The sequence below is a fragment of the Canis lupus genome, chromosome 20 (genome assembly GCF_011100685.1).
Source record: "Canis lupus familiaris isolate Mischka breed German Shepherd chromosome 20, alternate assembly UU_Cfam_GSD_1.0, whole genome shotgun sequence".
Classification (NCBI taxonomy): Eukaryota; Metazoa; Chordata; class Mammalia; order Carnivora; family Canidae; genus Canis; species Canis lupus.
The window spans coordinates 58,240,102-58,370,428 of NC_049241.1; the positions used below are offsets into that span (position 1 = coordinate 58,240,102).

A 130,327-nucleotide genomic window follows, 5' to 3' on the forward strand; every position below is an offset into this window, starting at 1 on the left:
GGTGTTGCTTCGCAGGGTCCCGGTTCCCCACCTTTCATGTAGGCGGAAGGGTGGGTTCTAGATTCCGCAGCAGAGTTAATTATCTTCTCTAAGCTCTCCCATAGCTCCCCATTACCTCTGAACAAAAACCAGACCTCCCGTCACAGGGGCACCAGGCTCAGGGGTGCACGCCCCGCCGTCTACCTCGGTCCCCCTGGGGCTCACTCACCCCCTGCTCTGGTCACTCTGGGTGCCTCAGGGCCTTTGCACTGGCTGTTGCCGCTGCCTGACACGCCCCTCCCACTCTGCAGCTTGCCAGTCCCTCCCTCCGAGAGCTCCTCTTCCCTCCCCACACTGTCTTGGTCACTGCTGCACCCTCAGAGCCCCTCAGGGCCCCACGGGGTGGGGGGGCAGCACTTGTTACGGGTCCTTGAGGGTGAAAGGGGGTGGGAGCTGGTGGCTTATGTTTAGAGATGAGTAAACTGAGCCGCACCGTCCAGGCTCCGGGAGGGGCTGGTGGTGCGGAGCTGGGGCTCTGGCCGGGCCAGCTGACCCCCGCCTCTGACACGGATGTCCCCTCCTTGCTGGCTACCCGGCCCGGCCTCGAGGGCAGGCATCATGCGCCTCTGGCCTCAGTTTCCCCGCCTGTTCCTGGGGGCTGAGTGCCCCCCCATCCCCCGCCGGTGGCCGGCGATCTGCAGGCACCAAGGCCTGGGCCCCCGCCCGCCGCGTCCAGCCCGCAGGCTCCGCCCCGGCCCGCCCCTGGGCGCCCGTCACTTCCTGCACGGTCGCGAGAAGGCCCTGCCGGGCGGCGGCGACAACAGCAGCCGGGCCATGGTCGCGCTGGAGAACCCGGAGGGCAGCTCGGAGGAGGCGGCGGCGGCGGTGGGAAGCCCCCCGGGCGGGCGGCGGACGCTGTGAGCGCGGCGGGGCGGGCGGGCCGTGCCTCCTGGGCCTCCAGCAACCCTGCGCTCCCCTCTCCCCTGCTGTCTGCCTGCAGCCCGGGCCGCCCCGCCCCTTTTCCTTGGGGGACCCCGGCCGGAGGGCTGCGGGTGGGGGTTGGTTGCCACCCGGTGTTTGGGCAGAGGGAGCACAGCCCGTTTGTGCCCTCGCAGGCCTGAGGGGCCAGAGGGCCCCCCACCCCGGGCCGGGTGTGCACTCGCTGGGGGCGGGGGGTGGGTTGGATCCCCTGGCCCGGGCCGCCTGCTGGGGTCCGAGGTGCGGCCACCGGGTGGACCCGGAAACCCTCCCGGCGCCCTGGGCATGCCCCCCACGCCGGCCTGCGCTTACCTGTGGGGATTCTCAGCCCCCCACCCCGGAGCGCACGGGGCTCTTTGTTCATATGCGAGGACTTAACAGATTAGGTGTGCGTGGGGGGGGGGGGTGCTTAAAACCTGGGTGGGCAGAGCGCAAGCGGGGGAGCCACCCACTCTGGGTACAGACCCCAGTAGGCCCGGGGCAGGTTCCCGGCTAATCAGGGTGTCCCGGCAGGAACCCGGCCCATCCACCCTGTGGTCCTGGTTTGGGGAGTGGGCAGAGGGGCAAGGACAGGGCTGCGTCCTCCGTGGGCTGGCCCGGCTGCTGGGGCAGTTGATGCCACCTTCCGTGCCTCAGTTTCCTCCTCTGTAAAATGAGATAGAACAGCGGCCTCTCCTCAGAATGGCTGGGATGCGGGGGGAGCTCTAGGGTCCTGCACCTGATTTTTTTTTTTTCTTTAAGATGTTATGTATTTGAGAGAGGAAGAGTCTGTGGGGCGGGGGGGGGGGAGCGGAGGGGGAGACAGAGAGGCAGACGCCCCGATGAGCTGAGCCCTGCGTGGGGCTGGTCCCAGGGCCCTGACCCGAGCCAAAGTCAGAGGCTTAACCAGCTGAGCCACCCAGGTGCCCTGGCAGCATCCGCTTCCTTAAGGATCGACTGAAACATTTTAGTACTTTGTTTCATTATTGCTTCCTTATTCCCGCAGCCTTACTGGAGGTCTCCACCTGGGTCTCTCCCTAGAAGCCATGTGGGTCTCTACCCATGTGGGTATTTACCTTCCTTTGAGGGGCCTCCCCCATCCAGAGGGAGTGTCAGCCTCCGGTGGGTCCCCGCCGGAGCTCCCTCACCTCACCTCTGTGTGTCCCCCAGGGGTGTGGTCACTGCTGGGGGCCCCAGTTGGCCCCACCCCAGCCTGAGTCACCTCTGGGCGCTGAGCCCTCCCTCCTCGGTTTCCTGCTTCGGGAAATAGGTTCCTCTCTTGCCTCTTCCTGGGGTGTGGGGGGGAGCGGCACCACAGAAGGTACGTGTTAGGCCAAGGCAGCAGGTGACAGAAGGCCTCGCTCCGCAGCCTGCAGGGAATAGAACTGGGGGAGGCAAGGGGGCCTGTTCCCCCCAGACCCAACCCGATGGAGCCTCTGTTTCCGCCTTGGGCCTGTCCTCCCTCACTGGACACAGCAGACATTTCCTGAGCCCCGTGGGTCCCCAGTTCCCCCATCTGTAAAGTGGTCTCTCCAGGTGGCATGGGAAACAGATGGACCGGCCACTCGGGCAGGGGCTGGGGGCACAGCCCGTCTGTGAGTGTCTAGTGTGGGAGGCAGGGGCTAAGGAGTAAACAGACGTGGACCGACCAGCTGATTAGGTTGGGCAGGAGCAGGGCGGTGCCGTTTAGCAGCCCCAGAGGTGCTGAGAAGGTGTACTTGAGGCAGCAGGCTCAGCATGTGCAAAGGCCCTGGGGCAGACTGTTCCTGGGGGGGGGGGTGAGGCACAGTGAGGGGGCCCCTGTGTCTGCAGCAGAGAACCCTCAACCGTCATTGCACATCTCATCTCCTGGGACCAAGGGCTGCTGCCTCTGCCCTGCCCACTCCCATGTCCTCGCTCTCTTGATTGGGGATCCAGGACCCGCACGGGGCCCCAGAGGCCGCATTTCTTGTCTTCTGATGGAATCTGGTTCAAGTGGGCAAGCCTGAGCCGGTGGCGGGACCCCGATTCCAGGGCTCGGCTCAGGGCATGAGGCCCCCGTGCGGGGGCCTGGCGCAGACCCCTGTGTTCACATGATGGGGGCAGCGCTGTGCTGGCCCTGGGGGGCGTGGGAGCCGCACGTGGTGGCAGAGCAGGGGAGGGCCCGGCTGGTCTTAGCTGGGGGGCGGCCTGAGGGGCCCCCACTGGACTCCGTGGGCTCAGGGGGGCTGGAGGGCAGTGCACCTGCTCAGACGGGCCGGGTCCTGGCCCTGCCGCAGGCCCGAGGCTGTGGGGAGCCGCCAGCGTCACAGCCCCACGACCCGAGGGCTCGGCCGGGCCCTGACAGCGCCTGATAGCCCCCCCCGGATGCGGACTGTTATCAGCCCGGCCAGGCTGCCGTCCTGGACTCCGTCCAGCCCTCGTGGTGGGGGTGCCTGGGCCTCAGGGAGGCAGCCCTCGCTTGCCGGCTCTGTGCTGACTTGATTTGCCTCGTCCTGACGCAGCTGCCTTCGTGGAGACCGTGGGGTCTCGGCTTAGTGGCTCCGTGCCTCTGTGGCAAGTCTGTGCAAGAGACGGTGAACTTTCAATCCAGGGACGGGGCTGGGAGCAATAGGGGGTGAGCTCCCCACCTCAGGAGGACACCAAGCCGGTTGTGCCTGGGTCCGTGGGGGAGGGTGCCCGACCTGCCCCCTGGCTCTCAGGGCCCCTTCCAGACCCACGGGCCCCTACAGAGGCCGTTCTTAATCCTCACGGTGCAGAGGGAGCTGAAGCTCCAGGCTGCACAGCAAAGCGTCCTCGCAGGGATTTGAACTCAGGGCTGAGATTCCAGGCTCTGAGCTGACCGGTGCCCCTGCCTGTGCGCTCCTGGCGATGGTGCCACGGGGCCCGCACCCCCCACCCCCGGCCTGGCGGCTCGGGTCCCAGCAGCCTGTTTGCTTGTTCGGCATGAGGGCCTTTCCCTCCAGGACACACACGCAGCTGTGGATGCTCCACGCGTGTTCCAAGCCCCTCGTCCCCACTGCCCTGGAGTTCCATGGTTTGGAAGGGACAGGCCACGCTTCTGTGTTTAGTTTGTGTCCTGCGAGCTTCGGGGACCAGGAGAATCTGGCGGGTATTTGGACTCTGGGTTCTCCTCAGTCTTGGGACCATGGGATGCCGCGGAGAGGGATCCTGTGCGGTGGCAGGGCCGTGAGCGTCCGCGTGGGGCTCACGGTGCGGTGGGCGGGGTGGGCGCTTACCAGGGACGCTGAACGTCCGGCGATCAGAGAAGCAGAGCCGTGAGGTGTCACCTGGGGGCCGGGGCCTCCTGAGAGCCCTGGACAGAGCCGATGGGAGCCTGGGGCGCCGCTGGGTGGGTGCGGCGTGCTGGGGCGGGGGAGGCCGCGCGCTCACCTGCCGGCGGGGTGGCGGGGCAGGCCACCTTCCCCGGGCGTCCACATAGCGCCCCCGCTGCGCCGGGCCCGGTGGGTGGCCTGGCCAAGCCGCTAATCCATCTCCACAATTAAGGCCGTTTGCTCGGAGGAGGGCAGATTAGCTCCACGCGGCCGCCCAGCCCTGCCGCTGGGCCCACTGCCGGGGCTCCGGGGATTTGAGGCGCACGGGCCTGGGCACTGCCTCTGGACTCCTGGGGGCCCGCGAGGTCTCTTGAGAAACTCCCAGAGGAGGGCGCGCCCAATCCCGGAGCTCGGCCGGCAGGGGCGGTTAAGGCCTGGGAGCCTGGTTGGGGGGAAGGAGGGGAGCTTCCTGTGGCCACCCACCCGCTACGTGCGTCTGGGCCAGTGGTTCTCTTCTCCGGACCCCAGGTTACGAATTTGTCATCACAACGGTTTGGGCCTCGTGGGAGATGTGACCCCAAAGCGAAATGTTGAGGGTCTAGAGAGCTCCCCGTTGCCGAGGGAAAGCGAGCAGGTGATGGCCACGGCCCGGGGCGATGGCGGGTTCTGAGGCCTGCCTCCCTACCCAACCCCGGCCCACAGGCCCCTTCCGGGCTGCCTGCCCGCTCTGGCTGGCTCCCAGGTGAAGAGGCTGTCAGCCTCCAAGCGGAAGCAGCACTTCATCAACCAGGCTGTGCGGAACTCAGACCTCGTGCCCAAGGCCAAGGGGCGGAAGAGCCTCCAGCGCCTAGAGAACAGTGAGCAGGGCTTGGGGGCACCTCCTGGGGGTTCCTCGGTGAGGACGCAGTGTGTGTTGGCATCATCTGCTGCTTTGGCCGCGCGTCTGACCCTGAGCTGGGCCCCGCTGCCGCTGGGCCGTAAGGAGCTCTGGGCATTGGAGCTTGGGTTTTCAAAGACGCAGAGGAGTTCGACAAGCCGGGGAGAAGTAGGCGCTCCGGAGGTGCAGGCTCCGTGGTGTCTGTGCCTTCTGGGGAGGACGGCAGGAGCGGGGACGTGGGGAGACTGGAGGGCCCTGATACAGAGGCCAGGGTGGAAAGACGGCTCTCGGGTTTCTGTGGAGACTGGGGGGCCCCTGTGCCGGCCCCCAGCCCAGAGACCCTCTGTTTCCATCTAGCCCAGTACCTCCTAACCCTGCTGGAGACAGACGGGGGCACAGCTGGCCTGGACGATGGGGACCTGGCCCCCCCGGCAGCACCCGGCATCTTCGCAGAGGCCTGCAGCAATGAGACCTACGTGGAGGTGGGGCCCGGGTCCCCCTCCTGTCTCCCTCTGCTCCGGCCCCCTGGCGCCTCCCCCATCCTTGCTCCACCGCCACACCTGGCCCTGCCGATCCTCCCCCTCTGGTCCCTTGACCAGCCTGTTTCCCCCGGGGTCCCCAGCCAAGCCAGCGCTCCCACGGCACCCCGGGTCTTCCCAGCACTCCTGGGGCATCTGCCCATCACTGGGAATGAAGGAGTCCCCGGGGGCGGATTTGGCTGGTGTCCATCCCCCGCCCAGACAGCAGGTCCCCCCGGGGGCAGCCGCGCCCACCAGGGGTGTGTCCGTGCGCTGTGGCCCTCTGCACGCCGCCGAGTGGGGAACCCGAGGCTGGGGACGCACAGTCCTTAGCCCAGGTCCTGCCCGCCTCTCTTGTAGGTCTGGAATGACTTCATGAACCGCTCCGGGGAGGAGCAGGAAAGGGTTCTCCGCTACCTGGAGGATGAGGGCAAGAGCAAGGCGCGGAGGAGGGGGCCTGGCCGCGGGGAGGACCGCAGGAGAGGTGAGGGCCTACACAGGAGGTTGGGGGGCTCCCCCCAGGGCTGGACTGGGGGGCCTGGCCTGTGGTGTTGTGGGCGGGGCCGGGCTGAGGGGAGGAGCCTGGAATGTGGGCGGGGCCTGGTGTGGGTGGGGAGGAGCCTGGTGGGGGGCTTGAGGGCAGGTGGGGAGGAACCTGGTGGGGGGGTGGGGCCTGGTGTGGGTGGGGAGGAGCCTGGTGGGGGGGCGGGGCCTGGTGTGGGTGGGGAGGAGCCTGGTGGGGGGCTTGAGGGCAGGTGGGGAGGAACCTGGTGGGGGGGCGGGGCCTGGTGTGGGTGGGGAGGAGCCTGGTGGGGGGGCGGGGCCTGGGGCGGTGGGGAGGAGCCGGGTGTGTGGGCGGAGCCTGGGGCAGGTGGGGAGGAGCCCGGGTGGGAGGAGCCTGGCATGGGGGCGGCCTGGAGATGGGTGAGAAGGAGCCTGGTGTGGGGGGGCTTGAGGGCAGGTGGGAGAGAGCCTGGTGTGTGGTCGGTGCCCTGGGGCCGGTCGGAGGAGCCTGGTGCGTGGGCGGAGCCTGGGGCCAGTGGGGGAGGAGCCTGCTGTGGGCGGGGCCTGGGGGCAGTGGGGGAGGAGCCTGCTGTGGGCGGGGCCTGGGTCTGTGGGCGGGGCCTGTGCCTGTGGGCGGGGCCTGTGCCGGTGGGAGGGGCCTTGTGGGCGGGCCAGAGGCTCGCTGCAGCCAATGCCCCACGCAAGGAAATCCCGTAGAGGACCCAGCCTACACGCCCCGCGACTGCTTCCAGCGCATCAGCCGGCGTCTGAGAGCCGTCCTCAAGCGGAGCCGCATCCCCATGGTGAATACCCGTCCAGGCCTCCTCTTTCTCCACCGGCTCGGTCTTTTTCGTGGCCTTATTTTCTCACCTTCTCAGTTGGCGGTGGTGTGATGGGTGATACGTCACGCAGTGCAGGTGGTGTTGGTGGAGACAAGGCAGGATGCAGACCCGTGTGATCAGAGTGCAGGAACCAGGCCCGGAAAGGGCTTTCCATGAGGGCGGGAGGGGCAGGGACGATGCAGGTGGGTTCCTGGAGGATGTGTAGGAGTTCACCAGGGGAAGGCACAGGAGCTGGGTAGCACGGAGCTATCTCAGTCCTGGTATCTTTGGGAAGGGTTACGTAGCCTCAGGGAGCAGGTCAAAGGCCACATTTGAACCTAGGGCTGCAGAGGCTGCAGAGGCTGCCCAGGGCAGGGGGCCGGGACAGCTCGTCCGCAGTGTGACCTCCGGCCTCACCCCTGGGCCCTTTTCTCCTGCAGGCAACGCTGGAGACCTGGGAGGAGCGGTTGCTGAGGTTCTTTTCTGTGTCCCCCCAGGCCGTGTACACGGCCATGCTGGACAACAGGTGACTGGGGGGAGTGAGCGCGGTAGGCTCCGCCGGGGGTCTGGCTCCGGCCCACCGCCACCTACTGTCCATTCCTCTCCAGCTTTGAGCGGCTCCTGCTTCACGCCGTCTGCCAGTACATGGACCTCATCTCAGCCAGTAAGTGCCGCTGGTCTGCAGGAGCCCCTCCCCCCGCCCGCAGCCTGGGGAAACCGAGGCCAGAGTCATGGGGGGGCATGAGCATGGGGCTGGCAGTGGGACTGAGCAGTAATTCATCAGAGGCTCCTCCATGCTGGGTGATGCTGTGGGCACAGGTGCTCCTCGCTGAGCATCTTCACGGCACAGGGAGAGAGGGGCCTGTGTGGCACATCCGGGGACCCCCAGAGGAGACGCAAGGTTCTATTTAGCCGTAGCCCCCTCCACTGTGCCACATGTGTGACATGTCCCTCCTCCTGGAGCCTGTGTCCCCACTTTTACAACGGAGGTGTCAGGACACAGTCCCCCAGGGAGGGCCCTCCGGGTACCCCATTGGGTCCTCGCTCCTCATCTACGCCTCATGCCTGGAGTTGCTGGGGAGATGGTTCCCATGGCAACCCCAGGGGGGTTCCTCCTACCTGCTCCCCTGGTGGATTCGCAGCCCCCATACTTCTCTTTGTTCCCGCAGACTTGGGACAGAGGGGCTGCGCTGGGGGGTGCCTCTCTGCGGGGGCCGAGCTGTGACCTGAACACAGGGAGGGTGGGATTAGGGGGGGACCGAATGGCCCCGCCAAAGGCCAGAAGCGGGTGGAGCTTGGGTGGCGCTTGGCTGTTCAGGTGTGGGGTGGAGGGGGGGATCCGGGGCTGGGCCACCCTGAGCCTTGAGGCCGAAGACTGGGGCCCCGGCCCCCGCAGCGTGTTCCCTGCTGCTCTCCTCGGCCTCGCAGGCGCGGACCTGGAAGGCAAGAGGCAGATGAGGGTCAGCAACCGGCACCTGGACTTCCTGCCGCCCGGGCTGCTCCTGTCCGCGTACCTGGAGCAGCGGAGCTGATGGCGGCCCCCGCGGCCTCCCCGGCGCCAACACCTCGATGCCATTTGCTGCAGTGTCTTTATTATTTTGAGAATTCGTCCCTGTAGACTCGCTGCCCGCGGGTGGCGCCCTTCACCTGGCCCTGCCCGTCGCCTCTCCCAGGTAACCGCCCGCGGGGCCTGGGGCTGCCCGGGCCTCGTGCGAGCGGCGAGAGCGGCCCGGCCCCGTCCCCGACCTTCGTTCTGCTTTCCCGGCCCGGCCCAGCGCCTGAGCAAGGAGTGAGAGGCTGGGTTTTTATCACTTTTAATGAATTTGGCATGATTTGTTGTAGATTTTTAAAATTTCCCTTTTGGGAAGAAAAACCAAAAACTTGCCCCAGCTGATACATTGGGGGACTTTGTTCCCTTCCCTGCTTGACCCCCCCTCCCAGTTTTTGGGTTGGATTGGGGGGTGTCTCTGGGGCTCTGCCCCTTTTTCCAGGAGTGGTACGTCGTGTGTGCGTGTGCGTGCGTGTGTGTGCGTGTGCCCCACAACCTAGAACAGAAGCTCCGTGTTAGAGGCTGGTCTTCCCCGCCCTGGGGTGTGCGCTGCTCTCGCCTGGTGGCTCCTGGGGCTTTGTCTGCTCTGCACACCTCCTCCCTGCATCCTGGAGGTCGGAACTTCCAGCCAGAAGCCTCTGCCCTCGGACTGCCCCACTCCCCTCCCTCTGCCCCCCGCCCCCGGCCCGGCCCCTGCCTGTTACCTTGGGGTGTCCTCGCACCGGTCACCCCGGCGTGTCCCTCAAAATCAGGGCCGGGGGACAGCCCTCCCGTGTGTGTGGCTAGTTGTGCTTTGGGAAAAGTGGAGAGTTCAATAAATTTCTGGTGCTCTGGTCTCCAGCTGTGGGGTCTTCCTTTGGGGCAGTGCTGGGGGCACCGTGGGTGCTCAGGACGAGCTTGGGTCCTGGTCATCGGGGCTGCATGAGGGACACCCCACGTGCGAGGCCGGTGTGGGGGGACATGCTGCGGCGGCCGTACCCTCCCAGGTCCCGGGTGCAAGCCCCAGCCCCGCCACCTCCCAGATGACCACTATCCCAAAAGTCACTGGCATGAGCTTCCTGGGGTGCCAGCACCTAGTACCGTCCTGTGGCTCCAAACCACAGGAATTTGTCGTCTGCCAGCCCCGGGAGCCACAAGTCCAAACTCAACCTGCGGCGCAACCGTGAAGCTCCTGGGAGGCTCCTTCTTCCTCTTCCAGCCTCTGGGGGTCCCGGGGGGTTCCTGGGGGTCCCTGGCCTGTGGCCGCATCATTCCCGGCCGGGTCCCTGCCTTCACGGGGCTTCCTGCGGTCCTTCCCGGTCTTTCCTGTGTCTGGGGCTGGCCGGGTCCTGCGGGACGTCCCGGCTGGGCTTGTCCCATGACGGCTCCCACGCTGTCCCCGTGGAGGGTCCCCGAGCGCAGCCCAGAGGGGGGCGGGAGCTGTGACCCCCCAGGGCAGATCTGTGTCAACTACGGGGGCCCTTCTCCTTCCGGTGTGCGCTCCAGCCCCTGCACCCCCTGGGACTCGAGGATTTGCTTCCTAGTCTGCGTCACCAGCCTGTGGAGAGCTTGGGGTTTGGGGGGGTCTCTGAGTGCCCGCCGGGCGCCAGGGGAGCTGGTGTGGCTTGTCCAGGGATCAGGGCTGCGCCCCCTAAGCCCGCCTGCGCCCACCTGCGGACCGGCCTGCGCCCACCTGGGGGACCCCCTGTGCCCACCTGGGGGACCCTTTGCACCCACCTGGCGGCTGCCTGCACCCACCTGGCGGCCCAGGCTACGCCCACCTGGAGGACCCCCTGCGCCCACCTGGCGGCCCTGCCTGTGTCCACCTGGGGGACCCCCTGCTCCCACCTGGGGTACCCTCTGCACCCACGTGGCGGCCCCCTCTACCCACCTGGCGGCCCAGCCTACGCCCACCTGGAGGACCCCCTGCGCCCACCTGGCAGCCCCACCTGCGCCCACTTGGGGTACCCCCCTGCACCCGCCTGGTGGTCCTGCCTGAGCCCACCTGGGGACCCCCCTGCACCCGCCTGGTGGTCCTGCCTGAGCCCACCTGGGGACCCCCTTGCACCCACCTGGTTGCCCGGCCTAGCCCACCTGGAGGACCCCCTGTGCCCAACCTGGCGGCCAGCGGACACGCTAGAGCGTGCACGGCCACGAGATGCCCCGGAGGCCGTGGAGTGGGGGGGAGGGGCACTCGGGTTCCCCAAGGGTAGGGCGTTGCCCACTCACGGGCGGACCCCGCGTGGCCGGCGTCACCGTGGAGCCGCAGGCACCGGACGTTGGGACGCAGGCGCTGCTCGGTCGGTCAGGCCTCCACGTGTGGAGCCTCAGTTTCCCCACACGCGGATGTCCGGGGAGAAAAGCAAAATATGGAACGCTTCACGAATTTGCGTGTCATCCTTGCGCAGGGGCCATGCTAATCTTCTCTGTATCGTTCCAATTTTAGTATATGTGCTGCCGAAGCGAGCACGAATTCCAAAGCGGCCCAGCGAGTATTTATAGTCCCAAGATGAAGTCACTTTACACAAAGGGTGAACTTTTTCCCCACACCGGGGTCAGCGACCTCTCTCTTCTTCCATACTCCCAAAGCAGGTAGGGCAGCCAGATTGGATCCTTCGCTGAAGTTGGGAAAGTGCTCGCTGTGCTACCAACTAGAACTCAGGTGGCTGCCGGGACGCCATGAAGAGTCGTATGCAAATGAGTCGGAAGTGGGGCGGGGCGCGGTGGTCGCCGCCTTCCCAGGAGTCTCTGGGGCGCGGTCGCGCTGCGCGGGCGACTCGTTGGTCGCGGGGAAGATGGCGGCGCCGGGGCCGCGGAGCTAGGGCGGGTGTGGGCCGCGGCCGCCTGCCCGGTGAGCGCGGGGCTGGGGCTCGGGGGGCCGCCCTCGGGGTTGCGGGGCGCCTGGGGGCCGGCGGGGGCGGGGCATGGCGTCCGCGTCGGGGCTCGGAGGCGCGGGGCCTCGGGCGGCGGGGGACACGGCGGGGCTGAGCGGACTCGTAGCGCCCCGGGCCCGGGGTCAGGACGTGGCCCGCCTCCGGCGCGGGGGGCCGCCGGGGAGCTCGGCGCCTGTGGCTCCGCTGCAGGAGGGGCCCGGGTACCGCCCTGCGCCCCCCTGGGGACCCCCCTGGGGTGGAGGCCTCCGGGCCCCGCCGCCCGCCCCGCCCCCCTCGCTCATCTCTCCGGCCGCGTGGGCCCCTGTGCCCCTCCACCTGCGGCGGCCCCTCCCCAGGCAGCTGCGCGCCTGCCCTTTGCCAGCCGCACGCCGGTGTTGCCCCCGCTGAGGCCTCCCACGAGCCCCAGGGGCGGGGATTGGTTCATCTCGGCGCCCTGCAGGCAGCGGGGACCGCGCGGTGACCCAGCCCGCCCTCCCGCAGGAGAGCCGGCCGCCCTCGCCGTGGGACCTGTGGCCTGCGGGCACGCGATGGATCTGGCCTACGTGTGCGAGTGGGAGAGGTGGCCCAAGAGTACCCACTGCCCGTCAGTGCCCCTGGCCTGTGCCTGGTCCTGCCGCAACCTCATCGCCTTCACCACTGACCTGCGGAACGACGACCAGGGTGTGCCTCCTTGCCCCCTGCCCAGCTCCCCTGCCCCAGCGTCCGCGCTGGGGGGACTCTGGGTCTCCAGGCGTGCCTGGGAGCTGCGCCTCACCCATGTGGCCCTCTCAGGGTTTTGTCATCCATAACCGACGGGTGGTGAGGACCCTAACCTCACAGGCGTGCAAAGGGCAGGTGCACCGCTCCTGCACCTGGCGTTGGGGCTGGAGTAGGTGGGACCCCGGAATCACCCCTTCCGGTTGGAATAGGGCCTGGGGTGTGTGGTCCACTAGGGCTGAGAGCCCTGAGCCCCAGTTTCCCAGACTGTACGTTTGCATCTTGCTTTTAGAAGCTTTGAAGTTTAAAAAAAAAAAAAAAAAAGAAAGAAGAAGCTTTGAAGTTGCTTCGTGGGGCCCTGTTTTCTGTGTGTTGTTTAAGTAGCACGTATCTGTTGGAGGAAACTAGGAAAGCAGAGGAATTTAGAATAAGGAAAAAGAGCCGTGGAGAGATGCCCGTTGTTAGCATTTGGGGGCATTTTCTTGTTTTCTGATTTCTTTTTTTTTTTAAGATTTTTGTTTATTTATTCAAGGTGGGTAGCGAGAGAGAGAAGGGGGTGTGGGGGGAGAGACAGGTTCCTCGCTGAGCAGGGAGCTCGATGTGGGGCTCCATCCCTGGACCCCAGGATCATGATCCGAGCCGAAGGCTGACGCTCAGCCAGCTGAACCAACCACACGCCTCTCTGTGTTTCTTTTAAAAACACGGTCATGGGATCCCTGGGTGGCGCAGCGGTTTGGCGCCTGCCTTTGGCCCAGAGCGCGATCCTGGAGACCCGGGATCGAATCCCACGTCGGGCTCCCGGTGCATGGAGCCTATTTCTCCCTCTGCCTATGTCTCTGCCTCTCTCTCTCTCTCTCTCTCTCTCTCTCTCTCTGTGACTATCATAAATAAAATAAATAAATAAATAAAAATTAAAAAAAAATAAAAACACGGTCACACTAGTGGCAAGGTCACAGGCCTGCTGTGGTCCCCAGAGGGAACCCAGGAACACAAAGGCTGTTCCTTGTTGGCAGCAGGGCTCTCTACGTGGTTAGCCTCTCTGCGTGGTTAGCGGTAGCGCAGCTACCTGCCATCCCCGTAGGGTAGATCGTTCGCTGGAATCCTCTCTGAGCCCTCCTGGGGTCCTCAGAAGCTCCAGGGTGGTTATGGTTGCCGTGCTGACTGCGCTGTCCTCCGCAGACCTCACCCGCATGATCCACATCCTGGACACGGAACACCCCTGGGATGTGCACTCCGTCAACTCAGAGCACAGCGAGGCTATCACCTGCCTCGAGTGGGACCAGTCAGGTGAGGAGGGGCCTGGGGACAGGTCGTCCTGCGTGGCTGAGGGAGACAGTGATGCTCCTCCTTGACCCTGAATCTCAGGGTCACGATATGCTCTGTCTTCCTGGTCACATCCCCCGAGTCCACTTCTGGGACTTGAAGCCTCAGCCTGTGGCTCTGTGGCCGCTGCTCTTCGCATCCAGTGCACACACTTGTTTCGGGAACGCACCTCGTGCCACTCCCCTGCTGTGCTGCCACCAGGCTGCTTCTCCCAGGCCCCGGACGTGCTACCAGTAGCTGCCCCTGCCCACGGGGAGGGTTTGCAACGCAGGTTTGCCCCCAACAGGCTCCCGGCTCCTGTCGGCTGATGCTGACGGGCAGATCAAGTGCTGGAGCATGGCGGACCACCTGGCCAACAGCTGGGAAAGCCACGTGGGCAGCCTGGTGGAGGGTGACCCCATCGTGGCCCTGTCCTGGCTGCACAATGGCGTGAAGTTGGCGCTGCACGTGGAAAAGGTGGGTGTCCCGGCTGAGCAAGCAGGTGCAGTCGGTGACGCGTTCACCTGCCTGTCCACCTGCTCTCTGCCGCCTCCTCTCCCTCCACCTGCATCCTTTGGTTTTCTAGTCCTGGGCCGAACTCCTGCTTGCAGTCAAACTGTGAGCACCCGTGTCCTCGGTGAGCCGCCGTGCGACGACGGTGGTTCTCAGAGCTCCGCGCACTGTGGTTCCATAATGTCCCACAGTGACTCTTTCTGTACCTCGGTGGGGTGGGGGGAGGTTGTCAGGTCACAAAGGGCAGACCCCTGAGGCGGGGCAGGTGGTGCTCTCAGCTAGGGGGGCTTTGGCAGCAAACGGACCCCTTGCTCCCTCTCCCCCCACAGTCAGGGGCCTCCAGCTTTGGTGAGAAATTTTCCCGCGTCAAATTCTCGCCATCCCTCACGCTGTTTGGCGGCAAGCCTATGGAGGGCTGGATCGCCGTGACCGTCAGCGGCCTGGTCACCGTGTCCCTGCTCAAGCCCAGCGGGCAGGTGCTAACGTCAACGGAGAGTCTGTGCCGGCTGCGCGGCCGTGTGGCCCTGGCTGACATCGCCTTCACGGGTGGTGGCAACATCGTGGTGGCCACTGCGGACGGCAGCAGCGCCTCCCCCGTGCAGTTCTACAAGGTGTGCGTGAGCGTGGTCAGCGAGAAGTGCCGCATCGACACCGAGATCCTCCCGTCGCTCTTCATGCGCTGCACCACGGACCTCAACCGCAAGGACAAGTTCCCCGCCATCACCCACCTCAAGTTCCTGGCCCGCGACATGTCGGAGCAGGTGCGCCCTACTGGGGGGCGCTCCCCCGGCTGCAGCAGCTCCACACGCTTGTCATCTTGAGTTGGGTCAGGAGTCTGATGCAGGCCTCATGATGCTAAAACCCAGGCGTGGACGGGGCCGGTCACCCCTCGTCTTCCCCGAGGCCCCAGGGAGACCCCCTCCTGCCCTCCACCTTCCAGGGGTGCCCCCTTCCCAGCCTGCAGCCCCTCCTCCGTCCTCACCACCAGCAGTGCAGGGTCTGCCCATCTCTGGGGCTTCCCCCCCTCCTCCCTTTCGGGGGGACCTGGTGAAGATGCTGGGCCCCAAGGCCTACGGGGTCCCGGGACTTAGGGACATCTTTGGGGTCATTTTTGGTGGTCACCCAGGACTCCAGCATAACCACGTGTCAGTAAGGCCCCCAACTTCATGGAGCCCTGGTAGTTTCCTCAGCTCCCACTGCGATCCGCGGGTGACGTCTCCATTCCAGCTCCGCCGTCCCCTGCACCCCAGGTGCTCCTGTGTGCGTCCAGCCAGACAAGCAGCATCGTGGAGTGTTGGTCCTTGCGGAAGGAGGGGCTGCCTGTGAACAACGTGTTCCAGCAGATCTCACCCGTGGGTGAGTCTCCCCGTTCCCGGGGGCGCTGGGCTTCCAGAGCAGGAGCTGTCCCGAGTAGCTGCACAACGTCGGTCCCCCTCCTCGTACGTGCTCTGCGGCCGCTTGTCCCGTCCCGGAGAGCCTGTGGTCCTGAGGCTCAGAGACGCGAGTGCTGCCCGCCGTCCCACAGGAGAGTGGCCTGCCTCACCCTGACCCTCCTGGGGGAGCATGTGGCTGCTTGAGAGAACAGCAGTGCAGAGGTCCTGGGGCAGAGGCCAGGAGCCAGTGCGGCCCAGCCCGGCGGGGGCAGGGCACAAACCGGCATCGCAGCAGGGCTGGGGGTACACGCGGCCCCCTGGCTGCAGGGGGTGCTCAACCCTAAAAACCAGAGAGTCCTCCACAAACTCTGGTTTATGGTCAGGGCCCGACTGAGCGTGTCTTCAGCTCATGCATGGGCTCGCCTCCCCCTCCCCTGTCCCGCATCCGTGTGAAACCCCCCGCTCTAGACACCGACCCCCCCATGGCCCCCGGGACGTGCTGGCCCAGCCTGACCGCTCATGAAGCCCCTGGACGCCCCCAACCCCAGAGCTGAGAGCGGATGAAGCCTCCCGTGGGTGGGAGCCCGGCTCTGTGCCGATGGGCCTAGTGGGCCGTGCAGGAGGGGGCGACCGCCGAGGAAGCTGTCGAGGCCCCGCGGCTCCTGTCCCCTGCCGTGCGGGGCAACTAATGAGCGTGAAGAGGTTCCCGGCTCCCCTCCCACAGAGCCCCCTCCTCCGTGAGCTTGGTGGTGGCGCGTGACTGCTGTGGTGGGCAGGGCCATGGGGTGCAGCCCCCGCCCCCAGCACACAGGGCACCCGGCCCCAGGGCCAGCCTGGCCACATAGCGTTGGTGCCACATGGAGGTGCAAGTGGCTCTGGGTGGCCTGGCCCACTCGTGCTCCCTGGACATCGCTGTGGCTACCGTTAAGCTCTAGCCTCCAGGTGGGACAGAGTCACGCTCTGTGGCCTGAGGCATCTCGGTGCTCTCTGACCTCAGTTTCCCCTGGGGGACAGCGCTTGCCGGGACTCCCTCCCTGGGCTGGCAGAGGGTTATAGTGGTGACATGCCGTCAGGGCCCAGCTCTCGAGGTGGAGGGGTCGGGGAGCTGTGATGGTCAGCTGTCCCCAAGCGACAAGCCTGCCCGACTCTGGCTCGGAACCGCAGCTCCAGGCTGTCCTGGGAGGGGCTGCCTCACTGCCGGGCGGCTGGCCTGCCTGCTGTCAGCTGCCGGGCGCCTCGTCGCCCCCCACCACGCAAGTGTCCGTGGGCTTGCCCGGGCGCATCCCAGCGCGTGTGCACCGTGAGTCTGCTCATGTCACATTTGCCCACAGCCACTGGCCACGCCTGGGTTCATGGAAACCACTCCAGCAGTTGGAGGGGGTCCTCGCCATGAGGACCACATGTGGTGCCAGGCATCCACGTGTGGCCCCAGCCTTACCAGGCTGGCAGGGTCTGGGGGTGCCGCCCTCGTCGGGGCCCCGGGTCCAGTGGGGGCACGGCAGCCTCGCCCCCCGGGCAGGGGTGCACCCCACTGGGGTCTCATCCTGCTCTGTTTCTTGTCTGCCCCCCGTTTTCAGTTGGCGACAAACAGCCCATGATTCTGAAGTGGCGGATCCTGTCCGCCACCAACGACCTGGACCGCGTGTCTGCCGTGGCGCTGCCTAAGCTGCCCATCTCGCTCACCAACACTGACCTGAAGGTGGCCAGCGACACCCAGTTCTACCCCGGCCTCGGTACGGCCGCCCGGGACGCCCCCTCTCCCCCGGGCAGCCCCTCCCTGCCGTCAGGGCTGGGCAGGCACCCGAGCTGCTGCCGGCGCCCCCGGCCCTCCGCACGCCTGAGCCGCACGCATCCCGCCCGCAGGGCTGGCCCTGGCCTTTCACGACGGCAGCGTCCACATCGTGCACCGGCTGTCGCTGCAGAGCATGGCTGTCTTCTACAGCTCAGCGGCCCCACGCGCCGCGGACGAGCCGGCCATCAAGCGCCCACGGACCGCCGGCCCCGCCGTCCACTTCAAGGCCATGCAGCTCTCCTGGACCTCTCTGGCCCTGGTCGGCATCGACAACCACGGGAAGGTAAGCTCAGAAGCCACCTGCCTGGGCGGGTCCTGCTGCTTGCGGCCCGAGGCTCCTCACCTCTGCCCCCCGGGGTCACACAGGACAGCTCTGGCCTGTCATGTGCACGTAGCAGGTGCTCAGTACGCAGGAGCCGTGAGGACGGGGGCTCTCCACCACGTCCACTTGCTAGAATTGAACAGGTGCCGCACGTGAGCCTTCTGCGGGTGCGCGGTGCGCGTCCTTGCTGCCGCCGGACCCTGGCCTGGGCCCTGCCGACCGGCGAGCTGGGCACGCTCCCCCCCTCATCCCCGTGCGGCCCGGCCCCCGCCTCCCACACGGACTCTGGACCAACTCGGCTCTGAGTCGCTTTTCTTCGAGACCCGTACCTGCCTCTGGGTCCCGTCTGCCCCGTCCTGGGCGTGTCCCCATGGTGTCCTAGTGTCCATGAGGCCGGCCAGCCCACAGGCCTCTCCTCGCGGTAGGAGCCGTGCTCCTGCAGAGCAGGGGCTGTGTTTGCGGGGACCCCGTGGCCCTCGGGGGACCTGCCGCTTAGCCTGACAACAGGCCCAGTGCCCGGGAACGCCCACAGAGGTAGCGAAGCCCCCAGCTGTTTGGGGAAGCTCTGCTGTGGCAGAGACGGAGCACCCGCGGCTTCCCTGTGCCAGCCTCTGCCTCAGCACCTCTGGGGCTGCCACCTGCCCCCACGGGCTGGACCCGAGGCCCGGAGGGAGCTGGGAGCCTGGGGTCACTGGGTGCAGGGTGGGCTGCAGGTCCGTCCAGCACTCCCCTCCCTGTGCGAGGACGCCGCTGGCTCTGGCCTCACCGGGCACCTCCCTCTCCCGGCAGCTGAGCATGCTCCGCATCTCGCCGTCCATGGGCCACACGCTGGACGTGAGCCTGGCCCTGCGGCACCTGCTCTTCCTGCTGGAGTACTGCATGGTGACCGGCTACGACTGGTGGGACACGCTGCTGCACGTGCAGCCCGGCATGGTGCAGAGCCTGGTGGAGAAGCTGCACGAGGAGTACACGCGCCAGAACGCGGCCCTGCAGCAGGTAGCACACTCGCGGGGCGCGCAGGCCGCTCTCCCTCCCCGTCAGCTCTCCGTCTCCAGCCTTTTCTGTGGGAGATTAGGGCCCGTGGGAAGAGTGGGCCCCACTTGCCCTGCGCAGTCGCCTCCATCCTGCTCTGGGGAGCTGCTTCCCGGGCCCCGTGGGGTGCCCCTGCCCGTTCCCACCACCCGCCGCCCCCCCAGGTCCTGTCCACCCGGATCCTGGCCATGAAGGCCTCCCTGTGCAAGCTGTCGCCCTGCACGGTGGCCCGCGTGTGCGACTATCACGCCAAGCTCTTCCTCGTGGCTGTCAGCTCCACGCTCAAGTCACTCCTGCGCCCTCACTTCCTCAACACACCTGACAAGAGCCCCGGCGACCGGCTGACGGAGGTCTGCACCAAGATCACTGACGCCGGTGGGTCCTGGCCTGCCCGCAGAGAGCAGCCTGTGCCCCGGGGATGCTTGACGCCCCTCAGTGTCCACCGGGCGCCAGGCGCGGGGTGGGCCTGGTCATCACAGGTGGGCAGAGGTGTCCCAGCGTCCACGGGGCTGACCCCAGAGGGATGTGCTGTCCCCACGGGGGCCCAGCGTGGTGGGGGGGTCCCTCTAAGGCCCAGGCCTGGCTCGCCGCCAGGGCTACGGGGCTGGGGATGGGACCAGGCGTCCCCGTGGGCACGGGACACCGCGAGGCCCGGTGGGTGTGGCTGACTGCCCGCATCCTGCAGACATCGACAAGGTCATGATCAACCTGAAGACGGAGGAGTTTGTCCTGGACATGAACACGCTCCAGGCGCTGCAGCAGCTGCTGCAGTGGGTGGGGGACTTCGTGCTCTACTTATTGGCCAGCCTGCCCAACCAGGTGCGGCCCCCAGCTGCGTCCAGGCCCCCCACCCCCGGCGCCGCCACCCCCCCCCCCCCGCTGGCCGCTGCCCCCCGCTCCCTGCCGCACACCTGCCCCAGTCCCAGGCCACGAAGGCCGCCGAGTGCATCTCCCACCTCAGGTTCAAATCCACGGCAGCTGTAGCCATGGTCCCCACATCCCCGCCAAGCCCCACTTTGTCCTTGCACACACATTAGCTGCCGGCGGTAACCACGTGGTGGCCGGGTGCTGGACCTGCTGATTGTTCCGGAATGCCCGGGCCCAGGGCTGCCCTGGTCTGACTCCTGCACGCTCTGAGGGGTCCAGCCCGAGCTCCTCTCCCCACAGGGCTCCCCGCTGCGGCCGGGACACAGCTTCCTGCGGGACGGCACCTCGCTGGGCATGCTGCGCGAGCTGATGGTGGTCATCCGCATCTGGGGTCTGCTGAAGCCCAGCTGCCTGCCCGTGTACACGGCCACCTCGGACACCCAGGATAGCATGTCCCTGCTCTTCCGCCTGCTGACCAAGCTCTGGATCTGCTGTAAGACTGCACTCCTCAGCTCATCCCCCCACCAAAATACAAGTCCTGGCTGACAGCTCCCGTCCCCCACCCCGTCAGACTGTCCTGGCCGCCAGCGCCCAGCACAGATGCTCATGAAGGTCAGCACCTGTTTGCTGGCCTGGTGTCACTGGGCCGCATGTTTCTGGTAGGCTGTTCTCTCGTCCCTGCATCCCTGAGGCCAGGAGGGGTCCCGGCTCTCGCTGTGCGCTCCTGACCCAGGACATAACCCAGGCACCCACTGGTGCCTCCAGGTGGGCAGTGCTCTGGGCAGGGCCGCGGCACGCAGCTCCCCCATGGTCCCCTCCCCGCAGGCCGTGACGAGGGCCCCACGAGCGAGCCGGACGAAGCGCTTGTGGACGAGTGCTGCCTGCTGCCCAGCCAGCTGCTCATTCCCAGCCTGGACTGGCTCCCCGTCAGCGACGGGCTGGTCAGCCGCCTGCAGCCCAAGCAGCCCCTGCGCCTGCACTTCGGCAAGGCGCCCACTCTGCCCACCAGCGCCAGCACCCTGCAGCTGGACGGCCTCATCAGGTGTGTGCCCGCCTCTGCCCCGTGGCCCCTGTGCACCGGGCAGCTGCTGCCCTCTGACCTGTACCCTGACACGGCCTCGAGACCCTTGCTCAGCCGGTCACTCCTCTGCTCCCACCTGTCTCCATCCCTGCCTTGGGTCATCTGTGTGATGTCACCGTCCCTCTGGTCCGTCACTCCTGCGTGACACACTTGCCTCCAGCCCCCCCTCAGGGCTCTAGCATGTACTGCGTGGCCCCCGGTGGACAAACCATTACCCCAGGCGGGCTGTTCCCACAGCCGAGGGGCGGCCTCCAGAGCCGGTCACGGGTAGCTGCTGTTGGATGGTGTGGACTCGGCCCGTGCTGCCCAGTGACGCACGGGCAGGGTTTTATCCCCGCTCTTTAGGCAGGACAGGTGTCCCGACCGTCAGACGAGGCACCTCCTCATTTCAGGCCACCGGGTGGACCGTCGTGCATGAGCTCCCCACGCGGTCTGTGTCTTTGGGTGGAAATGTCAGAAGGCAGCAGCGAGCCAAAGGAAGGAGGGTGGGGCCCTGTGGCCCCTCTGGGTGAAAGGCTTCGAGCACCCAACCCTCTGCATCTTCCTTCTCGTCTCGCGGAGGGAGGACCGGGTTTGCGTTTGAGTTTCAGGAAAAACCTGAACACAGGAGGGGCTGATGGGACCCCCGGGTGGCTCAGCAGATAAGCGTCTCCCTCGGCCCAGGGTGTGACCCCAGGGTCCTGGGATTGAGTCCCACATCAGGTTTCCTGCAGGGAGCTTGCTTCTTCCTCCGTCTGTTTCTGCCTCTTTCTGTCTCTGCGTTTCATGAATAAATGAATGAAATCTTTAAAAAAAAAAAAAAAGGGGGGTTGCTGATCACAGGGAGGTTTTAAACTCATTGTTCTGGAAACGGTTTAACATATCCGATATCTTACATGCCGCCCAGCCCCCAGGCCCCTCCCCACCATTCCCCACCCCACCCCCCCGCTGTGCTGAGGCTTCTAGAGCCTTCTGGGGCCAGTGTGTCCGCAGGCAGAGGGCCCGCACGTCAGAGGTAGGTCTGTGTGTGTGCGTGGACCTCTGAGCCGCTCCCGCTCTCTCATCCGCCAGGGCGCCAGGCCAGCCCAAGATCGACCACCTACGGAGGCTGCACCTGGGCGCCTACCCCACAGAAGAGTGCAAGACCTGCACCAGGTGAGTGCTGCCCACCACACCCAGACACTGCCTCGGGGCTAGGTGTGTCCCCCACGAGCCGGGGTCATGGGAGCACCTCCCATGCGGGCGCCAAGGCTGCCTCGGGCTTCAGTGCTGAGCAGCTGCCTGGGCACAGGTGACCACGGGGCCTACACCTGCCCCAGGGGAGCTCCCAGGAGCCCAGCAAGTATAGAAATGCAGCCCAGGCCCTCTGCAAATACAACCCCGGTTGTTGCCAGACAACCCTGGATGCAGGTCTCGCGGCTCCCAGGGTCCCCGTGCTAGGGAGCAGCCCGGCCAGGACTCAGACCCTAGCCTCTCGGGGTGAGGGAGCCATGCCTGAGCTGCGGTGCAGGCACGTGGAGCAGCTCCCTCAGGGCTGGGGGTGGCGCAGGGAACGGCACTGGGGGGGACGCAGGTGCAGAGGCCCAGTGGCAGGTGGAAGGAGACCCCCACCCAAGGCCTCGCCCGCCCGGCTCTGCCTGCAGGTGCGGCTGCGTCACCATGCTCAGGTCGCCCAATAAGACGACGGCCGTCAAGCAGTGGGAACAGAGGTGGATCAAGAACTGCGTGTGTGGGGGTCTCTGGCGGCGGGTGCCCCTCAGCTACCCTTGACTGAGCCTCACGGTGACAACATTCCACACTCTGGGCCACGTCCGCTGAAGCCTGTGCCCGTCACTGCACGGGCAGGGAGGACACGGCCTGCAGCCTCAGGGTGCCCGTGCCCCAGCGGGCTCTGCTGTCTCTGCTTCGGAGCCTGACGGCGGCTCCCGTCCCCTGTGCCAGGTGGTGACCCAGACAGGCCTGTGGCTCACGGCCTCGGGCAGGACCACAGCGCACCTGCTGCCCTGACCGGCCCCTGGGCCCCCAGTGGCCCTGCTGGGTGTCCCAGGTCCAGGCTCCCAGGAGCCAGATAGCCCAGTCTCTGGGGGCGCTGCTTCCGTCCCCTGACCTGTTTTGCCAGCACACCGGGTGGTTTTGGCTTCAACAGGGCCAATAAACGTGCTCCCGGGTCACAGGTGTCCTGTTGGTGCTACAGCTTTGGGCTCCCGTGCGTCACTGTCTCGCTCTGTCTGCATTAATGGAGCGCCTACTGCGTTCCAGTCACAGGGCCCTGCAGGGAGCCGCGGGCTCGGGGTGGGGAGGCTTGTTTGCTTGTCTCCACCTCGACCCCACACACACACACACCACGGGCTGCTCTGGCCTCTGGTTTCTGGAAGCTCAGGCCTGGTCCCCCTGGGGGTCCCGCCTTCTGCCCACAAACACTTTTCCCCAATTATGTCCTGCTGTGTCCTGCTCCCCGGGCCTCCAGGCAGCGCGGCCGCCCTGCTGAGCGCTAATTGGCTCCTGCTGGGAGGCTCAGGTGGGCAGGCGGGGTGGACACCCGTGCGTGTGCGGCTTCCGGGGCTGGTGGGAGCTCCGGGGGTGCGCGGTTGTCTGAGCAGGTGTGTAGGGGGATGAGCAGACCCTTGACGGTGAGTGGGCTCCTGCCGCCCACCCTGCTTGTCCCCACTGCCTGCTGCCCCTTTAGTGACTCGGGGACGGCGAGGGCAGCCTCCCCTGGCCGAGGCCTACGGGGCGAGCGGTCACTGCCAATGGGCTGAGCTGCCCGCGAGCTGGAGCAGGAAGATGTGTCGGTCGTCGGCCTCCCTCCGTCTGCGCGGGGGCAGGTTCCTGGGCAGTCGTGAGGAGCGCGGAAGAGGCCTCTCCCGGAGCGAGCTCTGCGGGCCCTCCCCCAGGTGGTGCCGGCCCCTGCCGCTGTGGTGGGTGAGGTGCTGCCCGAGGCCCGGCTGCCCCCGCCCCTCACCCCCGTGCCCCTCCCCGGCCCTGTCCTGTCAGCGGTCCTACTTGATTTACGGCCTCGGTCAAGGCGGTTAAGCTGGTTACTTGTTTTACAACAAAGGGCCGTTCTGCACTCTGTGGGCACAGACACGACTCCCATCAAGGGGTGGGATCCGGGTCCTCCCTCGGGCCTGCGTGCAATGCTGTGCAGAGGCGGTGCTCCCCCCACCCCCGGACATGAAGGCCCACATCCCAGCCACTGCCCTGGTCCCTACAGCACTGTCCCCCAGCAAGAGCGGCGGGAAGGTGTGACCCCTGGCGTCCTGGGCACCTGGGTCATCCCTGTCCTTGTCCAGGGTTGTCCCGCTCTCCCCTGTGGGCTGATGACACTCGCACCTGAGACCCATCTAGAGAAGTTGCTGGAAGGGTCCCGCAGGGTGAGCAGGCTTCTGAGTTCCCTCGAGGTTGCAGAAGCCCCGACATAAGCACATCTCCCCCCAGGCCCTCCTGCCCCCAAATCCTGCCCCTTTCCTGGGGGGCAGACCCACAGCTCACTCTCCCCTGGCCCCCCCCAGGTGCCTGGGCCGGGCCCCCAGCATCCCGTCACCAGCATCCCCCAGCCCCTGGGACCAGTGGAGTTGGAAGTTCACATGAGCAAATAGTGTTTTAGCACAAGATGGTCCCAAATACCACGTGCACTGTCGTCCTACAAAAGGTGTTTTTCTGAAATTGCCATTGACCTGCTGTGTGTGCTGAGTGTGGCAGCCCCACCCACACCCCCAAACCTGGATCATTCACACCCACTCGCTGGCGCCATCATTTCAATCAGGAAATCCTGAACGAGCGAGTGTCCGGGGTCGAAGGGCCAGCGATTCTGCTTCCCGTCCCCTCGCACGTCAATACGCACAACTTCTTAAATCAGGGAAGGCGGAGCCGCTCCCGCGTCCTGGGACAGTGACCAGGCCACTATCAGATCCCAGCCTGGGGCCCAGCATGCGGCAGGTGCTCAGCAAGTGCTTATGTGCCCACGAGCGTGTGGCTCCGAGGCGAACGCTGTAACCCTCGGCTGCAGGTGCCCACCCCAGCTCGCCAGCCCCCGTGGGGCCCAGGACGTCGCCTCTCAGACCCTCAGTCTCTTTCTCAACAAGTTGGACCAGGCTTGACGCGTGGGGCCGAGCAGGTACCAGGTCTCCGTGGCCCCTCACCCGGTGGGAGAAAGCACAGGGCCTCAGGGCCTGGGTTCTGCCCTCTGACCTCCCTGCCGTTGCCCAGAAAGGTAAACTGAGACCCAGGACGCCCCGTCAGTGCGGGGTGGGGGGTGCTCTAGGACGTCCATCAGCGTCCCTCCTGCAACCTCGCAGCACCTGGAGACGGCCATGAACCTGCGCGGGTGCCGTGGCTCTGGGGCCAAATGCAGGCTCTGCCCGGGGGCTCCCTCGGACCCGAGCCTCAGTTTCCCCACGTGGGCCGTGGGTCACAAGAACAGCTTGACTTCAGAGGGTGCTCAGTCCGGAGCAGGGCCCCGCACACGGTGGGGAAGACCCGACGGAGGAGGCCGGACATCGCTGGGCGGAGGCGGCACCTCCGCGTGGACCCCCACCCAGCCCCTCCATCTCGGGTGGAAGACTCGGGGCGCCCCCGTGCGGCCAAGCGGGGACCTGCGCCCTCGGGTCCCCGCCCCGCGGCCGGCGGCGCGTGCTCAGCGGGCGGGGCTCATGCAGGACAGGACTTTATTGCTCGGCCCCCGCGCCCGCCGCCCCCCGGGCCTCCTCAGGCGGCCGCGCCCCCGGCCATCACGCCGTCGATCCAGGCCGCGTAGCTCGCCACGCGCGTGTAGATGCCGGGCTTCTTGCGGTTGCCGCACACGCGCGAGCCCGAGGTGACCACGGCCTCGGCCACGCCGCCGCACACCAGCGGGCCCCCGGAGTCGCCCTGCGGGGACGGGCCGTGAGCGCGGCGCCCGCGGCCTCGCCCCTCGCCTGCGCACCTGGTCTGACCCGGGTCGGGCCCCGCCCCGCGGTGGTCCGGCCCCGCCCACCCCGCCGGCCCCGCCCCTCGGTGGCCCCGCCCACCCCGCCGGCCCCGCCCCTCGGTGGCCCCGCCCATCCTGTTGCCACCGCCCCTCGGTGGCCCCGCCCATCCCGTTGCCACCGCCCCTCGGTGGCCCCGCCCACCCCGCCGGCCCCCGCCCCTCGGTGGCCCCGCCCATCCTGTTGCCACCGCCCCTCGGTGGCCCCGCCCACCCCGCCGGCCCCGCCCCCTCGGTGGCCCCGCCCACCCTGCTGCCCCGCCCCGCCCGCGCACCTTGCAGCTGTCCCGGCGGTTGCTCTCCGCGCACATCATGCGCTCCGTGATGGTGCCGTCGTGGTACGTGCGCAGGTTGCAGGTGGCGCGGTCGAGCACCGGCAGGATCAGGTGCTGCAGGCGGTCGGGCCGGCGGCCCGTGTGGCTGACCACGCCCCAGCCCGCCACGTCGCAGCGCGTCCCGGCCGCCACGTCGCGGTCCTCGCGCTGCCAGCGCAGGGGCTGCACGGCGGGGCCCAGCTCGGCGTCCTCGGACAGCTGCGGAGGGGGCGGCGCGGGGTCAGGGCGGCGCGGGGCGGGCCTGCGGCCCAGGTGGCGGCCCCCGCGGCGGCCCAGGTGCTCACCTGCAGCAGGAGGAGGTCGTGCTCGATGGTGTCGCGCCGGCTGTCGGGGTGGGGCACCGCCCGCAGCACGTCGTACCAGCGCTTGGACGGCTCCGGCTGCGACAGGGAGTGCGCGCCCAGGAGCACCCGCACCTTCCCGTCGGCCCTGGGAGCGGGGTTGGGGTCACAGCCTCGTCCGCGGCGCCCCGCCCCGCCCCGCCGCGCCCCTCCGCGCCCGCCGCGCCCGCCGCTCACACGTCCTCCAGGCAGTGCGCCGCGCTCAGCACCCAGCGCTCCGACACCAGGAAGCCGCCGCACACGTGCTTGCCGTCCACCTGCACCGACGCCATGTAGGGCCGCGCGTGGGACTCGGCCTCGCTCCCGCCCAGGATGCGCCCACGAGGCTGCGCGGCTGCGGGGGGGAGGGGCAGGCGGGGGGCGGGTGACGGGGGTCTGGGCCAAGCCCGCGCCCCACGCGGCGCCTCCGGGCTCAGCGCGAGCTCGGCCCGCGGGGCTGCGTCCTGCGTGGGCCCCGCGTGGGCAGAGCTCGGCCCTGGCGCTCCCGCCTCGGGGAGTCCCTCGGGTGCAGAGCCCCCGTCCAGGTGGAGCCGCGCCTCCCCTCCCCGGCTGCCCGCCCGCCCGGTCCCCTGGGCCCAGGTCCACTCACCACACAGGGCGGCTCCTAGCAGCACCAGGGGCACCAGGGGCACCGGGCCGAGGCGGGGGGCCATGCTGCCGTGGGGCCTGGGACGGGCACGCGTGTGAGCCGGGCGGGGGGCAGCGCTCCGCACACCCACCTGCTGGCCTGGCCCTGTGGCAGCCGAGCCCAGGACGCGCAGAGGCCAGAGCAGGCCCGGCCCCGCTGCCCCCCCATCTCCCCAGGGTGCTCTCCCCGCCCCAAGTTTTGCAACAGCAGCTGGAGACCACAGTTTATAAACAACCAACTTCCTCATATTTCCGCCCTTCTCTTGTTTCTCTTCCTCCCCCAACTTGGAGGAGAGGTCAGGGTGGGGATGGGAGGTGGCCTGACATGCTCGTCCCCAGGGGCACCGGGGCCTGACACCCCAACGAGGCGCATATTAAAGAGGCGGTGTGGAGGCAGCTGGAGGAACTGTGGGCTACAAGTGACAGAAAAGCCAAGCCGAGGGGCACCTGGGTGGCTCAGTCGGGATGATGCGTGCGTCTTCGGCTCAGATCACGATCCCGGGTCCTGGGCTCCCCGCTCAGCGAGGAGCCTGATGCTCCTTCTGCCCCTCCCCACTGCCCATGCTCATTCTTTCTCCCTCTCTCTCTCTTTCTCTCTCTCTCTGTCTCTCAAAGAAATAAATCTCTTAGAAAAACTACCAAGTTGAACTCGGTAGAGTCTTCAACAAGGAAATTTAAATGGGAATTTCAGGGGGGCCTACCTTCAGGTGTGGTTTGATCCAGGAGCCTGAACTATCTCTGTCTGTGGTTTCTCCTTTCCTCCTCGGTGGCTTTTCTCCTCAACAGTCTCCCTCGTTGTGACCCCAAAAGCCCCAGACCCAGCCCAGTGGCTGGGCAGGCCCCTCCCAAATCCTCCATCCTTCCAGCCAACTTGTCCAGGCCGTGCTGATTAGCTGAGCTTCCCTCACGTGTCCCCTCCCAAACCAATCGCTGTGAGCAAGGGATGGCAGATTCTGGTCAGCCAAGGGTTACATGGCCCTCTCTAGCAGGGGGGGACGACAGATCCACGTCTCACGAACCCACAGCGGGGCCAGTGCTGGGACCATGAGGGTGGGGTGGACCTTGGACGTCCCCAATGGGCGCATTGCGCAACGTTGCCCTTCTTTCTCTTCGCCGTGGACTGTTGCATACACAGAGAAGGATGGACAGAACACGACCGTGATTTGCTAGATCCTGACAGGTTTCCTTGCTGAGGTCAGTAGCCAAACAAGTCCTGTAGGGGATGGAGCCCAGCTCCTGGAAGAGGTGGGCATCTCAGCAAGGCTTGGGGACGACTCGGCAAGACGGCGGTTTGACAAAGGGCCCCGAGCACCCCCAGGGGCCCGGTGGCCGCGGAGACACCGCCAGGGTATATGGTGCAATACTAGGCTGAAGGGCCAATCGCACGGCAGCCGGACGCCGCGTAGGGAGGGGGCCGCCAGGGACCGGCCAAGGCCGTGGGGCCCCAGGGCCAGAGCCCCGCCCGGGAGCCCCTGCTGTGATCTCCATCAGGAGTGCAGGTGGGGGGCGGCTGGGACGCGGACCCTCGCCTCGGTACTTCCTGCAGGGAAACAGGCTCAGGGTGGGGGCGCCTGTGGGGCTCGGCGGGTGAGCATCTGCCTCTGGCCCAGGGCGTGACCCCGGGTCCCGGATCGAGTCCCGCCTCGGGCTCCCCGCACGGAGCCTGCTTCTCCCTCTGCCTGGGTCTCTGCCGGTCTTCCTCTCTCAACCTCTCTGTCTCTTTGTATGTCTCTTATGAATAAATAAATAAAATCTTTTAAAAAATAAAGAAAATTTAAAATTAAAAAATAAACAAAATTAAAAACTTAAAAAAAAATTAACGGAAACGGGCTCAGGGAAGTTGACCGGTCACAGAGCTGGGGCTCCAGCGTGGGCTCCCGGGTGCGGCTTCACCCCTGCCTGGACCTGTACCTCGTCACCTGTCGGGGACACAGAGGGCCAGCCGGGGGCCCTCGGGGCGCACCTGCCACAGCGCAGGCCTCAGCAGCTGCCGTGGTTCCGTCCGTGAGCCTGGGAACCAGGAACGGCAATCGGCGCCCCTTCCCCGATGCCCTGAATTGGCCGCCCTTGGGGGCAGCAGGCTCACGAGACGCCCCAGCCGCGCCGCCACAAACACCCGGACACGTTCTCACAACCAGGGAGGGCTTTATTGGGTGGGACGCGGGCGATGCGGGGCGGGCGGCGGCGCGCGGGCGGCGCCTCGTTCGGGGTCCTGCTGGCCGGGGCGCGCGGGCGGGAGGGCGGGCGGGCGGCGGATGATGGAGTTGATCCAGTCCACGAACTGAGCGACGGGGGCGAAGGCGTCGGGGAAGAACCCGGAGGCGCAGCTGCCGCGGATGAAGGAGTCGATGCCCTGGATCAGCCCGTTGCAGACCAGGGGCCCCCCGGAGTCCCCCTGTGGACACGGACGGGGTTGGCAGGCCGCGTGTCGGCGCTGGGGGCCGCGAGGGGGGCGCGGGGAGGGCACCCGGGGGCCCGGGGTACGTACGAAGCAGATGCCGGCCCGCCGGCGTGGCACCAGCGTGCACACGTTGGAGCGGCGGCACAGGGTGGTCACCACGGTCACGTTGAGCTCCTGCAGGATCCTGGGCGGCGGCTGGGCCGTGCCCAGCTGGCCCCAGCCCATGGCCAGGCACTGCACGCCGTTGCCCACGCCTTGATTCTGGGCGGGCAGCCTGGCCACCTGCACGTTGGCGTTGATGGTGGCCGAGCCGTTGAGCTGTGGGGGGTGGGTGGGGGCATCAGGGTCATGACCTCCCCTCCTGGGCCTCAGTCTCCCCAGATGCGCAGTGGGAGCAAGCACAGGGGCTCTGAGCATCTCCGGACGAGCCTTGAACGCAGCACACGGTGGGCACTCGATGGCACACACCGTGGGCAGCAGCAATGACAAGACAGCCCTTGTTCTAGAACCTTCCCAGGGAATAGTAACTCCGCAAGCGGTGGGGGAGGGAGGGTTTCATCCTAGAGGCTCCCGGTCCACGTGCTCGGCCACACGAATTACAAGTTTGTTGATGGGCCGCGGCTCAGCGCCTCTGGCGCCACCTCAGTTCCCAGAGCCCCGGGGGGGGAGGGGGTCCTCCCGTCCAGCGGTGGAGGCCGAGGCACCGGGAGGGACGTGGCAGGGACAGCGCCCCGACCCCCAGGCGCCCCTGCCCAGCTCACCTGCAGGAGCACGATGTCATTCACCAGCCTGACGGGGTCGAAGCCGTTTTCAAAGACCCGCTGGACGGCGAACAACTGCCTGGTGCTCTCGCGTTCCCCCAGGTCATGCGCCCCCAGCACCACCACCACTGACCGGAAGTTCCTGCGGCAAACAGACGGCGTGATTCGAAGTGGCCCTGGCGGTGGGGACACCCCAGGCCTCAGCTGTGCCCCCCGAGCCCAGGAGGGTCTGCACGGACCTCACCCTCTGGGCCCGGCAGGGGAGGTGCACTAATGTGAGCACGGGGGGGCACAGGGAGGGCACGGGGGGCACGGGGAGGGCACGGGGAGGACACGGGAGCAGAGGGAGGGGACGGGGAGCACGGGGGGCACAGGGCAGCCCTGGGAGGACCTCGGGGCCCTGGTGTCACCGTGTCCCCATCACACAGAGGTGCAAACGAGTCTCCAGGGAAGGCGGCGGGAGCCGGGGGCACTCACAAGCCATCCACGCAGTGGGCCGCCGACATGACGAAGTTGGGGGCGATGAGGGTCCCACCACAGAAGTGACCTCCACGCCGCTGCAGGGACACCATGAAGGGCCATGCATGGGGCTGGGCCGGGCGGCCACCCACGATCTCCGAGGCCAGAGCGGGGCCTGAGGACACACGGGGGCGGTGAGCGCCGGGGGACCCCGGCCCGTGGCTGTCGCGGGCCCCAGGGCTCCTCGCGGGCTCAGCTGAGATCAGGGGACCGAGGACGAGGGTGCGGGCGGCCGCGCCCACTCACCGGGCAGCAGCGTGGCCAGCAGCAGCAGTGGGCCCAGGGCAGGGCCGGCGGGCACTCGGCGGGCGGTCATGGCCGGGCGGTGGCGGTGTCGCGGCCCCGGGCCCCCCGCCCCTCTTATAGGCCCCGCTGGCCGTTGCTGTTGCCCCACGGAGGGGCCAGGTGTCCCCACTTCCTGTGCCCCCCGGGGGTGAGGGGAGGCGGGGGCGGGAGGCCCGGAGGGCGGGACGTTCCCAGGCTGTCACTGTGAGCGGGTCCCCAGGGCTGCGCAGGACGGGCCGTCCAGGGGCGAGCCGCCGACCTCCACCTCCACGCTCAGAGGGGCGTCCTGTGACGTCACTGAGTCCGGCACCCTGCGCCTGACGGACCTTGGCGGGACCCCTGGCTGCCTCGGTTTACCCAGGGCTGCGAGCACTGCCCCGATGTCCCCTGGGGGCGGCAGGGCGTCTGGGCCCCCACCTGAGATGCAAGCTCGCCCCAGCCCCCCAGGTCACAGCAGGAGGGCGGCCGGCAGTCCCCCAGGCCCGCTCCCCCATCCCCCCCACCCCTGCTCCACTTCCCGCCTCCCCCAGGACTCCGCCAGCTGCTGTCGCAAGAGGCAACGTCCCACTGGCTCGAGGCTCGGGAAGGCACCAACGGATCCGGGGGCGCCCAGGCTGGGGCCACCGTGGGGCCCCCACTGTCCGGGCTGGGCAGATGCCCCTGCCACCCGGAGCCCGCGCTCGGTGTCCCCAGGGTCCCAGGGCCCCATGCCCCCCGCCCCGTCCTGCCCCTCCCCTCCCGGCGCGACCCCCACCCTCGTCCCTGAAGGTCCCTGGAGCCTTGTAAGCCCCCGAGGGGGGTCTGGTGGGTGGAGTGGGGGCAGCCGAGTCCCTGGAGGCGTACCCCCAGCTGCATCTACTGAGCACCCCTGTGTACTCTGCGCATCCATGTCGCGGGGGTGCAGTGTGTGGACTCTCCTGCGGTGGCCACTCGCCTGCTGCACCCGTGCAGGCCGCAGACTGGACCCGTGTGCACTCCGTGTCCCCGTCTCTACAATGCGCGTGAGCCACAGGCTCTGGGGGCAAAATGAGGATAAACGGACATGGGTGACAAAGTGGCATCCTCGAGGGTCACTACCCGTTAGCCACCTGTGGGGCAGGGGGGTGGCCGCCGCGAGGGGCGCAGGCCGGCGGGGCTCTACGTCCACTCGGGACCCCGGGGATGCGGGCACCTCACCCGGCGTCACTCAGGCCACAGTAAGAACGTCCTTGGGGGCGCGGGGACCTCGAGTGTGGGGACTGCTGCCCCCCCACCCCCGGCACCGCGGCCCCCTCCCCTTCTGGGTCCGACCCCTCCGGAGCAGCCTCAGGGGCCTTCCAGCTGCGGGTCTGCGTTCCCGTCACGGGCCGTGGACGCCCCCCCCCACGTCCTCACTGCCCCCTCCCTGGGCACGAAGGGTCCCCCTGGGCTTTGTCTAGAAACCACCTCCCTGCCTTGGGCTCCTGGGAAATTCGGGAAATTCCTGGCACCCTCCTGATACGCGTCAGCATCCCCCCCGCCCCCTCCCGCTGCCAGCTGTGGCAGCTCCTGTCCCCTCCCGGCGGCTTGTCGCGGCCTGAGTTTGCATCACGCCACCGGGTGGCAGCAGAGGAGGTCAGGACGGAAGGTGCTGCCTCCAGATGCCGCACCGCGACCGCTGCGCCCTCCCAGCCGCCTCTGACCTGTCCCCTAGGCCCAGCTCTGTGCCCACCAGTTCGCTGTCCCCTCCACCGCAGCCCTGCCCCCGGCACTCGCCCTGACCCCGCCTCCAGGAAGCCCCCCAAGGCCCCCCAACCCCCGGCCCGGCCTCTGCCGGGACCCACGTTCCCGTGGCCTGGTGCTCGCACAGTCCCCGAGCCGGGAGTCCCCGAGCCGTCCCCTGAGGGTCCGGCTGGGCGATGGCCGGGGGGACTCCATTTTCTAGAAAAGGAAACTGAGGCCCAGAGATGGGTAACAGAGAAATCAGGGTCACCCCGGCGGCGCTGGCGTCCGGGAAGAGTCCCTGCGTGACCTGGGCCCTCCACGAATCTACAATCGGGAACTTGGGTGCTGGGGACCCTGGGCCGCGCTCCCCCCTGGAGGGACACAGGCAGGGCGGCGGCCGCAGGGCTGGGGGCATGGGCAGGGGTGGGGCTGCATCAGGGGAGTTTTGAGTCTGCAGCTTCCTCTAGGACCCGTGGCTGAGGGGGACCAGGCGACAGCAGGGCTTTATTGGCCTCTTCCTGTGTACGCGGACCCCTGGCCTCGGGCGCGGCTCCAGGGCAGCACTGGACGGGCTGCCCCACGGCACCCGCCAGGAGGGGGCTGGCGCCCAGATTGGCCCCCCAAGCCCGCCTGGGCTGCTCACCTGCTCGAAGGCCCGGGCCTCTCCTTTCCAACCCTCGTCACTCTTGCACTAACACACTCGCAAGGCACTTACTGACCCCCGCTGCATCCTGGGGCCCCGCTAGGCCCTGGGGATCCTCTGCCCCGGTTCTCGGGGCGGGCGGGCCGGGAGGGGCAGGACAGAGGGTACCTCGCTGGGGCCAGGCCGGGCGGCAGGGTGGTCCCGTGTGCCCCGCGGGTGGTCGTGGGCTCTGTCCCCACCAAGCCCGCCGCGCCCCAGGCCGTGTCCCGGCATCTGCACAGGGCTGTGTAAACAGTCGGCGCTCCAGAGATGTTTGGTGCAGGGTGGGTGACGGCGGCCTCCCGCCTGCGGACGAGCGTGTCCCTGAGCCTCGCCTCCGCCTCCCGGTCGCGCGTGGAAGCCACTGCCAAGCAGGTGAGCGACGCTGACACGGAGCCCATCGCCGGCCCCCCGCGCTGTCCCCCTGCCCCCGGGCGGGCCTTGTGCCTGCGGTGCCAACACGAGGGGGAGGGCCCGGGCTCAGGATGCTTGGCTTGAGGTCAGCGCTCCTGGGGCCTCGTCCTGACACCAGGGCCCAGGTCACGCTGAAGGGCACAGGGGGCTGATGCCTGGTGGAGGGAAGGAGGTGTGACCCCAGGGCAGGGCTGTCTCCCCCCACCCCGACCCCAGGGCAGGGTGGCCTCCGCGCCCTCACAGGACCCCAGGCAGCGGGCAGTGGGCAGCACACAGCTTGAGTGGATGCCGGCCACGTAGGGCGGTGAGCAGGGCCCAGCCTCCTACCCACCCACGGTCTCCGTCACGCGGGGCCTGGGAGCCCCCAGACCAGGGGGGCAGAGCCACGGTGTGACCTCACCCCAGCCCCCCTCCCCATCTGTAAAGTGGGTGACCTGGGGCTCGCCCGCAGGGGGCTGGGGTCTGCTGGGGGCCGACCCTCGTTTCCGCAGGGTCCTGGGGGCCAGGCAGGGTGTGGGGAAGCCGGGCCGGGCCTAGAGCATCGTCCTCAGGATGAAGGCCTCCAACCTGCCCTGTGCCCCCCCCCCCCCCCCCCCCCCCCGGGGCATCCATGGAAGCAGCAGCAGGAGTCCTGCCCCGCCCCTGCCTCAGTGTCCCCGTTCCTGCCGGGAGGCCATGGGGCTGACCAGCTTGAGTGGACGTCGCCCCAGCACGAGCAAGGCCAGATAGACATTTGCACGTGTGGCCTCACGCACAGGGACCCCAGGGGCACCCCCTGCCTGTCCCCCTGGAAGCCCCACCGTGGGGCTTGCACCCGCAGGACCAGAGGGGGCCTGGGGGTCCGTGGGGCCTGAAGGCTGGCCCGTGCCCCCCTCCCTGCTCCCCTGGGGTCCGCGCGGCCCCAGCAAAGCAGCACGTGGCCTGGGGTCCAGGGCTGGGTGAGCCCCCGTGGGGGGAGGGGCACGCCAAGGGACACACCTGCGCTCACCTATACGGGCTCATCATTATGACAAGTTTAAACCCAGAGAAACGTAGAGACAAGCGCTCGCCAAAGTCACGGAAAAAAGAAATGTTTTTTGATGTTTCCTTTTTTTTTTAAGATTTTTTATGTATTTATTCCTGAGAGACCCAGAGGGAGGCAGAGACCCAGGCCGAGGGAGACGTCAGGGTCCGGGGTCACCCCTGGGCCCAAGGCTCACCCACGGAGCCCCCCAGGTGCCCCTTAACTTTTCATTTCGAAATGATTTCACGTTTGCGGAAGTCGGAAGGATCCCCAGGTTTGCGCCGCGCGGCTTCCCGGGGTCACCGTGGGCAGAGGCTGGTCGCAGGGTCTCCCCGGGGCCTCGGCATGTCCCCCCGGTGGCCCAGGCCCCGCCGGTGTCCCCTGCGCTCAGGGACCCCCCGCCCGTCCTGTGCCTGTGCCGAGGCTCCTCAGGACGCTGGCGTCGTGTGTCTGACCGGGGACCGAGCCTGCGCCCTGGTGGGCGCCCTGCAAGGCCAGTGTCCCCGTGGGGCGCGCGCAGCCTGTTTCCGGACCCCCGCCCGCAGCACAGGGGGCTGTGTCCCCCATCCTCTGTCCTCCGTCCCTGTACCCCCGTCCCCACCCTTCCTGGCTTGGCCGCGCCTCATCCCAGGTCCTCTCCTGCCTGCTCCTGCTGCCCGGGCTCTGAGATCCTGGGCTGGACACACAGCCTCGGGCCTCGGTTTCCCCAGCTGTAAAGGGACCCCAAGGTCAGCCGTGCCTCACGGGGCTTCGGTTATGTAATAGACGCGGGAGTGTGAGGAGCAGATACACACCCGGTCCCCCACGGGATGTCCCCGGCCCCGAGCAGGAGCGAGGCCCCCCCCAGGGACGGACCCTGGTCCCCGATGCTCAGGGAGGGGACCAGACACAGGAGGCCCCGCGGGGTGCGAGTCCACGTGTGTGACACATGCAGGACGGGCTCGCCCACGGACGGGGAGGGGCTGGGGGCGCTGGGGGTGACAGCTGATGGGGTTGGCGTTGCTGTTGGGCTGATGGAATGTTCTGGAATCAGAGGTGGTGGTTGCACAACTTTGTGAATGTGCCAAAGCCCCCGAATTGTTGGATGATTCACACGGAATGTGAAGTACATTTAAATAAAACTGGAAGGAGGAGGGCAGGAAGGACAGAAGGACAGACTCGGACCTGCTGCCGGCACGCGGCCCCCCGCCCCCCTAGGCTTGCTCCGGCGCCCGGTGGAGGCGGGGATGGGCCGCGGGGGTGGGGGCTCCCTGCGGGTCCTCTGGGAGCTTGGGTGGCGGCAGAGGGGAGGGTGCTGGGGGGAGGGTGATGCAACAGGCAACGCCCGGGCGGGCAGGTGGGGCCCACGCAGCGGACCCGCCAGCACCCAGGATGCTCAGCCTGCAGGGCGTGCCTCAGTTTCTCCCCCTGCCCGTGTCAGCGTGGCGCTGCAGGCGGGGACCGGGTGCGAACCATGGCGGCAGGTGAGCTCGTTAGGCCCCGGCCCCGGACAAGCGGGTTCCAATCACGGACATTCCTCCACTCGGTGTCTCCATTCGTAACCCGGGGCAACGGGCACTCCACTGAACCTGGTGGCCACTCTGGGTGAGGCCCGGGGGTGCCAGGGTACGGGGGTGCTGGGGTGCCGGGGTGCGGGGGTACTGGGGTGCTGGGGCACCCAGCTGAGGGGCGGGGGGCTGTGGGGTGGCTCTGGGCAGAGCGGGGCCCCCGGGAGCCCCTTCCCTCGCCTTCATGGGAACAAGCACGTCCTCGCGGCCCTGGCCCCCCGAGTGTCCCCGGAACCTGCAGACGCTGAGGCCAGCTGGTCAGTGCACACCCAGTGGTCTGGGCTGCAAACCCCACGGACAGCGGGTCGGTCCCCCACGCACCAAGGCCTGGCCCCGCGAGCAGGGGCGGGCCCCTCTTTGGGCCGCGTGGACGGCGGCTACTGACCGCGGGCGGCCGTGAGGACGAGGTGAGCCCCGCAGGTTAGGGCTTGCCCGCGGGTGTAGACGGGACAGGACGGGGCCGCCCCCCACAGCACGTGCCAGCATGTCGACACGGAGTCCGTCAGGACGTGGGGACGCGGGCAGGCCTGGGTGCCGCGGGGAGGGCGCTGGGCCCCCGAGTGACCGCCCGGAGACGCTGCACCAGGACACGCGTTCGGGGGAGGCCAGCGGGGTCCCCAGGCTGGTGACCGGACTGTGCACGGAGGCCCCACTCAACCCCCACCCGGCACGGCGTTCCCAACTGCAGCAGCAGGACACTCCGACTGCCCCCGGCCCCGGCCCCACAGCAGCCATGCTCGCCCCTAAGGTCTTTGGGGCAAAGCCTACCAGCCCTCCTCACCCACCCCAGGGCCGGGCGGGGAACCCCAAGCTGCGTCCAGAAGAGGAGACAGAGAGCCTTCCGCTCCCCGGAGCCCCCATCTACCTCCGCCCCGTCACCTACTGGTCACCGGTCACCAGCAGCCCAAGAAGCAGGACAGGAGCAAGGACCGAGCCTGGCCCAGCCCCCTCCCCGGACGTGAGTCCCCCGAGCCTGTCGCCCACTGGGGGGCACCCTTGGTCTCAGCCCATCCCTGGGAACCCCCGGGGCCTCCCTCCCCTGCAGCCTGAGAGGACAGGTGGCCGGGCCAGGGCCACTGGGGCAGGTCTGCTTCTGGGTCTGGGGAGGGACAGCGGGGAGGGGCTGAGGCCTCCTGGTGCCTCCACCTGGGCCTGGAGCCCCAGCGCTGACCGGGGTGCCCGGCCCGGGGCACACTCGCTGGCCCTGGAGGGTGCCCGCAGCCCAAGGTCTGAGCGCTCGCAGGACAGGTGGGCGGGGCAGTGAGCAGGGCAGGGGAGCCTGCACCGGGGCAGTGGGCACCCCCTCCCCGGAACCCCACCCCCAGGAGCACCCCGCATGGCGCCCCTCCCCCAGCACCCCTCCCCCAGGAGCACCCCGCATGGCGCCCCTCCCCCAGCACCCCTCCCCCAGGAGCACCCTCCATGGCGCCCCCTCCCAGCACCCCTCCCCCAGGAGCACCCCCCATGGCGCCCCTCCCCAGCACCCTGTCCCCAGCACGCACACCCCCACCCCCCCACCCTCCGCATGGCACCAGCCTCTCCCAGCAGGAAGACAGGAAGTTGCCCAAGGCCTCCACCACCAACTGCTCCCAGGGCTTGCCTGGACTCCTCCAACGGTCCTGCCCCGTGCCTCAGTTTCCCCCTCTGTAAACCGAGCCAGCGCTCTGGGGGTGGGTGAGGGTGCGTGAGGTTAACCGTTGCCGAACACAGCCCCTGGCCGGCGGGGGGCCGACAGCCAACACGGCAGGAAAGCGTGGACGCCGCTCATAATGGGGGCTCAGGCCTCAGTCTCCCCGGCGGAGCGCCGCGGAGCCGCCCTGCTCCCCGGCCCGGGATCGAGGCCTGCTGGCCCCGTGCGTGGGCTTCGCCACGTTCTACCTTCCCAGCAGTTTCATGGGGGCACGTCCACACACGTGCAAGCCGCCCGTTTAGGGTGTGCAGTGCGGTGGTTTTAGGGCTGTCAGAGGCCTGCAGGCACCACAGTGAGTTTTCACCGCGGGGGCACCTCAGGGACACACACAGTCTGGGGGTTCCTCGGGGAGCTCTGCAGTCGCGCCGCTGAGCAGCCCACGTCTCGGGGACCAGGTGCGCCCAGGGGCCCCGCACCAGGGCCGCGGATAAACACGCACATGCGCTGTCCACGCAGCGGGTGGCGGATGCCCCGACGTCCATGCGCTCGTGAACAGGTGCACGCGGCGTGTCCGTCCACCCACCCATCAGACACCCGGCCACCCAAGGGAGCGAGGCGCCCCCACGCCGCCCCGGGGACGACCCCAAGCCCACGACGCTGAGGCCCCAGGGGTGGGACACGTGTGTGACTCGTCCAGGACGAGCTTGTCCCCGCAGGGGGAGGGGGCTGGGGGGGCCGGGGCTGGGGGGCGACAGCTGAAGGGCTCAGTTCCCTGAGAGCGTGATGGAACGTTCTGTGGTGATGGTTGCACAACTCCATGAAAATATTAAAAAACCATTGCCTTGCATAGTTTAAAACAGCTAATGTTTTAAATTTTTTATTTTATTATTTGTTTGGGAGATGGAGACAGAGAGAGAGCTCGAGCGGGGGGAGGAGCAGAGCCCCCGAGGGGCGGGGGCCCGACGCGGGCCTGATCCCAGGACCCCAGGGGCAGGACCCGACCTGGCCGACCGAGCCCCCCAGACACCCCAGTAGGGTCCGGGTTTGAGCAGCTGCACTCAGGCCGCCTTTCCCGCTCGAAGCTGTCCCTGGCTCCCTCGTGTCGCGGACTCGCGTCCGGGCTCCCCAGCTGCGGCGGGCCACCCTTTCCGCCAGGCCCCCGCGGGATCAGGACGGTCCCGGACCGGTTCCCACCCCCAGGAAGCAGCCAAGAGCGATTGCCCCACTTTCTCCCCTCCTCCTGCCTGGAGGGCCGTTTGTGGCCGCCTTGCGACACCAGGATTCCCAACTGCTGCCCCGGCTCCGGGGGACACCGAGGCCCGGCGAGAGGTGCGGCAGCCAGGTCGCGGCACCTGGGCACCTGTTACGCCCACTTGTGGGTGAGGAAACTGAGGCGAGCCCCCTGGAACTCGCTCGCCACCATACACACGATCATTGTGGAAAACCCACGGAGCTGTGTCTTTTGAAGCAAAAAGGGTCCAAGCCAGGACTCGGACGGGGCCTAAATGGCTGAGCAGAAATAAAGACCTGGCGACGACAGTAGGCGCTCAATTAATGCAGCCCTCACCCCGCCCCCTCTAATGAGAGGTGCAACCTCGGGACTGATAGTTGGGGTCCGTCCCGGTCCCAGGGGCTCCCCAGCCAGTCTTCAGGGTCCAGTATACAGTAGTGCTTAAGAGATGGTGAATTTAAAAAAAAAAAAAAAAGATGATGAATAAATGAACCAAATAAAATCCTGTCCTTTAGGGTCCCTATAACGTGGAACGGGGCTTTCAGCTTCCTGGGCCTTGGGGTCCCCACTAGGAATGTTGGGGCAGCCAGTCGGTGCCGTGGGGTGGGCGTGTGGGCAGGTCACGTGGCAGCAGCAAGGCCCCAGGTGCCCCCTGCTCCCCAGGGAAGCCGCCCCCGCGTCCTGGGCCATCGGGCTGCGTCCTGGGCCAAGGCGGGACCCGGGGTTGGCGGGCAGAGCTGGGGTGCCGGGAGCCAGGGCGAGCCCCCAGCCTCGTCTCCACACCGCGCCATGGAACCGTGCCTGTGAGCTGCGGCCAGGGAGGGAGCAGAGGTGGGGAGACCTGGGGGCACACGGGCCTGGGCCCCCATCCTGCGTGGATGGGGCCCCCCAGGCTGACCTGAGGGCCCAGGAGGGGAGGGAGCGCCCCCTGCAGCCCTAACCTGCTCCTACCAGGCCTAAGGGCCCTAGGCTCTTGAGATCCCCCAGACCCCTCTGGGGATCCCCAGGCCCCCTGAGACCCCCTGAGACCCCTGGAGACCCCTAGGCCCCCCAAGACCCTGAGGAACCCCCAGGACCCCCGAGATACCCCTGAGACCCCCAGGCCCCCAAGACCCCCCAGGCACCTGAGACCCTGAGGACCCCCAGGCTCCTTGAGACCCCCAGGCCCCTCAGGCCCCCCAAGACCCTGAGGAACCCCCAGGACCCCTGAGGTACCCCTGAGACTGCCAGTCCCCCTGAGACCCCCAGGCCCCCGGAGGACCCCCCAGGCACCCGAGACCCCCAGGCCTCTGGGACCCTGAGGACCCCCAGACTCCCTGAGACCCCCAGGCCCCCCTAGACCCCAGGGCCCCCTGAGCTCCCTCAGACCCCCAGGCCCCTCAGGCCCCCCAGACCCCCTAGACCCCAGGGCCCCCCAGGACCCCCGAGACCCCAAGGCCCGGAGACCCCAGGCCTCCCAGTCCCCCCGAGGCCCCCCCAGGCCCCGAGACCCCCCGGCCCCCAGAGACCCCCAGGCCCCCTGAGGACCCCCCAGGTCCCCCGAGACCCCCAGGCCCCTAAGGCCCCCCTAGACCTAGACCCCAGGGCCCCCCAGGCCCCCGAGACCCCCAGGCCCCCTGAGGCCCCCAGGCCCCTGGAGACCCCCAGGCCCCCGAGACCCCAGGCCCCCGGCCGCCGAGGCAGGAGCCCTGCGCGCACCCCGGGCCGCCCGAGGACCCCGCCGCGGACGCACACGCGCGGCCCCCGACGCGCCGAGACAAAGAGCCCCGCCCCTGGCGCCGCACATCGGCCTCGGCGGGCGCGGGGTCTCGGCCGGGCCCCTCCCTCCCCGCCCCTCCCCGCCCCTCCCCTCCCCGCCCTCCCCGCCCCCGCCCCCGCCCCCGCCCGCGGGAGGGGCCGCGCTTTGTGCTCTCCGCGCCGCAGCCCCCGCCCCGCGCCGACGCCGGCTCCGCCCTCCGAGCGCCAGGTGAGGGCCTCGGGTGCAGCGCCGGGCCGCCCCTCCCCCTCCCCCGCCCCCGCCCCTCCCCCGCCCCGCCCCGGGCGCCCCCGCGGGCCCCCTGCACCCGTCCGGCCCGCCCTCCCCGGGCCCCGCCCGACCCCGTCTGGGATGCGGGGCGCGCCCGGCCGGATCGCAGCGCGGGGCCGCAGTGCGCGGGGGGAGCCCGCGGGGACCGCCCCGGCCTCAGTTTCCCCGGGCGGCTCGGGCGCGCGTCCGCCCGCCCCTCCCCGCAGGCGGCGCGCAGCGGGTCCCCCCCGGCCCGGGCTCGGACCGCGCCTCCCCTCCTCCAGCGCCTTTGTCCCTGCAGCCCCGGCCCGCCGAGCCCGAGCCCGCCGCACCATGATCGCCACCAAGGAGAAGAATAAGACCCCGAAGGACAGCATGACGCTGCTGCCCTGCTTCTACTTCGTGGAGGTGAGGGGGCGGCGCCGGGCGGGCACAGGCCTCTGGCCCCCGCCTGGGGACCCGGGGACCGGGGACGTGCGCCCGAAGCCGGCGGGCAGGGTGTCACCGGGGTGCCCGGGCTGGGGCTGCGCAGGGCGAGCAGGACCGGAGCCGCCCAGGGCTGTGCTGGCCGAGGGAGGAGCGGGGGGCCTGGGGGGCTCGGGTCACCTGCAGGGGCTGCAGCGGGTGCTGGGGGCGCCGCCAGCCCGGGTCCAGGCTCAGGACCCTCCTCTGCCGTGGGGAAGGCAGGTGGCCGGCGGGCACCGTCTCGTGGGTCAGGCCTGGCCCTCGGGAGGGCTTCCTGAACGTGGCAACAGGGAGACGTGGGTGCAGCCCCTGGCCCACTGAGCGCTGCTCACGGCAGCCATGGCGCTTGCCCACCTGGGACTCGGCGTCCACACCTTTTGTGGCCACGCCCCCGTCCACAGGGCACCCAGGCGGGCAGTGGGCTGTGGGTGCATGAGCAGGGCCCAAGCCGAGCAACCGCCCCCCACCCCACGCACAGCCACAGCACGTCTCCCCACTAGGGGTGGGAGGTCTGACCGTTTCTCGGGTTTGCATTCAGGTCCCCATATGGGGGGTCGTGAGGTCGCTGCAGAGCCGCTCCCTCCACAGCCTCCCTCACCCCCCTGCTCTCACCTGGGTCCTCCCTGAGAGCATTGCACACCCACTCACATCTGTCACACATGTAACCCTCCACCTGCCACCTCTCCAGGCAAGTGTGTGCTCCTGGCTTCTTTCCCCGGGGGGCGCTCAGCCTCCCGCTGACCCAGCAGCCCCGAGCCAGCACCCCAGGGAGCTGGACATCCAGGGGCTGCTGGCCTGTGTCCCTGGGGAGCAGGCCAGTCTCTCGGGAAGGACCCCAAGGCTCCCCCCACAGAGGCCGCGGTGTCTCACGTGCCCATGTCTGCTCTGGCACCGGTTTGACGGGTCCTTGATGCAAGGCCGTGGGCCTGGTCCGGTTTGCTTTCCCCCGGGAGCCTCACACGCGTGACGTTCGTGGATCCTCTTCCTTTGGGCCCGACGGGCTCTCTGGTGTTCCTGGGTGAGGGTCTCGGGATGCGGGGAGAAGTGGGGGCCACGGAGGGACCCTCCGGGGGTGGCGGCCTCCAGTGGAGTCCCGGGGGGCAGAGTTGGGGCCAGAGGACAGAGGCAGGCACGACAGCTGGAACCACACCGCCTGGAAGCCGGGGCGCGGGCTCAGAGCTACACCCCCAAGGACCCTCCTGCGGAGGGTTTCAGCCCGTGCACCCGCCCAGGCCCCGCCTCAAACTCCGGGCCCAGCCTGACGAGGTCTGGCCACCCCCCCACAGCCACCTGTGCCCCTGGTCACGGAGGAGGGAGTCATGGCGCTGGGCACGGCGTAGGCACCTCCAATGTACCTGTTCTTATACCTTGAAGCCCTGGGAGCTGGTGACTCGATCATCCCCGCTTTCCGCTGAGGAAACTGAGGCACGGGGAAGCAGTGGGGCCAGGATTCAAGTCCAGCAGATGGCTGTGAACGTGAACCCCTTCACTCCACTGCCGCGGGCCTCATCCTGCATGCAGCAGGCGCTCCATACGTGCTCCTTGGACTCTAGCCCAGTTCCTACACACCCAACTTTGGCGTCTCCCCCCCCCGGGGCCCCCGAGGTCAGGGCTGGACGAGGGGGCCGAGGGCCCTGTTACGGCGGCGCCCGGGCAGCAGCAAACAGGCCTCTCGGCTTCCTCCCCTCCGAGGCGGCCGGGGCCCCTGGGTGCTGGGCGGTGAGGGCCTTGGCCCCCAGGGCAGGTGCAGGGCGCGGGGAGGGCCGGGGTCCTGCTCGGATCTGAGCTCCGCAGCGCCCCACGCTCCCGCGGCGATGGGCCCTGGTCGTCGTGGGGGGCAGGGGGCCGGCCGCGCCTGGGGCGTGGAGGGTGACCCCGGCCGCCGCCGCCCGCAGCTCCCCATAGTGGCGTCTTCCGTCGTGTCCCTGTACTTCCTGGAGCTGACCGACCTCTTCAAGCCGGCCAAGGTGGGCTTCCAGTGCTACGACCGCACGCTCTCCATGCCCTACGTGGAGACCAACGAGGAGCTCATCCCGCTGCTCATGCTGCTCAGCCTGGCCTTTGCTGCCCCGGCGGCGTCGGTGGGTCGGGGCGCGGCGGGGGGGCGTGAGGGCGCGGGGGCGGGGGCGGGGGCCGGCCGCGGCTGAAGGCCTCCCTGTCGGCAGATCATGGTCGGCGAGGGCCTGCTGTACTGCGTGCAGTCCCGGCTGTGGGGCCGCGGCGGGGGCCCCGGCGGGGCGGAGGGCAGCATCCATGCGGGGGGCTGCAGCTTCAACTCCTTCCTGCGGCGCACCGTGCGCTTTGTGGGTGAGTCCCCGCCGGCAGCCCGCCCGCCCGCCCTCCGCGTGCCCGCGCCCCGCCCTGACCCCGCTGCCCCGCAGGCGTGCACGTGTTCGGCCTGTGCGCCACCGCCCTGGTGACCGACGTCATCCAGCTGGCCACGGGCTACCACGCGCCCTTCTTCCTGACCGTGTGCAAGCCCAACTACACGCTGCTGGGCACGTCGTGTGAGGCCAACCCCTACATCACGCAGGACATCTGCTCCGGCCACGACACCCACGCCATCCTGTCCGCCCGGTGAGCTCCCCGCACCCCCGCCCCCGCCGGGAGGGCACGGGGCACCCGGAGCCGCCGCTCACCCGCCGCCTCTTGCAGGAAGACCTTCCCGTCGCAGCACGCCACGCTGTCCGCCTTCGCCGCCGTCTACGTGTCGGTGAGTCCCTGCCGCCCCCGCCGGAGCCGGGCCCCAGCGCGGCCTCCGCTGACCCGCCCCTGCCCCCGCCCCCGCCCCCAGATGTACTTCAACTCCGTCATCTCGGACACCACCAAGCTGCTGAAACCCATCCTGGTGTTCGCCTTCGCCATCGCGGCGGGCGTGTGCGGCCTCACCCAGATCACGCAGTACCGCAGCCATCCGGTGGATGTCTACGCGGGCTTCCTCATCGGGGCTGGCATCGCTGCCTACCTGGTAGGGCACGGGGGAAGGCCCGAGGGGTCTGGGGGGAGGCCCTGGCAGTGAGTGTCCCCCTCGGAATGCCAGAGTCAGAATCTGGGGGCTCCGACTTGCCCAATGTCGAGAGGCCGGGCGGCTGGACCGCGCGCCCCGCGGGGAGCCTGGGACCGCGCCCGGTTCCGCACCGAGGGCCGGGCCTGCCCCCCGCGGGCGGGCCTGGCGAGCGGGGGCCCGGGGAGAAGCCCGGCCTCAGCCCTCCCCCACCGCCCCCCCGCAGGCCTGCCACGCGGTGGGCAACTTCCAGGCCCCGAGCGCGGAGAAGCCGGTGGCGCCGGCGCCCGCCAAGGACGCGCTGCGGGCGCTCACGCAGCGGGGCCACGACTCAGTGTACCAGCAGAACAAGTCCGTGAGCACCGACGAGCTGGGCCCGCCCGGGCGGCTGGAAGGCGTGCCCCGGCCCGTGGCCAGGGAGAAGAGCTCCCTGGGCAGCCTGAAGCGGGCCAGTGTGGACGCGGACCTGCTGGCACCGCGCAGCCCCATGGGCAAGGAGAACATGGTCACCTTCAGCCACACGCTGCCCCGCGTCAGCACGCCCTCGCTCGACGACCCCGCGCGCCGCCACATGACCATCCACGTGCCGCTCGACGCCTCCCGCTCCAAGCAGCTCATCAGCGAGTGGAAGCAGAAGTCGCTGGAGGGCCGCGGCCTGGGCCTGCCCGACGAGGCCAGCCCCGGGCACCTGCGGGCCCCCGCGGAGCCCATGGCGGAGGAGGAGGAGGAGGAGGAAGAGGAGGAGGAGGAAGAGGAGGAGGAGGAAGAGGAGGAGGAGGAGGGCGAGGAAGGGGGGCCGGCCCCGCCCTCCCTCTACCCCACCGTCCAGGCTCGGCCGGGGCTCGGGCCCCGGGTCATCCTCCCGCCGCGCGCGGGGCCCCAACCGCTGGTGCACATCCCGGAGGAGGGGGTGCAGGCGGCCGCCGGCCTGTCCCCCAAGAGCAGCGCGGCCGTGCGGGCCAAGTGGCTCATGATGGCCGAGAAGAGCGGGGCCGCCGTGGCCGCCGCGTCCGCGCAGCCCCGCGTGGCCAACCCGCCGCGGCTGCTGCAGGTGATCGCCATGTCCAAGGCGCCGGGCGGGCCCGGGCCCAAGGTGGCCGAGACGGCCTCGTCCTCCAGCGCCAGCTCCGACTCCTCGCAGTACCGGTCGCCGTCTGACCGCGACTCCGCCAGCATCATCACCATCGACGCACACGCGCCCCACCACCCGGTGGTCCACCTGTCTGCGGGCAACGGGCCCTGGGAGTGGAAGACGGCGGGCGGCGCGGCCAAGGCGGAGGGCGAGGGGGGCTACGAGCTGGGGGACCTGGCTCGCGGCTTCCGCGGCGGGCCCAAGCCGCCGGGGGTGTCCCCCGGCTCGTCCATCAGCGACGTGGACCAGGAGGAGCCGCGCTTCGCGGCCGTGGCCACTGTCAACCTGGCCACGGGCGAGGGGCTGCCCCCACTGGGCCTGGCCGACGGGGCGCTGGGGGCGGCCAGCCGCGAGTCCACGCTGAGGCGCAAGGCGGGCGGCCTGGCGCTGGGCGAGCGGGAGGCCGAGGCGGAGGCGGAGAGCTACTACCGCAAGATGCAGGCGGCCCGGCGGTTCAAGGACTGAGTGGGGGCCGGGGGGCCGCATGGGGTGCAGTGGAGGCCATGGGGGGGGGCACTTCATCAGATCAGACAATAAACGGTCCATTCCGGCTGAGTCCTGGCTGAGTCACTGGCCCTACTGGCCTGGGGCCCCCACACGGACTCCCCCGGGGTGGGGGTGGGGGTGGGGGGCAGCTGCAGGGCGGCCAGAGCCTAGGCCCCCCGACCCCTGACCCACTCTGCCCAGAGGGAAGGGGAGGGGACGGAGAGCTAGACTCAGAGAAGGAAACAGCAGTGAAGACAAGCAGGCGGAATAAAAAGGGAAATCGAGTGCAGGGTGCAGAGACATTTATTCAAAGTCCAGCAGACTGGCCAGCTGCCCTCTACAATGGGAACGGGAAGAATGAGCCTACAGAAAAGGTAGGAGTTGTAAAATCGCTTTAATTCGGTTCTCTCTGCATTACAAGCCGCCGGGGCGGGCCGTGGAATGCGCCGCGGTCCCCGTCACAATACTGAGCCTGTAAGTGCGGGTTACCAAAATATACATCTGTGTCACCTTTATAAAAAACCATGTTTGCTGCCCCTCGTTTTACAACAGGTATAAAAAAATTATAAATATTTACACCCTTGTTCCACCCCAACACGGACTCTCTGAGGGTCCAGGCCCGAGGGAGGGGCTGGCCAGCACGGGAGCCCCTTGGACCCGTGAGTGCAGGACGATGTGCGGGAGACAGTTAAGACTTGGGGGCTGCTGTCCCACCTTCTGGGGCCCCAGCGTTAGAGGCAGACAAAAAAAAAAAAAAAAAAAAAAAAGGAAAAAAGAAAACCCAAAAAACAAACTTTGGTCCAAAATCTGCAGGAAAGAGGAAACCCTGAACGTTTAAGAGCGCTTGTCCCCCCCGCAGGAGGACAGGTTAGGTGTGAGTAAGGCATCTGGAGGTGTCATGGGAAGGACCGGGGCCCCTGCACCGGCCCCCAGCCGGCCCGCCCTGGAAACTAGATCCTGCCCTGCGACTTCATTACAAGGAATAAAATAGAAAAGTACAGTATGCCAAGGTCATACCACAAGTAGGAAATGGAGATTACACTCATACCATTTTTATCTTGCTATATAAAAAGTTACTTAAAACTATTTCTTTTGCATATAAATGAAAAAAGATTAGAATATTTGGTCAACTGGAAATATTGCTAGGCACAGATGTCTGCAACTGCATCAAAGCATAATACAGAGGTTACAGTGGACACAGAGCTCCGAGCTGAAGGACAGGGACGGCACCCTCGGGGTCTCGCCCCACGCCAGGGTCCCTGGGGCCGGGGATGGGGAGAATCACACACTTGATTAAACGGATTGGGGGTGCCGGCTGGACCCTGCAGCTCACGGCCTCCCGCTGCCCCAGGCGCGTGATCCACGCGGGAGGCCCACCCCCCCGGCCCCCGCGTCTGCTGCCGCGAGAGGGCCCTGCCACAGCAGCGGGTTTTAAGGCACAAGAAAGCCGAGTCGAGGTTTGGGAGCGCCCACCCCACAGAGGCTGCAGAAGGCACAGGCTGGGGGGGCTGGGGAGGGAGCGGGGTGCACTGTCCACTCGTCACCCGGAGCCTGAGGCCGGCACCCCATCTCCCCAGGGTGAGCAAGGTGAATCGGATTTAATTTTTTTAAAAACAGGTAAACTGATTTCTCTTTTAAAAAAATAAAATCTCTGGTCTTTTTAAGGTCACTTCAGCTGCTTTTTAAAGTGGCTTTTCTCTGGAATGATGGAAGTTGTGGCCGGGCGCCGGCAGGCTGGTCCGCGGCGGCCCTAGATGGTGGACTTGGAGAAGGAGACCCGCAGGTGGTGGTTCTCGCCCAGGTCGTGGTTGTGCAGGTCGATGAGCGCCTGGATGGCCTCCTCCACCGAACCCATCTGGATCAGGGCCATCTTGCGGTCCTTCCTGGGGGGGAGGGGTGTGGGGGGACCCAGTCAGGGCACGTGGGGGCCGTGAGGAGGGGGCGGGGCCGTGAGGAGGGGGCGGGGCCCACACTCACTGGAAGAACTTGAAGCCCTTGACGATCCCGCCATTGCTGGAGAAGAGGATCTTGAGGTCATCCTCGGACACAGAGGGCCTGGGGGCGGACAAGGGGCTCAATCGCTGCTCCTCGGGGAGCGGCCGCCCCCACCCCCCCCACCTCCCCCCCCAGCACATACGGGATGTTGGACAGGTGCAGGGTGGCCGAGGGTGGAAAGATGTTCTGGAAGTTCTTGGAGCCCGGCTTCTTGAAGCGGTGCAGGGGTGAATTGCCGTAGTCCTTGGTGAGGCCCTGGTCCTCCTGGCCCTCGCGGGGCAGCTGCACGTTCTGGTGCTTGGACAGCGTAATGCGCACCGGCTTCCCGTGCAGCTTGTGCCCGTTCAGGTGGCTCATGGCTGGGGAGGCAGGACGCGGGTGACCCACGGTGCCCCGGGCAGGGGCTGGCCCCCCCCCCCCCCCCCCCGCTGCTCCTCTTGCCCCCGTGCCCTTACCCAGCTGAGCCTGGCTCCCGTCGGCCATCTGCACCAGGGCGTTCTCCTTCTTATTGAACAAGATCTTCACCCGCTGCACGTCGCCGTACACGCCTTCAAGAGCGCAGGGACAGGGGCACTGAGCCGCCCGGGGCCCCGCCGCCGCCTCCCCCGCCAGCCCCCACGCCCCGCACACCCCGCACAGGGCTGGCTCTTCCTGAAGGTTTGCTTATTCTGCCTCTGGGCACCTGCGTCTAGTCACAGGGGATGTTACCAGAAGACTACGTTCAGCAGAGAAGTCATAAAATCCAGGAAAGGTCAATTGCCAAGAACCATCACTTTAGCATGCTACCAACACGTTTAACTCTTCGAAAAGCATGCAGGGCAATAAACCATGCGTCTACAGAATCAGGATAAATACGCAAACCGAAGGCAAGCCACGTAACGAGGCAGATGCCCAACTGCAAACTCATAGTACATCTTAGGGCGTCAAAAATAACCTCAATTAAATGAAAACAAGGTAATAAAAGTGTGAATGATAACATACCGAAAAGAATAAAGAGGCTTTGGGGTGTGACTCTCTTTAGAGGACAGCAGAGCAAGGCAGCGAGGGACAGGGAAAGGGAGAGGTCAAGGGGCGAGTTGCCAATCGTCCACCACGAGGAGGCAGCCCCGCAGGCGTGCAGGTTGATGGATGATGAAGTTGTCAGGATGTTAATATTCAAGGGCAGGTTGGTTTCCGGAGAGCAGGGTTTGAGGGGGAATTTTGTTTTTTTATTTATTTATGGTTTTGTTTTGTTTCAAGCAACAACAGGAAGCAGAAGTACCGTGCAGTCAGTTGGCAAAGAAATTCCGGATCAGGGCAAGAAAAAAAATTGGGAAAGGGGAAGGGGAGAAAAGAAAAAAAGTAGCAAAAAAACACAGGTCAGTAAATACATAAGAAATACGAGCGCTCCATCAGTCAAGATCTACACACATTACACAGTCACGGGTTCACCTCGCGGAACAGGCAGGAGAGCGCCCTTCCCCGCGGCGGGCAGGAGACCCCGCGGCCGCCTCCCGCTCCTGCTCGAGGCTCCTGCGAGGCTCCTGCTCGCCGCGGACGGGCCTCTGAACCAGGCTCACACAAGCACAAGGCGGAGTCTGTTAGTGGAGGGCTTCTAGTGCCGGCCCGGAGAGCCGCGGCCGCCTCGGCCAGGAAGTCACAGGAGGGGCAGACAGAGGACAGAACAGTCTGAGACGCTCATTAAAGCCGGTCCCATGTTTCAGCAGTTAGAGACCGCGAGCCCTCGTCAGCTCACCCAAGCTCCCTCTGAGCCAAAGGCAGCCACGGGCTTGGGCGCAGGATCGCCACCCCCGGGACCGCGGCTGCGGGCGCCGCCCCTCGGCCACAGGCAGGCCTCTTCAGACCGCGCCTCGCTGGGCCACAGACTAGGAGGGCCGCTTTCACTTATCGAAAAACATTTCAACTCTGCGTATTACGAACTGGAAACGTAAACCAAGGCGTAAAGGAGAACAAGAGAACTCTGAGCGCCAAGGAAGGAGGCAGGGAGCGGGCCAGCGCAGAGGGGCTGCACCGTGCCCCGGGCCGGGGGTGGGGGGAGGCCCCAGAGGGACCCCGGCGCCTGGGGCGGACAGGAGCTCGGCCTGCTGCCGTGTGCACTAAGATCCCAGAGTGTGACTCCCCCGCTCGTGCTTCTGGGACGCACAGCCTGGAAAGAAGAGGCACGTACCTCGGGGTTGAGGTTGCTGACCAGGAGGACAGAATTTCCTGCCCCTGCCAGGCCCGGGATGGCGATCCGGCCTGCCGCTGCTGCCGCCGCTGCCGCCGACGGGATGGCTAGAGGAGCCAGGGCCCCGTGCACGTTAGGAACGGAGAGGCCTGGAGGGGGGAGGGGGGAGGCAGTCGAGAGGTGAGCGGTGGCGCCCAGGGTCTCTGCCAAGAGGCGAGCACTGGTCCTGCCCGTCCTCATGCAAAGGAAACACGCAGGAGGTGCCGTGGCCACTCTGGGCCCGGTGCCCACCGCGCAGCCTTGCTGGCGCCTCCTCGCTCTCCTCACAGCACAGGGTGCGCCGGGTTTGGACCCGTCTACATGCGCCAAACAGTACAAAAGCTCCGCTCAGTGGATGCAGAATCGAGCCCCAGGCGGGCCTCCGCCGTGCGTGCATGCAGGTGCCCGTCACCATGCAGACGACAACCGGGCGGGACACAGCAGGCCCGTGCCTGTCACGAGGGCAGGCCGGCCCCCGGGAGGGACGTTCAGGTGCGCCCACCCGGCTCATGCCGCTCTGCTTACCAGGCCACTTAAATTCATCTACTAAGGACACATCCCTCCAACCACCGTGCGCGCTCGTCCTCGCCCGGGAGGTGCTTTAAGGGAACCAGACCAGAGACTGTGGGGTTAGCGGATTCTGTGCACGGCCCTGTCCTACGACTGCCCTGTCCAGGCTCCTCGGGGAACCCAGAGACCCGCACCCAGGAAGGCGGGCTCCCCCCGAGCCTGCGCCCACGTCAGGTGCCCGTGGAAGCAGAGCTACTGGAAAGGTGTGTGGGCATGCACAATCGACGGGACCAAGGTCAAGCGTTTGAGTACCTGCAGCTTGAGGAATTGCAAAGGTGGGAGGGAAACCAGCTCCTGCATACGGAGAGGCTGACATTATACCAGGTGCACCTAGAAACAAATGAGACACTAATCATCGCACCCACCACCTCCGCCGCGAGCGAGGGCTGTGTGTGTCCGCGACCCCACACCCAGTGGGCAGTCCTGGCCACGTAAGGAGCAACACGCTCCAACCTCCCTGGGCACAGAGTCAGCGTCACGGGGCGCCTGGGGCACTGAGACTGAGCTACACATCCTCGCCTCCCGCGGCACGCAGTGGTCCTGGGCACCGCGCCAGGAGTCTTACCGAAGGCAGCAGCCATGGTCTGGTCCAGCGAGGGCTGGCTGTCGCCAGAGGGCAGGTCTGGGCGCGTGTAGTCACGACTCTTGTCGTTGTTGTACTTGACGTTGAGGCTGGTGAGCTTGGAGAAGTCGATGCGGAGCGTGCAGCAGGCGTTGTAGATGTTCTGGCCGTCCAGCGACTGCGGGGAGAGCGCGGTGAGCGGCTGCGGGCCCCACGCTGGCCGGGCGGGCATCCCAGGGCCCCACTCACCAGCTTGGCATGCTGGGCGCTCACAGGGTCGGCATACTGCAGCAGCGCCTGAAACTGGTTATTCTTGGTGAAAGTGATGATTTTCAAAACGGTGCCAAACTTGGAGAAGATCTGTAAGAGAAGGAGCCGTCAACCTCTGCCCGGGGACAGCCGGAGCCGGGGTCTGGGGCAGCATGCCACACGCTTGCGGCGGCCTCACCTGGTGGAGCACGTCCAAAGTCACTGGGTAGAAGAGGTTCTCCACGATGATCCGGAGCACCGGGCTCTGGCCAGCCATGGCCATCCCAGCATCCACCGCGGCAGCCGAGGCAGCCAGGGCCAGGTTTCCTGACTGCACGGAGTTCACGGCCTGTAGCGCTGCCTGGGCTCGCTGTGGGGGCAGGGGGAGTTAGCGCCACGAGTTCCACGCCGTGACGTGCTTCTCACCCGAGGGCACCGCACCCCAGACCCCGAGACCTACTGCCTGGTTGGGCGAGCTGTCCGTCTTGAGCTCCTTGTGGTTAGAGAACTGGATGTAGATGGGCTGGCCTCGCAGCACAGGCGTCACGGAGGTGTAATAGTTCACCATGGTGTTGGCGGCCTCCTCTGTGTTCATCTCGATGAAGGCCTGGCAGGGCAGGGGTGTGAGCCGGGACCAGACCCCCGGGGCCTTCCTGGGACAGGGGGCGCACGTGGCTGAGGCAGGTACCTGATTTTTTCCTTTCAGCATCAGGAGGTTGGTGACCTTCCCGAAGGGCAGTCCCAGGGAAATGACCTCGCCCTCCGTGACGTCCCCAGGGAGCTTCCGGATGTGGATCACTCTGGAGGGCACACCTGCACTTCTGTTGTCACCCTTGAATTTCTTGCTGTCGTTCCCATTTGCTGAAAAGAGTAGTAGTTTCTATGGTGTCAAGCACCGTCCAGGCCCCCATGAAGCAATCTGCCCCTCTCCCCAGAACCGGCTTCTTCCCAGACTCTGGAAAATCACTACAAGGACAAGTGCCCCATGCCTGGTGCCCGCCAACCCGCCCACAGGGAAGCCAGGTGACAATCAACCAGGCCCCAGGTCACAATGGCCGGGCCGATTCACCCCGAGCATCCTCCAGAGCAGCCGAGCGCACGTGCGGGGACAGGAGGGGCGCCCACAGCCAGGGACCCGACAGCCAGGGGTACCCGACCGTGCTCAGGGCATTACCTGCAGAGGCCGAGTTGCTGCTCATGATAAAGGGTCCGTTAGTGACACAGGCAGAGAAAAGCTCGTCGGATCCCCGCTGGAAGAGAGATGGGGTGTGTGGAGCAGAGCGGGACACCAGCCCACCCCCCAGACCCGCTGTGCCTCCCCTCTCTGCAACTTGGCCTGGAGAAAAGACCGCACCTCCCTCCCCAATGCCTCATGGTCCTAATCTCAAGACGCTGCTCCTTTTCCAAAGCAGGGGTCGGGGACCTGCCACCTGTAGGGGCTCCGCAGGTCTGTCACTTCCAATCCACGTTCTGCAGGCCCCTTCCTGTGCGGACGGGGCCTCACACCAACAGCCACTTGGGGCTGAGCCCTGCCCACTCTGTCCTACAGAGCTCAGCTGCAGCCCTGCCCATGTCACGACCGTAAGACCATCTTCGACGACCACAGGGCTGCTGGCAGGCCCAGGGAACAAAGCCCCCTTGTCGCGCTGCAGCCACTTGCTGAGCCACAGGAGCCTGCCCTATTTTCCAGGCGTCTGAGGGAACCTGAGCCTCGCCCCCGTGGCTCCGGGACAGACAGAAATACTACCTCTCCGCACAGCAGGCAGTGCGATCCAGTGAGGAGCGGGGGCACCCAGCTGAGCCCGCCAAGGCCCCGAGGAAGCAGCGTGGGTGCCCGCCCTCACCTGGCTCCGTGACTTGCACCCTGCTGCTGTCCTTCCACAAACCTCCTGCCCACTGGCTGCTTTCAGACCACCGCCCAGAGCATCTGACGGACCCGGGGCTAGAAGGCAGGCAGCCCTCCCTCCCCTGGGTGAGGCCAGAGGACAGAACCACTCCACGCAAGGCGAGCAGCTGCACGGGACCCAAGCACCAGAGACCCACAAGCCTCACAGACTGGGCTCCCACTGCCCGCCTCTCCCCCTGGCAGCCCAGAGCCCAGGTCTGGGGCCTGAACCCTGTCACCTGGAACCAGGAGGGACTTCTCAAACGGAATCTGTGGGTGCAAAGCTGGGAGCCAGGAGGTTGGCTGGGTTGAGGCCTGCGCCGCCCTGCGGCAGGAACAGGAAAGACCAGCCCACCTGGGCCTCCACCACCTCAGCCCTTCGCCCTCAAGCTGCCTTTCCCACCTGTTCTCGCGTCAAGGTCGCCGCCTCCTCTCGGCCCCTCCTCCAAGCGGCCTGCCTGGCAGCCACTCACCCCTTCATCTCCCGCCAGGAGCCTCCCCCACCAGTGCTGGGCTGCCCGAGGACCCCTCAGAGCCTCCAAGCCCAGCAGCCCAGCTGAACAAGGCCCAAGAGGTGTACGGACTGCCCTCTGGGTAAGGACCAGGAATGGCTGCCCCAGGCAGCGGAGGCAGCTTCGGTGGGCTTGTTCCCAAACCACCACCTCAGGACGGGTGAGCATCTGCGGAGATCCCCCCAGCACATGAATCTGGAGGCCACGGATGCAGAGGAAGTGCCCACACCCGACACCAGGGTTCAGAAAGGAACGAACAGACTCTCAGGCCATCGTCTGACACGAAGAAGCAAAATGTCAAAAACCACCAACCAGCTGTAGGCTGTCCTGATGCCAAGGAGGGGGCTTCAGGGCTCCCCAGTGAGCGCGGCCCAGACAAAGGCCCACGTGGGACCCCAGATACTCAGGACACACGCCGAGTAGAGACGCGTCAAGATCCCACCTGCCCGAGCCTCAGGAAAGCCTTTTCTGTCTCTGGACTCGGGGGCTTCTGCGCCCCAGGCTTTGACTAGTGACGGGTGGGCTGCGACTTCCACCAGTGGCAGCATTCCTGGCCCCCCACCCTGCGTCTGAGGGCAAAGTGCCCACTTGTCAACTCCCACTCCCATTCCCTCAACAGCACCCCACAGCCACGGTGACATCAAGGCCACCCACAGGCCTTGGGATGTGGGCACAGCTGGGCCCCACTAGCGTTAGCATCTACCGGGGAAAAACGCCTCAAGCAGTGTACTGGCTGCTGAGCTCAGGGCAGCTCTGCCGTGAATGGCGATGCGAGGACCTTCTCTTCCTCGATGGATAGCCGAGAACCTCCACACTGCTCACGTCCCACAGCTTGTGCAACCCCTCCGGGTAGGCCGGGGGGCAGATTCAGGGGGGCCCTGTTGGCGGAGCGCCTCAGCCTCGGGTGGGAGATAGTGCCCCCCCCCCCCAGAGAGCACCCCCAGGGTTTCTGTCTGAGCAGCTCTTACTCTGGAAGCAAAGGTCCCTTGGGAACAGGATGGCCCAGAGGGGACCCTTCCAAGGACAGCCGCCGAAGAGCTGTTCCAGCTGGAAAGCAGCTCCCACAGAAAGGGGGAGGATTACTTGCAATCCAGACATTTTCTGTGATTGTTACAAATGCTCCAGATGAAAGTCCCTCTCCCCTCCTGCCACTGAACAAACAGGTTTTATCTGCAGGAAGATCAGGACAGGCAGCGTGTGAAGACAAGAACCCACTTGGGAAAAGTGAAACCCAGCCCAGGCACCATGGCCGACTGACCAGAAACCAGCTGGCTGGCTGGCTGCTCAGGTCACTTGAGCCACCTGCAGGGAGCTCAGGGAGCTCAGGAACCACGGCCAGGGAGGGGGGACTCCCCTGGCTCCCAGCCAGGGCAGGGTCACAGCCTGGAACTGGTAAGCGACTAACCAGCAGAGCGTAGTCAGCCCCAGGATTCCCCGGGAGGTCACATTCCCGGGCGCAGTGGGGGCAGAACCACCTCGGCCCCCCTCACTGTGGGGAGATAACCTCTGCCAGCTTTGTGCTCCGACACTTGCCTTCCCTACTACTCAGACACACAATAGAAGTCCTGCACGGAAAGAATGCGGTACTCCGCTCTTCCCTGACCTCACAGAGTCTATGGGACCCTTTAGAGCAAAAACTATCCAAACCACAACATCAAAAGGAGGCCCAAACTGCCGCAGAAACGCCGCGCGTCCGCTGGTCCCACCACCCTCCTCACAGCCTGCTTGGAGATGTAAGCATGGGCTGACCATCAATCCAGGGGTGTGCAGATGCCCCCTTCAGCCCCGCACAGCCTGCCTCAACTGGCAACAGGCACAAGCAGGCCTCTCGCCAATTCTAGATTTCAGCTGGGGAGAAAAGGGCCACGTGAAGGCCGAAGGTGCATTTGCTGTTGAGGGACCACGAGCCCATGAGGCCTGAGACCAAAGCCTGGGACAGAACTGGGAAAGAGAAGGGGGTCTGCACACCGGACAAGGACAACACGGAGCGCTCTGCGGCAGGAGCAGACAGGCCCACACGGTCGCCGTGAACTCAGGCCGAGCAAGCACAGTGAGGAAGCCGAGCCAGAGGTGCCTACCTTTGTACCAACTGCTATATCTGGGACAATGCTGTAGAGAGAGAAAAAGGACAACAGTTAGCCAGGTGTGCTCCCCATCTCAGCAGGTGGGAAAGGCCGGGCAGGAGCCGTCCCTGTCCCGTCCCTGTCCCATCCCTGCCCCGGGGCTCCAGAGGGCCCCCCAGAGAGTCCCCCAAGGCCACAGCTTGGCCTCTGGCAGCATGACGCCCCCCTGCCCCCAGGAGGCCCTCTGCCAACTAGACCACTGAAGGCAGGGAAGTGAACGTCGTCCTGTAACCTCAACTTGAAAAGGAGCCACCATTGTGTTTCGGCTTCCCTCCCTCCCAGCAAGACCCCGGCCCCGCCCCCGACCTGCCCCTAGACAAAGACGCCCCCTCTTCAAAGCCCCAGGAGAGACCCTTGAGGCTCCAGCTGAGGTCCAAGTACTGTGGTCTGCTTTCCTAAACAATGGAAGTGCTCAGAGAATGTTTCCAAGCAGGGACGAGCACCAGTGAAAACGGGGGCTTCTAGGCCCTGGGGCACGAATGGGGACTCAAAGTCGGAAGATGGAACGTTCCTGAGGAAGGGAGACAGCTCAGCTAAAGCCATCAGATAAAATTAACACAGGTTACTCATCAACCCGGCTCCGCGTGACTGGACTTTCTCCCTGCCCCAGGCGGGCCGTGAAGGCGGGAAGGAAACATGGCTCCCTGGCGGCTGAGCCCCGCGGCCTCGCCCGGCGCCGGCCCAGGGCTCCCGGAGCTCAGCCCGCGACGAGGCTCTGCCCCGAGCGCTCGAGGCCCGGCGGGGACAAGGCCCCGGAGCCCCCCGTGCGCCCGCCCCGCCGGCACCATCTCCCGCTGCTTCGGGGAGGGCTCGGCTCCCCCGTCCGGCCCGGGCCGCCGAGCTGCGGGCCCTCCCCCCGGGCGCCCCTCCCCTCCCCACTGCTCCGGGCAAAACTCACGAACTCCCATCCACGGACGTTCAAAACCTCGCTGAGCCAAGAGAGCGTCCCAGAAAACCCCAAGGAATGAAAGGCACGCGGCTCCCGGGCTTCCTACCCCGGCGGCCCGGCCGCGGCTCGCGACCCCTCCGCCCCCACCGCCTTCCCCGACGCCTGGGCCCGAGTCAGCCCCGAAACCTATCATTTCCAGCCCCGGCGCCGGGGCACGTGACCCCCCGGCATCCGGGCCGCCGCACCCGCCCGGGGGCAGGAGATAAGCGGGCGGCCGGCCGGGGCCGAGCCCGGGCACGCGGGAAGGAGACAGCCCCGCGGAAAGCCGCTTCCGGCCGCCTCGCCCCTTCCCACCCGGACCCCGCAGCCCGAAGACAAAGGTCTCGGCCGGCCCGGCTCGGGCAGCTCGACGGCGCCGCGGCCCCGGGGGCTCCGCTCGGCGGCCGGGAGCGCCCCCCGCGGGCGGGAACAAAGGGGGGGCGGGGGGCCGGGCGCGCGGCCATCCTTTGTGGGCAGCCGGGGAGGGGCCGGCGGCCGGCGGGGGCGGAGGAGGGCCCGCGCCCTTCCGGGCAGGAGGAGGGCGGCGTCTCGGGGCCGCGCCCGGGCCCGCGGCGGGCGGGGGAGGCCGCGGGCAGAGTCCGCGCGGCGGGAAAGGCCGCGCACGCGCACTGCTCGGCGGGGCCGCGGGGCGCTGCGCACGCAGGCGCGGGGGCCCGGCGGCGCGCGGGAAGGGGGTACGGGGCGCCGCAAGGCTCACGCTGCGCGCGCGAAGCCTGACGCGTGCGCGCGCGCGCGCGCACGCGCGGCGCGGACGGGAAGCGGGAAGGGCCGCGCGGCCGCCGCGTGCGTTCGCGACGAGGCGCGCGGAGGCCGGAAGCGAGCGGGGCTTGGGCCCGGCCCGCCCCCTCCCCCACGGCCCGGAGGCGCCGCCCGCCCCGCAGCCCCCGGCAGCCTCCCGCACGCCCGCGCCCCAGGCCCGCGGAGGGGAGGGACCCCGGAGGCGCCCGCGAACCCGGGCGGAGGCGCAGCGACGCGCGGGCCGCGGCCCCGAACAGCCCGGGGCGGCGGCGAGGGGGAAGCTGGAGCGCGAGGAGGCCGTCGCGGGGCGCGGCGAGGCAGTGCTTACCCGTCCATTGCACACAGAGGAGACCCGCAGGGGACGGAGTGGAGGCGCCGGAATAGCAGGAACCGACCCAACGGCTCCGAGTTATAGACTCACAAAATGGCGGAGACGCCCGAACACGTCCCCCGCGCGCTCTGCCCATTGGCTCCCGCCACGGGGAGGGGGCGGGGCGGGCGCCGCGGGCCCCAGCCGGCACCTCCCAATGGCCAGGACGTCGCGAGGGGGGCGGGGCCAAGGGGAATGGCGGGCGGCCATTGGGGCAGTCGGCCGTCCGTCAAGGCTCGAGGCGGAAACGACCCGTGGAGACGGGGGAGGGGAGAGAAGGCGGGACCATATCCCCGAGCGTAGGCCAGTGAGCGGACGGCTCGCCTGCGGGCGGCTCTGCGGGAGAAGCCATCTTGAGAGTGGGTACGTGGCGAGTCAGGCGGCGGGAAGCGTGCTTTCCCCCAGGCGGCCGCCATCTTGCAAACGGGCAGGGGTCGTCCACGGGCGTGAGGGTAGAGGGCGGTGCGTCGCCATCTTGGGGTCGGGCAGGGAACCTGCGGGTTCCATCTTGCTTTTGGGCACGTGGCCGAGAGGGCTGCTCGCGGCTGAGCCCTTGCTCGCGGGGAAGCGGCTCGCGGGGCGGTGGAGGCGGCCGAGCGCCGCCCGGGCTGGGCCGCGGCTCCGTTTGCGCTGCTGACCTCGGTGCTCAGGGGTCGCCCCGGGGCCGGGCACTTGCAGGGAGGGGAGCATCTCCGTCCCTGCGGCCAGGGGACGTCCACGCCGCGCAGGGGTGCAGGCCTCGGGGGGCCCGAGCGCAGGACACCCCTGCACGTCGGCGCCGCGGGCGGTGCCAAGGTCCTGGGGCCGCCGCTCCCTGCACCGAGGCCTCCCGGCCGGGCCCAAACCTCGCCGCGCCGAGCGCATCTGGAGCCCAGGGTCGCTAACCAGGAATGTCCCGGAGGATCCGGGGGATCTGCTCCCCCCCCCCACGGGCTCCCCTGGGAGCTGGCTTGCGGGGCCGCCAGCAGCACCGCCCGTTTTCCTTCTCTAGGGCACGGGGGCCGGGGAGCGACTGGACTCAGAGTCGTGTTAAAACCCACTTGGAGGAAGCCCGAGGCCACCTTGCAGCCCGGCAGGCCCCTCGCCCCGGGCGCCCTGATGTACGGGTCCTGCGCCGCTGCCCCAGGGCCTTTGCCAACGTTCCCCTAGCAGGAGCCGCCCCCCCCCCCCCCCCATTGAGGATGAGCCCTCTCGCAACGCGCCGGGCTTCCCGACGGAAACTCGAACTCAGGCCAGGGTCAGGGCGGCCGGACGGCTGCAGAGGGAGGCCCACGGGCGTCAGGCCGCCCCTGGGTGGGCCTGGAACGCCGAGGTGACACGGCTGGGGGCGCGGGTGCGAACCCACACTGACGACCAGGGTCGGGAATCCAGGGGCTGGGAGGCGTGTGGCACAGGTGTGTCCCCCTGCCCCGTAGGAAGGGATGCCTGGTGCCCGGGCGGGGCGGGGGGCTCGGGGTCCCCACACTCGGTGCCCGCTCGGGCGAGTCGGATGGGTGCCCCCCCCACTGCAGGAGCCGCCCGGCCTCCCCCCCCCCAGCCTTGCCCGCCAGCTGCTTCCCTCATTAATGATTTAGGGCGACGGTGGATGTGGGATCACCTTGTGTTCCTTGGCTCCTCTGCAGGGCAGGAGCCGGGGAGGGAGGAGCCGGCCTGGGGCGCGGAGGGTGGGGAGGGCCTGCATCTCCGGGGAACAGGGGGCCTGCTCGGCCCCATTCCTCTTTTCAGATCAGATGGGGGTGGGGGGGTGCAGTGCCTCAGTTTACTCCTTTGTGGAAACCAAGAGGCAGGACCCGGCCAGTCCTCCTGCGGGCTTTCCCCTGTTTCACTTGGAAACAGTTAATAGTTTCAGAATATTTATTCCCGTGTTTGTTTACTGGCGCCTGGATTATGAAGGCGGTTGGGTGGGGGGCAGGGCAGGGGACAGGGTGTGGGCTGGGGGATCAAACCGGCTGCCCCGGGCTGCAGCCCCACCCCTGCCCCCGTGGGTGGCCTGGAGCCTCGCCTGGACCCCGGGGAGCTGGGAGGCGCCACCGGAATGCCTTACTGGGCCCGATGATGGCCCTGGGCTGGGGTCCTGCGCCCCAGGCCCCAGGCTGCCGGCCCATCCTCCTCCTCCATCTCGGCCTCTTCCTCCCCGTCCCCTGCCAGGCCCCGTGCAGGCCCCAGCCCCAGGGGGACCCCATCCCTGCGAGTCCTTCCCTCGGATCGTCCGGGACGCCTCTCGGTCTCCTCCCAGATGCAGCCCGTCCCTGCCGCCCAGGGGCCTGAGCTCCGCTGGCCACCTCCCGCACCCTTTCCTGTCGCAACTATTTAATCCTCCGCTAGGAAATACTTTCATTTCCTTTCCCCAAACACAGAGGTCGGGGAGCGGCCTGAGCGTCTCAGCCAATACGAGGCGGGACCCAGGCGGCTCCCCCTGGGGAGTGGGTGCTGCAGAGGGGTCCTCCGCGGGGTCCGCCTGGAGCCCCCCGACGCAGCGGCTGCGCTCCTCAGGGTGTGCCCCACGCTGCCCGCAGCCTCAGGCCTTGACCAAAAAGTGCAAGGACCCATGTCCTCCAGCAGGTAAACGGAGACACATATGTCCCCCATGCACGGACACGTCCCCGGCCTCGAGCAGGAGCGAGGCGCCCACGCCACCCCAGGGATGGACCCCGGCCCACAATGCTCAGGGAGGGAACCAGACGCTGGAGGCCCCACGGGGTGAAGACCACACGTGTGACACGTGCAGGGGCTCAGGGGGCTGGGCAGGGGTGGGGGGTGACGGCTGGCGGCCAGGATTTCTTTCCCGGTGTTGAGACGACACATCGCCCCTGATTGTGCCGACGGGTGCACACTCCGGAAAGCCAGGGGAGCGCAGGCCGGCCGGCGAGCAGCGAGGGTGCGAGTCTCAGGTAATAAAGCTGCTTTTCAGAAACCCTGCGTGTGAAGCTCAAGGGCCGTGGGGGGGGGGGTGAGCCCGCGGGACGGTGTGGTGTCCCCTCACGGGGTTGCCTGCGTCCCGTCCCGTCCCCGTCCCCGCGACACCGGCCGAGCACCCCGGTATGTGCCCAGGACAAATGCGTTCAGACCAGTGACCAGCTGCGACCAGAGCCCCGGGCAGCGCTCGGTGAGCAGCAAGTGGCTTAGCAGGCGGCGCCCAGGGGCGCTCGGGCCATCGGCCTCGGAGGCTTTGGGACCCGCACGCTTCGCTCTCCCTAAGGTGGAGCTCGGGGAAAACTCGACGGAGAAAATCCCGTGGGCTCGCTGTTGGCACGCGCGTGGCCCGCGGTCCCCGATGGCCGAGCCACAGCCTGTCCCCTGCCCACCGTCTCGAGCGTCTCCATGTAAAGACGCCCCGTGTGGCTCACGTTACTGATTCCTGGGCATCCAGCCCCAGGCAGCAGCACCGAGGGACAAAGTGCCCCCAACACATGCGTCTTCCCCAAAAGGCGCATCGCGGCTGTCACAAGGCCCGGAGCCCTAGGGGTCACCGTGAAGCACGATCGCCCACAGACACGCGAAACACTCAGCCTCCGGAAGCCTCGGGAGGGGCTGCTCCGCCCCAGAGCTCCGTCGTGGGGTGGCTGCTTCGGCTCAGGTCACGGTCCCGGGGTCCCGGGGTCCTGGGGTTGAGCCCCACGTCAGGCTCCTGGCTCAGCTCGCTCTCCTCCTCTCTCAGAGAAGTAGATAAATAGAATTTTTAAAAACGGAAAGGAGGAAGGAAGAGCCCTCCTCTGCCCCCGGGGCTGACACGGGGCGGCCGGGCCGGGCCTCCCCCCGCTGACGCTGCCCAGGGAGCGCCCGGAGTGACCACAAACCCGCCAGGAAGATCGAGTGACAGTGACCCGGACAAACGTTCCAGGGGATCTTAGAGATCCGTCTGCGGATACCCGCGCACGAGCTCCAGGGCGGGGGCGACTTCGCAAACCCACAATCCTGAAGAACGGGGCCCGGGGTTTGACCCGCAGCGCCCGGCAAGCTGGTCGCCGGCCCCACGGGGTGTGTCGTGCTGACCATGGCGGGGCGCACGCTGACTCGGCAGCCGTAGGCTCTGGAGGCCGCACGGTCACCAGGGGAGGGCGCGGCCTTGGGGTCCCCGTCGCTGGACGTCGTCCCGAGGGGCTGAGTGGAAGGAACAGCATCAGAGGCAGAGGGAACGGCAGCCTTGGGCCGTACAGGGTCCCAGAGGCAGGCGAGGGCGGCCTGGGCTAGATGGGGGGGGGGGGGCGGCCGCACGGGGAGGGAAGCACGCGGACGGTGGTCCACGGCCACCACGACTCCCGCGCCGGGGGCCGTCCCCCTGAAGACCCCCTGAGCGGGCGGACCAGGAGAACACAGAGCCCTGGGAGGCCGTGGGGGGACGAGAGAAGCGCAAGGGTCGGGTACGGCCTGGGTCAGGAGGGGTCGCCCTTGGGGGCGGCGGGCAGGGGGTCCCTGGGTCTGTTGGGGATGCGCCCGTGGAGACACAGAGACCGCAGTTCGCCAGTCGTATCGGCTCTAGTCCGTCCCCAAGGTGTGCAGCGTCCCAGGGGTCAATTCCAGAAGGTTCCATCGGGTCCCCTCATGGTGCGGGGTGGGGACTGCAGCAGCCTGGGGTTGGGGGGACACAACCAGCCCGTGACAGACGCCGGGGAGGGGAGTCCTGGGTCCCGGGGGGCGCTCTGTGCTTCACCTTTAAGGAACCTCGGAGGACGTTCCCCGCGGCCCTGTCCGGGGCTCCCGTCCTCCACGCCTGGCGTTCCTGCTGCCGCCCCCTCGGCGCCCGTGTCCCCCTGTCCCAGGGCCCCCCTCGCGGCACCCAGGCCTGGGCTGGGCTGTCTCTGTCAAGGTGCAGATGGCGGAGCCGCAGGCTGGAGACTTGGTGCCTGCGTGGGATGTCGGCCGGGCCGCAGGACGTGGACGACGCACGGAGCCAGGGCAGCGACCCTTGGCAGCTGTGACGGCCCCACAGGAAGTGGCCGCCGCGACACAGAGGCAGGAAGGGGGGTGCACGGGGAGGCGCGGAGGGCTGCGGTGGGGGAGGTCCTGCCCCCAGGTGTGTCCACATCCTGACCTCCAGCGCCCGTCACCGCGACCTTATTTGGAAGTGGGTCAGACCGAGGTCCCGCCGAGCGGGGTGGCCCCGAGGATGGCTGGCGACCTCGTGAGGCGACTGTGGACCCAGAGGCCGGGAGAAGCACGGGCTGACGTGGCGCAGATGGGGGGAGCAGCCGCGAGCCCGGCCCGAGGGCACCAGGGCACCGGCCCACTGCCCGCCCCACCCCAGGAAGGAGCCCGGCCTCCTGCCCCGACCCGAAGACATGTGTCGTCGCTCCCTGGAAATGCGGGGACCACGCTACGCCCACGGGACTGCGGGGCTGGGCAGGCGGACGGCGGCCCTGACGTGACAGGGGAGCCGCCTGCTTCCGCGGCCCCTGCAAAATTCATGAAAAGGAAGATGTCTCGATCCCGCGGAGGGAACGTGAGCCGGGCGGTAAGCGATCCCGCGCCACCTGTTCACCCGCCAGCCGCCTGTCCGCAGGGTCACGGGCACCCGGGGGACCACAGCCCCGCCACCCGCTCCCTGGGGAGCAGCCCCCGGCCCCGCTGTGGCCCTCCGCGGCTTCATCACCCTGCCCCTGAAAGGGCCCCCTGACCCCCCGGCTGGCGTGGATGCGCCCCTGCCGTGGACGGGGTGGGTGCTGCTCAGCCCCCCCACCGTGTTCTCTGCGGTCACGCTGCCTCCGTGTCGGGGACGTGCGACCCTGGCAAGAAGCTACTTCTGGGGGCGCCCTGGGGGGCTCCGTGGTGGAGCGGCCACCTTGGGCCCAGGTTGTGACCCTGGGGTCCCGGGATCGAGTCCCGCGTCGGGCTCCCCGCACGGAGCCTGCTTCTCCCTCTGCCTGTGTCTCTGCCTCGCTCTGTGTCTCTCAGGAATAAATAAAATATTTTTTTTAAAAAAAAAGCTACTTCTGGAAGGATCCAGGCACAGAGAAGGGAGCATCCCCCCCACCCCCGCCAGCCCGCGGGATTCTGGGGCAGAAGGCACAGTGGCCTCGAGCCTCATAACAGGTAACGTATGAAACCCGAGACCGTAAGCCTCTTGCTGGTGACATCGGTGACATCGCGGCATCAATAGTTTATAGCGGGAAACAGATACCTGATCCCTGGCCGTGGGCAGCAGCTCCCCTGGCCCCGGGCCCCCACCTGGCCCCCCTCTGGGTCCCCGGCCTGCGGGCAGCGGATGCGCAGGCCTCGCTCCCTGGGGGGGGAGATGCTGCATCCCCAGCTGCTGTGGCTCCACAGGGCTGAGGGGTGGCGGCTGCTTGGGCGCTCCTCCCAGGGGGCGAGTGCTCAAGGCTGCCTGGGGGGGGCACAGCGGGGAGGGAAGGGGAGGGCAGGGCCACCGCTGGCCCCAGACTCCTGTGCGGCTCTAAATAGGTGTTTCTGCACCGAGGTTGAACGAGGGACCAGCGAGCTCATGGAAGGACGCCCACAGGGGGAAGCTACGTGGACCCCGGTTCACAGGCCCCACCACCCCCCCCCGGGGCAGGTGACTCGCAGGGGATCCAAGGCCGGAGTCGCCCACCCTGCGGGATGTGGGAAGAGCAGCAGCTGCGCCCCTGGAGGCCGAGGCCGGAGGCATGTGCGTCCCTGCACATGCGTGTCTAGGCCCCTGGGGGGGGCTCCCCGTCCTTCCTGGGGTGTTCCCCTGTTTTCTCCAGGGTTAGATGCTCCCTGTGCAGGTTAGACGTGGGGAAGAGCAGGAGCGGCCGGCACGTGTGTCCTCGGAGGCCGTGGGCGCTTCCCGTGCACCCACCCAGCTGGCCGGGCCCAGGCTCCCACCCGGAGCCGGTTACAGTCAGCATCTGGGGGTCTCGGGGGATGGAGGGACGGAGCCCCGCGCCCCCAGCCCGCCGCTCACACCCGTGCTCTCCCGCAGACAACTACGTCTTTAAGTAAAAGTTTGCGTTTTGGAACTTTTTTTTTTTAAGATTTTATTTATTTATCCATGAGAGACACAGAGAGAGAGACAGAGACCCAGGCAGAGGGAGGAGCAGGCTCCACGCAGGGAGCCCGATGTGGGACTCGATCCCGGGTACCCGGGATCACGCCCTGGGCCGAAGGCGGCGCTAACCGCTGAGCCCCCCGGGCGTCCCTGCGTCCTGGAACTTTATTCCGCTCACCAAGGGGACACATGTTTCGTCGATCAGAAGGATCTCCTCCGTTCTCCCTTCTGCGCATCGCGTGTCCTGAAACTTCCTGGATGACGCCAACAATCCTTCTGAAACGTCATTTTTTTAAGGAAATCGTGGCACAATACACGTCGCATAGAGTTTATCCCCTTCACCATCTCTACACGCGCTCAGGCTGTCGTGTAAGGGGCCCCACCATCCGTCTCCAGAACCTTCCGTCTCCCCGCTCGGAGGCTCCAGGAGACGTGTATGCCGTGGGGTGTGACAGCCGTGCCTCCCCCCGCCAGCCCACACTTCCCACTGCGGCCGCTCACACGTGCCGGCCTACCTGGCCTCTCGCACCCGCTCACGACTGGCTGGGTGGCAGGCGGCCCTAAGTGGGCGCCGCTCAGCGCACACGCATCTCCACTGGGCCTGGCCCCGCATTCTGCAGGGCCCGGCACCTCGGCCGCTCCCTCCCACTGGCCCAACAGCCAAGAGCCTTCCTATCTGAACAGCAAAGCTCAGCAAACAAGAAGAACCCAGGACTGAGCTGACAGTCTCTTTCCCTAAAATCCGATGTCCTTATGTTTTTAAAAGATTGTGTGTGCATATTTATTTATTTGAAAGACGAGACAGAGAGAGCACGAGCAGGGGCAGAGGCAGAGATAGAAGCAGACGCCCCCCTGAGCAGGGAGCCTGACGTGGGACTGGACCCCAGGACCCTGGAATCATGACCTGAGCTGAAGGTGGACACACAACCGACAGAGCCCCCAGATGCCCCATCCTTATTTTTTTTTTAATTTTTATTTATTTATGATAGTCACAGAGAGAGAGAGAGAGAGAGAGAGAGAGAGGCAGAGACACAGGCAGAGGGAGAAGAAGGCTCCATGCACCGGGAGCCCGAATTGGGATTCGATCCCGGGACTCCAGGATCGCACCCTGGGCCAAAGGCAGGCGCTAACCCCTGCGCCACCCAGGGATCCCCCCCATCCTTATTTTTTAAGGAAAGCTATATTTCATCTCCTGTCCCAAGCATCTCTGTCCAGTTGACCTGGTTTTTTTATTTTTTTAAGATTTTGTTTATTTAATTTTTAATTTTTTTATTTTTTTAAAGATTTTTTATTTATTTATTCATGATAGATACAGAGAGAGAGAGGGGCAGAGACACAGGAGGCGGGAGAAGCAGGCTCCATGCAGGGAGCCGATGCAGGACTCGATCCCAGGACTCCAGGATCACGCCCTGGGCCAAAGGCGGAGCTAAACCGCTGAGCCACCCAGGGATCCCCTCCATCTGGTTTAAAATCCTAGACATTCTCCTGGTGGAAAATTCTAGAATCAAGTGGGCAGGTGCAGACCCTGTCAGCTTCTATCTCCCCTTGTTTTCTTGGAGATTTCCTTTTTGCTGAAGATAAAATAGGTCCCAACAGTAAAAACGAACGTACTGAGATGTTTGTGTTTATCTCCAGAGCACAGCGTCTGGCCTCTGGAATGTTCTTGTGTCATTTCCAGATATTGTGCGGGGTTCCGGCGGGGCGGCGGGGCCGGGTCGCCACCAGGCCAAGGCTTCCGAGACACGGTTTTCGAAATGCCCGTAGGTCTCCAACAACCTGTAAATTCTTGGTTATTTCTTCCTGTGAGACTCATCTCTGGAACCTTCCGCGGGGGCTCGATTTCCCCGGGACCGCGCAGAATTCAAGCCTCGAGGATCCCTGCCCAGGCCCCGTCCCCGCAGGGAGGCCCGACGCGGCCCCCACATGGCTGCTTCTCGAGGACTGGGGGGGGGGCAGTTCTGATGGGTGTTGGGTGTTTCCTTAATCATTTTCTTTGCTCTGCCAGGGCCTGGGAGGGCCTGGGGGGCCTGGGGGGAGCCTGAGGGGAGACGCGCATGCCTGGCATTCCTCCTCTGGCCACAGTTTGTTTGTTTGTTTTAAATTAGAGCCGCCAGGCCAGGAATTCCGTTTTCCTTCGGGATTCCGGGATTCTGCGGGGACTTGAGCGCAGCCCTAGGACCACCAGCAGAACATTCCAGCACCCTGCGGGCTGCATCCCCTCGCCCCCCCCCAGGAGCCCTTTTCCTTGGAGAGCTCGGCTGGCCCCAGGTCCCCTTGCAGGGCCTCGCCGCTGCCCTCCCCTCTGGGCCGCCTGCAGGCCAGACTGGGGGGAGGGGAGGGACACGGCGTGGACGCCAGGCTCCCGGGCGAGGAAACCGAGGCAGGCACTGAGCCCCCCCCACCCCCCGGTCTGGAGGCCGCTACAAGGCCGCACAGCAGCGGTGTCTTTCCAGAAGGTCTGCACAGTTCAAGTGAAGAGGTGAAGCAGGTTCCTGACCTCACACCCAGGGACCTGGCGTCCCCGGGGACAGCCCTCGAGTCACGGGGTGGGAGGCTGCAAAGCAAAGGCAGCAGCAGGTGGCGGGTGCGGGCAGGTTGGGCAGGGCCTTGTCGCGGGTCCTGGAGGGCAGCTTGTGACGAGCCGACAGTTTGCTGCAGATCCTCCCGCGGGGGCGACTGGCTCAGCCCTGGGCCTGCCGCCCCCCGGCTCTGACCCCACGCCGCTCTCGGCGCCGTCCTGAGGCCCCGCGGCCCCCGCTGGGAACGGAGCGCCCGTGTCTCTGTCCCCAGCGCTGGTAGCGGGCGCCTCGTGGCCACGGGGGAAGCGGCCCGGGGAGGCCCCGGCTGTGCTCTGGGAGGGGGCCTGAGAGCGCCCGGGGAGGATCTGGGGGTGATGGTAGAGCCGTTTGGTTGCCCAGACCCTGCTGGTGTCTCTGACCCTGGGCATGGGTCACCTCCCGCAGAGTTCAGGGGCCGGGTCCCCGGAGATCCCCTGACCTGGGGTCCTGCTGTTGGCCAGTCAGGGTCCCGAGCCCTCACTGTGTGACCCCGACCACCTCCTGGAAAGAGAATTAGGGCAAAAACAGGTAACATCCATCAGGCCTCCAGACCTCAGCGGAGGTTCTGGAGATGAGATTGTTCTTGGGAAATCAGAGAATTGGGTCCTGGTTTAGGCGCCCAGTAGGTGCTCATGCTCTTGATGCGGGGGCGGGGGGCCCTGGGCCCCCACCTGGGAGGAACGCTGCTGTCAGCTGGATTCCTGTGTTTGCCCAGATTGAGGAGAAATCTGCATAATGTAGAATGAACCTTTTTTTTTTTTTAAGATTTTATTTATTTATTCATGAGAGACCGAGAGCGAGAGGCAGAGACACAGGCAGAGGGAGAAGCAGCCTCCCTGTAGGGAGCCCAATGCAGGACTCGATCCCAGGACCCTGGGGTCACACCCTGGGTCGAAGGCAGACGCTCAACTGCTGAGCCACCAGGGATCCCAGAATTAACCATTTTAAGTGAACAATTCAGTGGCATTTGTTACATTGAGTGTATTGTGCAACCATGCCTTCTATTTAGTTCTGGAACATTCCATCGCCCCCTCCCTGTGCGTGGACAAGCCCATCCTGCACGTGTCACACACGTGGACTCACACCCGTGGGGCCTCCTGTGTCTGGTTCCCTCCCTGAGTGTCGTGGGCCGGGGTCCGTCCCTGGGGTGGTGCATGGGGGCCTCGCCCCCGTTGGCGGCCCAGGGACTCTCCCGCGTGTGGGGGAGACGTCGTGTGCATCCGTCCAGCTGCGGGTGAGCGCCGGGTGTTTGCACCCTCTGGACGGTGGCAGCGCCGTGCCGACCCAGGAGCGGCTGTTTTGTGTCCTGCAGCTCTGCTGTCTTCCCACCGACGAGGGGCTCCCTCCTGCGGACGCAGCGCAGCCTGGGTCAGGCCCGGGCCCTCCTGCGGGGACCGTCAGGGCGTCCCCCGCACACGTCAGACCGCACGGTGTGTTTTCATCACTGGAGAGCCGGGTGCCCAGGGGCGAAACTGGGAAAGTTGGACAAGTTTGGGCAGCCTCGTGCTGAGTTGCCACCTTGGACTCCGTGGGCCGGAAAAACCTGCCCAGGCCGCGTGCTGCGGCCCATCCTGAGTCCGAGGCTCGGGTCCCCAGGCCGGGGAGCCAGGGCCTGTGGCCGCTCATCAGTAGTTGCCCCTGGTGGCTTCTTTCCAGTGTGTCCTGCCTGGAGTAGGGGGGAAATGGAAGGGAGGGGAGGGGAGGGGCAGGGTGGGGAGGGGAGGAGAGGAGTGGGGGGGGAGGAGGGGAGGAGGACAGAGAGGGAGGATGCTGGGAGGAGGGAGGGGGGAGCAGAAGGGGAGGGAAGGTGGGAAGGGAGGGAGGAGGGGAGGGCGGTGCTGGGTGCCCCCTCCCTGCCGGCAGAAGCCCAGGCGGCCTCTCTCACCCCACCCCTGTCCCCACAGCAGGGAGGCTGAGGCTCAGAGTCAGAGTCACTGACTCACTCTCAGGGGCGGTGGGGTCTGAACAACCTGTGTCTGCCCCTGGGCTTGGCCCTTCGGTGACTGTCCAGGCTCAGCAGGGGGTCTGTAGGGCCGGGGCCCCCTCTGGGCCATGCAGGGACGGTGGCTCCGTGTCCGTGACATTCGTGCGAACCCACAGGGTGTGCAGCAGCAACGGTGAGCCCTGGTCACCTGCAGGCTGTGATTGGTAACGTCTGGATGTCGGTCTCAGTTGTCCCGAAGGCAGCAGGCCAGGTCGGACGGAGACCCGGGGAGGGAACGGGGAGGGGGGGAGCTCTCTGCAGCTCCCGCTCTAGCTTCCTGTGTCCCTAGAAATGTGCTCAAAAGATGACGTCCAGGGGCCACCGCAGGCTCGGTCAGTGCAGCGCCTGACCCTTGATCTCGGGGCCGTGGGCTCGAGCCCCGTGTTGGGGGTAGAGATTAAAAAACTAAAATCTTTTAAAAAAATAAAGTCTAGGGCAGCCCGGATGGCTCAGCGGTTTGGTGCCACCTTCAGCCTGGGGCCTGGTCCTGGAGACCCGAGATCGAGTCCCCCGTGGGGCTCCCTGCATGGAGCCTGCTTCTCCCTCTGCCTGGGTCTCTGCCTCTCTCTCTCTCTCTCTGTGTGTCTTTCATAAGTAAATAAAATATTCAAAAAAAAAGTCTATTTTTAAAAAAGGGGGTACTGAGAAGCAGGGCTCTCCTAAGGCTCAGTCTGGAAGTGGCACCTGATTAGGAGACGGGCAGAGGGACGCCCGGCGGGTGGTCGGGGGAGCATGTGCCCTCGGCTCGGGTCCTGATCTCCGGGCCCGGGGTCCAGCCCGCGGCGGGCTCCTCGCTCAGCGCGGAGGTGCCTGCGTCTCCCTCTGCCCCCCCCATCCCGTGCTCTCTCTCAAATTAATAAAATATTTTAAAAATGGGCAGAAGAACAAAGAGACGTTTCTCACATGGTGGCCACAGACGCGTGGAAGGATGCTCCGCGTCCCTCGGCGGCCGGGCAGCGCGGGTCAGAGCCACGGGCGGCCACCTCCCACCTGCCGGGGCCGGGACGCAGGTGGCGGCGAGGAGGCGGGGGGCGCGCAGGCCGGGCCGCGGGGCGCAGGGCGGGGGTGCCTCAACCAGGTGGCCCAGGCGCCCCTCGGCCCGGCAACGGCGCTGCCGGCGTCACCCCAAAGGACACGGGGACCCGAGCGGCAGCCGCCCGTGGAGGAGCCTCGGCGCCCTGCAACCTCGCTGGACTAAGACGTGCCCCGTGGCCACGGTGGGTATGGCTCAGCCTCCGGCGGGGAGGAAGGCTCGCGTGGGCAGGCGGGGCCCGGGGCACGACGCTGGGGGGCGACAGAGAAAGGCCAGCACCATGCGGTCGCCGCAGGCGGAGCAGATGGACAACTCGGGCTCACGAGGGAAGGGAGGGGAAACCAAACAGGGTGAGATCAGCCACGGAGACAAACCCTAAGAGGCTCTCGGTCATAGGAAGCAGCCTGCGGGTCTCCGGGGTCGGGGTCGGGGCTGGGGGGGAAGCCAGCTCTCCGCGGAGCAGGGAGCCCGATGGACGGCCGTGGGGCCCGGACCTCAGGACCCCGGATCAAGACCTGAGCTGAAGGCAGACGCTTCACCGACGGAGCCCCCAGGCGCCCCAACAATACACTCTCTTTAAAAGGTTTTATTTTTGAGTCATCTCTACAGCCGAGCTGGGGCTTGAGCTCATGACGCTGAGATGAGGAGTCGCGACTCCCCCGCCGGGCGCCCCAAGACGTGCTTCTCAGTTATGTACAAAAAGATAAATAGCACGAGCCAGTGGCCTCTAGTGCATTTATCCATCACCGCTCTTAGCTTCAGAACATCTCATCCCCCTAAAAAGCAACCCGGACCCGTCAGCCCCTCTCTGTGCGTGGACGAGCCCGTCCTGCACGTGTCACATGCGTGGGCTCATGCCCCGTGGAGCCTGCTGTGTCCGGTTCCCTCCCCGAGCGTTGGGGGCTCGGGGTCCGTCCCCGGGGCGGGTGGGGGCCTCGCTCCTGCCGGCGGCCGGGGACGTGCTCGTGTGCTGTCCGTTGCCGGACACTCGGTCCGTTTCTACCTCCGTCGCTGCTGTGAGCAGCCAGTGCAGGTGTTCTCGCGGCTGCCCGCGTCCTGGGGGCACGTGCAAGACCCCGAACAGTCCACGTGCCGGGGAGGCTGGGAGCCAGCGCCTGCCGTGCCCACCCGGGCACCTGCCAGCCCCGAGACCCCGGGGCAGGAGCCAGTCCTGGGGCCCCTGTGGGTGGCCAGGCCCGCATTCCGCGCCGTGTGGTCACACAAATGACTGGTGAGCCGACGTGCACGGGACGTAAACAGGGGCCTCCCTGTCCCCAGCCTTTTCCGTGCAACTTGGCGGGAAACGAGGTTTTGGGCCTTCAAATGGGGGCTTGGTGCGGCGCCTGCAGCTCTGCGGGGGGCCAGGCTAGCCCCAGGAGCACCCCTGGCGGCAGGAGCGGCTTTGGGCAACCTTCACGTTCCCCCGCCCCCCGCGCCGTGGATGCAGCCAAGCTCACTTCCCCTGCCCTCCGCGTGGAAAACCCGCCGCCGCGGTTGGCAGGCCGGCGCCCCATGACTCATACGTTAGCTTCCTCGCCTGTAAGATTTATTTCTAATCAAAACATGCGATATTTTATTCTGAACAACTTGGTTTGTCCAAATAAGCCTTTAGGAAGGTCAGAGGGCAAAGCGCAGGTTAGGAGAGGCTCCCGGTGCGACATCCCACGAAGGGCTCCTGGACCTGCGGTCCCTAAAGTGGGCAAACTCACAGGGTCAGAGATAAACACGCGTTACCTGGGGCTGAGGAGGGCGATGGGTGACTGCCAACGGGGACGCCCTTTCTCCTGGGGCCCGGGTGTTCTGGGGTTGATGAGGTGACGTTTCCTCAACCTGGTGAGTGTCCGAGATGCCCCCAGACCGTACACGTCAGGGTGGGGAGCGCTCAGTTTGAATTTTACAGTTCCTTAAAGTGGGGGCCGTGAACGTGGCTGCCAACGGCATCGGTGGGCGGCTGGGTGGCCCTGCCCCAGGGCTGGTGGGTGTCTGGGGCCCCTGGACAGTCGGCACCACCGCCCCATGATTGCCCCCCACCCAGGGAGGTGCACAGCAGCCCAGCTGAGATCCAGACTCCACGGGGTTGAGGGGGGCGCTGAAGGGCATTTGTGGTGGGGCCACCTGGCGAGTGTGCAGCAGGTGCAAAGGCCCCGGGGTTGGCAGGGCTCTGCCTGGTTGGAGGGGTAATGGGGGGGAGGGGAGGGGGTTCTAGTGCGAAGGAGGGATAGTGGGGGCTGGTGGGGGGCCTGGCAGGAGCCCCTGGAGCCCCCCCGCCCCCCGTCCCCCCTTCTGAGCCCCTCCCCCGTTCCCCCAACCCTCTGCAGTCTGCACACGACCAAGACGCTCATCGGACCCCAAGCAGGAACAGGGTTCACGGAGGCGGGACGGGAAACAAAATTGTTCTGTTGGGAGTCTGGAAGAAAGTCACACCCGTACACCTGACATAACGCCGTGAGCGCTAACGCCTATTTTTCAATTTTGGGGACTTTTTTTTTTTTTTTTAATTTATGATAGTCACAGAGAGAGAGAGAGAGAGAGAGGCAGAGACACAGGCAGAGGGAGAAGCAGGCTCCATGCACCGGGAGCCCGATGTGGGATTCGATCCCCGAGTCTCCAGGATCGCGCCCTGGGTCAAAGGTAGGTGCCAAACCGCTGCGCCACCCAGGGATCCCCAGACTTTTTTTTTTTTTTAATGACTTCAATGTTCTAGAAAAAAAATCCATGGAAAGGTTTTTGAATACAGAGAAACGTGAATAAAGGGCATGTTTTCCTCTGAAACACCCTGGTAAGGCCCCTCTGTCCGCCACCCTCCCCTCTTGGGTGTCTGCATTTTGTGGGGCTGGGACGCCCTAACCCCGGCTGGCCCTCGGGGCTGGCCTCCAGCGGCTCCTCTCCAGTCGGTCTGAGGAGCGGGACCTAGCAAGGGTCAGTAGGGCAGGTTCTCCCGGCGGCGGAGCGGCTGCAGCGCTGTCTGTGTCTTGCCGCCCTCTGGTGGCAGCGTGCACGACCTCCCTCCGCTTCAAACCAGGAAGTCGTGTGCAACTCCCGGGTCGTCCGGTGGGGGGGATTCATGTATTTACTTGGTCAATAGCAACAAGAGCTGAGAGCGGAGGTATTTCTCACCATGGATCGCACGCCAGGTGCCTGGTAACCCCCACCCCGGGCTGAGAGAAGACAGGCGCGGCGCCGGCGATCCCTCAGGGTTTCGTGGCAGAGTGGGGACTTGATCCCCGGGCTGTCAGCAGTGAAGGGAACCCCAGATATCCGGGTTGGGTCCCAGAACCAGCTGAGCCTGAAGCCGGCCCTACTTTGGCTTGTTAGTTATACAAAACTGTGAATTCCTGTTTTGTCAAAGCCTCTGCGTTAAGTCGGCTTCAGTCTGTTTTTCTTGTGACCGGAGAGACCCTCGGCCGCTGGTGCAGCCCTCGCTGAGCAGCCGTGTGACCCTCGTGAGTCCCTTCGTGGCCCGGGGGTGTCGGCGCGATTAGATGAGATACTGGCCTCAGCAAAGCTTAGATGTCAGGGATGAGGACCCCCCCCCCCGCCCCGCCCCAGTGCAGAAGGCTCCAGAGGCGTGCGTCGTTCCTGTCACTTGGAACGTTCCTCCCGTGGGAGGAAGCTTCCTGCGGTGACCTGGTCGTCGAGTGTCCTCGCACGGCCTGGCCGGGGCCTCCCGCACACGCACACACGCGGTCACGGGCCGACGTCGGCCCCCAAAGATGTCAGACTCCGGTCTTCCCGGGTGATCCTGTTGGGCCCTGCTTGCACCCAGGCGTCCCGCTGCTGGAACAGGGCGCCGTGGCGATCGGACGGCCAGGCCACGGCCCCGCTTGCTCCCTGCTGGGACGTCCCCGGGCGCCGGAAACCCCAGGGTCCGCCCGCATCACGGACCCGCACGCTGAGGAGCAGAAAGCCCGAGGCTGCCCACTCGGCGTGGCCTCACTTGAAGCAACGAGTCACGCCCGCAAGAGCTTCCACGGAAGGTCACAGGTTGAGGTTTGGGGTGGACGTGAATGTGGGGGCCCCTGGAACCCGTGACAGCAGCCACCCTGCAGGCGGGGAGCGGGCAGCCTGCCCGTGGCCTCCGTTCATCTGGGCTTTGCTGTGAGTTGGGCTCCGTCTCCGCAGGCTCAGGGCGTGGGCCAGGGCCCAGCAGGGCTCCGGCTCCGTAAAACCCGATCCACCCTGGCCAGGGAACAGCGAATTCTTGAAACCAGCCAGAATCCCAGGTTTTTTGTTTTTTGTTTTTTTAGATTTTATTTATTTATTCATGAGAGACAGGGTGGGGGAGGTGCAGAGACCCAGGCAGAGGGAGAAGCAGGCTCCACGCAGGGAGCCAGACGTGAGACTTGATCCCGGGTCTCCAGGATCACACCTGGGCCAAAGGCAGGCGCTAAACTGCTGAGCCACCTGGGCTGCCCCAGAATCCCAGGTTTTAATAAAAAAAGGTCTTGGTCAGCCCCAGTGGTGCAGCATTTCCGGGTGAGCCCCCCCCCCAGCTCCTGCCGTTAGTGACCCCCCTTGCCCGCGGCCGCACCCCCAGCTCAGATGGCAGGCGGGCCTCCCTGTGATCTATGCCCGCTCATGGGCTTCACTTAACCGTCGGAGCTTTGGACGCTGGTGCAGTAGGGTCGCCTGTTTCTCGGGAGGGTCCCGGTGCCCCTCATCCCGGTGAGAAGGGCTTCCCTTGATCCCGGGCGTGCAGGTCACCTCCCGGTTTCTCCCGCTCACGCTGAGCTGCAGGTGCCTCCGGGTCGGAGGGTGGAGGACAGCGTGGGGTCACGTCCCCGCCGAGGCGGGCGGGCAGGGGGGCCGGGAAGTCAGGGGGCAGCCCCCCCCCGTCCCCTCTGTGCTGTCTCCGGGCAGGCGTGCTGCTGGTGCGGCCGCAGGGACCCGAGCTCCCGCCGCTCCCAGGGCCCCCGCATTCCCGGCGCCCAGCGCGTCCTGCCTCCCGGAGCTGCACGCGGTCCTGCGGGAGGGAGGCGCTCGGAGGCCGCCTGGAGGAAACAGGGCCTCCTTGAGGGGTTCCCAAGGGCCTTGGCGTGCTTTCTAGAGAGTGAAGACTTTCTCTTTCACTTTTAAAAAATCTTGGTAAAATACATATAATACAAATTTTACCAGTTTAGCCCTCTCTAAGCTCACACTTCAGGGCACAGAGCACACTCACCCTGCCGTGCACCCACCCCCCACAATCTCCAGAGCCTTCCATCTCCCCACATGGAGACCCCGTCCCCAGGAAGCACTGACCACCCCCTGCCCCACCCTGGCTCCCACCACCTCCTCTCTGTCTCTGTGGACGGGACTCCTCTGGAGTGGGGTCCTGCAGGAGGTGTCCTTCTGGGTCTGGGTCCCCTCCCTGAGCCCGGTGTCCTCGGGGTCTGTTCATGCGGGGAAGGTGTCGAGGTCCCTTCCTCCCCGAGGCCGGGTCGTATCCCGAGTGTGGACAGACCTCACCGTGTGTGTACCCACTCTCCTGGATGGACACCTGGTGCTGCCCCTCCTGCTGAGCATCACTCGAGGTGCTGTGACTGTTGGGGGGGGGGTCCCTGATCCCAGTTCCCTTGGGCACAGACCCAGGAGTGGAATCACTGGGTCACATGGTTGTTCTGTGTTTAACTTGGTGCAGAACTGCTGTTGTTGCGTAAAGGTCAGTGAGTCGGGCTGCACTGTGCTCCTGTGACTGCGTCGTCTGCCCCCGTCCACATTCAGGGACCCCCACTGGTGGCCCTGGTCACCCTGGCAGGGGCATGGCGGGGGGGGTCATGCCCGTCTTCCCCCACCAGATGGCCCAGGGGTGCAGGAAACACTTGGCTCCTGGCTGGGGGAGCAGGACGTGTCTCTCCTGCTTGGGTACCACCGCGGGGTCGGGGCCGGCGGGCACCCGGCATCTGGAACCCACACGGCGCCTCAAATGACATGTCCCCAGGGGCTGCAGACCTCTGCCTAAGTGGTTCCCATGCCCCCGAATGAGCCCCCTGCGGACACACGGGGCACACGACACAGCCCGACAGGCGGCAGAGGGACTGGCGTGGAGCTGGGGGTGTGGTGGGCAGGTGTTGCATGACCCCCACCATAGGTGCCTGGGACCCCGGCCTGGGTGACGGGGTGTGGGGGCCCTGTGGGCGTGACTGCCGGCCCTTTCCCCCAGGCAACAGGGCCGGACCGCAAGGCCCCCTTTCAGCCTCCAGCGTGGGATCCCTGTGGTACCCTCAGGCCCGAGCAGAGCTCGGGGACAGAGGAGAGTGTGGGGGGCAGACCCAGAGGGAGGCGCGCTGGGAGGGGACATCACTGTGTCTCGGGGAAGCTTTGCGGGTCACAGTGCTGGGAGCGTCCTGGGCTCCGACCCCGAGACCACAAGGGCTGGTCCCACCATGGGACGGTCTCAATCCAGGGGCTGCCCCCAGGGGACGTGGCCTGTCTGCAAAGAAGCATGGCCGGGCTGGGGGAGTTACAGGGGAGCCCAGGCTTCTGCACCTCGGCTGGGTGCCTTGTATGTAGCCCGTGCAACAGTCCTGGGTGGCCCTGAGCAGACGCGAGGGCAGGGTAATTGAGAAGGAGACTTGCGTGGCAGGTGGAATAACGGCCCCAAAGGAGTCCCTGTCCTGGTGCCTGGAGCTGGGACGTGTTGCCTCCCACGGCAGAGGGGACCTGGGTCGAGGCCCTGAGGTGGGGTGACCCTGGGGTCTTGGGTATCCTCCCAAGAGGGAGGCAGGGGGGAGCCCCAGAAACGGGCAGACCCTGTGCTGCTGGTGGTGAGGACAGAGGAGGGGCCGCAGGCCGGGGAGCGGGCGCCTCTGGAAGGTGGGGGGGCAGGAGGGGGTCTCCCTGGGGCCCCGGGGCAGACCAGCTCTGTCCACGCCTGGTTTTTAGGACTTCTGAGCCCAGAACCATGAAAGCATTGGTGTGAGTGGTGGGTCAGTGTGGCCTGGGGCCTCGCACATCCTGAGCCAGTGGACAGAGGGACAAGCCCATCGGCACCAGTGGGCTGACATGGCGGAGACGGTGGGGGAGCCCATGGCATTCATCGCAGGGCTGGTTACGGAGCTGGGACCCGACTGTGGGAATCCCAGGAGCTGACTTTGTCCAGGGAGGGGCGCCCTGCAAGGCCCAGGCTCTCCCTTTGGACACAGACCTTGCCGCCCCCCTCAGACTGTCCTGCCTCCTCCGGCGGCCTGTCTCTTCTGCCTTGAGGCAGCCCCCCTGCAGTGGCCCTGTTCTGGGGGGCCACAGCTCTGCCCTCAGCAACTCGGCCCTGTGGGGGGGCAGCTCCGCCCTCTGGGCCCCAGCCCCGCCTCTGGGGCCCATAGCCCCGCCCACGGAGCCCCAGCCCCGCCCTCGAGGCTCCAGCCCCGCCCCCGGGCCCATAGCCCCGCCCCCGGAGCCCCGCCCCCGGGCCCATAGCTCCGCCCTCGAGGCTCCAGCCCCGCCCCCGGGCCCATAGCTCCGCCCTCGAGGCTCCAGCCCCGCCCACAGAGCCCCGCCCCGCCCACAGAGCTCAGTCCCGCCCCCGGGCCCATAGCCCCGCCCACAGAGCTCCAGCCCCGCCCCCGGGCCCATAGCCCCGCCCACAGAGCCCCAGCCCCGCCCCCGGGCCCATAGCCCCGCCCACAGGCCCCGCCCCGCCCACAGAGCCCAGTCCCGCCCCCGGGCCCATAGCCCCGCCCACAGAGCCCCAGCCCCGCCCCCGGGCCCATAGCCCCGCCCACAGAGCCCCAGCCCCGCTCCTGGGGCCCATAGCTCCGCCCCGAGGTCAAGCCCCGCCCCCGGGCCCATAGCCCCGCCCACTGAACCCATAGCTCCGCCCCCGGAGCCCCGCCCCCGGGCCCCAGTGGGGTCCTCAGAGCCCACCGCGCTGCCCCCCGCCCCCGCCCCCCCCCGCTATTTCAGGCCTCCCGCACCCTCCACCCCCGCCCGCGTAGGGACCCTTCAACACGGATTTCTAGAAATAGCTGCGTCGGTTTTCCCCGCAGCAGCTGCGGAGGGGGCAGCGGGAGGGCCTGGGGCGGAGGCGCTGAGTTAGAGCCGAGCGCCCCCGGGGGGCGGTCGGGTCACCACCCGGGGCACAGGCGCCCTGGGGACCCCCGGGCCACACGGAGGGCGGCGGCAGAGCCAGGATGGAGCCCAGGATGACCGTCTCCCCGCGAGCCCGACTAATGACCCCTCCTCCCGCCGACACCAGGAGGGGCCGCGGCTGATGCCCTCGGGGGGCACACGGGGACCCGGGCCTCACCCACTGGGCGAGCCCTGACGCTGCCAGCCCCGGGGTGGGCAGAGGCACGAACACCAGGGGGCAGGCGGGGCGCCCAGCCTCTCCCGCTTCGCGTCTGGGTGGGCAGGTCGCGGGGCCGGTGGACTGCAGCGGACAGGCCCCTCTCTGCCCCTCGCCCGCCAGGTGCCCGGGGTCGGGGTTTGGAGTGGGCGCCCCAGGCCTGCGGCTCCTCCAGGGGCAGCCCTCCGCCCTCAGACCAGCAGGGGCGTCCTGTCCCAGGGTGGGGGCGCAGGGACCTGCCTCCTCCCTCTCTGACCTGAGAGCTTGGGCAGAGCCTTAGAAGCAGAATCGACACGGGTCTCGTTTTGTCCCCAGTTTTAGCCACAGAAAGAACAACGTCTCCAGGAAGATAAAAACAGAAGAGAACCCCCTCCCACCCGAACGCGCATCTGCCCCCGGAGCGGCGCCCGGACCCGGGTCGTCAGGTCCTGGATTCTCACAGGGGCCTCCTTCCCACGGGCCAGGGGGGACCGGCCACCGTCTCCCCTCCCGCGGCGCTGCAGGGCAGGGGTGACAGCACCCCACCCGCCGGCTCAGTCCTTGCTGAAGATGCCCGCTTCCCAGCGCTGTGCCATGGCGTTCTTGTGGTGGGTCACCCGCGTGGCTTCCAGGACCTGCGGGAGGAGGCGCGGGGTCCCCATCAGGGTCCCAACTCCCAGGAGGGATCTAGAACATGGGCAGCTCAGGCCTTTCCCCTCCCCTATTTCAGACCCTCTACCTCTGGTAATAGCACCAAGCGACGGGCTAAGCCACACTGAGACCCACAGCAGGCCAAGTGCCAGGGCCGGACATTTCGGACTCAGTTCAAAAAACGTACTCCGCAAACCCAGGGAAGTGGCTGGCTATCTGCACGCTCAGACGAACCCCTCTTTCTGTCTGTCTGTCCCAAACCTTCACTGTGTGGTCAAGAGGCAGCAGGTAGACCTCACTCACGGCCCCGAAAGCAGGTCCCCCCAAAGTCCGCCCCCGGCAGGCAGTAAGGGTCCGAGTCCCCGCGCCCAGAAGGGCTGTGGTGGCCCCGACGCAGGGGCAGGGGGCACAGCGGGTGGGGGGACCGGCGGCTGGTCCCCGGGGGCAGCACTCACCTCCGAGTCGATGCGGTCTAGGGAGTTGATGCTGGCGTACTGCAGGAGGAAAAGAGCGTCAGCCCCGCCCCAGAGCCCACGGGGCCACCACCGACCCCCCAGGTGTCCCCTGACTGGTCCGAGCTCAAAGCTGCGCACCCCGTGTCCCCCCAGGGCTCCCCTCCATCACGGCCTGATGCCACCCCAACCGTGTTCTCTCTGCGAACGTCTGGCCGTGCCAGGCCCTCGCCCAGGCTCACAGAGGCCGTGCTCTTGTCACACGCGCTTGACCGAGGGTCAGCGGGGGCAAGTCCTTGCTGGAACGTGGGACTTGCCCCACGTCACACACCCGCAAGGGGCAGGACTGGGATTTGGGCCTGGAATCGCAGGACGGGCGCTGAGGCTGCAGCCGCTGTGATTCTGCACAGGTCATGGGGCCCCACGACCCCGCCGGGCAGCGGGGGGACATGGCCCCTGGTCACAGACTGGGGCATGTAGAGTCAGGTCGCCGTTCGGGAGCACAGAGCGTGTGTGACCAGACCCGGCTCTCGGGTCGCACGGACGCAGTGCGTCAGCGCCCCGTGCACGGCACACACGGACGATGTGCGGCGATGACAGCCGTGGACACGGGACAACAGCAGGGGGACGTGGCTGACCTGTCCCTGTCCTCCTCCTTCAGACTAATTTGGGGGGCGGCCTCCCGGAGGGGAACTCCACTGAGGTGGCCCTGACAGCAGAAGCCCCGACACGAACAGACACCCGGTTTACCCACTCCGCACTTCCCACACGGGGGAAACTGAGGCACAGCCACCCTCAGGTGCCGGGACTCACCCGCTGCTCCTTCTTCCTCTGCCCAGGAGCAGCCTGGGCAGGGCCGTCCGCCGTCCACACGAGGCCGGAGTGCAGCAGGACGGGGCTGAAGAAGTGGGCCTCGGACACGGAGTAGCGGCCGGTGACGCCTGCGGGCGGGAGGGCGGCAGGGAGCGTCTCAGGTCCCCTGAAGGCAGGAGCCCCTGGCCGGGAAGCGGGGTCAGTACAGGAAACGGCAAACGGACGGACCGACGCCGGACAGAGCAGACGGCTCCCGGGGAATGGATCAGAGGGGCCGGAGCCCCGGTCAGGAGCCGCGTGGACAGAGGAGCCGCCCGGCCACAGATGCAATGTGCCCCCACCCGGAGGACGCGGCGCCCGCGGGTATAAGGCAGAAAACCCACAGTCAACACCTCTCCCCAAAATCTCGCGCTCGAGAGTTGGCGATGGGGGGGAGGGGGGGGAGTGGACAGAATCCCCCGATGCCCCGTCACTCCCATGCCCCCCAACCCCACCGCACCCTAGACCCCAAGCCCCATCGCACCCAGCCGCGCCCCCAGGCCCATCGCGCCCCCTCATCCTAACCCGAGGCCGCGGAGGAGCTCCTGGAGCCCGGCTCCCGGTCCTCATCCTCGGCCGGCGGGGAGAAGACCTCCGGGAACAGCGCGCTCCGTCGCTCGGCCGCCACCTCCCGCTCGCGCCGCAGGACGTTCTCCACCTCCCTGTCCAGCAGCTCCGACGACCCGGACCTCTGCAGCCTCGACGCCAGCGCGGCGCCCCGGTCCCAGCCTCGGGCGGGGGCGGCCTCCGGCGGGGGCGCGTCGGGAACCCGGAACCGCAGGGGACTCAGGTGGAAGTACTCCCAGGGGATGACCGCCCCGTGGGCGCGCGGGGGCTCCGAGGGGGGCCTGCTGCTCCTCTGCCTCGCGCCCCAGGGCTTTCCGGAGGGTCCCGAGAGAGGCGTCCGGGCGCGCGCGGCCTCCCCCACCCGCGCCTGCGAGGCCCGGGACACAGGCGGGGGGCTCCCGGGGCGCAGGTAGGGCGGGGAGGGCTCCGGCAGGGCGCGGCTCACCTTCCCGGGCTCATCCAGGACGGAGTCTGAGCTGCGCGCTCTCCGGAGCCTGGGCTGCGCCCCCGGGGAGGCCGCGCTCCGCCTGCTCTGCAGCCCCTGCCGGTGGGCCTCCTCCCGCTGCGTCTCCTGCGCCAAGTCCCGCTGCACGTAGAGGGACGGGCGCCCTCGCTCGCGCCGGGGGGCGGGGAGGAGGCCCACCCTGGTCAGCAGCGGCCGGCTGGGGACCTGCACCAGCTCCTGCTGGGCGTGGGCCTGCCGCAGCCCCCTCCGCTCCCGCAGGTCCGCTTCCCGCTCCTGGGCCAGCCGGATCTCCCGCTCGATGGGGGTCTCCGTGGGGAGCTCTGGGGCCCCCCCTTGGTCCGGGGAGCCGGGGTCACCCGCAGCCCGGGCGCCAGAGGCAGCAGGCGGGCCGCTCTTGCTCTTCTCTTCCAGGACCACCTCCCTCTCCTGGGGCTTCGGCGGGACCACGTACCCGTTGGCCAGGAACAGCCCGCTGGGGGGCCGGGGGGCCTGGCTGGCCCCCAGGGGGGCTCGTGCGGGGGCCGCCCGTGTCGGAGGGTGGAGCGGGCCCCCCGCACTGGCCTGCTCCAGACTCAGGAACTGCTGCCTGGCTGCCAGGAAGTCGATCTGCTCCCTGTCCACCGCGTCGTCCTCCGGGGGCCCTGACGGGGCTTGGCTGGGGTCCCGGGGGTCCCGCGGGCCGGGGGCGCCATGGAGCGTGGCCACCGTGCTGCTCTTCCGGAGAGCCTGGTCCTGGATGACCGCCCGGCGCTCCTGCTCCAGGTCCTGCGGCCGTCGAGCCTGGGTGTCCCTTGCGTCCCGGCGGAAGGCCGTCACCTCCTCCTCGCCGTCAGCCTTCCCAGAGAGCGTCCACGGCGACGGCCGGCCCGGGAGGGACGCCCCAGTCCTGGCTGCGCTCGGCTGGGCCTCTCGGTCAGCGGGCCACGCCGGTGGCCTGTCCTGGCCCCAGCCACTGGCCTTGGGCCCCACATCCAGCACCTCAAACGTGTAGCTGGCGTCTTCATCGGGGGCCAGGCCAGCCAGGCGGGGCGAGTGAGGGATGCTGAAGATGGGGTATCTGGTCACGCGGTCCATGTCCCGGGGGTCTCAGCTTGGCCACGGCTCTGTGGCGGAGACGCTCTGCGCTCGCTGAGGGACGAGGAGGGAACGGGGCCAATGGGTCAGGGAACAGGAGGCAGCACTCCGGGGAGAGGCACACCTTGCAGTCCCTTCCAGGGCAAAGTCCTGGCCAAAGGGCCTCTGTGGTTGGTGCAGGGGTGAGTAAATGCCCCAGCCCTCCAATCAGGGCGCTCTACCCTCTGGCCTCTGTGATTGGCTCAGGGATGGACATGTGACCCAACCTGCCAGAGACCTGAAATCCTGATCCTGAGATTTGGCAATTACCTAGGAAAATCGGACCCTCTGCCCGCTGGGCTTGTTGGGCTGCTGGGATTGTTTGGACTCCTGGATCCAGCCGTACCTGAAACCCACCCCCATTCTGACCCACCAGTTTGCCCCATGAGCATCTGACGTTTGCAGGTGTCCCCCGATCTCGGCTTGCAGATGGTGCCCCGCACCTCGCCTCCCCCAGCCCATCCCCAGGCCGCCTCCCCGGGCCCCAGGAGCATGTGCATCCGCCTCCCTCCCGGCGCCCACTCTGAGGTTCCTTCTGTGATTTTTTTTTCCTTCAGGGGGCCTGTCCCTCATGAACAGATGTGAGGTGGGGAGACTGAGACTTAGGGAGGGAGGAAGGGAGGCAGGGATGGGCATCCGGGTTCCCTCCGTGGCACCTGCCCAGGGCACACTGTCCCTTCCCAGTCGGCCCTCCGCCCCCCGAGCCATAAAGCCACGACAGGCCGTGGACCTTGTCCTGCTGGGCCCGGAAGGCCCCGGAGCCTCTGGCCACACCTTGATCTGATGCCCCCCGCCCCGGGGGGGCGGCTGGTGCCCTTCAGGCATCGGGGTTCTGCTGAGCACAGATGCAGGAGCCCCCTCCCCCCGCCAAGGTCATGCACCTGCGCTCATAGCTCCGTGGCTCCCGGCCTCCCTGGAGTGCGGCCTTCCTCTGGCCTCTGCACAAACCCCCAGGCCTCGCAGCTGTCCCTACCCCAAACCCGACCTCCTCGTCCTCCTCCTGCAGCTCCCTCTGCCTGGAGGACCTTCATGTCTGCCCCTCTACAGCCCTCTTAGCTGCAGCCCACGGGACACCTCCTCCAGGGAGCCCCCGCCCCGCCACCCCCCGAGGTTGCCCTGGCCTTGGAGCCTGTTGTCTGAGCATCCCGTGCTGCCTGGCCTGGCACCCAAGTTGGGCGTCACCTCTTCACAGCTGGGGAGGGAAGAGTGGCTGTTCCCAGCCCTTGGAGCAGCCCTTGGCCGTGTCCCCACCCCCAGTTCTGTCGGAGTCACTACGACGTCCGCTGCCTGTAGGTCAGCTTGCTTGTAAAAACTGTCATTCTAGGGGAAATGCGGCCCTCCCTGCGCCAGAGGAGTGGCACCGAGCACCGTGAAGTCCATCACGGGAACCGTGTCGCCGCCGCGTGCAGCTAGACGGCTTCCGTGCCAAACCCGGAAGCTGTAACTGGAAAAGCGACGGTTAAGAGCAAGCAAGCCCGGGTCCCCCACGGCAGTGCGGCCCCGGAGGTCACGGGCTGGGTGCTTCTCTGAGAGGGTCATAGGTCATTGCAGTCTTGTCCTCCCCCCGTCCGAAGCCGTCAGGTCCCCCTCTTCTGGTCTGGTATACAGCACGTACTTAATAAAGACTGAACACGCCGCGGACTCTGCAAACACCGCTCATTCCGGGCGCCCGGGGCCTGCCCGGCGGGGTCTGTTCAGCCACAGACCTGGCCGCCCCGGGGGCCTCCCCTCAGCCCCCAGGCCCTGGAGGTCCCCCGGGAGGGCAGGCGCCGGAGGGGTGACGCAGGGCTGTTTGCTGATCTCGGAGCCACCCGGGGACACTCACTCTGGGAAAGAAAACCACCTGCCCCGAGGGTGTCGGTGTCTGGGTCGGGCGGGGCACGGGCAGGGCTCGGGCGGGGCGCAGCTTCGGCTTGGCCATTCCTGCGGGGTGATTCACGGAGGCCCCGGGGCGGGGCTCGGGCTCAAGGCCCCAGGGCCCCACTAGCTCGGGCTGGCCTCCGTGTGCACACCTGGAGGTGGCGTCCGCGGCAGTCGGCCCCACCCCAGAGCCTGCCATGCAGTCCGTGCCCTGTACCTGGTATACAGTGGGTGCCACATAAATGCTAGCCTAGAGGGGGAGGTTGCTGATAGTATCACTATTATTTAAACCCTGGGCTCCGCGTGGGTGAGTTGGGAGGATGCTGCCCCCACCGGGGCCCGCAGAGGTCGCACAGCTGGTGACAGAGCAGGTCCCGAAGCCTGGGCCTCCTCTTCCAGGAAGCTCCCCACCCCGTAGCTCCCGGCCAGCCCCACCCGCGTCACGCCGGTACCGACGGGTCTGGGGTTTATGGCCCGTGCACCTGCTTCCTCATCAGCACCCGGGAGGGCCCAGGGCTCAGGGAGGGCAAGGTCACACAGCAAGGACGGCCTCACTGGGGGCGACAGTCCTCAGTCGCGGGACGGAGCCCCCACTCCCGAGATCCCCGGACTCTCACCAGTCCCCCCAGCCCCTCAGCTGCCCCCCTCCCAGGCGGAGGCTGCCCCACCCACCGCTCCTCCTGTGTGTCCCCAGCAGACCCTGGACCCCGTGGGGGTGTCACGCGCCGTTCAAGACCTCCGCAAGCACGGCTCTGGCTGGCACTTGTAAAGTTTCTCCGGAAGCTTCCGGATTTCTCAGAACCAACGAGGGTTCCAATCAGACCCCTCCACTGGAGGCTCAGGGCTTGAGGTTGTGGGATTTGGAAGCTGGAAACCCAGGGCAGACAGGGAGCCTCTGCTCCCCCAGCTGGGGGTGGGGCAGGAAGGACAGAGACCCCGCGACCTCAGAGACGCCTGGGTGCAGAGCAAGGGAGGCCCCCGCCAGCCCTGAAGGCCCAGCTGGGCCGGGGGGAGACGGGGCGGGGAGTGGAGGACCCGCCTCCCTGCACCCCGAGGATGACCCGCAGGTGAGCACTTGCCTGCGTCAAGCCCCGCCCCACACGGGACCCCGCCGCACCCGACCTTGGTGTCCCCCCCCGCCCCCCCCCCCACCGCGTCCCCAGCCTCACCTGCCGGCTCCGGGCCCCAGTGGCCTCCGAGCCCGGCTCCGGCTCTGTCCACAGGCACCGAGACTCCTGGCGCCGCCCTGCCCACAAGTTGCCAGGGGAGAGGGCCCCGCCTGGGGGAGGCAGGGGCACCCCCTCCTCCCTGGCCCCACCTCAGCTCGGGAAACAAAGTCCAGAGGCGGAGGGAGAAAGATGATACCCGGGCGGGGCGGAGGGTAGGCACCGTGCCCGCTGCACACTGTCCCTCGGCCCGGGGCCTCCAGCCCCACGGAGCCAGAACTCACCGGAAGCCTCTTTCCAGCTGTGGTCAGGCTCCCCAGCACCCCAGAAACGGGGTGTCCCTGCCCAGAGTCACACCGCAGGCCCTGCCGCAGCGCCCCCACCGCCTGGCTCAGCCCACCCTTTGCGGCTACTACCCCAGAGAGCTCCTTTCTGCTGCAGGCCTCGCCTGCGAGTCTGGGTCGGGGGCTGTTCCGCCGGGCCTGGGTTCAAATCCCACCAAGCCCCTCTGAGCCTGTTCCCTCCTCTGAACGAGGACGTTACAGAGCTGGGAGGACCTCCCGGGCCACTTCCCAACGGGGACGTGACGAGGGCCAGAGAATGTCAGTAGGATGGCAATGCCCAGGCCCCACTGACCGATGGGGGCACCGAGGCTCACCACGGCCGGGGGTGCGTGCCGGGCACTCTGCCGTCCTGCCTGACTCTGGTCAAAGTGCAGGGAACCCGTCAGGGCTGCAGGAGCCCAGCGACTTTGCAGGGTGGAGCTGTGGCCGGTGGTCAGTCTACACTGAACGGGGCTTGCACCCCCTGCTCCGGGGCTCTGTCCTGACGGCCTCTTGGCTGACTGTGGGGCCCCTCTGACCCTCGGTCTCTTCTTTCAGCAATGGTAGGACTGGGATTTGAAGCGGCGTTCCCCCCCCCCACTGATCGTATGCACCTCACCCTGTTGCTTATATAGGGAAACTGAGGCCCCCAAAGTCCAGAGACTCGATCACCCGGTAGTGGGGACAACGTCCTGCCCCTGAACTGGGGCAGTCTCCCACTCAGAGTTCATAAGGCCTGCGGTATAGACAGGAGAGCTGAGGCCCCGCGGGGGCAGGTGGCAGCCACTGTGCACCTGCTGGGGGTGGGGGTGGGTCTCTGGGGCTGTGGGTCCAGCAGGGGGCAGCCTCGCGGCCCAAGGGCGGGCGGGAGGGCAGGTCCTGCCCCCACCAGCTGTGCCTTGTCCCCAGGTGCCGTCAGGCGGGCACAGGTGGGGGCTGCACGGACACCCACCCTCGGCCGGGGGGAGCCCCAGAATGCGGGGCTGTGGACCCACGGGCTCCCCCCGGCCTCCTCCGACAGCCCCCCCGCCCTGGTGCCCCCCCCCCCAGGTGAAAGCCAAGGACGCCAGGGCCTGGGGCTGTTCACACTGTTTATTTGCTTCTCTGGGAAAGTCGAGAACATAAGGGCCTTGTCACACGTCAGAAGCAGAGGGGCACTTGAGCGGAGCCTCACAGCTCGAGGACTCGAGGAGGAAGAGGGGGTCCCACGGCCACGGCCCAGGGTCACCTCAGACACGGCCTCTCCCCCTGCCACCGAGGGGCAGAGCGGAGTCGGGACCCAGGCTGTGGCAGCGCTGGCCCCTGCACCTGCCCCGGCACCGGGCGGGAGGCCCCGGAGGGTGTGGGAGCGTGTGCACACGTGTGCCTCTGGGGGCGAGTGGCTGCGTCCAGGGAGCCATGCGTGCACATCCGGGTGGTGGCCGCCCCCAGGAGTGGGACCCGCACCCCTCTCCCTCCCGGCGGGGGACAGGCTCACGTCGGGCGGGGCGGCGGATGGGGTCTCCCGCAGAGGAAGCCCCCGGCCCGGGCTGCGTGCGCCCCGCCGCTGCCAGAAACGTGCCAAGCCCAGTGGAGCTGGCAGTGGCCTGATCTCTGGGGTACGGTTGGAGGGACCCAGCACCCTGGTCCCAGCAGGTCCTGGGCAGCCCCCCAGGGTCCCCAAATTAGCACCAGGAGGAAGGAGGGCCCAGTGGGAGTCGGAACTCAGGGCTAGAAGCGGCTCATGAGGCCCCGCCTTGTGCAAGGGGCGGCTCGCAGACGCCACCGGCTGCAGGAGACAGGGCGGGGGTCCGAGACCCCTCCTGGGCGGGGCGGGGGGGTACCCCGGGGCTCTCCCTTCCCGGGCTCCAGCATCCCCTGGCCACGCCCAGAGACAGCGTGGGGGGCATGGCACGTCGGGCTGGGGGCTCGGGCTGGGGGCGCCCAGAGGGGCCCTGCTCCCTCCCCAGACCTTGAGCCTGACCTCCGACCAAGACTCCCCCAAGAGGCACGGCCTCACCCCGAGTGTCCAGGATTCGGACGCCGGAGTTTGGCCGGGAACCCCCGTCCCAGGGGCTAAGCGGGGACAGAGCAGCCTCCCGGGGGCCCTGGGCTCCCCGGGTCCCTCTGCGGCAGGATGTCCCCTCAGGGACCTCAGTGGAGGTGGCAGGAAGGCACAGGCAGGAGGCCCAGAGGGTGGCTGGCCGGCCTGGGGCGGCCTCGAGGCCCCCGGCACCCTGGCCAGGACCGCCGTGGGTGACGGCCGCATCTGCGGAGCTGCCGTGACGTGGGGGGTGCCCTTCATTCCGGAAAAAGTGGGTCTGTCCATGTCTGTCTCCTACCAGGCGTAGGTGCACGGCTCAGTGGTTGGGGCGTCGGGGGTGGTGATGGGGCGGGGGACCCCTGTCCCTCTCTTTCCAGTGAAAGAAAACTCAGAAGGAACATGTGACAACCGCGTGTCCTGGGGCCCGTGAGTGTGGGTGGAGGGTGGGCAGGCCGGGGCCGGGCTGGTGGGTGACTGGTGTGGAGGGTGGGGCCGGGGGCTGGGGACCGGGCGGCTCACATGATGGAGCAGCATTTACAGCGCTGCTTCTTCGTGTCGAGGTCCTGGGGGTCGCTGGCCGGGGCCTCGGGCCCCACCTGGTTCTCTTCCCTGGAGCCCGCGGTCGGGGGGGGCTCTGCGGCGCTGCCGTTGGGGGGCGCGGGCTCCTTGGGCTCCGCGGCGTCCTCGATGACCACCAGCTCCGCCGTGATGGTGTCCTGCAGCCCCAGCACCTTCTGGCTCTCGGCCTCGTCCTCCACGTTCTGGTAACCCATGAAGATCATGGTGACGGGGGGCTCCTGGCCAGGCTGGATGCCCGGCGGCCCCGACGTGGCCTCTCCCGGCTGCGCCTGCACGCCCGTGATCTCCCGCCTGGACGGTGTGGTCTGCACGGGCTCCCTGGACGCCCCCCGGGTCTCTGCTGTCCCGGCCGTGGACCCTGCCTCGCTCAGCGTGACCTCGTCGGCCTTGTGGATGAGCTCGTCCACCTCAGAGGAGCTCAGCGGGTGGATCCCGTTCTCCGCGGTACCGTCCACGGCGTGGACCACTGGCGGGGGCGGGGGGGGGAGAGAGAGAGAGGGAGTAAGCTGGCGCAAGGCCGTGGCCCACCCTCAAGGCTAAAGAGCAAGTGAGACAAAATCACACGTTATAAAACCAACCGACACTCGAAGCTCCCCGCGGGGATCTGTGTGCCCCGACAACCTGGCGCAGACGAGCATGTACAGGCGCTCGTGGGAGTTAGTGGACGGGGACTGAGCTGTCCCGCCCTTCGCGGCCGTCCACATCCCCAGCGACAGGGTCCCGCGAGGCCACCTTGCCAAGTACGTCGGCTTCTCCCGCGGCCAACACGGTGCCATGCAGAGGGGGACCGAGCCGGACCGCGGGCCTGTCCCTCCCACGAGGGGTTTCTCGGGGAGCGCGACCTCTTCCTTCCTTGGGACCCCATGGCCGGTCTTGGGTCACCGTGTAGCTCCTGTTCTCAAGGACAGTCGCCCACGGGCCGAGCCCGCCCTGCTGCGGCCTGGGTCGGCTTGCGCCATCCTCGCTCAAGTCCCAGGGGCTTATGACTTCATGTCCACGGACTGCCTCTTGCAGCCAGATTCACTGAGAGGGGTGTTTATCAGTTTGGGGTCGGGGGAGAAGGGGGCTCCAGTCCCAGAACACAGGGCATATGACATAAACTTGGTGACCTTGCTTACGACGGCCCGTGCAACCCCGGGCACGGCCACTTCCTGGAAACGCTCTACCCGCGTCTGGAAGGAAGGCACGTGGTGCCCTGGGCGGCGTGTGCGCGAGGAACCTGCTGCGTGGACCTTCCAAACCTCTGCGACCGCCCTGTCTGTCTGACCTGGCGTGTCCCGGGGCCGAGGGCCGGGGTACAGCACCCACGGAGTCCGGGCCGCACTCCCCAGCCCAGCAAACTCCCGGAGACACAGCTGCCTGGCCGCCTGCCGGGGGGACACACCCCGCACCCTCGGGACTCGCCGCCTCCCGGCCAAGGGTCAGGGCTCCAGCACCTGGCTGCCGGCCAGGAGGAAAGTACTTTCCACTTTCAGTTTCCAGGCCCCTAGGGAGGGGCGACCACACCTCAAGGCCTCGCAGTGACTCGGGGCTGGAGGCCCGGAGGGTGCGGTGTCCCCTCGGAACCGAGCTATTTCCCACTGGCCGCTGCCCTAAGATAGGAATCCGAGCCCTCAGCCACCATGGAAACGGGTCACCTTCCCATCGCTAAGCAACCAGAGTCCAGTCTGGCGGGTCCAGAATCCCCCAGGGCCGGGCCGGGCTGCGCCGAGAGGCAGAGGCGAGGACCTTCTGCAAACACGGGCATTTCCTCTGCCCTTGGCCCCGTGAGGTCTTTCTCGTCCAGGAGACGAGGCAGCTGGGAGTGACCCAGGGTCACATAGCTGGTGAGAGCTGGAACGGGGGTTGCCCCGGGGTCTCCGTCCCCAAACCATGGGAGAGCCGGGCCGTGACCAGGTCCCCTTCGTGGCCTCCCGGATGTCACACAGACCCCAGCAGCCTCTGAGAACACGAGGCTTCGGGAGCCAAAACCACAGTGAGGTATCATTCCACAACAACCAGGATGGCTACAGTAATAATAACGACCTAACGATGGACAAGTGTTGCTGAAGAAGTGGGGAGGTGGGGACCCTCATGCATGTCTGGAGGGAAGGAAAGATGGGGCAGTTGCTACAGGAAACACCATGGCAGTTCCTCAAAGGGTTAAATGCAGAAATTCCCATATGACTCAGAAATTCCATGCCTAGGTAGCACCCAACAGAAACGAAAACATACGCCCATACAAACACTTGTACAGCATTCTAAAACTAAAAGGTGGGAATATCCCAGATCTCCGTCAAGTGACCGGATAAACAAAATGTGATCCGTCTGAACCATAGACTATTATTTGGCCATAAAATATGAACGTGGACAGACCCTGAGCCCATGACGCTCAGGGAAGGAACCAGACACGGGCCACGTAGTATGTGACTCCATGTGTGTGACACGTCCAGGACGGGCTCATCCATGGACTGGAAGGGGTTAGTGGTTGCCGTGGTGGGGACAGGGGGTGATAGGGTTTCTGTTTGGGGAAGAAAAATGTTCTGGAATTAGTAAAAAAAAAAAAAAAAAAAAAGTGCAACATGGTGAATAAACCAAAACCCATGGGCAGCCCGGGTGGCTCAGCGGTTCAGCGCCACCTTCAGCCCAGGGTGTGATCCTGGAGATCCGGGATCGAGTCCCACGTCGGGCTCCCTGCATGGAGCCTGCGTCTCCCTCTGCCTGTGTCTCTGCCTCTCTCTCTGTGTCTCTCATGAATAAATAAATCTATCTTAAAATAAATAAATAAACCCAAACCCACTGCCCTCTATACTGAGTTGTGCGCCTGTCCTGTCCCCTTCCGCTCCGTGCATCATCTTCTTGTAAAGGCAGCCCTTGTGCACTTGCTAACGGGCTCCGGAGCTGGGCACTATAATCTTCTATTTCGCTCGGGTGATCGGCTCCGTGGGTTCCACTGCATGAAGAAAGCCCATGTTTCCCTTGATTTTGAAGATGCCTTTTTAATTCCTTTTAAAAACGTATTTTGTTTACTAAAGTGGGTTCTTCTCCTCCTTCTATCATCGTAGTAACTATTGCCCAGAAAATTTCCCCTCCCGGGGTTTGTTTACGTGCTACGATCGCAGGCCATGCCAAAAATGACCGAAGTTTAAATGCCAAACGACTTATAAAATTGCTGTCTAAATCCTGACAGTGGGGGCGCCCGGGTGTCTCAGGCGGCGAAGCGTCTGCCTTCAGCTCAGGTCCCGACCTGCTTCTCCGTCTCCCTCTTCCTGTCACTCCCCCTGCTGGTGTGCACAGGCTCGCGCGCTCTCTGCCTCTCTCTCTCTCTGTCTCTCGTCAAATAAAATCTTTTAAAACACTTTAAAAATAAATAAAGCAATAAATACTGATGGATAATGCAGTTTAAATGAAACTTTTTCTTACCTAAAAACAAAAGAAGAGTGAATTTTATGTATGAAAATTATATAGAGAGAGACAGAGAGACAGACATGCTGGGGTTTTGACTAAGGTTGCCCTGCTCCTCTGCTCCTCCCAGGCGGGCTTCCTTGTGGGGGTCTCTCACACCCTGTTCCCCGACCAGCTGCTAGAAGGAACCTCCAAAACCAAACCAGGTCTCAGCACCGCGGCCCCTGCCCACCCTCCCCGCACTCTGCAGCAGCCCCCCAGCCCCCGCCCGGTCCTCCAGCCCAGCACACTGCATCCCGCCGCGGGGCCTTTGCACGTGCTGTGGCTGCTGTCACACGCACGGTTTCCTTCAACAGACAAGCTCCTGCTCACGTCCTCTGAGGAGCCCCCCGGCCCCCTCCCCGCCCTGCTAGGCCCTCTCAGGGCGCCCTCTGCACCCCTGGGGGTTTGGTCACCTTTATTTGGAAGCCCAGGGATGGAGGCGAGTCCCACCCTCAGCCAAGCTCCAGGGCAGATTCCGGGAGCGAGGAGCGATGGGGCTGCGGGTCCACGCGGAACCGCCTCTACCCACCAGCGCCGTGGGCGGAGGGCCTGCCCCATGCTCGGTGCTCGGTCAGGCTGCGGGTCGGGCTCTGGCTCGGTCTGGGGGTCGGGGGGGGGGGTGGGGGGGCTGCATACCTTTGGTCTCGTCTTCGTAGACCTTGATGCCCTGAGGGAGCGGCTCCCGGGGGAGCAAGGTGGTGCTGGACAGCACCCGCGTCTCCCCCGTCACCTTGTCCTTCTCCACCGTGATCTCGACCGAGTACATGGCTGGCACGAGAGGCACGGGTTACCCGAGGCCACCCGCCCACGTGCCCCCCGCCGGCTGCAGCCAAGCCAGGGAAGGGGAGCCGGCAGCGCAGAGCCAAGCAGTGGGGGCGCCCCCCAGCTCCGCCTCCTCCCACGGCTTGCCAGCGTCCGCCTGCGACCCTTTGCTCGGGATTCGAGGCCCGGCGTGCACTCCCGCCCAGCGGCAGGGCCTCACACTGTTCCGTCTCCGCAGAGCAGCAGAGTGAGTCCGAGGGAGGCGGCGCCCAGGCCCGGGTCAGAGGGCCGTGTTCCCCGCGGGACCACCCAGCGCTCGGCGCTCTGCGACCCGCTCTCCACGCGCGTGTCCAGCCGGCGGCCCCTCATCCCTCCCGCTACGGAGATCGGACCGTCCTCCCCGAGTCGCTGACCCATCGGGACCGCAGCTCAGGGGCCAAGACCCTGCTCCACCCCCTGGAAATCCCTCCCACAAGGACCACGGGGCACACTGGGGCCCCCCTGCCCCTCCCGCAGTGACCCCGCCCCCTGCCCGCATCCCGAGTCACCTCATCCAAGCCTCCCCCCTGCATCTGCCCTGTAAGTGCCCTCCTGGGTCTTCCCACCCGTCAGGGCAGTTCCCTCGTTGTCCTCACCCCCCAGGGGTCCATCTGCAGAGCCCGTGGGTCCGGCCTTCGGAAGACCTGGAGCCCACCCACGTGTCCCCCCCAGGACCAGCGCAGTCCTCTCGCCCTCCCCATCTCCCCCTCCATCTCCCCCTCCGCCCACTCCCCAGGACCAGCGCTGTCCCCCCACCCTCCCACCCCCGCTCCAGCCCCCCACCCTGTTCTCCCCGCGGCCGCCAGAGGGCTCCAACGAGCACCAAGTGGGGCACGTACCCCCCTGCCGCCTTGCAGGGCTCCCCTCCTCTCTCGGGACCCTGCACGCCCCGCCCTGTCACAGCCCGGAGCCCCCCTCCTCCCCCTCCCAGGTCTCCCGGTTACCCCCCCAACCAGCCAGGGCCTGGCCAGCCCAGGGCCTTTGCACGTCCCCTGCTCCCCACCTGAACCGCCTAACCCTGGGCCCTGCTCCCCCGCTTCCTTTGGGTCCCTGCTCCAACGGCAGCTGTGAGCTTGGCCTCCCCGAGCCCTCCGACTAACCCTCCCCCCTCCAGCTCTGCACGCTGCCTTCTTTTCTCTATAACTTCCTTGCAGAGGGCGCAGTCCTTGTCAGGACGTCACCCCCCCGCCCCCAGGCTGTGGCCCTCATACGTCGCACACAGCAGGTGCTCAACAAGCGCTTGCCGGATGAGGATGACCGACCAAGAGAGTGTCGTCTGACTCCACGTCCCTGCATGGCCTGAGGCCCTCAGCTCCAGGCGCGCGGTGGGGTGGGCTGTGCCTACGCGAGGTCGTCAGCTAAGGTCAGGGGGGCTGGTGTAGCTGGCACACGGGCCCGGGGCCCCCCTTCTCTGGCTGACGCTACCCTCTGTCCCGAGCCTCCTGGCGCAAAGCTGTGTGACCCCGCGGGAGGCCCCGGGCCTCCCCTGCCAGCCCCCGCCCCCAAGATGCTCTCCGCCTCCCTCCGTGGTTCCTGCCGGCACAACTCACCCAGCACCCGCAGCAGCCGAGGGCCCCGCCGACCGCAATGACCTGTCACTGCCGTCAGGCTCTGTGCCCGGCCCTGGGTGCGCGGCCGGTTCGACCCCGCTGCTGCAGCGGGCGGACACCGAGGGCCTGGCCTGGCAGCAGAGTGGGGCCCTGAACCCCCACTTTGTGCAACGCCCAGCACTAACCCAGGAGCACAGAGACGCCCCGGCCTGGTCGCCTCCAGGAACAGGGCGCTCACTCCCCGTCCTGCGGCGGCCTGAGGGTCTGCAGTGGGCGTGAGCGGGCGTGAGCGGGCGTGAGCGGGCTGTGTGTGCACGTGTGCCCCCCCGCCGGGCCCCAGAAGTGAGCAGCGGGTTAGGCAGGGAGCCACGGGGGCCGGGTTAGAGCGCTGCCATGCGGGGGGCCCCCCTTCTCGGGGAAGCTGGGCCAGCATGTGCCCGAGGTGCCAAAGCAGAGGGGGCGGCCAGGCCCCACCCCAGGGTCCGAGCCCGGACCACCCCCACGGCCACAGCTCCTGCCGAGGCCACGTGTGCGTGGGACGCAGCCCCGGCCTCTCCGGGCGCCCCAGGGCAGCAGCTGGACGCGGGGGTGAGCTGGGGGCTGACCCACCTGCCTTCATCATGGTGGAGCCCTCGGCCGTCCTCACGGGGGTGTTGGACGCTCGTGTCTCTGTTCAGGAGGCGGAAGGTGAAGAGACAGAGATGGGGTCAGAGAGAGGAGGTCACGCGGACGCCCGACGCCCCCCGGGCACCCACAGGACTCCCACCCCCAGGCACCCCCGACACGCAGACACCCCCAGTACTGCAGCCACCCGGACACGCCCAGACCTCCCTGGCACACACACTGGCACAGACACCCGCACCCCTGCCCCCCGCGTGCCCCCAAACACACACCAGCCCCCAGGCCGTGTCCATCTTTCAGCCCCAACGATTTTCACAAAAATCGCTCAGAGGCCCGCGTGAAAAAAATTTTTTTTTAATTATTAACTTCTAACCCCACGGCAGGACACTGCCCGGCGTAACGGACTCGCGAGTCCGGCCAGACTCTGGGCTTCCCGTCCACGCTCTCCGCGTGAAAACAGCTTCAGGCACGTGCGGAAGACGCGCTTCACCTCAGGTAGCTTTAATACGCTCCGGAAGCTACAACACGCGCCGCGTGAACAGCCCACGCTGCCGAGGGGCCCGCGAGCGCCCAGACGGGAATCGGGCGCAGGCTCCCGCTCCGCCCGGCGCCCACACCCCCGCGGGGGTCGAACAGCGCGGCCGCCCCGGGAGGGCTGGGACCCCGGCTCCTCGGCCTCTGGACCCCAGCTCGGGACGCGAGAAGCGAGGTGCCCGCCCGGGAGCTCCAAGGGGGTGCAGGTGGGGGGGGACCCCGAGGGCCTCGGATCCCTCCCCTGCCGGAGGGAAGCCACGATGAGGGGCGCTGGGTGAGGCCCGGGCGTGGCTGTGTGAGAAAGGCCATGACCCTCATGACCCCAACAGCGGAGGGTGTGCAGGGACACCCCACCGGCCGCGAGTGTGCGCAGGCCCCCCCAGAAGCCTACCTTTGGGTGTGCCCGCCGGGACCTGCAAGAGGAGGGAGAGACCTGGTCAGTGAGGCCAGGCCCGGGCCACACTGCCCTGGTCGGCCCCGAAGGCCAGTGAGAGCAGGACCAAGGCTATGGGAGGGGCAGCTGGGGGCTCGGACACGGAGCAGGGACGTGGGTCCTGCAGCGCCCTGGGCCCACCCTCCCAAGACGGAAGGGGCAGGAGCTCTGACCCACCCCCCGGGGCCCTGAAGCCCAGAGCGCGTGGGGACAGGTGCTCCCAACATCTCTGGGCCACAGCGCTTGTCTCCCATCGAATGGGGACCCTGCTCCCCCTGAAGGGGCTACTGCGAGCAGGGGACGGGCGACGGCTGTGACCACGCAAGTAGGGTGACAGCAGGTGGGGATTTTGTCCACAGCTTCCTACAGGCCAGGTCTTGTGTAGAGAGCGCTTGCCCTCCCTCACAACATCCCAGCACGTGGGTGCTCTGGGGAGGCCAAGGGGGAGACTGAGGCTCGAGGGGACACTGAGGCCTAGGGGGGAGACTGAGGCCCAGGAGGGAGACTGAGGCCTAGGGGGGAGAGTCAGTGAGGCCCGGGGGGAGCCTGAATGAGGCCCGGGGGGAGACTGAGGCCCGGGGTGGGGGGAAACTGAGGCCCAGGGAGGTAAAGCAACTGTCCCAGGTCACACAACAGGGAGGCGGGAGGCTGTAATCCAAATGCAAGCCCCAGCTCTGAATTCTGTGCCACAGTGACCCTGAAGGGGGGTGTCTCAGCCTGGAGCCAGGAGGGGCGGGTGCCCGCAGGGGTGGGTGCCCTCAGGGGTGGGAGCCCTCCAGGGCGGCCGCCTGGGAGCATCAGCACCCCCTCACCTGCTGAGAATCCACGAGCACCTCGGCCTTGTGGGCCTTGGCGGGGCTCGGGGCGGCGGGTGCGTCCCCGGCGGTGGGCAGCGGGCCTGCGTCCTCCAGCACCTCGATCTCCTTCTGCAGCCTGAGGGGGCACAAGAGGCCACCGCGCTTACCGGGCGCCCGCCCCGCTCCGGGCTCGAGACGCGAGCACCGCACCCGCGAGGCGTCCTCCTTCCTTCCCGCAGCCGGGGAAACCGAGGCACGGAGCAGCGGCCCCGCCGGCCCGGCCTCCGCCACCCTCGCTGGCTGCGGCTGACTTCTCCTGCTTTCCGACCAACTGTCCCGTGTCCCACTCAGATGTGCGCTTTTTGTTTTGTTTTGTTTTGTTTTGTTTTTACGGGAAGCCTCATCTCTCTGGGGAAACTGGAAAAACCATGTCCCCTTCCAAGTTCCAGGAGATAATGGTCCACACAATCCGGTGAGAACAAAACAAAGATTTTAAAGCCCGCCCCACGGGGTGGCCCTCAGGAGGCTTTGGGCTGTGGGCCTGTCAGGCCCCGGGGGTGAGGCGCCCCGGAGGAACTGAGCCTCCGCCCCCCACAGTGAGGGTCGGCCTGGAGGGCTTCCTGGAGGAGGCGTCCAGGCTGGGGCACCAAGTGGCGGCGGGCTGCCCTGGGAGGACGAGAGCCGAGGCCCCCGGAGCCCCTGGTCCAGCCCAGCGCCCGTCACCCCAGCCTGGTGCTGCCCGGCCTCCGCTCACAGGCAGGGGCACTGCGACACCTGCCCCCCCTCTCCCAAAGGCCTCGGGAGGACCCCGGCCTCCACGGGGAGCCTTGTGCGGGGCGCGTGCTGGGGCCAGGCAGGCCTCCCCCCAAGTGCACATGTGGAACTCTGGCGCGGCTTCCGTCCCCGTGACCCCGCTGCCCTGGAGCTGAGCCTGGGCCTCTGCCTGCCCGGAAACTCCAGGCCTCTGTCCCCGCCGGGGGCCACTGTCCCCGCCCCCGCCTTCCTGCAAGCCCAGCGCCCGCGTCTGCCCTGCGTCCGCGAGCCAGGGGACAGCACCCGCTGGGCTGGCGCCAGGGAGCCCCCGGGGAGGCGGCTGCCGGCACCTGCCCCCCCCACCCCCCCCGCCTCGCGCACCTGCGGGGGGGGGGGGCAGGAAGGGGTCCTGCGGCGGCCTCTGCGCCCCGGCCCGCGGGCCCTCCCTCCGCCGCGCCCGCGCGCCCACCTGCAGATGGACTCCTCCAGCAGCCGCGCCTTCTGCTCGTCCTCCTGCATCTGCCTCCGCATGTCCTCACCGCCCTCCGACGCCGCCGACGGCGTCCCCTCCAGCAGCCAGCGCTCCCGCAGCGCCTTGGACTGCGGGGCGGGGGCCGGGTCAGAATGCGGCGGCCTTCCTGCTGCCGCCCCCCGGGCCCCGGCCCCCCCCACCCCGCCGGGGTGCCCGCGGGACCTTCAGGTGCTGCAGCTGCCGTCGGTCGTCCTCCAGCTGCCGGCGCTTGTTCTCCACCTCGGCCTGCCGCCTCCGCTTCTCCTGCGCGGGACGGGGGCTCAGGGCTGCGCCCCCCACCCCGGGCTTGGCCCCGAAGACCCTGCTTTCCTGTGAATGGCACCCAGCTGGCCTGTTGGCCCCCACCCCCCCAGAGAAGGGCAGGTTCTGCTCCCCCCGAGTGATCTCCCACCGGCACAGAGCGGCCAGGGGAGCCGGGGCACGACGGCCCACACTCGGAGGACCTCAGGGTCTCCCCGTTCTCACTTCGTGGGGAAGCACCACCAGGCACTCGAGTCCCGGGGACCCTGCCACCCCCCGGTTGGGGTCCCAAGGCCCTGGGTCAGGGAGTGGGCCCCACCGCTGGGAACTCACTGCAATGGCCTGGAGCCGCTCCTGCTGAGACGTGGTCTCTGCCGCCAGGACCCTGGGGGAGGGGACGCACCAGGTCAAGGAGGCCGGTGGCGGCGTCCACCCCACGGAGCCTCCCGGGTTTCCTCCTGGAGGGTGGGGTCCTGCCCTGCTCTCTCTGCCCAGCCTTGTGACCTCGTCGGTTCTCCCAACAAGCCCCCGCTGTCCTCCAGGACAGGGCCCCAAGGACGGGAGGGCCGGGAGGGCGGCGCAGACGCTGACACTGCCCAGGGCACCCCCGGTTGCCTCCCACCCTCCACGCACAGCTCGTCCAGCCCTTGGGGGGACACGCGGGGACACCCACCGGCCTCGCCCTGCAGCCCTCGGGTTTGCAGCGTGCACCATCCACCCTGGGACGCGTCTGCTTCCCCCGGGTCTCCCGGGAGCCCAAAGGCCCAGAGAGGCCGCGGAACCTCCCTCGTCCACGGCATTTGCTCAAAGCCACTGAAGGGACAGAGCTTCCTGGGGGCGGGCAGGAGGCCCAGGATGGGGGTGCGACCTTCAGGCCCCTGCCCCACCCTCTGCTCCCCTGAACCCCCCCCCCCCCTGCACGGCAGGCTCCAAACCCCAGCCCTTCCCTCCCCGCTGTGTCCCGGTCCCCGGAAGCTGCACAGCCTGTGCTCAGGAAGCGTCTGCAGCAGCGAGGCAGGAGGACATGGTCCTGCTTCCCGGGGCCTGGACAGGGACGAGGCCTGCAGGGGTCCTGGCTCGGGGCTCCCTGCGCAAGTCCTAGTGACCCGGGGCGGGCGGGGGGCGGGGGGCGGGGCCTGGGGGCACACGTGGGTTCTGGGCACGGGAACCCAGTCCCCAGAGTCCTTCCACCCGGCCCTCGGCCCGCGTCAGGACCAGGAGCCACCTTGCACCCCCCCCCCCCGGGCCCTGAGTGTCCACCTGCACAAACAGCTGGGACAGCCCCCCCTCCACAGTGATTCAGAAAGGAAACAGGCCCACGGCCCACACCGAGCCTCGCCCCTTCCCCAGTCCCAAGCCACCCTCCTGGCCTCCAGCCCCACCACCCGCTCCACTAGGCTGTTTCCTGGCCTCGATGAGACCCGTGAAATCATCGGGCTCTCACGCCCCGGCCAGGTGACCCCACCCAGCTCTTGGCTTCCTGGAGGGCGGCACCTGCCTCCTGTGTCCCCCCCGGGGAGCCGGCAGCGCCAGCCACACCCTCTGCGGCTTCCCTCTCTCCCTCCTCGGGGAGGCTGGCTCCAGCTGGGTGGAGTTCGGGACAGGCTCGATCCAGCAACTGAGCGCGGAGGCCCTTCCTGAAGGGCCCGATCCGTCACATTTCTGTGTCGGTGCCGCCCCGAGCTCCCCACACGGGCCCACCCTCCGGTTCTCGCAGGCCGCACGTCTCCCATCCCAGGCCTCGACCACGGCCTGCTACCTCCCTGGCTCCTGACCACCACTCCCCGCCCCCCAACCAGAGGCAGCTTCCCAAGGCGAGAATCAGAACCACTCGGTCTGCTCTTACGTCTCCCTGGCTCCCATCACCCCCTTTTTTTCTTTTTTTTTTCTCTTTTTAAAGATTTTATTTATTCATGAGACACACAGAGAGAGGCAGAGACACAGGCAGAGGGAGCAGCAGATTCCCTGCAGGGAGCCCGATGCCGGACTGGATCCTGGGACTCGGGGTCACGCCCTGGGTGGAAGGCAGGCGCTGAGCCCCCCCAGGGCGTCCCCCCATCACCCCTTGGGAGAAACCCTAGCGTGGCCCAGGCCTGTGCCTGCCGCCCTGACCCCCTCCGCCGCCAGCACCTCCGGGCTGCGCTTGGGCACCCGGCTCACTCCCTGCCGGCGCCCTGGCCTTACTGTTCCCCTCCTGCTAATGCCCTTCCCTCGGCCTGGAAATGAACCCCAGAGAGGGCGAGTAGGGCGAGTCACTTGTGCCCAGTGCACGGCGGGGACCAGGGCCACACGCACGGCCCAGCTGTCCGGGGAGACACCCCCACGGGCCGGCCTGCAGGGTGGAGGGACCAGCCGCCCCGTGGGGTGGCCGGTCGGCGGGCACCGGGCAGCTCCGTGTCCGGCCAGCGGGCGGCAGACAACAAGGCGGCCAGTGTCCCCGGGCGGCGGGTCCTGCCGCCACCAGGTCAGGGGAAGGTCAGGCGCGGAGGGCACCGGCCCAGGGGCTGCACCCCCTCCCCGCCCCCCTCCGCGTGCCCGGGGCGCCGACGCTCCCGCCCCAGGCGCCACCCCCCCTGGTGGGGCCCGCGGGAGGCGGTCGCCCTGGCAACCGCGCCGTCCCCATGGCAACGCGGAGGCCGGCAGGCGGGGGGTTGGGCCGCGCGAGCATCTCCCGCCCCCGCCCCGCCCCCGCCGGCGCTGGGGGGTAAGGGGCTCCCCGCCGCGGGCTCCAGGGGCCGCCGAGGGGCTGGGGCGCAGGGGGGCGCCCGGGGTCACGGGGAGGCCCTTGTAGCCCGAAGGTTCTGGGCCTGCCCTGCTGCCCGGCGGACGAGTCAAGCCCAGAGAACGCTCAGCATCGTCCGAAAAATAAACCGAAGCAGGACCAGAGGCCTCCCTGGACGGCCGGGGCGGGAGAACACGCGCCGCGGGTCACCGCCTTCCTCGGGCGGCTCCGTCCTGCATTCCAGGGCGGGGAAACTGAGGCTGGGACACCTGCTGGGCCTGCTCCCCGGAGGGAGGGGGTCGGGCCTGCTGGGGAGGAACCGCAGCTGCTAAGGGAGACGGGGCGCCCTGGGTGCTCAGGGCGCACAGCACGGGGGCTCCCCGCGGGTGGGCGGGTCGTGCGTGGGCGCCGGACACGCTCCGGGATGGGGGGGCTCGGGGAGAGGAGCAGAGGCCCGAGGCGCCCGCTGAGTTCTGGCTGAAAGGCCTGGGTCGGGCTTGGAGAGGTGCCCCCCCTTCCCCGGGGTGACCCAGGGCGCGGCCACCCTCCGGGCTCCCCTGGCTCTGCCGGGTGTGGGTGACCCCTCGGGGCTGCGGGTGTTGGGGCCCACCCTCCTCCGGGAGGCCCACCTCACCCCCCGTGCTCAGGCTCCGGGCCTCGCCTGATTATTTTTACAGAGCGCCTGGAGCCAATTCTGGGCTCGAGCCCCGGTGTGGGCGGCTCAGGACTCGCGAGGGCGTGGGCTGCGAGCGCGTGAGATAATCCTGGCTTCGGAGATGAGCTAATGAGGCCCAAGCCCGGACGAGCCCTGCGCAGGCCCCGGCCCTGGGAGGCACTCGGGGTTTGAAGGCACCAGAGAGGTTACGCAACCCGCCCAAGGTCACCCAGCGGGCAGGGCAGCTGGGCCTGCGGAGGGCGCGGGCGTGGGGTGCACTTGGCGTCCGAGCAGGGAGGCTCCCGCGGATGGAGGGGTCCTGGCCAGGCAGGCGCGGAGCCCAGAGCCCCAGCAGCATTCCTGCGCTCGCTAAACAGAAACAGCTGCCCATCGCCCTGGTCTTGGGGACACAGAAGGGGAGCAGAGTCCCCCGGGGGGGCTTCCTCAGGTGAGGGGTCCCCTGCTCCCTGCCGAGCCTCTGCCAGCCGTCAGCCCCCCCCAACCTCCCTGCTCCAAGCCCTCCACGCCCGCCCGTCACCCCCAGGAAGCCGCAGCCTCCCCGCACTCGCCCCTCTCCTTAAACCAGCTCCCTGCCTCCCCCTGTGCGGCCTTCCTCCACCTCCAAGCTCAAGGGCAGCTGCCTCTTCCAGGAAGCCTTCCTGACCTCTCCCCTCGCCAGGGAGAGTTCTCTTCCTCTGGGACCCTGAGCACTCAGCACAGGTCCCTGGGGAGGCAAACAGCTCATGAGGCATGCATGGGCTTTCTAGAATGTTCCAGCAGAGGCTCCACCAAGATGGGAGCAGGCCGCAGAGCCAGAGGAGCAAAGCTGCTGGCTAGTAACCTGGGGGGGCGGGGCGCGTGGATCCTGCCCTGGGCCCTCACAACCAGAGGGCAGTGGGACGTGAACCCAAGGCCTTCTCCGCCAGCTGCAGAGAGCAGCCCCACAGGCCAAGGGCCCTCCGGCCCCCTCTCCCCACCAGCATTCCGGGCGGCCCACCCACCGCAGGACCTTTGCACTCGCTGTGTCCTCTGGCTGCTGTGCACCCCCCTGGGCCTCACCGACTCCCTCAGGCCCTCCGTTATTGTCACCTTCCCTCCCGGAGGAGGCCTCCAACCCCCTCCAACCCCCTCCCAGGCTCACTTACTTTCTCCCTTATTTCCCCACAAGGATAGTGTCTCTGTCCTTAACATGGCCCTAGAGGGATTCAATAAGCGTTCACTGGACCGAGGAGTCAGTTCGGGTCCCCACCCAGGCATTCCCTCCCCTGTCACTTTCCTGCCACCCCTGTGGGCCACTTGTCCTACAACCACTTCCTTTTGTTGCTTGTTTTTGTTTTTTAAGAATTTATTTATTCATGGGAGAGAGGCAGAGACACAGGCAGAGGGAGAAGCAGGCTCCATGCAGGGAGCCCGACGGGGGACTCGGTCCCGGGACCCCGGGGTCACACCCTGGGTGGAAGGCAGATGCTCACCCTGAGCCACCCAGGCGTCTCTGTTTCTGAAAAAACTCACTGTCACATGTCACATTTATCTAAAACAGGGCCCGGGCTCCCCACACCCGTCAGAGGACCAGGGACAGGCCCCAAGCACCTCACCCCAGACATGACTACACGGGGCTCAGCGGTTGAGCGTCTGCCTTAGGCCCAGGCCGTGACCCCGGGGTCCCGGGATCGAGTCCCGCGTCGGGCTCCCTGCATGGAGCCTGCGTCTCCCTCTCCTGTGTGTCTGCCTCTCTCTGTCTCTCGTGAATAAATAAATAAGATCTTTAAAATTTTTTTTTTTTTAATTTTTACTTATTTATGATAGTCACACAGAGAGAGAGAGAGAGAGGCAGAGACACAGGCAGAGGGAGAAGCAGGCTCCATGCACCGGGAGCCCGACGTGGGACTCGATCCCGGGTCTCCAGGATCGCGCCCTGGGCCAAAGGCAGGCGCTAAACCGCTGCGCCACCCAGGGATCCCTAAAATTTTTTTCAATTCAAAAATTAATTTAAAAAAACGGCTACATTTAACGTATGAGACGACCCCAGCGTCCATGACAGATGAACAGGAAAGCGCAGGGAGGTCCGTCCACACGTGGACACGTCCCTCGGCCACTGACTGGGGCTCAGGGAATGTTCTGGAACTAGGCAGAGGTGACGGCTGTACGGCTGTGCGACGCACCGAATGACGTGCTTGCGTCAGGTGGGTCGAGCGCCGTGTGAGCTGCACGTCAACCAAGGCTGCAAGAGCACGGCAGGAGCGCAGACCGTGTCGCCAGGGCCGCCCCACGGGGCATCGTGAGATCCCGCTCGCCCTGCCCTGGACGCCCCCGGGCCGAAGGGCCCGCGCACACCCTACGGGCAGCGGCTCTCGCTCTGCGCCAGAGGGTCCCCGAAGCTCCCGGCCAGGGCCCTGCCCCGAAAGCCCCACCCTGCTGCCCCCAACGCAGCCCCGCGCCCACCCACCACCACCCTCTCGTCCACCCCGAGGCGCCCACCCACTGACTCCTGTCTCCCCACCGCACGCCCGGCTGGGGCTCCCCTCCTGGTTCCCCGCCCGATCCAGACGGTCCGGGTGACGGGCTCGGGGGTCCTTGAGCCCGGTGAGCGTGATGTCACAGCCCTGGGATCCTGCCCCGCACTCAGACCCTCTGTCCCTCCGTCCAGGGCCTGCGCCATCTCCCCCCACCTGTGGGCAGCCCTGAGCACCACGCAAGTGCTCACCTCCGACCCGGCCACCCAGACGCAGGGTCCCCCCCGCAGCCCTGGCCCTTCTCCCCAGGCCGCCCCCTCGGTGGCTGTCCCCACTGAGCCCCCACCTGCTCCTCGGCTTCCAGAGCCTGTTTCTTAGGCCTGGTCACAGCCTCACCCCTGTCCCGCTTGGACGCCCTCCCGGGCTGCCCGTGGCGCCGCAGCTGGGCATGCAGGCTGGCAGGACCCGGCCAGAGCCCAAACCAGAGAGCGCTCCCTTCCCCCGCCCCGGTGACAGGCCAGTCCCCACGCCGGGCATGCCCTCTGCCTGCCTAGCTCTCTACGTGTGCATTAGAGGGACAGCGCAAGGCTGACACGGGCTCCATCTCGCCCCCCTCACACGGTGACTGAGCGGAGCCAAGAGTCGGCCGCTTACCTGCCGGGAGCAGGCGCCCCAAGGCACGACTCTCCTAGGAAAGGTCAGCGACGGGATGGACGGGGAGCCCCTGCCCACAGCGCGGGGAAGACCCTCCTTCGGGCCCTACACAAGGCTCGCAGGGTCAGCAGACAGCGTTAAGGGTACAGATGGGTTCCCCGAATGCGGAAGGACGGACGGAAACAGGGCCCCAGACCTGGACAAGGGTGAATGTGAGCCCATCTCGCAGCATCAGGACCGACCCTCGACCCCGGACCTTGTCCCCATGCGGCTGGGGCAGCGCACCTGCCCGTGGCGCTCCAGGGCCCGGGCCATACCGCACCCCTCGTCCTCCAGGGCATCCCCCCGGGGCGCCGGGCGGGCTCCCGTCCCCGTTCAGCCCTGCTCAACGTCCCACAGAGCGGGGGTCAGGACGCCGCCTCTCCATGCCCCAAATGGAGCAGACACAGAGGGGTGCCCCGGGGGGTGGGGAGGCTCAAGGCAGGTGCTTCTAGCGCCCAAGGCCACCTTCCATGTGGCTGAGGACAAAACCAGGGTGAAAGGCCAATGTCAGGATACCCCCTCCCCGGCCCACAGCCCGAGACACAGGAAGGTGCAAAAGCCCCCATCCCCCCGACCCTTGCCGCTGAAGGACCCAGGAGCTCCGTGGCCCCGGGTGTGGCACTGTCACCTCTCATGCCTCGGTTTCCCCACCTCGCAGGGCTGCTGTAAAGATCCAGCAAGTCCACAGAGACAAAGCACTCAGAACAGGGCTGGGCACACAGCAGGTACCCACTCAACGTTAACCACCTTGCCGTGCTCCTGCCACCACCTCCACCGTAGTCTGTCCCTTCCCTTCAAGTCCACTCGCGGGTCCAGTGAGGCCCCCTCCCCCGCGGAACTGCCACGTGGTCACCAAGACTGAGAAGCAGAAGGCGCTCCCACAAACCTCCGAGTAAAAACATCAGAAAATAGATACAACGAGAATAAAAGTTTGTTATTAGGTTCAATCATCAGGGCACGCTGCTGCCTGTCAACCGGCTCCCCGCTCTTTCCGCGGGGGCACTAGAGGGTGGAGGGGCGTTGAGGACCCACCGTGCCCCAGCGGAGACCGTCCAGGCCTGACGTGGGTCGGATGGGAGCTGAGAAGGGTCCTGGGAAGGGTCGTGCTCTCCGGGCCGGCCCCGAGGCCTAGCCCTGCCCTCAGCCAGGCCAGCGCTCGGGGGAGCATCGGGGGGCGGCCGCTCGGGTATCGGGGGGCGGCCTCGGAGCCGAGCTGGCCTTCGTGCACCCGTCAGCGCCGGAGGCTCCCAGGGCAGCAGCCCCTCAAATCCCCCGCAGCGAGGACTCCCACCCAGCTCCTGAGGTGCTCCCGGGACGGTCATCCTGCCCCTGGCCTCCCTGGGGTCCCTCCACAATTTGTGTTACACCCTCAAATTCTTAAGTGAACAAAAACGAGTCTTCAATCCTTGAATTAACACAACGTTGTGAAATTCCTAAACGTGTTTTTAAAAGCAACTCGCCGGCAGCACGGAGAGGCATCTCCTTCCTGCAGCTCTGACGGCAGCATCCACGGCAGCATCCACGGAACGAGCGGGCGGGTCCTCTCGGACCCCACTGCCACATGCGATCCCGGAACGGAGCGGGGGCAGGAGCTGCACCGGGTCGGCTCCCCCACCCATCGTGCCCCCGGGCGCACCCACCGACGGAGGCTTTCGCTCGCGGCCATTCAGGCTGCGGAACGCCAGGTCCTGGCCCCACGTCTGCACCCAGAGAAACCAGCGAACCCCCCGGGTGGGACCCACGGCATCATATCTGACCCACGACCACAAGGCACAGGGGCAGCCAGCACCCAGGCCCCTCCTTGTGCTGTGTGACTCCCTCTCTGGGCCTCACTGTCACCGCTGAGGGTGAGAGGGACCGCAGGAAACAGGAGTCCAACCAGAACACTCCCTTGCTCCTCCGCTCTGCGGGAATGTCCCCGTTGTCTGTCACCCGCAGCCCCTGGGGCAGCCCCCTCCCCACAGCCACACTGCGCTCAGGGTCTGCAGTCGGGAGGCCCAGAGCCCCCCCTTGGGCCTGGGGAGCAGAGCAGATAAACAAGTCGGGGAGCCCAGCACAGACACATCCGGGCCCTGGCTCCCCTGAGCCCCTGGCTGGGCTCCCGGGGGCCGGGTGGGGGAGCAGGCTGGGCCTTTGTCTGGGTTTTCAAAAGCAGAGGACATCGGGTGTCGCCTTCCTGGGGAGGGCGGGAGGCGGCGGCCGCCACCCAGCTGAGGGTGTGGCGGGTCACGGGTGAATCCCCGGAGGGGAGTTGTCGGCTCAGAAAACACACCCAGTGGGAAGGGCAGGGGGAGCCGCCGGGTGGGCTGGCTGGAGCTCCGCGTCCAGGGTGGAGACTGGGCCCAAAGCGAGGCTCGGCAGGCCTTGGCACCCGCCGGGGGGCGGGGGGGCTGCTAGCACCCCACACACGGCTTCCCACCTCCTGGCCCTGTCAACACACCCCCCAACCTGCCAGGGCCCACCTGTGGGAGTGGGGCCTGGGGGTTGCCCTGATGCCCGGGAGCCAGGCGACTCTGACGGGACCGGGCACACTCACCCCGAACTGCACGTGCAAACCCCCCCTGCCGCCCAGCGGCCCCTCACCGGACCCCCAGGGACCCAGGCTGCCCACTCCACTCGCCGGCTAGGCCGGCCAGGCTCCCGGCTACACCATTTGGGGGCCCATCTTGGGGACGCTCTCCTTGGGGAGGGATCGGACCCAGGCTGGCCTGCTGGAAAGCCCCTGGACCTCGGGCGCTCACACATGCGGAGGCGCAGGCTGCAGGGACGCCCCTCCCTCCCGCGGGGCTCGGACACTGCCGGGGTCGGGTCGCAGGGCCCTAGGCGGGGGCTCCTGAGGCGCTGGGGCCCTCGGGGGCGGCAGGCAGCGGGGCGCAGCGAGGACGGGGCGTCCAGGGCCAGGGAGGCGGCGCGGGGAGCTGCAGGCCGGGGCGGCCGTGGGGAGGGTCGCTCCATCACCCCGCTGCGAGCCCACAGGTGGCCCGGGGTCCAGGCTAGCGGGGCGCGGGGCGCGGGGCGCGGGGCGCGGGGCGCGGGCGCGGCCTCCCCCTCCCCAGGCGCCCCCCGCGTCCCCGTTAGTCCGCGGGCCGCGGGGATGGGGATGGGGATGGGGATGGGGCCGGCGGAGGCCCGGGCGGCGCGGGGTCCCGGGCCTGCCCTCCCGCCGGCCGAGCGCGCCTACTCACTCCATTTCCCCGCCGCGGTCCGGGAGGGTCGGCGATGCTGGGGGCGCGCGGGGCGCGGGCGGGGCGCGGGCGGGGGGCGCTAGGGCCTGGCGGCCGGGGCTGCGCGGCGCGGGGGCGGCGGCACCGGCTCGGGCATCGCCCCGCGCGCGGCTGTTTATTGTCCGGGCGGCGGCGGGCGCGGGGGGTGGGCTGGGCGCGCGCGTCTCCGCCGCCGCCGCCGCGCTCCTGCGCTCGCTCCCCGCGCGCTCCCCGCCGCCTCCCGGAGCCGCGGCCCCGCGCCCGCCCCCTGCCGGCCGCCCGCAGCCCGACAGCGCCCCGGCCCGGCCCCCGCCCAGCCCCTGGCCGAGGCGCACGGGGCGCAGGGTCGCGGGGAGCTCGGGGACGCGGGTGCTCAGCCCGCAGGCGGGAGCGCCCCGGGGGCCCATCCGACCCAGAGCGCCCGCGCCACGGTCTGGGGGTGACGCTGAGCCGACCCGTTGGACGGGCACCCACACCGCAGGGCGGCGAGAGGGCACGCTTCGCCCCGGGGGCACAGTTTGCAGGAGAGGGACCACTTCGGAAGGCCCCTTCGGCGGCCAGGACACCGAAGCGGGGAGGCCCGGAGGCTGAGAAGGGACCCCCCAGCCCCGGGACAGGGTGGAGGCTGGACCCCGCTGAGAGGCAGGTGGATTCTGGGCGGATCGTGCAAGGGGAGCCAGCAGGATTGCCACCAGGGAGGTGGGATGAGGGGTGCTGGGGTCCCGCTGCCCCCTGGGGTTGGAGGGATGACAAGGGTGACGCTGGGCGGGCAGCTGGACACCACCACGTTGGGGTTCAGCGTGAGGCCCAGCCTGGGAGGCCCAGCAAGACGAGGCGGGAGCCCGCACGGTCAGCCGCCCGAGGCCGCTAGATGCCCGCTGTTGCCTCCTTACATTTTGTCTAGAGTCCTGCGTGCTGCCAGTGTCACCAGGTGGACCCACAGGCCGCAAGCGGGGCAGGACCTGCCCCCACCAACATGCAGACCACAGCCCCGACCGCCCGGGTTCTGATGACCACAGCAGCCCCCGGCCCTGAACACACGTGGGGCCTGGAGCGGGGGGTACTCTTCCCTCCACTCCGCACGTGGGTCTGCACGCGGAGGGAAATACCCCGAATGAGCTCTGAGCCGGGAGGGCGTCCGCCTGAGCTCCTCTAGCGCGAAAGCAGTGAGGCCCTGAGAAGTGTCGGGCGCTGGGCTGAGGGCCGCGCGGGCCGCTCCGGTGACCCGGGGCTGCGCCTTAACCCCCCTGCGCCCCGCGGCCCGCACCTCCTGCGTGGCTGGAGGGTTAAAGGAGTGAATGTGCACCCGGCTTGGAACGGTGCCCGCACACGCTAGCTCAGGGGTTGGCACTTCTGTAGAGGCCGGAGAGTAAACGTCTTCAGCACTGCGGGCCGGACAGTTGTGCAAGGACTCGGCTGGGCCGTCGCGGCACACACGCAGCCAGAGGCAGCACCCGCGTGCACCCGCGTGGCTGTGCGCGACCAAACTTCGCTCCCAAGACACGTGCTGGGCCAGATGCAACCCCACGAGGTGTGCGGCACACATGCACCCGAGTGGCTTCCCGCCGCCCCTCCCCCTCCTCGTCCCTAAGCCCCGGGCTCCTGGAGCACCCGCCGGGCACCTGGCCTGTTGGGTGCGGGGGACGGGGCATTCTCGGTCTGGGGCTGCCAGTAGATGACGCGAGGCTTGAGGCACGGCTGCTGCGTCCCGTACAGGAACCGGAGGGAGAGGAGGGTATGGACGGGGAGGGGCTGCCAGAGCCACAGCCCCCACCAGGCTCTTCCCTGCTCCGCCCTAAACTTCCCAGGGCACCCACCGCCCTCAGGTCAAGAGCAAAGTCCTCTCAGAGTCCCCAAGGCCCAGTGTCAGGGGTACAGGCAGCCGCTGCCAGGGAGGGGAGAGCCGCCTGGAGGTGGTGCCACAGGAGGTGGCGGTGCGGGTGGGCGGGCGCTGACCTTGGCTCTGAAGCCGGGCCCATCCCCACTGCCCCTCTCTGCACCCCAGCCGCAGCCCCCATCCCGGTGTGGGCAGGGTCACTGTGCCCCAGCGCCTGCAGTTTCCATGACGACATCCTCCCCCCCACTTCCTTGGCCCCCCTCCCCCCAGGCGTGGCCACCCGCAGGACCCTGCCCAGCACCCCTGCCCTGCCCTGAACTCCTGCCCCCCTCCTCTGGGGCCCTTGGACTTCAGGGGACTCTCACCCCCCAAAGCCCCCTCGTCCCCGGTTCCTGAGTCAGAGCCACCCTCACCTCTGACCTGGCTCAGGCCCGGTGTGCACCCCAGCCCCCCTTCCTCCGAGCCCACAGTCCCAGCAGAGAGCTCCGCCCCACTCTGACCCGTCAGGTCAGGTCCCGCGCAGCGGTGGCTCCCCAGGGCCTGCAGCCCAGCCCGGGCCCAGCCTGCCCTGCAAGCCTAGGCCTCCCTGCACCGCCCCCTCCGCACCTGCGGACACCTGTGGACACTTCTCCCCACCGCAGGGCCGGCCTCCAGGAGCACCTTCCCCACTTGCCCTCTGTTGTTTGGTCTCCCGGGTCCCCTATTTTAAAGCCCGACCCCCTTCCCTGTCCTTCTGTGGCCACTCTTACCCCTTAGTGCTTCTGGCAGACGGTGTCATCTAGGTGGTCCAGCAGGGCAGGGACTTGTCTGTCTCCCCTGCTGCCAAGGCCCCAGCACCCAGGAAAGTGCCAGCACCCACCAGGTGCTCAGGAAACCTCAGGGGATGAGCAGTCAGCGGGTGCTCAGCAAACACCCGGGGGTGGGCAGTCAGCAGGTGCTCAGCAAACACCCAGGGGACGGGCGGTTCCTATCTCCCACCGTTCACCTTGACAGCCCCCGTGGGAAGCCTGGCGCTAGTGCCCTTTGCAGGTGAGCACATGGGGACTCGTCAAGGGGTGCCCTCTCCCCCCTCTGACATCTCAGAGACGCCCCAGGTCACCTGTTCCCCAGGTGTGGGGGTGGCTCTGGGGAGTGGTAGTCAAGCTGCTCCCCCTGATGCCTGCACATCGGGCACAGTGGGCAGAGGCCTCAGTTTACCTCCCTCAGTGTTGCCCACGTGCGAGGCGCCCACCCCCCACATCCCTTCCTCGCTCTCTGCCTGGCCTTCGGGTGTGGGGCCAGGAGCACGTCCGGGAGAGGTAGCGGGCGCTTGGCAGCCCCACACTCCCCACGGGCCGCGCAGAGGGGCGCTCGAGGGCTGCAGGGGACCCAGGGGCCTGCGTCTCCTGCTTGGGTCGCCCATGGTGGCCTCAGGAAACGGGCCGAGCTCCTGGACTGCTCATCAAATTCAGCGAGAGAACCGGAGCGTGTGGGTTAAAGGAAGCGGCGGGCGATGCCAGCGGCGGGAGCACCTCCCCACCCCGGCCCCCCTCCCTCCTCCCTCCTCTCTCCTCCAGCGGGGCGAGGGGCGAGGGGGGTGAGGCTCTGAGCGCAGGCGTGGGCAGGGGCAGCGGGGTGCAGGGCTCCAGGCCTGTCTGCATCCCGTGGGACGCTCAGGGGCTTTCCGCACACGTGCAGCGGCCCTCGCTGCTTGACCCTCTCCTGCCCCTCCGCTGTGCACCTACTGAGCTCCGACTGCATACCCCTCGGGGTGAGTGATGGACGTGCACCGCCCCAGGGAGGTCACCGCACTCCGCTGTGCCTCAGTGTCTCCACTTGTCGGGACGGACCCCGCGGTGAAGCGTGTCAGGGTCAGGGAACGAACGAGAGCCGACGGTGATGATGGGGTGGCCGCTGCTGAGCCGCGCCTGGAGCCCCCGCCCACCGCTGGCCTCTGCACCCACCGGGCAGCCCCTCAGGAACTCTTGGTGCCACAAGCTCCCTAAAGGAGCCGGGAAGGGGTGAGCCAGATGCCGCGGGCTCCAGAGCACCCCAAACCGACAGGCCCGGCTGGGGGGGGGGTGCTGCACAGGGCAGGAGGCAGAGCCACGACCCCCGGGAGCCCCAGCCTCCGCAGGTTAGGGACCCGGGACCAGCCGGCTGGGTCCCGTCTGCACGGCGTCGTCAGCATCCAAACGCACTTCCGTAGAGGCCATGGCCTCTGCCCCTGACGGTTGCTCAGGAAAAGAAACTCAGCTGACCCTGAGTTCATCTCCTCAATGTATAAAGAGCTCCGACAAATCAATAACAAGAGCAAGCGTCCCGTCCAAGGAGCCATTGCCATCGTTGTTGCCATCACGGCCGCCGCCACTGCGGCCGCGGCTGCTGGAGTGGGAGAGCCACCCGGATCCTCCGCAGGGGACCCTGCACGGACTGAAGCCCACAGTCCGGGGGCTCACACCCTCTGCTGTGCAGCCACACAAGTCAGGGGCCTCAGTTCGGGGAATGAAGGGCTGGTCCCCGGCCCGCTCCTCGGGGCCTCGCGAGCCGGGCGGTTGGAGCCGAGGCAGGACAGTTATTGATTTCACAATCTCCCGCCCCGACGGGGAGGAAATGGGCGGCTGTGGGGACCGGCCTGCGGCCACGGCCACCTCAGGGCCCCATCAGTCCCTCGCTGCGGGACCCTGCCTGAGCCCAGAGCCGGCCCCCGCCGCCACCGTGCATCAGTTTCTCCGGGGGTCTCGGGGAAGAAAGTGCCGACCAGGAGGGGGCCCCAGCAGCCCCACAGGGGGTAGGCGAGGCCTGGGGGTGGACGGAGCCCCACACGGCCCCAGGAAACATCCGCCGCTACCTGCGGCTGGGCCCGGGTGGCCACAGTGTCGGCTGTCGCGCAGATAACGGCCACACCCACCCCGTGGTCCCTTCCCGAGGGTCCCCAGCCTCTGGCCCGCCCACTGCTCTGACGTGTCCCTGCAGCCGCAGCAGCTTGGAAGGACATTCGCTGCTCGGTGGGCCTCACGGGGCCAAAGTCGGGAGCGGGCATGCCTGCCGGGCCACTCCCCCCGGGGCCAGCCGGTTACATCCCCTGCTGCTGCTTTGGAGGCTCTAGGCCTCGGCTGTAAAATGGGGTGATGACACGCAGCCGTCTAGTCAGCGTGCGGGACCGTCGTGGGTTCCACTCGGCCCCAGAGGCGTCCCTGTCCTGGTCCCCGGAGCTGGGACGCGTGCCCTCCCGCAGCAGAGGGGACCTGGTCGAGGCCCGGTGGGGGGGGTGACCCTGCGTCCTCTCCAGGTCCCCTCGCCCAGGCTCGCCACATCCGGTGACCGCCGTTGTATGTGCGTGACACCAGAGGCCGTGAGGACCCCCAGCACCCCCGGGGGGCCCACACTCATCCAGTCTCCAGGCCCGGCCGCCCGCTGCGCCCCTGGCGAGGTGTCGTGGCGAGGGACGTGCTGGGCCCCTCCACGGGCACCAGGGCAGCCCCGGGCTCCAGGTGGGAACAACCATGGCCGGCGCCAGGCCCCACTTCCCCACCCAACCCCCAGACGCCCTCTCCTGCTGCGTCCTCCACGCTGCGCGGGGAGCCTGTCCACCTGGCGTGCACGCGGCGAGGACTCCGGGCTCAGCAGAGCCTCTGCAAGGGGACCCCTGTGTCCCAGAGGCGCCCCCAGGCCCTGCCGCTCGTGCCCCGCCCCCGTGCCCATGGAAGCCTCTGCCCGGCGGCCCCGAATCCATGCGCTCCGGTCACCAGGACTGTGGTTACTGTGACCCCGAATCGCCAGATCTAACCCCGCACCCCCCGGCCCATCGGAACATGAGCACCACGGCGTGGGGGCCTTTGTCCCCGTCACGCTCTCCCCTCCGGCTCCTGCCAGAAGCTGTATACAGCAGGCACTCGGTAAATGCAGCAAAGGCAGCAGCAAGCAGAGGGCTTCCGGGGCACAGGCCCACCCTGGGTCCTGACAGCCCCGAGGTCCGTGCCAGGGCGGCTTGACGTGGGACAGACCCGGTTCGGGTGGAGAGCCAGCGCCTGCCCCCCCAGGGCCGCCTGGGCACTGCGGGAAGCTCCCCGCACCTGCGCCGTGGGCAGAGGGTGGGTAAACCGAGGCACAGGGCCGGCAGGTGGCCCCAGGCGGGCCCCTTGAGCCGCTCCTCCCCTCACCTCCCTGCTTCCTGGCCCCGGGTGCAGGGAGGACCACGGACAGCCCCGCGGCAGCAGTCACCCCACTTCCCCGACTTCCCCGAAGCCGCGGTGCAGAACTGGGCGTTGCCGTGGGGCCTGGCCGACCTCCGGCCACAGGCCACAGCCAGTTTCCCCCTTCCTGGCCGTTGGGGGGGGCCTGTCCTGCTGAGCTGTGGAGGGAGCCGCCCGCCTGCCACCGCCATGGGGCCCGGGGCAGGGGCCCTGGGCCGCCTGCTGCTCACCGTGCCTCTGGCCCTCGCGCTGTCCACGGGGCCCCCGGGTGAGACCCCCGACCTGTGCGGCCGCTCGGCCCTCTGGGTCACTCTCTGCCCCTCTCGTCGTGGGGACTGGGGACGGGGCCAGGCTCCAGGGGTCCAGACCCTTCTCCCGCACTCGGGGACCCCCTCTGGGCCCCTGGCTCCAGCCGCTCTCTGCCCGCGCCCCCCGCCCCCGCCCCCACCCCAAGGGCTCCAGCCGACCCCTCCCAGTGCCTTTTTCCTGCCCGATCCTGATGCGCTCCTGCCCGCCTGCAGGCTCCTGGGGCGCCCGGATCATCGGGGGCCACGAGGTGACGCCCCACTCCCGGCCCTACATGGTGTCTGTGAAGTTTGGCGGCCAGCACCAGTGTGGGGGCTTCCTGCTGCGGGCCCGCTGGGTGGTCTCGGCCGCCCACTGCTTCAGCGACAGGTGGGTGCACCCGGGGCCGCGCCGCCGCTGCCTCCTCTGCCGGGGCGGTTGGGGGGGCAAGACAAGCGCGCGGGCAGCGACGAGGGCCCACGTCCACCCTGAGGATGCCGCAGAGTAGCTGCGGGCGAGAGCAGGGGACGCGTTGGCGGCCACCTTGTCCCTGAGGCGTGAGGCAGGACCAACCTACGCATCACGTCGTGCCCAGAACCTCCGTTAACGTGAACGTCGGGCCATAGGCCGCAGGCGGAGATGGAGGCCCGGGCTCGCTCTCAAGCCCCTCCCCTTGCAGGGACCCCCGCATGGGCCTGGTGGTGCTGGGGGCTCACGTCCTGCGCACCTGGGAGCCGACGCAGCAGGTGTTCGGCATCTCGGCCGTCATCAGGCACCCGGACTACCAGCCGGCCACCCACGCCAATGACATCTGTCTGCTGCAGGTGAGCCGGGGGCTGGCGTGTGTTTTAGGAACAGCTGCAGGGACCCTGCGAGCTCCCAAGTCAGGTCAGCTCTGACCTCTGCCCTCCGTGCCCCCCACGCTCTCCCCGCAGCCCCGCAGGCTCGCACCCCCGCCCCCCTCCAGGGCAGCTCCCCGCAGACACCGCCCGTCCCTCCGTCCACCTGTCCAATGTCCAGCACCACTGACGACTGCGTGCTGCCTCCTCCGGGAGGACAGGGACTGCCACCCCCGCGCACATGCAGACCCAGGGTTCAGAACACGGGAGCTCCGGGCCCCGCAGAGGCCTCTGCGGGGCCCCCGGGCAGGAAGCAGCTCCCCCCGTAAGCCGGGCGTCCTCCTGCCCACACAGGGTGCATCCCTCCTGGTGGAGGCCGCCTCCACACTCCCGCTCAGGCCCGGGCCCCCTGGGACCTCCGTTTTGAGGAGAAAACACCTCAGACCTGCTCTCCAAATGCGGAGAAAACAGGGAATGGAACCCCAACGTGGTGGGAACAGGCCCCTGCGCACGGGGCGGCGAGGGTGTCGCGTTCTCTCTGCGAAATGAAAAGGGGGCAGCAAGTGCCCAGGCCGGCCTGCAGATTCTGCTGGAAAACCGGGAAGCTCTGGCCCTCCCATCCGCTGATGCAGCCGGGGAAACCGAGGCCGGGGGGAGCCTGAGAACCAACACCAGGGCCCGAGTTGCACATCCCATGAGCACTGATGGAGCGCCCGCTGTGTGCTGGGCACTGGGGGCACAGACACGAACAAACAGCCCTGGAGGGTGCCCTTAGAGCCGCCCGTCCCTGCTGGGTCGACGGGCCCTGACGGGGGCACACTAGAGCCCAGAGGAGGCTCCTGTTGCGCCGCGGGAGGAGTCTAGGAGGGCTCCCCGGGGGAGGTGACATCTAAGCCGAGACCTCAGGGCTGGATGGGAAAGGGGTTCCAGCGGGAGGGCGGGGGCACCGGGGAATGACGGTAAATTCACTCTGGCCGTGAGCCCGGAGGCATTGACCCAGGACAGTGGGGAGCCCCGGAGGGCTCACAGGCAAGGGCGAGGCTGAGCGGGCAGGGAACACAAGGCCAAGAGAGGCCCGGGTGTCGTGATGGGTAAACCGAGGCAGGAAGCCCGGGGGCGGCTGGGGGCAAGCCCTGAACCGGCGCTCTCCCTGCAGCTGAACGGCTCTGCCACCCTGGGTCCGGCCGTGGGGCTGCTGCCGCTGCCTCGCAGGGACGCCAGGCCCCTCAAGGTGGGGGCGCGGTGCCGGGTGGCCGGCTGGGGCTCCGTATCCGACTTCGAGGACCTGCCGCCAGGGCTGATGGAGGCTGAGGTCCGCGTGCTGGGCCTGGACGCCTGCAACGGCTCCTGGAGGGGCCAGCTCAGCCCGGCCATGCTCTGCACGCGTAGCGGGGACCGCCGGCGCCGCGGCTTCTGCTCGGTAAGACGCCGCCTCGGCCCGGCCTGCGGGACTACGAGGAGACCGCGGCCAGGGAGGGCCGGGGCCGGGCCGGGGCCTGGGAACGCAGCCCAGCTCCCCCGTGACCAGGTGAGGCCCCCTCGGCGCACACAGCCCCGCAGACGTGTGCATGCACACCGGAAGCGCTGAGTGGGGGCCGTAACAGGTCCCAGGACGTGGAAAAGCCCGAGACCAGAGCCGTCTCGGTTCAACTTCCAGAACAACCCGGAAGGCCCTGGGCTCACAAGCAAGGGCAAGGAGGGCAGACCGGAGGGTGGGAGCCACAGGCTCGCGGCCCCTGAAGGGTTTTGCGGCGGGGAGGGTCCTGGCCATACGGGCACCTTCCGGGAACGAGGCCCAGACGTGCGGCCGTGACCTTGCCTTCCCCCCCCGACCCCCAGGCAGACTCCGGGGGGCCCCTGGTGTGCAGGAACCGGGCCCACGGCCTCGTGTCCTTCTCCGGACTCTGGTGCGGCGACCCCAGGACCCCCGATGTGTACACGCAGGTGTCTGCCTTCGTGAGCTGGATATGGGATGTGGTTCGAGGGCCCAGCGGCCCCCCTCCCCAGGCCCCGGGGTCCCTGCGGGAGCTCCCTGACCCACAGCGGGCCTGGCTACAGAAGTGAGATGGCCAAGGAGCCCCGGGGAGGCCCGGCGTGTACGGGGCGGGGGCTGCGGTAGGAGAGGGCTCGGCTTCCAAACACAAAGGGCCAAAACGACCAAATAAAACATTAACTGAATAACCAGACACGACGGTTCACCTCCGGGGTCCGTCCACGGCCCTTTGAGCTGCTCTTTCCACTCAGCGTGGCCGAGGGTCTGCTTGGCCGCTGCCTCCCTGCATGACCAGGAGCCACTTGCTCAGGTTCGTCATCTGGCCCGTTGGCTTCAGGCCCCAGGCCCCCTCACCTCCGTCCCCACACTGACCCTTCTGGGCCTACCCACCCCGACCCCCAGCCTGCGGTCAGGGCCCCCTGGGCACGCCACTCCTCCAGCCTCCAGCTCATCACAACCACGTACAGATGGGGAGGCCAAGGCGGAACGGGGTCTCAGGGTGGCCTGGCTCCACGCGAAGTCCCTTCTCAACCCCAAAAAGTGCTTGGAACAAACTGCCCGGCAAGCAGCAAGTGGGGGGGGGGTGAGTGCCAGCTGCTGATCGTTGCCTTATTATTACTAATCGTATCATTTCTGTTATCACACCCTCAACCCTCCGGGCCAGTCCTCCGTGTCTGCAGCCTAAACTGGGGGAAGCCCTGGAGGGGCCCTAAGCTATCCCAACTCCCTCTTCCATCTCCTGCCCTAGAAAGGCTTCCTCTCCCAACCCCCACCCCGCTCCACACATCACCTTCCTCAGCCGTCTCCCCGGCTGCTGCCCGCTGCCCAGAGGTGGACACCGAGGCCCAGAGCCGGAGGGGGTCTCCCTCCGCTCACCGCAGCCCCCCAGGAGGGGAGCAGAGTCCCAGAGAGAGAGAGGCAAACCCAGGCTCGGACACTCCAGAGTGGAGTCTTTATTTCTTTGGTGAGGCAGGACCCCAGGGTGGGGAGGGGGCCTTGTCGGGGGCTCCGGGGAGCCCATTAATTACTCAAGGGCACTTTTCGGGGAGTCACAGGTAAGGCACTTCTGAGGGGCGAGGATAAGATGAGCACCACTGGCCCCTGCGCGGCTCACCCGGACTCGGGCAGCCGGGCTCCTGCCCGTGGGGCCCCCACGCGTGGCCTGGGCCTTCGGTGTGCGTGCAGACATGGGGAGGTGACACCTGCCAACACCCCACACGAGGCCCAGGGCCATCACCCGCCTGGTGTCAAGCCTCCTGAGCTGGCAGGTGGGTGAGGAGGGTCCAGGCGGGGGCTGAGCTTAGGGGCTCGGCCATGGCGAGTCTTGTGGGACTGAGGGTTCTGGTCTGGACCTCACCTGTGGACGGGCAGCAAGCAGGAGGGCTGGCGCCTGGACACGCGGCTCCAGGAGGCAGGGGGGTGGTGGGCGCATACACCCTGCATGAGCCAGGGGGTGGGCAGGGGCTGGTGGCCCCGCAGGGTCCCGCCCTAACTGCTTGGGGCACCACTGGACATAATGCCCTGCTCCGGGCTGATGCTGGCTGGACGCCGTGTCAGGGGACACGGAGAGTGTCCCTCCCCTCAACCGGCCCCAAGGACACGCTGGGCGCACCTGGGACACTGAGGCCACGGGGAAGTCCTTGTCGACCGGGGCCTGGGTGGGTTCTGAGGCTCATACACGGGGCTGCGGACCCCTCCTCGCCCCATCTGCGGCCTAGAGGGTTGCAGGGCTGCTTCAGCCACTGCTGGCCGGGGGACCCCCACCCTCTCTGCGGTGATGATAACTAAGTTACCCCCCAGGGCAGATGCAGGGGGTCCTCCTGGGCAGCACCCCACCCCCAGCCACACCCGCAGGCCTCCTTCCCCCAATCCTTCCAGGATATTGTCTGGGGGCTCCCGGACCCCCCCTGGCTGGTCCCGGTCCAGGCTCTGGGGAGCGTCTGTGGGACATAAATTAGACTCGGCTGCGGCAATAAATAAAACGGGGAGGCCTTGAACGCCAGGCCCAAGCCGGCCCCACAGGCTCACACGAAGTTCTCCTCCTCCTCCGACTCTGCATCCTCTGCATCCGACGGCTCAGGGGCGCCTGCAGAGTGGAAGGGAGCAGAGGAGAAATGGGGGCGCGCGGAGGGGCGGGACGCCGGACCCCGCTGCTCCCCGCTCCGCGCCGCACCTGCACAGCTGCCCGGGTGGCGCACTCCGATGGAGCGGCCCAGGAAGCAGGTGGCCTGGCGGAGGTGGCACGAGGACATGTAGGTGACGTTGTTGTTGCCGCAGAGCTCCTGGCCGGGGCTGGAGGGCGCGGGACAGGGCGCCGCGCGACACACCACGCAGTGGGCGCTGCCGGTCTGGTCCACCACGCACGACTGCGGCCGCGGGCACAGGACGTGGGTGCACGACTCTGCGAGCGGGGCGCGGGAGCCGGTCAGGGGCCGGCGCAGGCCCCGCCCCCCGGGTTCCCCCTGCAGGCCCCGCCCCCGCAGGCCCCGCCCCCGCAGGCCCCGCCCCTTAGGTTCGCCCCGCGGGTTTTCCCTTAGGCCCCGCCCCCGGCCCTCAGGCCCCGCCCCTCAGGCCCCGCCCCGCGGTCCCCCCCGCAGGCCCCGACTCCCGCCCCCCGCCCCTCAGGTCCCCCCCCGCGGGTTCTCCCTTAGGCCCCGCCCCCGGCCCTCAGGCCCCGCCCCCAGGCCCCGCCCCGCGGTCCCCCCCGCGGGTTCTCCCTTAGGCCCCGCCCCCAGCCCTCAGGCCCCGCCCCCGTAGGCTCCACCCCGCGGGGGGTCCCCCCCGCAGGCCCCGCCCCGCAGGTAGCCACGCCCCTTCCGCGCCGCGCCCGCCCCGGGTCACGCACCCCTGCCTCCCGCCCCACGTGAGCCCCGGCCCTGCCTCCCCGCAGCCCCACCCCGCTCTTCCTCGCCCCGACCCCGCCGCGCGGTCTCCGCCCCCCGCCCCACGTACTGCGGCAGCGGCCCGGGTACATGACGCGCAGGTCCGGGTGGCCGCGGCAGCGCGCGGCGCGCAGCTCGCACTCGTCGCGGTAGGTGGCGCCGTCCGAGCCGCAGACCTGCAGGCGCGCCGGGAGCCCCGCGCAGTCGGGCGCGCACTCGCAGCGCGGGCGGCCCCCCTGCATGCGGCACGCCTTGCCGGGGCCGCACTCCACGCCCTCGCACGAATCTGCGGACACAGGGCGCGCGTCGGGGCGGGTCCGCGGAGCCCGCGGCGCCCCCGGGTCGGGCGCACGGTTCCCGCGGGGGCGGGGGCGGGGGCGGGGTCTCCGCCTGGAATCCGGGGGCGCGGGGACGAGCTCCAGCGTCCGGTCCCGCTCGCCGGCGTCTGTTCCCGGATTGACGCCCGGTTATGGGGAGGCGGCGGGGAGGGGAGGGGGCTGCACCAGCGGTCCCTGCGCGGGCCCGGGGTCGGGGTCACCAACCCGCCCAACCCCAGGACGCGCTTGGCGCTCACTTCCTGGGGAGGGGGCTCCCCCCTGCCTACTTTCTCGGGCAGGTTAACAGGTCTGGGCAGGGCAAGCCTCCCCGTGGGGTCTCCGCCGCCCCCCCCACCCCGGGCCCCCGGACCCACTAATGGGCCGCCCATCTCACAGCCCCCCCCAGGTGATGCCACGGTCAGCATTTTACCAAAAGGAGAAACCGAGGCCCCGTCACAGCTGTGAGCGGAGGATGAAAACTCCAGGCCCCAGATGGACGCCCCCCTCCCTTCTGTTGCTGTGGACCTGGAGGCCCGACCCAGCTCTTGAGTTCAGCCTCAGTTTCCCTGTGTGTAAAGTGAGGCTGACTGGGGGAGCACGAGCGTAATGCGCCTGTGCGGATGCCCCCAGGTCACCCCTGCCAGGGCATGTGGGCTGCACCTGGGCACCTCCCACGCTGCTGCCCACACACATCTGGAAACGCTCCCCCTGGGTGGCTTCACAGGCGGAGCGGAAGTGGGAGAACTGAGTTGCCTTTCCCAAGGCCAGATGGGGGGTGACCTGGACCTCGTCTTGCCCGGCCCAGGCATTCTGTGAAGTCTGTCCTCCCAGAACCCCGGGGGTGGGGGGGCGGGTGGGGGGTGGAGGGAGCCAGGGCACACAGCAGTGAGTCCAAGACCACCCAGCCAGGCCGATCAGGGATTAATCACATCCCAGTGGCCAGCTGGGCCCTCAGCTGCAGCCTCCTCCCTGCCCCGGCCCCACCCACCAGGGCCGGATCCCATACTTTCTCCAGCTGGCACCCAGCACCCTAATGCCCACCTCCTTCAAGCCATGCCCTCACACCACCTCTGGGCCCCTGCAGCTTCGGCCGTGACCTGAGGGGCCTGGGAGGGTCCCTGTCCCCTTCTCCAGGGCAGAGAATACGTCTTGGCTTATTACTTCGTTCACTCTGCCCTCAAAGAGCTCCTAATCTGAAGGAGGCAGCTGAGAGCAGGGTCCAGAGGCACATGCTCGCTAAACATGCGTGTGTGGTCCCCCCACGGGTCCCTGAAATCTGTGGAGTTGTGGGCACAGTAAGTGTTCGGGAACGCTGACTGTGGGGTCACAAGCCCAAGCGGCCAGTTGGGAACCCCCCCCTCCAGGAGGTAGGTGTGAGTCGCGTGTCCTCCTCCCAGGTGGGGCGCAGGTGGGAAGTCACCCAGGCAGAGCCCTCGGCGTGAGCAGGGGCCTGGAGGCTGGAAACCAGGCCGGGGGGTCCTCAGCATCTTCCTGACTCCTCAGCTGAGGGAGGCTGAGGCCCGGGCTCCTGCAGTCCCCAGCCCCTCTCTGACCCCGGATGCGCTGCACAGACGCTCCTCCCGGCAGCCTCGACCTCCTCTGCCTACCCCCGAGGGGGGAGAGCCTTCTCACTTGTCCCACGGGGCCCCCGGCCTGCTGCTGACGCCCACGGGCTCACCTTTGCAGGGGAGGCAGTGGACGAGGCCCAGGAAGCCCAGAAGGCTGATCTTGTTCCCCGGGTGAGTGAAGTTGGACCAGGCGGTGTCGATGTTGCTGGAGGCGCAACACTCCGCTTGGCTCACGTCAGTCTTGAGCACCAGGCTGCAGGTGGCCTCTCGGCCCTGCTGGAGCCAGCACACGCCACCTGTGGACGCGGAGGACAGTTACTAGGCACTAGAGGTGCCCCCGTGTGGCACTCCCGGCTCCCAGGCCCTGACCTTCCACCCCACTCCCCGCCCTTGGGGTGTATACAGTTGGTGCTCCGTCATGACAGCAGGGATGATGTGCTCCCGAGATCTGCGCGGGTGACCTGCGCGGGTGCTCGCGTCCCAGGTCAGCCCAGGTCCTGGCGACCCTTCTGGGATTCCGCCTCTCTGAGCCACAACCCCCACTCGTGGTGGGAAGCGCTCCCCACCTTCCTGCTTCCAGGCCCCCAGGCCCAGGCCTGGCATCCTGCCCGACCAGTCAAACACCCAGAGCTGGACGTGTCAGGGTCAGCGGGCCCCGGGGCGCCTCTCCGCCTCTGCCCTCTGTCTAGACAGCGCCCGAGGGCACGCAGAGCCCCCCTCGCCTGGCAGCCCCCCCTTGCCTGGCCCGCCTCTTACTCACTCCAACTTGGGAACATTCCCCTTGCATGAGCTCACCATCTCCCTGGGGACACGGCCTTCGGGGAGGGGGCTCGGCTCTCCCCCTCGAGCGGGGCTGGGGTGGGGCTGCGGGTGGGGCGGGGAGGCAGATGGCCCTCGGTTCCTTCACCCTTACACGGGGGCCGGAGTGGCCGTGGCCCCCCTGCCAGAGGGCTCCCTGGTTCCCGGCACCAGCTCGGAACTCAGCACCTTGGCACTCCTCTTACACACCGAGAAACTGAGGCGGGAGGGAGTGGGGGACAGATGCGTCGCCTGGCGTCTCCCGACAAGTGGGAGGCGTGGGATTCCCACAGCCCCGGTGCCTCAGCAAACCGGGGGAGGATCTGAGACCTCGGGTGGGGGTCCCGGGTCCAGCCACTCCGCCCTGCCTGTCTGCGGCTTGAGGGCTTCAGGGCTCACGTGCTGCAAGCCCGAATCCTGACTTTGCCACTCACAAGCTGTGTGACCCTGTGCCTCGGTTTCCCCATCTGTTAAATGGGCGTGATGAGAGCGCACACCCGTCGCTGGGCTGGGCCGTTCCGCGCTTTCAAGGGGGAGGAGGTAGACAGTCAGCGCTCAATGCATGCAGCGGCGTTGTGCCTCCTACTCCGGACAGTTGTGAAAGAGCCACATCTGCCTGCTGACCCGCGGGTGACCCTCCTCGGGCTGGGGGAGGGGAGCCCCGGCCGCCCGCCGCGCCCCCGCGCCCCCGCGCCCCCGACAGCGCCGCGCGCGCATTCCGGGCAGCCCACGTGGGTGGCCCACCCCGCCCGCCCCTTCCGGCCGCCCCACTCACCGGGCGCGGGGTCCCCCGAGCCCACGGAGCCCACGAAGCCCACGGCCCAAGCCAGGGCCCCCCAGGGCAGCGGCCACAGCGGGCCCGGCGCCCCGGGACGCATGGCGGACGCAGAGACGGCGGCGGCCCCGGCGGGACGCGCGGGCGGCGGGCAGGGCGCGGCGGCACCGACTTCCCAGCGCGGCGGCGGGCGCTCCCTATAAAGTCCCGCTGGCCGCGGGCGGGGCGGGGCCGGGCCGGGGCGGGGCGCGGGGCGGGTGGCGCCCGGTGTGTGCAGGCGCGGCCCGGGCGCCCCGAGGGCAGCTGCGGCGGGGCCTGGGCCGCGGGGAGGCTCCCCGGGACCCGGACGCCCACACCCCCGGGGGCGGGGACCGCGGTGACCCCCCCCACCCGCCCCGGACGCCCGGGCTTTGCGCCTGCAGGACGGTGACGTCGGGCACCCGCGCCCCCGGGAGACCCGCGTCCCGGAGGCCACAGCGGGGGCCCTGTGCACGTGCTGCCCTCGGGGGTCCAGGGAGCCACCAGGGGCTGGCGCAGGCTGGCAGTACCCGGCAGCCGCAGAAACCACACACACAGGTGGACAAAGGAACGTGTCACTTCAAGGAACGGCTGATGCTTTCCGGAAAATAAAAAATATTGGGAGCAACGAGGTATGGCGGGGCGACGATGGTCCCAGGTCACCCCCCTCCGTATTCCCCGTATTCCTCCCCCTGCCCCCCACAGGTGTGGAAGCCAGAGCTCCTCGCGGCCACAGACCCCACAGACCTAATGCAGGAGAGCCGCCCCCAGAAGATGCCAAGCGCCCTCCTCCGTCTCAGCCGCTCGGCCTGACCCCCACGTCCCCGTGGCCAGGGGCCAGGTTCCTGCCTGGTGGCCCCGGGGGAGGACGCCCAGCTGTCTTGGCCTGTCCTTGGTCTCTGACCGTGGAGGGGATCCTCACTGCCTGGGGACTGAGGCAGGGATGGGACCCAAGTTCTCAGCGAGGGTGTGCAAGAGCTGGACGTTGTGACCTTGGCCGAGACCTGACCCTGCCGCGGCCCCGCCGCCCCAGCCTGGGCTCTGCAAACCAAAGGGTTATTGTCAGCCGGGCGTGGGTTCGAAACTGAGGATGGTTGCCAGCAGCCTCTGCCCCCAGCCTGGCACGTCACACCCCCCCTCCCCCCAGAGGCCATGTGCTGGGCGACCTAGAGCAAGGCACTGGCCCTCTCTGGGGAGCCCTCTTTCCATGCCCCCCTCTCCACCCTGGACTGGCCTCAGCCTCACCCCCTGCAGCCTACTTCCCACCTTGCTCCTCCCCAGCTCAGACATTCACCATGACTCCCCAGGGCCCCAGGCTTCACTCCTCCAGACCCCCCAGAAAGCAGTCCCTCATGGGGACCAATCAGCGTCCTGATGGAGGATGCCATACCCAGGGCAGAGGGGGGAGGTCGAGGCCGACTTCTCAGGGAAGGAGCTCGGACATTCACCGTGACATTTAAATGTCACATTGGACCGAGCAATGGTGGGGCAGGGGGTGTGGGAACAGAAGCAGTAGGATGTTTGGGCCGCAGGTAAGAGAGAGCCCACCTGGAAGGTTTGGATGGGCAGGTGGCCCCGGACGACGCAGGTGGAATCAGAGGAGCGCCGCGCAGAGAGCGTTTCCCTCCGCGACCCGGGAGATGTCCGTGACCCGCCGTCGCCGGGTGTGAAGGTAGAGGAAGGGGCCTCGAGCCAGAGAATGTGAGTAACCTCCAGAGGCTGGAAAAGCTTAAGTCAGAGAAAGACAAATGCCATAGGGCGTCACTCGTCTGTGGAATTTAAGAAACAAAACAGACGGACATAGGGGAAGGGAAAAAAGAGAGAGGGATGCAAACCATAAAAGACTTTTTTTAAGAAGGCTCCGTGCCCAACGTGGGGCTTGAACTCCAACCCGAGACCAGGAGTCGCGTGCTCTTCTGACTGAGCCCGCCGGCGCCCCAACGGACTCTTAACTCGGGGAGTAGTTGGTGGAGGGAGGTGGTGGGTGACGGGCATGACGGAGGGCACTTGCTGGGGCGCCGGGGGGGGGTCAGCGGGTGAAGCAGCTGACTTGGGCTCAGGTCATGAACCCAAGGACCTGGGATCCAGTCCCGGGTTGGGCTCCGCAGGGAGGGGGCTTGGGATCCTCTCTCTGCTTTTCCCCCCAACGCGTACACTTATTTTCTCTCTCTCAAATAAAGAAATAAAATCTTCCAAAAAATTTTTTTAAATAGAAGCTGGAAAAGCAAGGAATAGACCCCCCTCCCCGACCCCCGAGACACCAAAAGGAAGGCAACTGCACCGATACATTTAGTTCAGAGACCCATGTTGGACTTCTGATCTCTAGGACTAGAGAAGAACAATCTGTTGTTTTTTTGTATTAAAGATTTTATTGAAAAAAAAAAGATGTTATTTATTTATTCACGAGAGAGGCAGAGACACAGGGAGAAGCAGGCTCCTCGCAGGGAGCCCGATGTGGGACTCGATCCCGGGACTCCGGGATCACGCCCTGGGCTGAAGGTGGCGCTAAGCCGCTGAGCCCCCCCCCCCCCCCCCCCGGGCATCCCCAATTTGTGTTGTTTTAAGCCACTGAGTTTGGGGCAATCTGTCACAAGAGTGCTAGGCAGACCCTGCAAGTTGGGTTTGGTGCCACAGTGACGCGGGCCCCGTGGGCTGGACGCAAACAAGGGAGTGAACACAAGCGTGAAGGTGGGCGGCAGTACGAGGCCCTGGGAGCAGGAAGCTTGGGGGGCCTCCAAGGAGGTGACCCTGAGGCCTGGAGAGAGAGGGAGCCCGCCGGTGGAAGCCCGCTGCAGGATGTGCCACCTGGGCGAGGCCACGCGCGACCTCTCCCTGCCCCGTTTTCTCATCCACAAAATGGGCAGAGGTCCCAGTACTGCAGATCCCAGCCAGGATGCCAGGGCCGGCGCCCGATGCGCGGCAGGGCACGCGTACAGCGAGTCTTACTCACCAGCAGATAGGCGTCTGGCCCGGGGAGGTGCATCACGAGTCTTCCTTGCCCCTCGCCACGATGCCGTGAGACGGGCACCCATTTTACGGAGGGTGAGGAAGGAAGTGACTTTCCGGCAGCCACAAAGCCCCACAGTGTTGGGACTGGCATCAGCACCAGAGAGGCAGGATTCCAGCCCCCGTGGGCTGAGCGGCGGGGTGGGCCCTCCCGTTCTGGGTTGGACAGTGAGGGCCAGCCCCCGGATTGTGGCTGGCATCCCCCTCCTTCCGGTCGCCGCACCAGATTTTCCTTTGGGAAATCACCTCCCGTGCTCCCAGCCCAAATGATCCCAGGAGCGGGCACCAGCCCAGGCTCAACCAATTAGGATCATCTGGCGAACAGCAGACCCTGAGGGTTTTTTTCTGGGAAAGAGACTCCCTTCCTGCCAGAGCTGGAGGGATGTGAGCCTAGAGCTGCCGGTGGCTCGTACCCATGGCCGGGGAGAAGCCAGTCCAGCAGGCCTTGGAGCCGAGAGCGGCGGCAGAAACTCCCTGTACGGTGATTGGAAGTCCTGGATCCTGCTGTGCCTGAACTCCTCCACCCCATAAGATGAAGTCCATTTAAGCTGAGTTTGTTGCTTGCACTGTACAAAGCCAGCTTTCAGTAAGCCTGTGGCCATTTTACTCAAGTGGAGCCTTTAGGACCTGCAGGGGCTCTGGGAGTGACACGGCCTGAGGTGCCAACCTGTGCCTCCAGGATACAACCCCAGGGCGCTCAGGATCACCCCCCCCCCCCCCCCCGCCACGCTCCTCCAGCGGGAAGCCTCCACACCAGCCCACTGCCTGCAGCGCTTGCACTGGGTCCCGAAGCCTTCGGGGCTCTGGGTCCTCGAACCGGGCACGTGACGCCGAACCCAGGGCCGCCACCGAAGACTCCAGATCACAGCTGGGCGTTGCCCTCCCCTCTCACACCAGCCCCGGCTCCCAGCGGCCCCAGACACAGTCCAGGCCCTGAAGCCTGGCTTCTAGGCCCTTCCTGCTCAATCCGAGCCCCTTCCCGCCGCCGCCACTGCTCCACCCCCAGGGGTCCCCGCCCACCCCCTTCCCTGCAAAGGGAGCTGATTTCGTGCAGAAAGCAGGTAGCATTACTTGCACCCCCAGCCCAGAGGCGAATGCTGATAGGCCAAGCCGGATGACGGAATGTCGGCCCCGCCTCTTGCTAGCCATTGGCTTAGCCACAGCCATGTGACCCAGCTCTGGCCAATGGTGGGGGGGGAGAGCCTGCCGGGGCGGGGCCGGGGCGGGGCCTGGGCGGGGCTGGCCGAGTGTGCGCGTGACCCGGGAGCCGGAGGTATGCGGCAGTGGTTTGCTGCTGTAACAACCAAATGCAAAAAAAAAAAAAAAAAAAAAAAAAAAAAAACAAGTGCAAGTGCACCGCTCGGGGTGCGGAGACGCCAAGCCCGGGGTGTCGGGTCCACGCAGCAAGGTCCGCAGGCTCCGGGCTCCGGGCTCCGCGCACCACGCCCGCCCCCCACCCACCGCCGGGCCGCGCTCGCCCGGACTCCGCGTGCGCTCCGGGGACCCGACTGTGATGGGGCGAGGAGGTCGCGCCCTCCCCGAGCCGGTGCGGCCAGGTCCCCGCCAGCGGTGTCCCGGGAGTGTCCCGGGTGCGGGAGCCGAGCCGCGCCGCGGCGCCGAGCACGTGGTAGAGGCCCACGGGGTGGAGGGCCGTGGTTTGGGTAAACCAGTAGCCCGCCTCTGCGGAGGCCCCTGGGTGCGGAGGCATGGAATGAAGACGCACAAATAAAAAACATCAACAAATGTTAATAAAAAGGGAAAAAAAGACATAACTCAAAATATACAAATAAAAGGTTAAAAAAATGAAAGAAGGGATCCCAAGGTGGCGCAGCGGTTTGGCACCTGCCTTTGGCCCAGGGCGCGATCCCGGAGACCCGGGATCGAATCCCACGTCGGGCTCCCGGTGCATGGAGCCTGCTTCTCCCTCTGCCTGTGTCTCTGCCTCTCTCTCTCACTGTGTGCCTATCATAAATAAATAAAAAAATTAAAACAAATTAAAAAAAATTTTTTTTTTTAATTTTAAAAAATGAAAGAAAAAGTGCACAAGTGCACAAGCAGACAGTTGCTCCATAGGAATGTTGCCCGGTGAAGACCTGGGCCCCGACGGGCCACCTAAGGCTACGGGCTCGCTGACATAAGTGCAGTTCCCGCCATAATTTCTATGTGACTGTCCTACCTGCCACATGGGCCACTCACCTGGAAAAGCAAGTGAGCTTTGAATGTGGTCACACGCCCCAAATTGAGATCGAAGCACATGGCAAAGCCACAGAAAAAGGCTGAACCCAGCGGAGGCTGAGGAGAGGAAGGACCCCTGCCCCTCTAGGCGCTTGACCTCCTGAGACCCCCCACGTCAAGGATGAAGCCACCGCGGTGTCCCTGGATGACAGGAGGGGAAACCTAGCAAGAGCAAGAGTCACCTGCCCCGGGGGAACTCAGACGGGTGCAGACTGTCAGGACAACTTCCCCTCTGCCCACGAGGCTCCTGACTCAGCGCGGTGGCAGCGGAAGGAAAGGATGCTCTCGGCTGGGGACACGGAGGCCTGGTGACCAGAGAGAGTTGGGAAACCAGGGTCGCGGCCGCCGGAGGCGGGGGGAGCCCCGTGCTGCAGATGGGAGCTGGCTGGCCTTGTCCTGTAGGGTCAAGAGGCAAGGACACGCGTTGTGGGAAGTCTGGGGGGGAGGCATGGCCCTGCGGGGGGCGGGGCGGGGGATCTCTAGGGCTCAGGCGCCCCCCTGCCTCCATAATCCACTGCCAAAGCCTTTCCAGGGAGATACCGGGAGTCCTGGCCCTGCTGCACCACCTTGTTTGCACCCTCCGTCTCCCCGGCTCTAAAACGGGGTCCCGGTCGTGGCGCTTGCAGGAAGATTAAACTTCAGGCCTGGCACACACTGAGCTCGTGGTCTTATGACACGCAAAACCCTGGCTCCGTGTTCCCCTGCGTTCCCGGGTCCCGGCCTGGAGCCGTCACCCAGCAGGGACCCGCTGATTATTCATGTGCCCGGGAACCCGCGGGCACCGGCTCTGTGCTGAGCACTGCCCTCTGCGATGCTGCCGACAGCCCGGAGCCGGGGGCGGCTGCAGAAGGAAAGAGGGTGCTGGGCCGTGGGGTGCTGTATGGGCTGGGACTCCCTCACAAAGGGTTAGACAAGCAGGGAGAGAGAAGGGACGGTGGGGAGGGCCCGAGCGGACCAGGGCCCCGGGGTGGGAGGCGGCTTGGCCCACCCAAGGGAGCCAGTGATGATGAGCTCGGGGCGGCAGCAGGGCCCGCTGAGGACGGAGGAGGTGCCGTGGGTGCCCGTGCGTGCGCCAAGCTTCATCCAGTCCCGGAACCCCGGGCGGAGGTTCTGCAATGTGTACGGAGAACTTATTTTTATTTTATTTCATTTTTAGATTTTATTTTTTTTATTTATTCATGAGAGACACAGAGACAGAGGCGGAGATACAGGCAGAGGGAGAAGCAGGCTCCCTGCGGGGACCCTGTGTCCAGAGAAGCGAAGTGACCTACCCAGGGTCTCACAGGCAGCGGGGCCGGCTGCTTCTGGGGCCGCTGGGGCGACACCTCATGAACTTGTGCAGGCTGGATGGGTGGAAGCGTTTGTGGTGTCAACGAGCTAGG

At 67.4% G+C, this 130,327-nt stretch overlaps 11 protein-coding genes, 1 long non-coding RNA gene and 1 other non-coding gene across 24 annotated transcripts; 6 read left to right on the forward strand and 7 right to left on the reverse strand.

The window, feature by feature from the left end:
- Nucleotides 1-755: 755 nt before the first annotated feature.
- R3HDM4 (R3H domain containing 4) lies at nt 756-9,299 on the forward strand. The gene is made up of 8 exons (XM_038568045.1): nt 756-896; nt 4,893-5,047; nt 5,425-5,549; nt 5,946-6,069; nt 6,807-6,892; nt 7,351-7,436; nt 7,519-7,574; nt 8,339-9,299. Exons 1-8 carry the CDS (start codon nt 814-816, stop codon nt 8,440-8,442), a joined length of 819 nt encoding a protein of 272 aa, XP_038423973.1. The 5' UTR covers nt 756-813; the 3' UTR covers nt 8,443-9,299.
- A 1,502-nt stretch (nt 9,300-10,801) lies between these two features.
- Nucleotides 10,802-10,908, reverse strand: LOC119864815. Its single transcript, XR_005375298.1, has one exon. It is a non-coding gene; the product is annotated as a U6 spliceosomal RNA (small nuclear RNA).
- Nucleotides 10,909-11,200: 292 nt separating this feature from the next.
- MED16 (mediator complex subunit 16) lies at nt 11,201-22,466 on the forward strand. Its single transcript, XM_038568044.1, has 15 exons — nt 11,201-11,289; nt 11,813-11,992; nt 13,208-13,315; nt 13,638-13,807; nt 14,173-14,604; nt 15,094-15,199; nt 16,794-16,949; nt 17,080-17,291; nt 18,120-18,326; nt 18,527-18,737; nt 19,048-19,181; nt 19,530-19,722; nt 20,055-20,271; nt 21,361-21,444; nt 21,933-22,466. Exons 2-15 carry the CDS (start codon nt 11,860-11,862, stop codon nt 22,057-22,059), a joined length of 2,490 nt encoding a protein of 829 aa, XP_038423972.1. The 5' UTR covers nt 11,201-11,289; nt 11,813-11,859; the 3' UTR covers nt 22,060-22,466.
- A 2,473-nt stretch (nt 22,467-24,939) lies between these two features.
- On the reverse strand, nt 24,940-27,417 carry CFD (complement factor D). 2 transcript variants are annotated; one of them, XM_038568047.1, is made up of 6 exons: nt 27,260-27,417; nt 26,521-26,597; nt 26,109-26,265; nt 25,875-26,019; nt 25,531-25,788; nt 24,940-25,158 (listed from the first exon to the last, which is right to left on the reverse strand). In XM_038568047.1, the coding sequence occupies exons 2-6, from the start codon at nt 26,582-26,584 to the stop codon at nt 24,997-24,999; spliced, it is 786 nt and encodes a 261-aa protein (XP_038423975.1). In that variant the 5' UTR covers nt 26,585-26,597; nt 27,260-27,417; the 3' UTR covers nt 24,940-24,996. The 2 variants fall into 2 exon arrangements, with proteins under 2 accessions (XP_038423975.1, XP_038423974.1); XM_038568046.1 differs by having other exon boundaries at nt 26,109-26,597.
- A 1,269-nt stretch (nt 27,418-28,686) lies between these two features.
- On the reverse strand, nt 28,687-30,575 carry ELANE (elastase, neutrophil expressed). Its single transcript, NM_001003378.2, has 5 exons — nt 30,486-30,575; nt 30,198-30,354; nt 29,721-29,862; nt 29,047-29,277; nt 28,687-28,953 (listed from the first exon to the last, which is right to left on the reverse strand). Exons 1-5 carry the CDS (start codon nt 30,553-30,555, stop codon nt 28,705-28,707), a joined length of 849 nt encoding a protein of 282 aa, NP_001003378.1. The 5' UTR covers nt 30,556-30,575; the 3' UTR covers nt 28,687-28,704.
- A 10,063-nt stretch (nt 30,576-40,638) lies between these two features.
- On the forward strand, nt 40,639-45,802 carry PLPPR3 (phospholipid phosphatase related 3). 2 transcript variants are annotated; one of them, XM_038568049.1, is made up of 8 exons: nt 40,639-40,680; nt 41,021-41,127; nt 43,080-43,265; nt 43,350-43,491; nt 43,566-43,761; nt 43,840-43,897; nt 43,979-44,152; nt 44,415-45,802. In XM_038568049.1, exons 2-8 carry the CDS (start codon nt 41,053-41,055, stop codon nt 45,783-45,785), a joined length of 2,202 nt encoding a protein of 733 aa, XP_038423977.1. In that variant the 5' UTR covers nt 40,639-40,680; nt 41,021-41,052; the 3' UTR covers nt 45,786-45,802. The 2 variants fall into 2 exon arrangements, with proteins under 2 accessions (XP_038423977.1, XP_038423976.1); XM_038568048.1 differs by having other exon boundaries at nt 43,840-44,152.
- A 289-nt stretch (nt 45,803-46,091) lies between these two features.
- On the reverse strand, nt 46,092-58,054 carry PTBP1 (polypyrimidine tract binding protein 1). Of its 3 annotated transcripts, none has more exons than XM_038568050.1 (15): nt 57,924-58,054; nt 55,864-55,894; nt 52,563-52,638; nt 52,077-52,249; nt 51,849-51,995; nt 51,588-51,758; nt 51,389-51,499; nt 51,143-51,317; nt 50,830-50,907; nt 49,969-50,117; nt 48,783-48,816; nt 48,257-48,349; nt 47,944-48,160; nt 47,784-47,861; nt 46,092-47,689 (listed from the first exon to the last, which is right to left on the reverse strand). In XM_038568050.1, exons 1-15 carry the CDS (start codon nt 57,929-57,931, stop codon nt 47,557-47,559), a joined length of 1,674 nt encoding a protein of 557 aa, XP_038423978.1. In that variant the 5' UTR covers nt 57,932-58,054; the 3' UTR covers nt 46,092-47,556. The 3 variants fall into 3 exon arrangements, with proteins under 3 accessions (XP_038423978.1, XP_038423980.1, XP_038423979.1); XM_038568052.1 differs by lacking the exon at nt 57,924-58,054 and adding an exon at nt 56,807-56,915; XM_038568051.1 differs by lacking the exon at nt 50,830-50,907.
- A 142-nt stretch (nt 58,055-58,196) lies between these two features.
- On the forward strand, nt 58,197-66,548 carry LOC102155774 (vegetative cell wall protein gp1-like). Of its 5 annotated transcripts, none has more exons than XR_005375272.1 (5): nt 58,197-58,328; nt 58,957-59,065; nt 60,525-63,417; nt 63,890-63,995; nt 64,381-66,548. XR_005375272.1 is itself a non-coding variant. In XM_038568054.1 (3 exons), exon 1 carries the CDS (start codon nt 59,696-59,698, stop codon nt 60,758-60,760), a length of 1,065 nt encoding a protein of 354 aa, XP_038423982.1. In that variant the 5' UTR covers nt 59,073-59,695; the 3' UTR covers nt 60,761-63,417; nt 63,890-63,995; nt 64,365-66,548. The 5 variants fall into 5 exon arrangements, 2 of the variants coding, with proteins under 2 accessions (XP_038423982.1, XP_038423981.1); XR_005375273.1 differs by having other exon boundaries at nt 60,528-63,417; XR_005375274.1 differs by lacking the exon at nt 58,957-59,065.
- Nucleotides 66,549-79,068: 12,520 nt separating this feature from the next.
- MISP (mitotic spindle positioning) lies at nt 79,069-85,342 on the reverse strand. The gene is made up of 4 exons (XM_038565397.1): nt 81,230-85,342; nt 80,666-80,793; nt 79,856-79,894; nt 79,069-79,384 (listed from the first exon to the last, which is right to left on the reverse strand). The coding sequence occupies exons 1-4, from the start codon at nt 82,809-82,811 to the stop codon at nt 79,304-79,306; spliced, it is 1,830 nt and encodes a 609-aa protein (XP_038421325.1). The 5' UTR covers nt 82,812-85,342; the 3' UTR covers nt 79,069-79,303.
- A 1,934-nt stretch (nt 85,343-87,276) lies between these two features.
- PALM (paralemmin) lies at nt 87,277-108,439 on the reverse strand. Of its 3 annotated transcripts, none has more exons than XM_038568056.1 (9): nt 108,200-108,439; nt 98,822-98,873; nt 98,411-98,491; nt 98,186-98,316; nt 96,979-97,099; nt 96,125-96,146; nt 95,188-95,247; nt 92,864-92,995; nt 87,277-89,267 (listed from the first exon to the last, which is right to left on the reverse strand). In XM_038568056.1, exons 1-9 carry the CDS (start codon nt 108,202-108,204, stop codon nt 88,738-88,740), a joined length of 1,134 nt encoding a protein of 377 aa, XP_038423984.1. In that variant the 5' UTR covers nt 108,205-108,439; the 3' UTR covers nt 87,277-88,737. The 3 variants fall into 3 exon arrangements, with proteins under 3 accessions (XP_038423984.1, XP_038423983.1, XP_038423985.1); XM_038568055.1 differs by lacking the exon at nt 108,200-108,439 and adding an exon at nt 99,162-99,360; XM_038568057.1 differs by lacking the exons at nt 92,864-92,995; nt 108,200-108,439 and adding an exon at nt 99,162-99,367.
- A 5,811-nt stretch (nt 108,440-114,250) lies between these two features.
- On the forward strand, nt 114,251-117,539 carry PRSS57 (serine protease 57). Its single transcript, XM_038568058.1, has 5 exons — nt 114,251-114,497; nt 114,751-114,904; nt 115,194-115,338; nt 116,510-116,773; nt 117,193-117,539. The coding sequence occupies exons 1-5, from the start codon at nt 114,419-114,421 to the stop codon at nt 117,415-117,417; spliced, it is 867 nt and encodes a 288-aa protein (XP_038423986.1). The 5' UTR covers nt 114,251-114,418; the 3' UTR covers nt 117,418-117,539.
- A 732-nt stretch (nt 117,540-118,271) lies between these two features.
- On the reverse strand, nt 118,272-123,840 carry FSTL3 (follistatin like 3). 2 transcript variants are annotated; one of them, XM_038568059.1, is made up of 5 exons: nt 123,687-123,840; nt 122,224-122,409; nt 120,299-120,514; nt 119,520-119,747; nt 118,272-119,432 (listed from the first exon to the last, which is right to left on the reverse strand). In XM_038568059.1, the coding sequence occupies exons 1-5, from the start codon at nt 123,787-123,789 to the stop codon at nt 119,371-119,373; spliced, it is 795 nt and encodes a 264-aa protein (XP_038423987.1). In that variant the 5' UTR covers nt 123,790-123,840; the 3' UTR covers nt 118,272-119,370. The 2 variants fall into 2 exon arrangements, with proteins under 2 accessions (XP_038423987.1, XP_038423988.1); XM_038568060.1 differs by lacking the exon at nt 123,687-123,840 and adding an exon at nt 122,680-122,860.
- Nucleotides 123,841-124,089: 249 nt separating this feature from the next.
- Nucleotides 124,090-126,079, forward strand: LOC102156186. Its single transcript, XR_005374476.1, has 3 exons — nt 124,090-124,336; nt 124,410-125,405; nt 125,918-126,079. It is a non-coding gene; the product is annotated as an uncharacterized LOC102156186 (long non-coding RNA).
- The last annotated feature ends 4,248 nt before the right edge of the window (nt 126,080-130,327 follow it).

Bases quoted from the DNA above. Each gene is read 5' to 3' on its own strand.
- PTBP1 (XM_038568050.1), bottom strand. The intron at 51,318-51,388 runs GTGAGTGGGGCC...CTCTCCCCGCAG, and splicing joins GCGCCCAGCATGCCAAGCTG to TCGCTGGACGGCCAGAACAT. The intron at 50,908-51,142 runs GTAAGACTCCTG...ATTTGTTTCTAG, and splicing joins GACCATGGCTGCTGCCTTCG to GTGCACCTGGTATAATGTCA.
- MED16 (XM_038568044.1), top strand. From the start codon at position 11,860: ATGGATCTGGCCTACGTGTGCGAGTGGGAGAGGTGGCCCAAGAGTACC. The intron at 18,327-18,526 runs GTAGCACACTCG...CCGCCCCCCCAG, and splicing joins AGAACGCGGCCCTGCAGCAG to GTCCTGTCCACCCGGATCCT. The intron at 19,182-19,529 runs GTGCGGCCCCCA...CTCTCCCCACAG, and splicing joins TGGCCAGCCTGCCCAACCAG to GGCTCCCCGCTGCGGCCGGG.
- PLPPR3 (XM_038568048.1), top strand. From the start codon at position 41,053: ATGATCGCCACCAAGGAGAAGAATAAGACCCCGAAGGACAGCATGACG. The intron at 43,492-43,565 runs GTGAGTCCCCGC...GCTGCCCCGCAG, and splicing joins GCGCACCGTGCGCTTTGTGG to GCGTGCACGTGTTCGGCCTG. The intron at 43,762-43,839 runs GTGAGCTCCCCG...CGCCTCTTGCAG, and splicing joins CACGCCATCCTGTCCGCCCG to GAAGACCTTCCCGTCGCAGC.
- FSTL3 (XM_038568059.1), bottom strand. From the start codon at position 123,789: ATGCGTCCCGGGGCGCCGGGCCCGCTGTGGCCGCTGCCCTGGGGGGCC. The intron at 122,410-123,686 runs GTGAGTGGGGCG...CCGCGTCCACAG, and splicing joins CTCGGGGGACCCCGCGCCCG to GTGGCGTGTGCTGGCTCCAG. The intron at 119,433-119,519 runs GTGCGGCGCGGA...TCCACTCTGCAG, and splicing joins CCACCCGGGCAGCTGTGCAG to GCGCCCCTGAGCCGTCGGAT.
- ELANE (NM_001003378.2), bottom strand. From the start codon at position 30,555: ATGACCGCCCGCCGAGTGCCCGCCGGCCCTGCCCTGGGCCCACTGCTG. The intron at 29,863-30,197 runs GTGAGTGCCCCC...TGTTTGCCGCAG, and splicing joins GCCCACTGCGTGGATGGCTT to GAACTTCCGGTCAGTGGTGG. The intron at 29,278-29,720 runs GTGAGCTGGGCA...CACCCCCCACAG, and splicing joins ATGACATCGTGCTCCTGCAG to CTCAACGGCTCGGCCACCAT.
- MISP (XM_038565397.1), bottom strand. From the start codon at position 82,811: ATGGACCGCGTGACCAGATACCCCATCTTCAGCATCCCTCACTCGCCC. The intron at 80,794-81,229 runs GTTAGGATGAGG...TCCCGCCCGCAG, and splicing joins GAGCTCCTCCGCGGCCTCGG to GCGTCACCGGCCGCTACTCC. The intron at 79,385-79,855 runs GTGAGTGCTGCC...CTCCTCCCGCAG, and splicing joins TAGACCGCATCGACTCGGAG to GTCCTGGAAGCCACGCGGGT.
- CFD (XM_038568046.1), bottom strand. From the start codon at position 26,584: ATGGCCCCCCGCCTCGGCCCGGTGCCCCTGGTGCCCCTGGTGCTGCTA. The intron at 25,789-25,874 runs GTGAGCACCTGG...CCCCCTCCGCAG, and splicing joins ACGACCTCCTCCTGCTGCAG to CTGTCCGAGGACGCCGAGCT. The intron at 25,159-25,530 runs GTGCGCGGGCGG...CCGTCCCCGCAG, and splicing joins ACCGCCGGGACAGCTGCAAG to GGCGACTCCGGGGGCCCGCT.
- LOC102155774 (XM_038568054.1), top strand. From the start codon at position 59,696: ATGGGGGTGGGGGGGTGCAGTGCCTCAGTTTACTCCTTTGTGGAAACC.
- R3HDM4 (XM_038568045.1), top strand. From the start codon at position 814: ATGGTCGCGCTGGAGAACCCGGAGGGCAGCTCGGAGGAGGCGGCGGCG. The intron at 897-4,892 runs GTGAGCGCGGCG...CCCGGCCCACAG, and splicing joins CCGGGCGGGCGGCGGACGCT to GCCCCTTCCGGGCTGCCTGC. The intron at 6,070-6,806 runs GTGAGGGCCTAC...GAAATCCCGTAG, and splicing joins CGGGGAGGACCGCAGGAGAG to AGGACCCAGCCTACACGCCC.
- PALM (XM_038568055.1), bottom strand. From the start codon at position 99,202: ATGGTGCACGCTGCAAACCCGAGGGCTGCAGGGCGAGGCCG. The intron at 98,317-98,410 runs GTCCCGCGGGCA...CCCGCCCCGCAG, and splicing joins GGCAGCTGCAGCACCTGAAG to TCCAAGGCGCTGCGGGAGCG. The intron at 92,996-95,187 runs GTGGGTCAGCCC...CTCTCGTGCCAG, and splicing joins CTCCACCATGATGAAGGCAG to CCATGTACTCGGTCGAGATC.
- PRSS57 (XM_038568058.1), top strand. From the start codon at position 114,419: ATGGGGCCCGGGGCAGGGGCCCTGGGCCGCCTGCTGCTCACCGTGCCT. The intron at 114,498-114,750 runs GTGAGACCCCCG...GCCCGCCTGCAG, and splicing joins GCTGTCCACGGGGCCCCCGG to GCTCCTGGGGCGCCCGGATC. The intron at 114,905-115,193 runs GTGGGTGCACCC...CTCCCCTTGCAG, and splicing joins GCCCACTGCTTCAGCGACAG to GGACCCCCGCATGGGCCTGG.